The sequence below is a fragment of the Myodes glareolus genome, chromosome 5 (assembly GCF_982192425.1).
Source record: "Myodes glareolus chromosome 5, mMyoGla1.1, whole genome shotgun sequence".
Classification (NCBI taxonomy): domain Eukaryota; kingdom Metazoa; phylum Chordata; class Mammalia; order Rodentia; family Cricetidae; genus Myodes; species Myodes glareolus.
The window spans coordinates 70,353,816-70,473,760 of NC_142030.1; the positions used below are offsets into that span (position 1 = coordinate 70,353,816).

Below are 119,945 nucleotides of genomic sequence, written 5' to 3' on the forward strand. Positions count from 1 at the left end.
TGGAAGAGCTGTCAGTGTTCTTAACCTCTGAGCCATCTCTCCAATCCTGTTTGTTTGTTTATTTGAGACAGGATTTCTGTGTAGCCCTGGCTGGCCTGGAACTCAGAGATCTGCCTGCTGCCCGCTGCCTCTGCCTCCCAAGTGCTGGGTTTAAAGGTCTATGCCACTACCACCCAGCTTAGAGAAAGAATGGATTTTGAGCAAGTTTTCATTTACAACAATCTGTCACTTATTAAATCTAATTAATGTCACTAATTAATGATTTCCTCCCTCTCCCTCCCTCCCTCCCTCTCTCTCTCTCTCTCTCTCTCTCTCTCTCTCTCTCTGTGTGTGTGTGTGTGTGATGAGGGGGCGTACACTTGTGCATGTGTGGAAGATGGGGAACCTTTCGAGACTCTGTTTTCTCCGTCCACCATAGGTTCTGTCGTGTTTGCACAATGAATGCTTTTATTCGTCTCCCTGGCCACACATATCTCCCCCCCCCCCCCCCGGTATACACAGCTTTATCATTCTTCTCTATTAGCTTGGGATCTATTGAAGCTTACTTGAAAGTTGAGAAAAAGTTGTTCTGTGGTGGAAACATTGCTTGGATCAAAATGTGTCTTTCCGTTTTCTTGCAGGACTCCTCAGCCAGATCTACATACACAGCCTTTTATCCCTTATCCCTGGCTGTTTTAGATCCCAGTTTATTTCATGTTTGTCAAATTTTAACAGAAAACACATAGCCCTATGGCATGTGTTTTGGATTCTTGGGCAACATTTTGCCTGCTTCTGGACTTTTTCTATCCTCTTTTCTCCCCCCTAATTTCTTTTTAATCTGATTCTTATGAGGCTTGTTTTCTGGAGCTGTAGAACTAGGTGGTTGGTCAGGGTGATGGTGACCTAGCGCCCTCTGGTGGAGTTTTGTGGTAATTTCAAGCTTCTCCCCCAGAAGGCTTAAATGTGAAGGTCTTTCTTAACTTGCTTCTGTTACATAGTATATAAAATAAATTAACAATGCACTATGCTTTGCTTTCCCTACACTGACTGCTTGAGAGATACTGTGTCTCATTACCAGAGGTTTATCATGAAATTTCTTCAGATACCCAGAAACGGGCAGCCAACTCTACGTGCGCCTCACCCCACATCAGCCTGAGAGGAAGGGGAAGTGAAAAAGCCTCCGCAAAAGCAACTGAGAAAAGTCTAGGGACCAAGAATAGATGGGAAATGGATTCGAAGACTTGATCATGAATGCGTCTCACCCTCAGCCCTCACTCGGAGCCTAGAAACTTAAACCAAGCCAACAGTTGAGAGTATGCCAGGCTCTGTTCTCAGGGCAATCAGAGTTGGGCAGAAAGTCTAGCATAAGCTAGGTCTTTAAGGGTCTCTGGGGTGTTTACACTGTGCCATTTCCTCTACCAGAACTCTCGTTGGTCCTACCTCTCCACCACCCCCTTCAGGCTTTGTCTAATCCCGGGGATCACTTCCTTGTCCAGGAGAGAGGTCTCTGTAGCCTGGGCTGACCCTGTCACAGACTTGAGTCTGACACAGGACTGAAATTGCTGGCTTTTCTCTTGTCTCCAGCAAGTGAACCCTCATGAGCCAGTGTTCTAGATTCTCCATACAGAAGCACATATAACCACAGTGATGATTACGAGGGCTGGGACTTAGGACTGAACACAACCAACGCACCACCACTAACATCAGAAGACTCAACAATTTGGGAGTGAATTTGGGGTTTCTACTCTCCCCGAGAAAAAAGAGAGCAGGGCATGAGAAAGAAGATGACCTCAGACTTTAGGGTGGTTGGAATTGCCCAGAAGCTGGCAGAGCCTCTTACCTGTTGAGCAACGTGTTTAGAAGGAAGAAGTGGTGGGGGTGGGCAGCGGGACCAGATGAGCCTTTGGTAACCATTACCCGTCACACAGTTGGAATACACAGGAGGAATTGTGTAACTTGGATACCACAAAGTCCTTATTCTTCCGAAACCTACATATTAGTTGGTGAGCAAAAACTGCCCAAGGGAAAAGACTTCAAAACCAGGACAAAGCCAGATGTGCCAGCTGTTTTTGGAAAATTAAGGCAGATTTTCTGTAAGTGCCTCAGTGCTCCAACAAAGAAGTCCATCTGAGCTCTCAGGAAAAAGCGCCTTGTGGGTGCTCAGGGCCTCGTTGGCGGAAGGGGTTACAGTCTGCGAATCTAGTGAGAGGCAAAATTATGGCTGTGGAATGTGAGCTGCAAGGGGGAAAAGTTGCAAAACCCAAGGATTACGTGTAATAAATTCCACATGTAAGGAGTAAAGAAAGCTTTGGAGAAGTAGGCACGCCAAAACACGGAGTTGGGAAAGGACCAAGCATGGACACTCCAGAAAACTCGGATTATGCAAATTTATGCTATTATTAAATTTCTTTTTAAAATTGACTGTAACATTTAAAATGAAGCCAATCAGCCAGGTGGTGGTGGAGCATGCCTTTAATCCCAGCACACGGGAGGCAGAGGCAGGCGGATCTCTGTGAGTTCGAGGCCAGCCTGGTCTACAAGTTCCAGGACAGGTTCCAAAGCTACGGAGAAACCCTATCTCGAAAAACAAAGAAACAAAACCCAAAAATATCCAAAATGAAACCAATCATTAAAGATCAAGAATTTTTTTAAAGATGAGATTTATTAATTTATTTCTGAAATAGGAATTACTCCGGCTGGTCTAAAGTTCAATATGTAACCAAGTATGATCTTGAACTTTTGATCCTCCTGCCTCCACCTAAAGGACCAGGATTGCAAGTATGCCCCCACTATGCCTGGATTTTGTGGTCCTGGGGTTTGAACCTAGGGCTATGCGCACGCTAGGCAAGCGTTCTGTCAACAGAGCTCCAATACCAGCCCAGAAGAATATGATCTCAATCTGCGTCGTACCCACTTTTAATCCCAGCACTCGGGAAGCAGAGGCAGACAGTCCTCTGAGTTTGAGGCTAGCCTCGTCTACATATATATTGAGTTCCAGGCCAGCCAGGGTAATGTCATGAGATCCTGTCTGAAAAATAAAATAATCAAAAGAGTCAATCCCCTTTACAGAATGAGACAGCTGGTGGCAGTTTGAGCTGTGCGGAATCTTTATTCCCTCGGGTGAATCAATCAGTGGTGCCCAGAGAAACGGCTCTGACCATAGAATTCTGGGCTGTGGTGGAGACTCCCCCCTGCCCCCTTAAGCCATTCTGTTGCATTCTCTTCCCTCGGCTTGGCTTCCTCCCTCCCTCTCTGCAAGTCCCATCAGCATCTCTGCTGTGCCATAGGGTCATTACCTTCACCAAAGAAAAAAGTGCCCAAGAGAGCCCAAAGAAGGAAGATGGAGTGACCTATATGCTCAGGTATTCTAGGCCCTGTCAGTGGGAGAGCTCTTTGAAGGGACAAGAGCTTGGTCATGTGTGTCCTGCTGCTCTGCATCCTGCAGGAGCCTGTAAAATGTTCCCGAAGAGCTCTCGTGGTACAGCACTTCCTTGGACCCCATCAGCCTCAAGCTGGGGCTGTAACAATGATGCCAAAAGGAAGAGATGCCATAGATTCCCAACAGGCATAGGGCGTTGATCATCACATGCCAACAGAAGAAGGTGGTGACGAACATGATGTCACTGATGTCATCATCCTCCCATGGGAAGCCGGAGACCGGTCTAAACAGAATGAAGCCTGCCTGAATCAGCCACGAGCCCATCACCAGGAACAGGAAGGTCTCTATCATCCAGAGGTGAAACATCTCAGGAGCCCACAGCTCTGCCGTCAACACCAGCATCAGCAGGAACACCACCAAGACGAGGAGAGAGTGAACCTGTAGCTCCACCCCGAATGAGTCCTTAACGTGAGACACCAGCAGCAACAGCAGCACATAGATGACCAGGACCGTGGAACCTCTTTCTAGGGCCACCCACCTCTGCCGCAGCACGCTCTTGCTCACAGTTTCTACACAACCGTCAAGGGTGAGGAGGGTGAACATGGTGAGGTGCTGCCACTCCTTGGGGTACATAAACCTTGGTGGCATCCCTTTGCTCATAAGTTTCAGCCCTCCTTCAATACAGTTGAGCTCATAAACTATCAAGAGGGAGCCAGTCACTGTCTTCAACCAGCCTGTATGGGCTAGTTGCCACAACCTGGCCCATCTTCCCTTATTCTTAGGATTGTGGGAAGGATGCAAAAGAGAATCATTGAATATCACAGCCCTGGAGACGACTATGGCTTGATACAGTCCATATAAGACCAGGAACAAGCCGGGACATACATGACCGGTAAAGTCTCCCATTGAGCTTCTAATCTTACAAAATGCAAAACTCAGGTAGAGGCCCTTCGGGATCTAGGCTTTGGGAAGAACTGTCTCTCGCTTTGTTTTATCATTTCACGTCACCCACTGCTCCCCACAGAGAGGAAACATTTCTTGAGACAAGCCTACACATTTGGTGGAAAAACGGTCTCATTAGACCGTTCCACTCTGGCGCACCGGGGACTGAGTGGGCTTTCAGGGCTTCTTCGCCATAGCTTCCGAGGGGCTTTGGCTCATACTCTGCCCTGGCTCCGGTTCCCTTCCTCTCATCCAGCCTGGTAGTCAAGTGGAAAGGCAGGGAGGGAAATGGTGGGGTGGGTTGCGATAGTGCTCAGAGAAAGCTTGTGCACCCAGTCATCTTTGGAATAATTCTCAGATCTGACCTCAGTCTATTTACAAAGGCCTTTGTTCTGGGCACAGACGTTTTAACATTTAGATGGGAGACCATATAAGAGCATCCACCTGACTTTTCTAGTCTTCTGTAGGAAACGCATCTTAAAGATCACAGAGAAGTTTCTGCTGCTTCTCTCCTTCCACCTTCCTCCACCTCTCCCTGACTTCCACCAACCCATCGCCGTCTTTGTGGCCTGCAGAGGTGCATTTTGAGATTTTTAAAGGACGGTGGTGGTGTACGTGTGCCAGCAAAACTAAGTTTGAATGATGTTTCCCAGAATTCCTTTCCCTACATGTCTTCAAGCAAAGGTCGACGACAGGGAGAGTTTCACAAGAGTCATTTACAGTGTATCAGGAAATAGTTCACCGGCTCTATTTCTCTCCGATGCTGGTTAGCAGCCAGTGAGCATGCGCAGAGGGGACCGTGAAGAACAAGGTTCAGGGAGTAGAACGTATGTGCGCAGCGCACGAATGGTTCTGGATTTATTGCTGTCGCCAGAACCCATGAAAAGCCCAGTTATGGTGACACGGGCATGCAATCCCTATACTGTGGAAGTGGGAACAGGCAGATTCCTGGGACTCACTGGCCAGTCAGCCTATCTTACTTGGTGAACTTCAGGTCAATAAGAGAGCCTGCCTCAACAAACAAGATGGATGGTGGTGACTGAGGAGCAGCATCCAATATGGCCACCACATGCACTTTAGCCACACGCGCGCACACACACGCCCCACAGAACATCACTCTAGGTACCATTGTTTGGCCTTGTGATCTCAAGCTGACTAGAGCCGTGAGTCTTCTCAGTGTTGGCAAAACTCCTAAAACAAGCCATTCCAGGCCAGGACCTCTGTAATCTGTTCTTTCTCGGGGCGGCTTAACGCCGGAAAACTGAACCATCTCCCTCTGCCCTTAAAGATGGCAGTAATTCAGTTTGCTTCTGGCTGCTGAGAAATTTGGTAGGCTGGGGAATGAGTGTGAAGACAAACTGGGAAAATGAAGCTTCGTTCTGCCTTCTAAATGAACCTCTCTTGCTTATTTGAATTTAAAATTGCGTAGTGTGCAATCGCTGTAGGAAAATCCGGGCAACTGTATACGCAAAAAGAACATTGTAAATTGCCCATAGGCAACCTTTTTTTCGTCAGCCCCCCTCCTGGTTACAGGGAATTGTTTCTTTTCAAAACACTTTTCTTGCTTTCTTTTCAAGAAATAAACTAAAAATTACCAGCAATCTGACAACCTAGTTGTGACCATTGTCACCACCGAGGTGGCGATTCGGACTTAAGAGCACAAGCAAGAGGAAAATACATTTATATACGTGTCTGAAGTTAGAATTTGGATTCTGCCACTAGCTCATGTCTGACAGGGTCCTACTGTGTAGCTCAGGCTAGCCTGGAACTCAATATGTAGACCAGGGTAGCCTTGAACTCACAGAGATCTGCCTGTCTCTGCCTTCCAAGGGCTGAGATGGAAGAGGAGGAGGTGGATGGGACTTAATGTCCTGTAAAGGGGAAGTAAGAAGCTATGGGTGAGCCCTGATTTCTCCCTTTTGATGAATTAGTAAAATATCAAGCCTGGAAGAGTTGAATCCTCAGCAGAAGGCCATTCAAAGGGGAAAAATCTATGGTGATATTAACGGGGGGGGGTGACTCTGGGGGCTCTCCAGCTCTTGGATTCATCCTGGATGAAGCATAGGACTCATTGTTCTACATATCATGGGCCTGTGGGGACAGAGTCCCATGTAGCCCAGGCTTGCCTCAAACTCCAAACAAGATGAAGAATGTCTTTGAACTTCTGATCACTCTGGCTCCCTCCTGTATATTGGGACTGCAGGCATGCACCACCATGCCGGGTTTATGTGGAGAGCAAACCCTGGGCTTCATGAATGTCAGGGAAGCATTTTCCTAACTGAGTTACATGCCCAGCCCTGAATGTTGCTTCTCATCTGCTAGGGCTGTGGCGAGGTGGGAGCGTCAGAGCGGGTCCCGTCCTGCCCTCATTTGTCCGACTATGCCTGGCAGCTGTGAGCTGAGCGTCAGTGGTCAGAGAGGACGAAGTGCAGCCCTGGCCTCACAGCAATGAGAAGCTCGAACTGACATGTGTGCAGGGCACGTCGCTCTCTGAGGCTCCCATCTGGGGTGATTAGATCCCCACCTTGGCCCAACATCGGAGGATACACACTGCTTATTAACACGAGTGTCCTGATCTCAAGGCTTCAAAGAGACGACGTGTCCATCCGAAACCAGACCTGCCCACGGTCGTGCCGAAGGAAGCCAAACGTGGTGAATGATTAGCAGAACTTCCAGACGACTCCGTAGTCTGGGAACACAGAGTAACTGAGAAGTTGTTCAGCTGGGGGAAACTTGGCTTAACCACGGAAATCCGGGAAGGTCTGTCATGGCCTGGCTGCTCCAGGCTCAGGCCCACCCCAGACCCAACTTTTCTACCAGCCGGGCTCCACTTCTGAGAGTCCCTCAAGAGCCTGGTGCCATTTGTACTAACTACATCAAGTGATTCCAGAGTGAGCAAGAGGGCACTCAGGAATTGCTGACCACTGGAATACTGCTGTGTACGCGAGGGCATGTCAAGAACTGGGTGATATAGTTTTTACCCCAGCGAGCTTACAGTTCACCTGAAAGCACATGCATTTATACACCTGTGTATACCCTAACACCATCTAAACCACCTCTACACTGTAGACTTAAAATTAACTTTCTCTCTACTGTATTAGATAAATATAAGAGGTAGTGGGATATTGTAATCATTTTACTTTATTTAAATTTTTTTAAAAAATTATGTATTTTGATCATGTTTTCCCCATCTCCTAATTCCTCCCAGATCCTTCCCACCTCCCTGTCCACCCAACTTTTCTCTCTCTCTCTCTCTCTCTCTCTCTCTCTCTCTCTCTCTCTTTCTCTCTTTCCTTAAAAACAAACAAAAAATGAAAATTAACCAAAAGAAGAAATTGCCAACACAAAGCAAAAGTACACACACATACCCACACACACACACACACATACACACACACACACACAAAAATACAAAACACATGGAGTTCTGCTTGTGGTGCCCGACTGTTCCTAGGTCTGGGGCTGGCCCTGCAGTGTCGTCGATATACCCAGTGACATGCCATTGGAGAAAACTGACTTTTCCTTTTTCAGCAATTATCAATTGCAAATAGATTCTTGGTTGGAGGGGGGAACCTCCATATCTACTTTCCCTTCTTGGTGCAGGGACCCCATCTGGCATAAGCCTGTGGAGGTCCTGTGTGTGCTGCCTCAGTCTCTGTGAGTTTGTATGTGTATCGGTCCTGTGGTGTCTGGAAGACTTTGTTTCCCTGAAGTTACCCATCGCCTCTGGCTCCTAACCTCCTAGTCTCCTCTTCTGCACAGATCCCTGAGCCTCGAGATGAGGGACTGATAAGGACATCCAAAGTCTCTCTGCTCATTGTCCAGTTGGGGGTCTCTGTCAATTCCCATCTTCTGTGATGAGGATCGGTCCATGCACAGATCTGTGTGTTTGGCAATATGCTATGGGATGTATTTATCATATATTTCATTACAAAACATTCCAACAAGTATTTTTTTCTATATAAATTAAGAACTGGTTAATGCTAAGCTTCTGAGCTCCAGAACTTCCATTTTCTACTCCTCACATGTCTCTAGACAGGTTAGGTCACGGTATTCCAGTCACATGTCTCTATGTGACTATGCTCACGTGCTAGTGACCAATACGTATCCTTTGATGTCTGGCCAAAGTGGGGATCTGATCACTCCAGCCAGCAGACTCAGAGTGCGATGTGCCCTGCACACATGCCAGTTCCAGCCTCTCATTGATGTGAGGTCAAGGCTGTTCTTCCCCCGCTGACCCCTGATGCTCAGCTCGCAGATGCCAGGTCAGGCTCAGGGAAATGAGGCAGGACAGGGATAAGCTCTGTGAACCATGGCCTGGAAGACTAGAAGCAATATTAAGAGTGGTTGCTATAATGGGCTATACACATTTAGACAGAATAACATGTTATATGAAATGTGTGTTTTAATTATTTAGTTAATAAGGCAGGGTATGGAGGTGCACACCTTTAAACTCAGCACTTAGGAGGCAGAGACAGGCGGTTCTCTGAGTTCAAGGTCAGCCTGGTCTACACTGTGAGTTCCAGGACACCAGAGCTATATAGAGAGATACTGTCTCAATAAACAAAGCCGCACAAAACAACAGCAAAAACAAGAAACAAAAGCCAAAACTTTTTAGTTAGTAGGGCTGGGGGTGTAGCACAATTGGCAGAGTGTTTGTCTAGCATGAAGGCCTGAGTTCTGTTCCTAGCATCTCATAAACTGGGCATTTGTAGTACATGCCTGTGATCCTAGCACTGGAGAAGCAGAAGCAGGAGGATCCCAGGTTTAAGGTCATCCTCTACTACACAGCGAGGTCTAGGCCAGGATGCGCTGCATAAGACCCTGCCTCACAAAACAGCAATGACAAAAAACAACAGCCAAGATTTTAGTAAAAGGGCCAGTTCGTTGGAAAGGTAGAAGTTTGGTCAGAAATGGCATCTTGAGAACTGGACTATAAACTTAATGGCTGTAGGATTCTAGTATGTTCCCTAAAATAAACTTTAATTTAACCCCTTTCTGGTTAGGAGGCACATCTTTATTATTAAAACAAAATGATTGCAATCCAACATGCTACAAGACAGGAAAAAAAAAAGACAGAGGAAAAAAAAAGCGGCAAAAGATGGGCGCTTGAGAGGGTCACAGGAAGGTGGAGTCTGTAAAAATCAGGACATGGTCTGATAAACTGTTATTTCAAGTAAGGGTTACTAGGCTGTGAGGTTTGTTACTGGCCTGCCAGACCAAGGCTCACAGAGCTGGGAAACAGAGTTCTAACTTCCCCGTTCAACAGGACCTACAGCTTTGGTTTCCCACAACACACCAGCTCAAAACTCTCTCTACTTTTCTGTGCGAGCCTGTGAGGCCTTGCATAACCGTGACTGAGGCCATTTGCCCACTTGCCCTTGATCTCAGGTACCTTCCAACTATTACATTTCAGCAGCTGCAACTTTCTTCTTCTGGAAATCAGGAGCTCATACTCCCTAATGCCTCCCCTGTATGCCTGCTTCCCCCTGTGCCTGCATCATCCCCACACATACCAGGATATAGCAGGGTATGCACCCCTATGCTAGGAGTTAACCAGGATATAGCAGGGTATGCACTCCATGTTAGGAGTTAACCAGGATATAGCAGGGTATTCACCCCATTTTAGGAGTTAACCAGGATATAGCAGGGTATTCACCCCATTTTAGGAGTTAACCAGGATATAGCAGGGTATGCACCCCAATGCTAGGAGTTAACCAGGACATAACAAGGTAAGCACCCTTATGTTAGGAGTTAACCTTTGTTCCTTTAGTTTAAAATTCTTTTTAGTTTTGTCATATTTAGGTTCTTAAGAAAGAGTTTGATATAGGTTAGCCTCTTTTTTTTTCTCTCCCTTGAGCCAGGGTCTCTATTAAGTATCTCTGGCTGTCCTGGAACCCATTATGTAAACCAGACTGGCCTAAAACTCCTAGAAATTCACAGGCTTCCACTTCCCACGTGCTGGGATTAAAGGCATGTGTCACCATACCCAGCTAGCCTCAAACTTCTAATCTTCTGCCTCAGCATTGGAGTTACAGGCATGTACACACCACCATGCCTGACTTTCTTTTTCTATTCAATTTTTAAATGATTTAAAAACAACAAAAAATTGGAAGAAAAATAGTTTTAAATCACAAAATAAATAGTAAAGTGTATTCCGTATCTTATCAGTTTTTCGATTCCCCAAGCTGAAACATGCTGTTCTAAAAAGTAGTCAATCACCCAAAATGGTGTTAGTAGCAGGAATATGGATCAACAGCACAATCCCAACATAGCAAAGCCTACTCCTGTTACCATGGCAACACTCCAGCATTCTTTTCTATCAGGTTTGGCACATCTTTTGAACCAGCCAGATATAGTCCCCTAAACTGCCAACATAGATTTGTTACTGACTTATGCTACCAATCCTGATCCATGCACCAATTCAGAGGCCAGGGACCTTTATAGGAGTCTTAATTCTTCAATTTGGGAACCCTAAATTTTAAACTCCATGATAGAAATATATCCCTCTAGCCACCAAAGATTCTCAGTCCTCCCACAAGGTACTATTATTATTGGGAAGTTGTTACACAAACAGGGATTGTGTCTCCCAAACGCCCAGTGACAAAATCTGAGCCACCCAGGAATCTCTCATTAATCCAGAGTCATTTGACTAGTAGCTACTTATAGGAGTGATGCTCCAGGCCATGGGGATGTAGATTAGTTGGCAAATGCTTGCAGAAGTCTGATTTACCCAAACCACACAAACTTGGTGTAATAAAGCATTCCTCCAGGCCCAGCTCCTGGAGGGATGGAGGCAGGAGAATCGAAATTCAGGGTCATCCTTGGCTATTGTGGTAGCTTGAATGTAATTGGCCCCATAATCTCATAGAAGGTGGCACCATTAGGAGGTATGACTTTGTTGGAGTGGGTACAGCCTTGTTGAAGGAAGTGTGTCACAGTGGGGGTGGGCTTTGAGATTTCCTATCCTCAGGATACTGCCCAGTGTTTCAGTCGGCTTCCTGTTTCCTGCAAGATGGAGGACTTTCAGCTACCTCTTCAGTACCATTTCTGCCTGCAGGCCTCCATGCCCCGCATCATGATGATAAGGGAGTGAACCTCTGAAGCTGTAAGAGAGCCACCCCAATTAAATGCTTTCTTTATAAGAATTGCCATGATCATGGTATCTTTTCACAACAATAAAAACCCTAAGACAGAAGTTGGTACCAGAGACTGGAGTATGCTGTGATAGGCCTGACCAGGCTTTTGTTTGGAGAAATATGGACTTTGGGAGTTTGGGTTAGGAAAGCAGTAGAATGCTCTAAGTGCTGCTTACTGGGTCATGGCAGACAGTGGTGCTGAATGTAATTTGATGAACTGTGGGGATCAAGAGATCTCAGAGGAGGAGAGTGTTGGTATGTTGCCTAGAGACTGATATTGTGATATTTTGGTGAAGAAAGTGGCTGATTTTTTGCCCTTTTCTAAAGAGTCTCCCTGAGGTTAAAGCGAAAAGTTTTGGATTAATTCCATTGGCAGAAGAAATCTCAAAACAGCCTAGTGTAGACTCTGTTGTGTGGCTATTAGTGTTAACTCAAATGATGATTTATAATGAAAAGGAGTAAATTGAGCAGGATAAATTTATTTATTTATTTATTTATTTTTGAAAGTATCAGGAGGGCATTCCAACCAGTGACTGGAATCCACCCACGTTCATTTTTCCACAGCTTTTATATTTAATGTAAACAGGAGTGAGGGGGTAGGAAAGGTAACAAAAGACTTTATTAACCTGATACAAAGGATAACTCACACAGTCAATCGCTTTATCACTTCAAGATAACAAATCATTAGCATCCTGCTGTCTAGGTCACAGATCCTGAAGACTGCCTTTCTAACCTAGGTGACCTCATAGTTACAAAAAAGGAGCAGAAGCACATTTGCATATGCTGACCACCTGTCAGGATGGCTTAACCTTACTTGGATAAGCTAATTTTTTTTTTGGTAATTTTATTAAATTATAAAAGTTTCCATTTCGGCCCCTCCTCCCACCACCCTCCCACTCCCCCCACTCCCTCTCCTCCTCCCTCTCCATCCCTAAGAGCAGTCAGGGTTTCCTGCCCAGTGGGAAGTTCAAGTTCCTCCCGCCTCCCTCCAGGTCCAGGAAGGTGAGTGTCCAGTCGGACTGGACCCGCAAAATCCAGTATATGCAGAGGAAACAAGTCCCAGTGCCATTGTCAATGGCTTTTCAGAAAGACTCCGGCCAGCCACATTCAGAGAATCCGGCCACATTCAGAGAATCTGGTTGGATTGCGTCCTCGTTCAGTCCCAGTCCAACTGGCCTTGGTAAACTCTCATTAGATCTGTCCCCTTGTATCAGTGGGTGATCACATCCCTCACAGTCTTATTTCCTTTTTCATTTTCTTCCTCCTTCTGCTCCTCATTTGGACCTTGGGGGGCTCAGTCCAGTGCTCCAATGTGGGTCTCCATCTGTATCGCCATCCATCGTGGGATGAAGGTTCTCTCTGATCTTGCCTTCTTTGCTCACGTTCTCTTTCCTTCTGCTTCTTGTTTGGACCTAGGGAGTTAAGTCCAGTGTTACGATGTGGGTCTCTGTCTCTATCTCCATCCATCGCCAGATGAAGGTTCTATGGTGATAAGCAAAATATTCATCAGTATGGTTATGGGCCTAGGCCGTTTCAGGCACCCTCTCTTCTGCCCAGAGAACAATCTGGGGATTTCCTTGGACCTGTGATCCCATTTATAATCAAGTCTCCTGTAAACCCTAAGATGACTCCCTTAGTTGAAATATATTCTTCCCTGATCTCATATCCATCCTTCCTCCCTCCCTCCATCCCAGTCCACCTAGCTTTCCCCATTCCTCCCCTACTCCCTTCTCTCTAACCCTCTCCCCTTCCAACAACCATCCCATCCCCCCCCCATGCACCCGAGGTTACCTGGGACTCTTGTCTATTTCCAATCTCCAGGCAGATAGCTACATGATTTTCATCAGGTTCACCTTCTTATTTAGCTTCTCTAGGCTCACGAATAATAGGCTCAAAGACCTTTAATTATGGTTAGAATCCACATATGAGTGAATACATACCATATTCCTCTTTTTGGGTCTGGCTTACCTCACTCAGTAAAGCGTTTTCTATTTCCATCCATTTGCATGCAAAATTCAAGATGTCATTGTTTTTTACCTCTGAGTAGAACTCTAATGTGTATATGTTCCACACCTTTATTAACCATTCTTCTATTGAGGGGCACCTAGGTTGTTTCCAGGTTCTGGCTATTACAAATAGTGCTGCTATGAACATAGTAGAACAAATGCTTTTATAGTATGATAGGGCATCTCTTGGGTATATTCCCAAGAGTGGAATTGCTGGGTCCTGAGGGAGGTTGACTCCCAGTTTCCTGAGGAACCGCCACACTGATTTCCACAGTGGTTGCACAAGTTTGCATTCCCACCAACAATGGATGAGTGTTCCCCTCATTCCACATCCTCTCCAGCATAGGCTATCATTGGTGTTTTTGAGTTTGGCTAATCTGACAGGTGTAAGATAATATCTCAAAGTTGTTTTGATTTGCATTTCCCTGATCGCTAAGGAGGTTGAGCATGACCTTAAGTGCCTTTTGGCCGTTCGGAGTTCATCTGTTGTGAATTCTCTGTTCAGTTCAGTACCCCATTTTTTAATTGGGTTAATTAGAGTTTTAGTGTCTAGTTTCTTGAGTTTTTTGTATATTTTGGAGATCAGACCTTTGTCTGATGAGGGATTTGTGAAGATCTTCTCCCAGTCGGAAGGTAGCCTTTTGGTCTTACTGACAGTGTCCTTTGCTTTACAGAAGCTTCTCAGTTTCAGTAGGTCCCATTTATTCATTGCTTCTCTTATTGTCTGAGCTCCTGGGGTTCTGCTTAGGAACTGGTCTCCTGTGCCTATATCTTGTAGACTACTTCCCACTTTCTCTTCTATCAGGTTCAAAGTGGTCGGATTAATGTTGATGTCTTTAATCCATTTGGATCTGAGTTTTGTGCATGGTGATAGATATGGATCTATTTTCATTCTTCTACAGGTTGACATCCAGTTATGCCAGCACCATTTGTTAAAGATGCTTTCCTTCTTTCATTGTATGCCTTTAGCTCCCTTGTCAAATATCAGGTATTCATATGTTTGTGGGTTAATACCCGGGTCTTCTATTCGATTCCATAGGTTGACTTCTCTGTTGTTATGCCAATACCAAGCTGTTTTCAATACTGTTGCTCTGTAATAGAGTTTGAAGTCAGGGATGGTAATGCCTCCAGAAGTTCCTTTATTGTATAAGATTGTTTTGGCTATCCTGGGTTTTTTGTTTTTCCATATAAACTTGATTATTGTTCTCTCAAGGTCTGTGAAGAAGTTTGATGGAATTTTGATGGGAATTGCGTTGAATCTATAGATTGCTTTTGGTAGAATTGCCATTTTTACTATGTTGATTCTCCCAATCCAAGAACAGGGGAGGTCTTTCCATTTTCTGGTATCCTCCTCAATTTCTTTCTTCAAGGACTTAAAGTTCTTGTCAAATAGGTCTTTCACTTCCTTGGTTAGAGTTACCCCAAGATATTTTATGCTATTTGTGGCTATCATGAAAGGTGATGTTTCTCTGATTTCCCTCTCTGCTTCTTTATCCTTTGTGTATAGGAGGGCAACCGATTTTTTGGAGTTGATCTTGTATCCTGCCACATTACTAAAGGTGTTTATCAGCCGTAGGTGTTCTTTGGTAGAGTTTTTGGGGTCGCTTATGTACACTATCATATCGTCTGCAAATAACGAAAGTTTAACTTCATCCTTTCCAATTCAAATCCCTTTGATCCCCTTATGTTGTCGTATTGCTATTGCTAGAACTTCAAGCACTATATTGAAGAGGTATGGAGAGAGTGGACAACCTTGTCGTGTTCCTGATTTTAGTGGAAAGGCTTTGAGTTTCTCTCCGTTCAATTTGATGTTAGCTGTCGGCTTACTATATATTGCTTTTATTATATTTAGGTATGATCCTCGTATACCCAATCTCTCCAACACCTTTATCATAAAGGGGTGTTGAATTTTGTCAAATGCTTTTTCAGCATCCAATGAAATGATCATATGGTTTTTTTCTTTCAGTTTATTTATATGATGGATTACATTGATAGATTTGCATATGTTGAACCAGCCCTGCATCTCTGGAATGAAGCCCACTTGATCATAATGGATAATTTTTCTAATGTATTCTTGGATTCGGTTTGCCAGTATTTTATTGAGTATTTTAGCGTCAATGTTCATGAGTGAGATTGGTCTGTAATTCTCTTTCTTGGTTGTGTCTTTGTGTGGTTTTGGTATCAGGGTAACTGTAGCTTCATAAAAAGAGTTTGGCAATGATTCTTCTGTTTCTATATTGTGAAATACATTAAGGAGTATAGGTATTAGCTCTTCCTGGAAGTTCTGGTAGAATTCTGCATTGAAACCATCTGGTCCTGGGCTTTTTTTGGTGGGTAGGTTTTTGATAACAGCTTCTAATTCTTCGCGACTAACAGGTCTATTTAGATTGTTCAATTGCTCTTGATTTAACTTTGGTAAATGGTATTTATCTAAAAACCAATCCATTTCTTGTACATTTTCCAACTTTGTGGCATATAAACTCTCGTAGTAAGATCTAATGATTCTCTGAATTTCCACTGTGTCTGTTGTTATGTCCCCCTTTTCATTTCTGATCTTATTAATTTGAGTGTTCTCTCTCTGCCGTTTGATTAGTTTGGCTAGGGGTTTGTCAATCTTGTTGATTTTCTCCAAGAACCAACTTTTTGTTTTGTTGATTTTTTTGGATTGTTTTCTGTGTTTCTATTTTGTTGATTTTAGCCCTCAGTTTGATTATTTCCAATCTTCTACTCCTCCTGGGAGAGTCGAGCAGGATAAATTTTAAAATGTAAATTTTGAGGAGAAAAAAGATCACCAGGAAGTGGAATGGAGCTAAACCCTGTGTTTAAGGAGATAAACAGATTAAGAAATGGAATAAAGGGAGTGGTGACCTCAGGGCAAGATCCCACCCAGCTAATCTTCCTACTTGTGGAAAGAGGTTCAGAATTTGAAGTTTGCCCCGCTGGTTTTTGGTCTTGCTTTAACACAGCCTTTCTCCATTATGTTTTCTTCTCTACATTTTGGAATGGGAATGTATATCCTGTGTCATTATATGTTAGAAGTATGAGATCTATTTTTTGATTTTGATTTTATAGAGATTGTGTGAATCTCAGAAGAGACTTTGGACTTTTAAACATTGTTGAGACTGTGATAGGGACTTTTGAAGTTGGGTTAAATGCATTTTGCATTATGATATTGTTATAAGCATATAGGGGTTAGGGAGTAGAATATGGTAGTTTGAATGTAATTGGCCCCCATAATCTCATAGGGAGAGGCACTATTAGGAGATGTGACTTTTTTGGAGTGGATATAGCCTTGTTAGAGTAAGCGTGCCACTATGGGGGCAGACTTTCAAGTTTCCTATGCTTAGGATACTGCCCAGTGTCTCAGTCAACTTCCTGTTGCTTGCAAGATGTAGGACTCTCAGCAGACTCTCATGTCTGCCTGCATACCGCCATGCATGATGATGGACTGAAATTGCAATCAAACCACCACAATGTTTTCATTATGAGCTGCTATGATCATGGTGTCTCTGCACAGCAGTAAAAACCCTAACTCAGACAGCTACATAGCACGTTTAAGGCCCACCCAGATATTTGAGACCCTGTCTCAACCCTCTCTCATCAAAAAGATGTTATGCCCTATCTCAGCAAACTCCCCACACTCAAGAGGGAAGTTTATATGGGGTGTGCATGCTGGGGAAGAACCTTGCAGCTTATCTTAGACCCACACTGGCTGCACCATTCAATTCTCTATTCATTGCCAAAACTTGCAATATAATTATATGTTTTGTTTCTCCAGTATATTGTCAATCTTTGCATACTACCCAGAAAATAGCTCTGTGGGATTTTCTAATAGTTTAATTAGTCCTTTGGGTGTTTTGATAGGATGTAGATGATTTTCTTAATTTAGTAACCTTGTTTACAAATAAGCCTCCACCGTGGGGTCACTTTATGCAATGCAGTTGTAAAAGACAGTTTTTCTGACAGCTTCTGGTGAATCTTGCTTAAGGTTCTTAATTTCCTCCACTGCTGTTTCAGGTAGGGGGCACAGTGGGACATACATGGAAACCCAATCGGTGTGTAAATACATCTTATACAGATATAGGAAGGGAGTAATGAGCCAAGGGATGGGTGAGTAGCAGATGGAGATGCTATTGTCTTTAGGTCCCCGAGGACTTGGGAGACAGAATGGGAGAAATTCCTGATATGTGTAAGGATGATGTAGTAGGTTGTTATCAAACAGATAAGTCCTAAAATCCAGAAATCATAGATACATTTTTTTTCTTTAAAACTCCCTTTCAGATCTAGTTAAGAATCTCAAAATGAGATCATCCTGTATTTCATGTAAGTTTTGAGTCTGATGGTAGATGTCCTCAAAAAGTACAGAGGGAGATTTAAGGCATAAAGACACATTGACAGTAACACAAAGAAGAGACAGAGGCAGAAGCTGGAATGATGTGTCTATAAGCTAGGGTGCCAAAATTGTTGAAAGCCACTATTAGGACAATGTGCTGCAAAATTGGAGCTTCCACATTGATTTCAAACTTTTAATATTCAGAGCTGGGAGAGTTTGCTGCCTGGTTCTCTATTGTTTTCCCTACCAGCGTTGTGACAATGGCGTGGTGTCCTATGAAAACAGCGTAGATGGCATCCTGGTGGCAGGACAAGGTTGCCATATTGAGAAACCCCCTCCTTAGTCTCCTACCTACTTCTAGACTCCTGTTGGGGCTCATGACTGTCCAAGGCCTGCCATAGTCTAGAGGATCAGATAGCCCAACGATGTGCTATGTCTTGGAGGTAAAATAATCCCTCTATGCTCATCTGCTGATACTTGACAACACTGTGTTAGGAATTGCAGACTTTAGAAGGTGGTGTCTAGATGGAGGAAGTTGGTCACTAAAGGCATGGTAGCTTTGTCCTTTGACAGCCATCTTGTCCTTTCTGTTCTCAGCTTTGTGGGTGCCAGAGTGAACAGCTGTACTCTGCTCGCGGTCTTTATGACCCTGCTTCACAAGGGTGCCAGATGCTCATGGACTAAAACCATGAGCCACGAATAAAAATAAATCTCCCTCTCATTAAGCTGTTTCTCCTCAGGTCTTTGTCACGGAGGTGAAAAGTATGACTGACATATAAAATTGTACCAGAAGTGGGGTCTTTTCTGTGACTGCCTTACCATGTGGAATGAAGCTTTGGAATTGTTTTTTAGAAAGGATTTGGAAATTTTTAAAGATAAAGGTTAGATAATCTCAGAATGCATTTAGCTCGACTTAATGGGTAATTCTAGTGGGAGCTCAGAAGTCAAGAATACAGATAGGAATATGAAGCACTCATGGATTACGTACAGCCATGAGGACTCTACTGTAGACTGGACTAGAGGCCATTCACGCTACACCGTGGCAAGAAACTTGGATATTTTTTGTATGTCATTTATTTGCCTTTTGAGATGGCTCTCATCTAGCCTAGGCTGACCTTGACCTCACAATGTAGTCAAGACTAGGATTAAAAGTGTGTGCCATCATACTTGGATTCTCTTCTTTTGAGAGAAAGCTAGTGGACAGATATCATTTAAACTTTCCTAAGGAAACTGTTTTGGTGACCATTCTGCTGCATGCCTTGGTGTGTTCATGTATTTCTGGAGTAGGTATGTTACGGTTATCAGCTACAGACAACAAGAACCTATCTGGGCTACTGCAAGAGAAAAGGAGTTTATTAAACGGGTTCATTAACAGCGTCATTGTGAGGGTTGATAAGGGTTCCAGGTTAAGTTCGAAAGACCCATATCTAGTACCTCACTAGTGAATGCACTTAAGATGACTCCTCTGCCAGTCCCATGAACCAGTATGCACAATGGACAAACCAGCATGATGAGAGAGAACCTCTGAAGGCTGCCGCCTTTACTGCTTCTTGTGTGGCAGAATGGAAATTCCATGCCGATTCAGTCTCCTCATTTGAAGTCTTCAGTAGATTGTATGAATGGATTGGTCATATGTCTCTATGCTAGCTAAAAATAATTTTATTTTATTAAAAATAGAATTCTGTCAATGCATTCCTTTCCATTGCTCTGTTCAAATACCTGACAGACAGCTTGGAGAACAGCTTTCACTTTGGTATTAGAGGCTTCAGTCCATGGTTGCTTGGCCCTCATGCACATGGACAGAACATTGTGGTGGTGGGAACTCACAGTCAAAGAAGGTTGTTCGCATCACGATGGACAGAAAGCAGACAGTCAGACAGGAGCCAAAGGTCGGATATAACCTTCAGAAGCACACCACACTTATCTACTTTCTGCACTGAGGCTCCACTGCCTTAAAAATTTCCCAACTCCCAAAATAGAGTCACTTAAATACATGATCCTTGGCAGATAGATCAGAGTCAAACCATAGCCTTGGAAAAGGGGGACCTGACAGTGTGGAACTGGTAAGGAAATGAAATTGTTTGCTCAAAAGATATTTGTGCCTATCATTTTGACATGCTGTCACGCCGATTTCATATATCGTGGACCACTTTCCATTGCTACCTACCCTTCTCGCATGATAAATACAATTTCTCTGGTGTTTTGACAATGTGATAGGGAAAAAGAGATCTCAGTTTAATAGAATATGTTTTCCCCCAAATGAATGAAATTAAAATTATTCTTAGCCAGGCCTGGTGATTGATACAGGCCTGCGATATCAGTTGCTCCAGAGACTGAGGCAGGAAAATCACAAGACAAACCCTGTAGGGTAAGGGCCAGGCCAATCTAGGCAATTTAGTGAGACTCTAACAATAACAACAAGATTAAAGGTAGTGGGGATGAGGGCGGCTGGGAGAGATGACTTAGCGGCTAATGCCTTGTTCTGCTCGTACAGAAGATCCAAGTTTGCTCTCAGCACCCATGTCAGTCATGGACTTCTGCACTCGTGTGGACATAACCCCATACAGAAATATACATATCCACATTCTTAAGATAAATAAAACTTTAGAAAAGTAATGGAAAGAGCTGGGCATGTACCTCCATGGTGGAGAGCTTGCGAACCTAACCTGCACAGAGTCCTGGGTTGATTTTCCCCATTCCCACAACAGAAGGAGCACTGAAGATTATTGTTCCCCTGACACATCTACTTATAGCCTCTTCTTTTTTAGATTACCTTTCTTATTGTTAATATTTGAACACACACACGTTCTGAAAATTTCTTTTTCCCTACTGTGTATGGTGAAAACATTTCTTCACAGTGCCCCTCTTACCTTTTTATTATGAGACAGAATCACATTCTATAGCATAGGTGTCCCCCTCCCCAGGTAATGCAAGCTTTCTGCTCTGTGTCCCAAGTATTATAACTGCAAACACGTGCTACCACAGCCAGCTCTGACCACAGGAGGTGTACATAAAGCTTTCTAATTTTATGGTGGTTATTATATTTATTGTACAGTTGCATATATTTATCAAACTCATACATTTTATCTTTAAAATATTCTTTGGCTCTTACATACATGTATGTAATGTGTTTTGATCATACTTATACATCTTGATTGCCTTCTCTTATGCCTCTCCAACTGCCTTTGGGACCCTTCTTCTTTTCAATACATCTCCTACATTTTGTATGTTTGCCTAGAGTAGGGGGTAAAAAATAAGAAATATGGTAGGGGTTCATGAAAAGTTGGTTTATGTAAACTTTAAAAAAAATAAGATACGAAAGTATTAGTTCTTACTTTATTTGTATTCGAAGCAATGCTAACCTACACACATTAAATTACACATACATGGGATTCGTATAACTCCATCCAAATGGAATAGTGAATTTACTATGTATGTTATGCAGTTCCACACAGTACCACTTGGTTGTCAGCAGGGCACCCACACTGCCTTTCCATTCGTGAGAAGCCTTTATTTCTTGGCTAACACTCAAAGAAGCGTTTTCATGGTAGCATCCTTACTGTACTCTGCCCCTCCTTTCAGAGGTCCCCTGCCATTACCTTCCCACTGTGGGTAGTTCTTGTGGCCCGCTCTTCTCAGCCCTCTTAGTCCACTTTGTCTTCCCACTTCTCCTGCCAGCATAATCTAAGCTATGCCACTTTTCCAGGTCATTCTTTTCCCTCCTCAACAGTATAGAGTCAACGACAGGCTTTATAGTTGGGACTAACTACCATCCTCTGGGGCCGTTACCCTCACTGAGGAAGAAGGGATGCATTACAAGTACCCGAGAGCCCACAGGAGAAAGATGGGGTCGTGTGTAAATTCCAGGCCCTGTCAGTGGGAGAGCTCTTTGAAGGAAGAAGAGACTGGTCATCCTTGTCCTGCTGCTCTGCATCCTGCAGCAGCCTGTAGAAAGTTCCTGAAGAGCTCTCGTGATACAGTGCTTCCTTGGAACCCATCAGCCTCAAGCTGGGACTGTAACAATGGTACCAAGATGAAGACAAACCGTAGACTCCTACCAGGCATAAGGCATTGATTATTACATGCCAGCAGAAGAAGGTGGTGGCAAACATGATGTCCTCATCCTTCCATGGGTAGCCAGAGACCGGTCTAAACAGAATGAAGCCTGTGTGCATCAGCCACGAGCCCATCATCAGGAACAGAAAGTTCTTGATGAGCTGAAGGCGAAAGGACCTGGCAGCCCACAGCTCTGCCGTCAGCACCAGCATCAACAGGAACACCACCAGGATGAGGAGAGAGTGAACGTACAGCTCCACCTTTGATGGGACCTGAACATGTGACAGAAGCAGCAGTAGCAGCATGTAGATGCCCAGGGTCATGGAACCTCTTTCTAAGGCCACACACCTCTGCCGCAGCACGTTCTTGCTCATGACATCTACACAACCGTCAAGGGTGAGGAGGATGAACATGGTGAGGTGCTGCCACTCTTGAGGGTACATAAACCTTGGAGGCGTCTCTTTGTTCATCAGCACCATCCCATCATCAAGACAGAAGACCACATACAATGTTAAGAGGGAGCCAGTCACTATCTTCAGCCAGCCCCCAAAGGCTATTTTCCACACCTTGGAACTTCTCTTTTGATTCTTGGGAGGAGGTGAAAGATACACGGGAGAGTCATTAGCCAGCATAGCCTTGAAGACAACTGTTGATTGATACAGTCCATACAAGAAAATGTATAACCCTGGGTAGAAATGGCCGCCGAATTTTCCATTCCCCATGAAATGGTCGATCTATTTGTATAAAAAGTAAAGGACAGAACTGGAGACTTCTGGGCCTTCCTCTTCCTCGCGGGCCCACCAAGTTTTGGTTGTATGCACAGAGATAATGTCTCCCTATTTTTATCGTCTCCTTCTGCCCACTTCTCTCTCCCACAGAATGGAAAATTCTGGACAGGAGCCCTACACCTTGGGTGAGGGGTGTCTCATTGTCTCATTCCCTTCTGGTGCAAAGCGAATAAACTGACTACTGCCAAAGGAGGGGGCGTGAATGTTTCGGAAAGTGCACCTGCAGGATTGGGTGCTCTCACCAGCTCTGCTTTGGGGCCCTGCTGGAGCCTCTGCTCAACTCCATCCCCTCTCTTGTGGCTTGATTTCCCCTGAGCCTGTCTAGTTCCTGGAGCGAGGTGGTGCCTGAGCAGATGGAGTATCTAGGAAAGAACTGGCTAGCTCATAACTCTGTGTGCATTCCTAAACACTCCTGCTCACTTATGGGCTCATATACTGAGGGCAAATATTTGTGGGTTTGTTGATTGGTGTAGGCCTTGCTGTGTACCCAGACTAGCCCCTAACTCATAAATTTCCCGCCTTAGTCTCTCCAGTCCTGGGGTTGTAGGTGTGCACTACCACAGCCAGGAAATATCTGGGTTTGTACTCACACGTGTAAAGCTCCTACTGAGCTCCTACTTGGCTTCGCTGCTCTTTTGCAACAGGGAGCTTAAGGACCACGAGGAAAACCACTCACCTGCCCTTTAGCAGTTCTTAGTTGGATAATAGATGAACTCACAAAGCCAGCTTCAGAGATCAGTTTTGGAGCACTATGGTGAATATTTTAGCAAAATCAGATACCAATGTCTTGAGACATGTAAATCTGATCAGCTGTTTATATTTTGATGAGAGTTATCACCTCAACTTCATTCTCTCTGTAATTATAATTGTTATGTGTCTGATCACGTAATGGCAGAAAGAGCCCTAGGCACTAGATGTCCGCTAGCTGCCTGAATGGGATTTCAACGAAGCTGAGAGTCTTCATACTTTGTGTTTTGTTTTGTTCTTGGGATAGCCCCAGACTGGCCTCAGACTACTGATGCCACTCACTGCCTCCCCTCCTAAGTGCTGAGGCGACAGACACACACCACCGTGCATGAATAGCTGTGTGGTTTGTGTAAATTAAGGCATATAATCTATTGATTTGATGTGCAGAGACCTTATGGCATGTTTACTAGCACCAAAGTAATTAACCCGTCCATCATCTCACATAGTGACATTTGTTTGTGACCAGGCCACTTAAGTTACACTTAGCCAGTTTCAAATTCATGATATAGTGTTATGATACCACATATAATGTGATAATGCAGCCTTTGCCTTTGCCTTAACTATTTGATTTAACCTAGGGCATTCTGTGTTCGTCTGTGTTGTGAGCATTTACAGAGTGTATGTACCCACAGAACCCAGAGGCATTGGGTCTATGGGCTGGAGTTACAGATGGTTGTGAGCCCCTGACATAGGTGCTCTGCTGGGAACCACACTTGGGTCCCCGAGAAAAGCTGCAAGTGCGTTTAACCACTGAGCCATCCCTCTAGCTCCTTACTTAAAAAGCGTGTTGGGGGCCGTCCAGACACACTGTGATGTACATGGGGACTCGGAGGGTAACTTGCAGTCCCCTCCCACCACATTGGTTCCAGGGACTTAACTCAGAGTTGGCAGCAACCGTCTTTATCTAGTGGGCCATCTGGCAGACCCCCCCAGGATTTCTTTTCTCCCTTTATATATTGACCACATCCCCTCCCCCTCTGCAGCGAGAAGTATTCTCACACCTGAGTTCCTGCCCACAGAATGTGAGCGTGAGAGACTGATACATATCACTGTCTGGTGTCACCGTATAACCCTCCCTCACATTCTGTGACACCTTCCTTTCTTTTAAGCTTTAGACAAAGTACCTCATCTTACTTAAGAGTTAAACTGAGCTCAGCGTGGTGGTGCACACGTTTATTCCCAGCATTTGGGAGGCAAAAGCAGTGAATTCAAGGCCAGTCTGGTCGACATAGTAAGTTCAAGCCAAACCAGAACTACATAATGAAACCCTGCCTCAAATTAATAATAATAATATAGTGAGTTCTGTGTTTCTGAGGATGGGAACAGCAGCACTCATCTTTGGGATTATATATGATGTGATGGTTAATCTTGATTGTCAACTACATTGATCTAAGAGACGCTTATTAAATCAGTGAAGTGTATCCATAGTTCGTTTGCGGTAACATTTCTAATATTTAGCAGTAAGTGTATGCACGTATGTCTGTGTGCGGATACATGAGTGTCATGGCATGGGTGTGGAGGTCATAGGACAGCTTGAAGGAGTCAGTTCCCTCCTTCTATCCTAGGGGTCCGAGGGATTAAACTCAGGTATTCATCTTAGGCACCATGACCTTTACTGCTGATCCATCTCCCTGTCCATGTGATGACCTTTCCAGTAACAATAAGGCCAGGAGAACTCTGAACCTAAGTCAATGATTTAGTTCACTGCTAAATTTTAAAATATGGATAGAATTGTTGGGCAGGGTGGAACCACATTGAAGGAAGTGGGTCCTGGGGTCCAATCTTCCAGTGGCCGTTTTATCTCTAGTCCCTTCCTTTTATTCCCCTTTCCTTCTAAAGTATGAGGTGAACAACTTTTTCTACCGTCCATTCCCATTGACACATACTCTGCCTCACCTCTGCCAAGTCAAACTTATGCAGAAACCTCTGAAAACATGATCTACAAATAAAATAAAATAAAATAAAATAAAATAAAATGTTTTCTCCTTTAAATTGTTTATCTCGGTGTTTCCCATAACAATAAGGAGTCTTATGAACGCATGTGAATGAGAGTTTTTGTTGAGGTTGCTAAGGAAATTACCACTCTGTTAGAGCTGTTAGCTCACCAGAGCTAGTGTGAAACTGATACAGTCTTCTAGAAAAATCTGAGCAGGTGCACAAGCAAAATGCGATTAAAAATAAGCGTCTATATTATAGCTGACGATAACCAGTGTTAGTCTTTTGTTGTAGAAATCTAATTTTAGGATGGCAGGGATGTGGAATAAAAAAAATAAAATAAATGACTGGAAATTAAGATCAAGATTTCAGTAACGCCGGGCAGTGGTGGTACACGCCTTTAATCCCAGCACTCGAGGCAGAGGCAGGCAGATCTCTGTGAGTTTGAGGTCAGCCTGGTCTATAAGAACTAGTTCCAGGACAGGCTCCAAAGCTATGGAGAAACCCTGTCTCAAGAAACAAACAACAAAAAAAACCAACAACAAAAAACAACAAACAAAAAAAAAAACCAAAAAAAAAAAACCAGAAAGAAAGAAAGAAAAAGTTTTCAGTCCCAGTTTCTCCTAGATTGCTTCTTTTTCTTATCTTTTTAAAGACTCTGTTTCTTTACCATAGAAAGTTAAGCATTTTGACAACTGTGTTCTATAAGTGAGAAAGACTGTAATTTTTGTTTTGTATTGTAGCAGGATCTAACTGTCCTGGATAGCCTAGAATTCACTGGGTAGATCAACCTGCCACCACATTCCTGCTCCCAGGGATCTGCCTGCCTTTGTCCTCTGAGTGCCAGAATTAAAGGTGTACACCATCATGCCCAGCTGTATAAGTAATCTTAAGTGTCCTTATATGCATATATATGTACACACACACACACACACACAGAGAGAGAGAGAGAGAGAGAGAGAGAGAGAATAAAATGGATTGTTTACAACCCCCACAAGTTTTCTTCTTAGCCAATAAAAAGGATATTAAGGAAGCCTTATGATCATAGTAGCCCAAAAGCTTCAAACGACGTGTCAAGACAGAAGAGGTACAAAGGGAAGCTGTGAGGATGATGACAGAGGGGACCAAAGACGAGCGTTCCCTGGCAGTCACCTTTGCTCTGGGAAATCCTCAACTACTCTGGGTAAACTTGGTCCTTTGTCGCCGAGTCTGTGGTCCCTCTCAGTCTTTTCCATGAACAGACATGCTTCCATGTATCCTGCCTCTACCTGGGACAGACTGCAACCTGAGGAATGTCTGTGGTTTCCATTAGCAATGGCCTTGGGGAGGCTGTAGGGTCCAGGGACACAATGAATGTGGGGGCACAAGCAAAAGCTATCAAAGCTATCCATCTCTTGACCACCACTTTTATCTCTTAACTTCTTGGAAATGGAGACGGGGGTGTCAGCAGTCAACGGAGGAGAACAGAATATTCGCCAGGATACCTGAAGTTCAAGGCTGACGGCGGCACGGAGGTAGAGCAAGGGAGCCCACATAATGTTCTGTTTGTGAAATTTAGCCTGCATACTGGCTTAACATCAAGGCTGGGTGCTGTTCATTAAAACATGAGCATTCTGATCTTAGGACTTTGAAGATAGGAATCACTCATCCCAAACCAGACACGACCCACAGAAGCTGAGGAGGAAGCCAAACATGGTGAATGATTAGCAGAACGGCCAGACAGCTCCAAAATCTGGGGATGTAGAGTACATGGAAAGTTATTTTAAGAGGGAAAATAGCCTGACCACAGAAACCCATGGAAGTCCTTCACCCTCTCAGGCCTGCCTCGCTCATCTGGGGGCACCCCAGGCATAGTCAGCGCCATTTATCTGACTCCATTAGGTGATAAAAATAGGGGAAAAGTTCCTCAGAATTCATTTCAAAAGAGTTTGTTAACTGCGGTGAAACACTCCTCACAGAGCTTAAAAATATACTGTATACACACACACACACACACACACACACACACACACACTTCACAAATGTCCTTTAACAATGAATCTTTAGAATTAGAGAAGAGCGAGCCCAGTTGGGGATGTGTGTGTCTATCCCATCCCAGCACTTGAGAGGCAGAGGCAGCAAGAATGCCCTAAGTTTGAAGACAAGTTGAGCTCTGTAATGAGGTCTAGGCTAACATTAAGAGGGGGAGCAAAAACAAAACAAACAGGAAAAGGAGGGCAATCAGAAAATGTCCTGAGTGCTGTCTAGAATATATTTGAAGAATGTCACTGGCATTCTCAGAGTGATCATGGGAGAGACATAGGGTAGACTAGCTGCCCCATGTGCTCATGAAAGCGGCGCTTACAGGGGGTGCTGAAGGGGAAGGAAGTTTCAGAATCGTCTTTTAGTCTGTCTTTGGCGACTTGGGTTGCCACCATTTTCATCCCCATCTCCATCAGTGTTTGCAACCCATTTTGTTTCTTCTTCCAATGGGAAGAAGACAGGTTGTGTGGCCAAGGCTTAGTTAGGGACCCACAGGTGACATTTGGATGAGAATTCTAAGTCTAGATTTTTCTTACACAAAACCACGAGGGCTGTCTTGTTTACTATTCTAGAACCCTCTTCTCCCTATCTGTCTGCTTCTGTATCTCAAGAGTCGGGGCTTATGGGCAGTAGTGGAGACCTTCATTCTGTGCTTCTGCTTGGGTTTGCTAATGAGAGGAATGGGAGAACTCTGGTGAGCGGTCTTTCCCTGGAGCCCTTCATGGTAGGTTGGTTGTATCATTACAGAAGGCCGTAGATAGCTCCAACAGCGGGGCTAACTCCCATAGCTCAAGCTGTCCTTTTCCCTGAACATCAGGTAGATGTAGTTAATAGATCTTCAGCATTGCTAATCTTGAGTGCTTTTAGTATCCAGGCCAGCATGCCTTAAATGGTTCTTTAGTTATGTATTTAATACGTTTACCCCACTGGAGCATGGGGTTCTGGATCAGTGGATGATACAGTAGTAGATATCAAGAATGGCTTCAGGAATGACTCTCAGGATGGAATTCTGGACAAGATCCTCATCTTAGGGTTACAGTTGCTGTGATGAAACACTGTGACCAGGCAACTTGGAAAGGAGAGGGTTATGTGGCTTGCACTGCTACATCATAGTTCATCACTGAAGGAAGTCAGGATAGGAACTCAAACAGGGAAGAAATCTGGAGGCAGGAGCTGATGCAGAGGCCCTGGAGAAATATTTCACCTCATGACTTGTTCAGCCTGCTTTCTTAAAGAACCCAGGACCACCAGCCCAGGGATGGCCCCACCTGCAATAGGCTGGGCCCTCCCCTTAATTAAACACTCATTAAGAAAATGTCTTACTTACTTGCCTACAGCCAATCTTATGGAGACATTTCTCTCAATTGAGGCTTCCTCACCTTTGATGACTCTAGCTTGTGTCAATTGAGCTGACATAAACTAGCCACTACAGTCCCTCATGTATTTGAGAAATACACGTGTAATCACTCTTCACAGAGAAAAATGAAACATTTCAGTTTTAGCACATCGTAATATCGCAGTTCCCCCTAGATGCATTGCTTGAGTTGCAAATGGGAGGACTGAGGGTTGAGAGGAAATGGCTCCAGCAATCTGATGCTGCGTTACCAATAGTGATTCTAAACATCTGGGGCCAGCTGCTGGTGCTCAGCAGGTGTGTTGTCCAGTATGGGTAGACACTGACTGTGACTATTTACATTAAAATTAATTAATATTAAAAATGTATGAGGAAGGAAGATGAATTAGAACAAAGTGTAATGATGCTGATGTATAAAAACATGATGAAATCCATTACTTCGTGTGGTAACCTAAAATATTTATCTGGAGCTGGTGAGATGGCTCAGCGGGTGGATGCACTTGCTATGCAAACTCAGTGACCTGAGTTCAATCCACAGATGCCTCAGAGAGGCAAGAGATAACTCCTGAAAGTTGTCCCCTAGCTTCCATATACAAGCAAATACAAAATTCTAAATTAACTTAAATGTGAAATAAAGATAAAATTTAGTGACAGATACTCAAGTGAGTGCCATGCCGCAGCACAGCACAGACACAGAACATCTTTTATTGCAAAGACTCACGCTGGAAAGGCAGCCCAAGACCGTACCTAGAGCACAGAGACAAGGTGAGAGCCTCAAACAGACAACTCGGAAGATAAGCACAGGATCGAACTGAATGTGCGCCTCTCTCAGAGGAATTGCTCACTTCTTGGAGTTGGAGGGCAGATATGGTAAAGTATGGCATCCTGTTATATGGGATCTGTGCAGGGGATTCAGTTAGTGCTTGGATCTGCTGCTCTAATGTTAGGTCAAGGGTACTGGTGGAAGAAAGAAAATCCTAAAATATGTAAAAGGGGAGAACAGATGAGGTTAGAACTTTGTTTGTTTGTTTGTTTATTTTCTTCCTGAGACAGGATTTCTCTATAGCTTTGAAGCCTACCTGGAACTAGCTCTTGTGGACCAGGCTGGCCTCAAACTCACAGAGATCCACCTGCCTCTGCCTTGCAAGTGCTGGGAGTACACCACCACCCGGCTGAGGTTAGGACTTTGACTTTCCCTATTCCCCCATGTCCTCTCTTTCTATTTGAGAACGCTCTCCCCCCAGAGAAAGGAAGCCTTCCTCCAGTTAACCCCCTCCCGGCAGCTGTAGATGGGAGAGTGACACCCAGAGGCAGGAGCCTCTGATGACCTCCAGGTCAGTAGCAATAGGTTCCAGCAAGGCCCAGGAGAGGGTGGACAAGGCCTGGTCTGCAGTAAGGTAGGAAATCAATACACCAAAGTAATAATTAGGCCTCATTGGTCAGTGTTGGCCACGGTGGGCAGCACGGATGCAAATAAGTTCTACCGTGTTTGACCATGTACAGTGAAACTAAGGAGTTGGTGGGACCACAGTTATCAACAGGAGGCTATTTTTTTTTTGAAACTCTGGATTTCTTATGTTTAGACATCTAGGAGTGATATGAGCCATCTGTTGTGTGAACAGACCAGTTCAAAACTAGGTATCGCTGGTCGGTGGTGGCGCACACTTCTATTCCCAGCACTCGGAAGGCAGAGGCAGCAGGTCTCTGTGAGTTCAAGGCCAGCCTGGTCTACAAATTGAGTTCTAGGACAACCAGGGCTGTTACAAAGAGAAATCCTGTCTCAGAAAACAAACAAAAAGAGGAGGAGGAGGAAGAAGAGGAGGAAGAGGAGGAAGAAGAACAAGTAGTCCTTCTATCTACGTTTAGTGACACTGGCAACTTGGTCGCTCTTGTCAGATTAAATTTTCCGCAGAGATGGGAATTTTTCGAGTATTTATACTGTGCCAAATCTTGTAGCCATCGTGGGCACTGAACAAGTAAAAAGCAGTCATCACAACTAAAGGATAGAGTTTTACATTTTATTTCATCTTGATAAATTTGCTTAGCACCAGTGCCTAGACGCTACTTGCTGGAGAGTGACGCTCTGGTGTAGGGACTGGGAAGGTTCAGGAGAATGGATCTGTCTGTAGGAAGTAAGCTGCTTAGCCACCCCTCGTTCCAGTCCTAGGGATCTAGGGACTTGTCGCACTTTTTCCTCTGACCCCTCTCTGCCAGGTTGATTCTTGTTATTTTTGTTTGAATTTCTTATAAAGAGCTTGTGAACAAAAAAAATTACACAGCAAAATTAATCAGACCCTAGGTATGTACATCTCAGTGAACTACTATACAGTTAGAAAGGCCATTTTGTGGGTATGGAGGTTTTGATTTATGGAGTTATTATCTTTCTTTTGGGAGGGGTAGTTTTTCCATTTTTGTTTGTATTTTCTTGTTAACCCCAAAACTATCTAGAAGAACATCTTTTCTTAAATTACAGGGTTTTTTTGTGTGTGTGTGTGTGTGTGTGTGTGTGTGTGTAGGGGGGTATGCACATGCACACATGCATGCGTGCATGCACATGCTACATGCAGATCACATTGGAGGTCAAAGGACATCTTGAGGGACTTGGTTCTTCTTTAACCATGAGGGGGTGCAGGGATCAAACTTAGATGGTCAGACTTGTTAGCAAGCACCTTTACCCACTAAGGCATCTCACTGGTCCTAAAAAGATATCTTTTAATTTCAAAATAAATTGCAATTCTTTTTATATTGATGTAATTGCTTCATTGTTTGAAATTTACATATTGCTTTTCATTATATCTGTCCTTTGAGTAATATTCAAATCATCTATATTCATATTGATTTTAACCTGATATATTTAAGTCTAGGTGGGTACGTTCTTCTCTTTGACTATGGCTCTGGGTTATTCCCTTCTCTTTCTATTCTTATCATTTTTATTTTCTGCATATATATACATTTGTACTTAAATATAATATCACATTGTCAATTTATTAAGGTTAATAATTGTTATACTTTCTTGGTGAGTGAACATAATAGAAAAAAAAACAATGTCTTTGTCCATCTTCATTGTTAATGATCTGACCTTGCATTTTCTTTGGTCTTATAGTAATATTACAGCAATATCTTTATTTTTCATTAAGGCCTACATTTTTGTACATTAAGGCCTTTTTTGTATGTGTTCCATTGTTTTAAGCATGTGTCTCACTAAGTATGACTTAGAATTTTACCTTGTTCTAAACAATTGTGTTACTTTGACAAAATTTAAGATATTTAAATTTATTATGTTTATTGATACATTTGGATTTATTGTTGAATTTTAAGCCCCAATTCTTCCTTTAAAAACAGGTTGGAAACCAGGGAGGGCATGGTAGTTCATGCCTTTAATCCCAGCAATGGGAGGTAGGGACAGGCCGACCTCTGTGAGTTTCTAAGACCAGCCTGATTTGATCTACATAGCAGTTCCAGGACAGCCAGAGTTTTACATGCGCGCACGCACACACACATACACACACAGACACACACACACACACACACACACACACACACACACACTGGAAGAAAGTACATCAAGCACTGCATTTTTATGTTCCTCAGTTCTTATCTATGTAAAACTTTGTCATTCAGGATTATATGCCATGTCACATAGGCAGAGCTAGCCTGCGCTTCCCAGAACAACAGTAATTTGTGTGACAGTCTCCATTATTTTGCTTCTCAAATAAATGCAGTTTTAGAGACTTGAGAAATGGTTCAGCAGGCATAAGAGTTGATATGTAAATGTGAGTTCAAATCCCAGCACCCCTGTGAAAAAGCAAGGACACATTGGAGTTAGGGAAAGGGAGACAAGATCTCTGCTTGCTAGATACCAGCCTAGCTCCAGATTCAGCGAGAGACCCTGCCTCTAGGAAATAAGCTGGAGAGTGAGAGAGGACACCGGACATGCTTTCACACACCTAACAGTTTTTAAAAGATTTTAAACAGTGAAATTAAATAAAAGGTTATGTCACCTCCGAGCAACAGCACAAATACAGACATTGCTAGTTAGTGTCTTTCCTGTCACTAAGAAAGACTGAAATGCTTTTAGACACCCTAAGAGGCAGTGGAATGAGGTAGTGAGTTATGTACAGTCTGAGAGTCTGCCCAGATGCTGGAATCCCACTTCAATCATGGAAACTCTTTTAAAACAAAACAAAACAAAAACCGCTCATCAAAATCCTTGGCACATAGCAAGAACTCTGGAAATGGTGGCTGACATTACCACTAAGCATAAACATATTAGCCCGAGCCCAGGATGCTGGACAAGACCATTTTTACAGAGGTTCCCCAAGAAGAACAGCTGTGGGGCCCCTTGAAAACCAATAGTATCTCTGTGAAGACACAAGCAGGCCTTTCAGTGTCCTTAGCATCCCCGAAGATGCAGTCTTTGAACAGAGGGCCTGGGCTTACCAGGTGCTTGCTAAAGTGACTAGCTTTAAAAAGTTGCTTTGCAACTTTTGCCCCATTTTTACCTGTTTTGTCTGCAGTGACTGAGTTAGGAAGAACTGGCCTTAATGAAATATTCAGTCCTGGATCTTTTCATGTCCCAAATTAACTTTAATGAGCAAACAAAGAAAGATCAAGAGGACCGCGGCTGGGACTTGGGGGACCTTTGAAGCAGAAGCCAGGATGGGGTAGATGCCCTCTGGCAGTTGACCAGCGTTTGCTTTTGATGACAGCAAACCCTCAGATCTCGTCCATCGAAGCTGAAAGCAAGGGGCTGTAGTACCAGAATACTAGATTCCACCTTTTGCAATGCCTCTCTGTGCCACATTCAATAAACAAGAGCCAGACATCTGCTTCAAGCAAGAAACTTCATCTAATGCCCCTACTACATAATGCCTGATGAAGAAGACACCGTCTCAGTTCTCAAGAATCCCATGCTCAGGAGAGACAGTGGGATGTGCACATTAACATATAGTTCCCCCAAAAGAGGGGGCTGTGACGTGCCGTAAATGAGATTCGATCTCCCATTTGGTAGAGGAATGCACGATTGCACCCACTTAGGGGGACTGGGAAAGTTCTATGCAGGAAGTCAGATGGGAACTACCTCTTAAGAGTGCAGAATCTGAACCAGCGTGCCAGGCAAAGTACACGATATGAGCACTGCCTCAGGAGTCCAGAGGATGCTCTGTGCACGGGGAGTGGTACCATCCCTGATTCTTCTAGCTTTGCTTCTTAGTGTTGGGTGTGTGTGTGTGTGTGTGTGTGTGTGTGTGTGTGTGTGTGTGTGCTTTGAGTCAGGGTCTTGCTCTTTGGATCAAGTTGTCTACAAGCTCACCATTTTCCTACTTTCAAATGCTGAGATTATAAGTGTGCACCACCATACCTTGATTTATGTGTGGTTTTAAAATACTTTTGGTGTAGATATGAGTATGTATGGTATATGTGTGCATATGTTTGCATGTACAAAGGTCAGAGAAGGATATTCTCTCTCTGAATCCACCATTCTCTTTAATTCCTTTGAGACAGGGTCTCTCACTGAACCTCAAGAGAGATCCCCGAGGGTCTCTCAGTGATCCTCAAGTTGGACGGCAGCCAGCAAGGCCCCAAATCCTTCTGTCTCCTCTGCCACCACCGCCATAGCCTTGGGGTTGCAGGCACTCGGGCAGCCATGCTGAGTTTTTTAATGGGGTCCAGGGTTTGAACTCAATTTCACTCACTTAGACAGCAAGTGCTCTTACGCACTGGGCAATTTCCCCAGACCCTTACTGACATTTTTATAGGAAAATTTGCTCAGGCAAATTGCTTATCTTTGGTTTCCTCATAAGTTAGGTGGGGCCAGGCCAGTCTTTACTGGAAAGATCAAATGATCAATAGTGTGATAGGCAAGGTTGGAGGGTGTTGGCAACAAAATGTAAGCAACCAGAGGCCCTCTTTTGGCCTCTGCGGCCACCAGGCATGCAGGTGGTGCACAGACACACATGCAGACAGAACACCCATACACACAAGATAAAAAATAATTATGTCTAAAAATTATATTTAGTGTTTTTAAAGTGATCCAGGGAGGAAACAGAGATACCAGTTAGGGACGGTTGGCAATTATCTAGAAGGGGACTGGGGGTGGCAAGAACCAAGATGAGGGAAACAAGGAAAAGAAGTGCTCAAATTCTGGGTAGTTTTGAGGGCAGCGTCCAGAGGACGTGGAGATGAATTGGATGTTTGGTATGGGAGACAGAGCACATAAGGGAAATTGACAAAGCCTTTGGGGCAAAAAATTGGAGAGATGAACCTGCATTTAGTTGAAATGGGCAAAGATAGAATGATAAGATTTGGGGGTTAGCAAATGGACCAGTTCACCTGAGATAAGACTGACATTTAGGTTTTGATGGCAATCTGCTATAAATGCCTGGAATGTGGGAACAGATATACTAAGCTAGACTTCGGGGAGTTAACTCTACTTCTGATGAGTCCTTTTTGTTTGTTCGTTTGTTTATTGGGTTTTGACTTTTTGAGCATGGTCTTGACATATAGGCCATCTGGCCTCCACCTCGCATTGGCCTGCCAGTTTGTGCCTCTTGGGTGCTGGAATTGCAGGTGTGAGCCACCACAGTTGGCTCTGCAGATGTTCAAAGGGGCAGTTGTCAGGAACTGTAAAAGAATAAGGCAACTGTCTGTAAATTGAAAATTAGCCCTGCGGTCTTGGGTGTGGTTGTAGGCAGCAAGAGGCTCCTGGTTTACAAACTGCGACCTTACTTTATGTCAATAGCAGAAACCAGACGACCGTGCTTTCTGCCCCTCTTCCCAGCCTCAGTTCTCAGTGGGAAGAGCATCAGAAGACACCCAGCCACACAAGAGGCCGCACAGAGGAAGGAACTCCAAGCTTAGCAAGACTGGAGCCTTTGCAAGAGCAAGCAGCATGCTTCCTTTGGCTCTGAGGTTACTATCTCCAAACCCAAGGCTGTTTGCCTTTTAAACATCCTTGAAAAAAGACCAAGCTGAAGCCAATCAGTGTGGATTAGAACAATTTTAAAAAAGTTTTTTTCAGACAAGTATGGTGATACACACCTTGATGTGGGATTTCCCTCTGTATGCTATGAATACAGAAATTACCTTGGCCTGTTGATAGGGCAGAACTTAGGTAGGCCGGGAAAACTAAACAGAATGCTAGGAGAAAGGGGGCAGAGTCAGAGAGAAGCCATGGAGCCCTGCTGGAGACAGACGCCAGAATTTTACCCGGTAAGCCACTGCCACATGGCGATACACAGAGTAATAGAAATGGGTTAAATTAATATATAAGAGTGAGCCAATGAGAAGCTAGAGCTAATGGGCCAACCAGTGATTTAAATAATATAGTTTCTGTGTGATTATTTTGGTTTCTGGGCATCCGGGAAACAAATAAGTGGCCTCCTCCTACATTTGAACACAGCACTTGGGCAACAGAGGCAGGCAGATCTTTATGAGTTCAAGGCCAGCCTGGTCTACATATGACTTCTAAGCCAGCAAAGGCTACATAGTGAGATCTTGTCTCGAAAAATAAAAAGTTTTAACTGAGTGTAGTGGTACACACCTTTAATCCTATCACTCAGGAAGTGGAGACAGGCAGATCTCGAGGTCAGAGATCTCTTTGAGGTCAGCTTGTTCTACAGACAAAGTTCCAGGACAGCCAGGGCTACACAGAGCAACCCTGTCTTGAAAGTAAATAAACAAATGAACAGAATGACAATAAAAAGGAAAGGACCTCATGAAAAGGTCACAGCCAGAGAGTAAAAGGAGAATCAACTCGCTCCAGTTGTCCTTTGACACCCCCCACAACTCCCTACAAAACAAATAAATGTGATGACAAACATTTTTAAAAGAAAAATGAAATCATGATATTTGTAGGAAAATAGATAGAACTGGAAATGATTATATTAAGTAAAATAAGTCAGACAGAGGGTGACAGTCTTTGATAGATGGAGCCTATATTTGCATATACATGTGTGTGTGTATAGCATTTATATATATAAACATTTATATATATATACACATATATCATTTTGTTATACAATGTGTGTGTGTGTGTGTGTGTGTGTTTAAAAAAGACATAAAGGCTCCATGGGGAATTGTCTCCCAACATTTTGATGGTAGCATTATCCTTGGGAACCCTCTGAAAGCTTTAAGGGGCTTTTCCAGTTTCATAATGATAGGAAATGTTATTGCTGTTACATGGTCCAAGGCTAGAGATCTTGAACATTCCATAATGTATGAGACAGTCCACAAGGTTCGGACGTTCTGTCGGGCGTTTGTTAAAATGAAAAGCAGAGGCAGAGCTCACACTGCTGTGCAGCTGTATAGACAACAGCTAAACAGGAATAGCAGTTGTCTGACTCAGGCATTGGCCTCATCACTAATGTACTAATGCACGTGAGCAAGATATAACGGAGTAGTTGTGAACTGCCCGTCATGGGGCTGGGACTCAAGTTCTGGTCCTCTGCAAGAGCAGCAAGCATTCTACTGAGTCTTCGCTACACCAACCCTGTTGAGTCCTTTTAATTTTAAATGTCATGCCCCGTTCACAGTACAGACCGGGAGCGGTGCAGCTGCAAGCACACAGCTCACGGAGGTACCCAGAGGCGAGCGCGGCATCTTTACCATGCTTTTATAAGTTTTCACAAAGCCCTAGTGACTCTTTTTAAATGTGGTGACCATGACATTCAGATCAGCTATGTTGCTTTCCGAATATGTCGTGGAAAAGTTTAGGAATTGCATTTGAAAGCCAGTCTTATGATGTCAGCATGACAGAGAAGGCGTGGGGCAGTGTTAGGCGGAAGATGGGGTACACACAAAGGGGAAACGAGAAGGTACCCCAAATGTGTACTCGTACACTTAGAATTAGATGTTAAATAGTAGGCCATTTGAGGGAAAAGTGTTGTTGTCTGCTACTGTGAGCTGATAGGTCACTTATAGGAAACTATCTAAATATTGAGGATGTTCAAAAAGGGCAGAAGGTCACCCTCACAAATATCAGTGTTCTTAAGCCGTAAGTGTGAAACTCACAAAGATAACCGCATAACTTACGGTCAGTCCAGACTCCATTTAGACAGTGTTAACCAGTTCAGTCAACTGATTCCTTTCCCAGATTGGGGGGGGGGTTGCAAGATGCATATTAATTGAAGAATAAAATCAAAATTGACAGCAGGAAGACCTAGGTAATATACTGACCAAAGAATAAACTGAGAAGAAGAACAAAATCTAAGCATTACTAAAAGTTTGGGGTTTTGTGTAGATAATCGCAGAACATCCCTAGCCCGTTCCCCTCACTGCTGGTTCCCACAGTTCATTCCATAGAATGGAACAGGACAAGCAAGTGATCCAGAAGAAAGAGAAATTAAACTAGATACAACATACTTTATTAAAGATGGCAGAGAAGGGGTACAGCATTTGGCTGGCATTACAGAAGCCCCCATACTGTGAAAGAAAAAAAAATGCAGGCTGGAGAAATGGCTTAGCAATAAGAGTACTTTTACGCTCTTTGAGAGGACCCTGCTTTGGGTCCCAGCACACATCAGGCGATTCACGACTGCCTGTAATTCCGGTTCCAGGGAATCTGGTGTCCTTCATGTGCACCTACCTGCATGGACATGGGGCACAAACATACATTAGACACACATGCATAAAATAAAATAAATCTTTTTAAAATAGTGGCAGAGATTTTCCAGTGCATTCAAGTTCACCTTGAAACTGAATTAAAATTAAAGAAAAAGAAAAGAGAAAATCCTTTATCTATTATGCTAACCCCATTCTAGTTTTCTGAGCAGTTATGTGGCAGTTAAGTTGGTTTTTTGATCGCTACGAAGCATGTGATGAACATTTTTATTCTCAGGGGACTATAGAAAGGTCAAGTCTCAAAGCCAAGGCACAGCATTTTCTATGTCGATGCAAGTGGAGGTTGCTCAAAACCTTTCTAAGGGAATTCAGGTTCTTGGAGGCTTTTTAAGTAACAGGAGCGAGCACACACTTACTCCTTGCAGGAGAAAGCAAATGAATCATTAGCAGATTACGGGGTTCACCTGACACAGTCAAGCTGGCTCTAATGCTGACTTCGTTAGCAGCTTGGACATTCTGGTCTTGGTTCCTTAAGCATTCCTCCCAAGGGAGGCGGTACAGAAATCCTCTTTAGGTGACCTGGAACTCAGTTGCTGGCATCAATGTTCCACGACTCCCTGAGTACTGCCGGCCTGTGATGGAAGTGTGGGAGAGATTTCTGCCCCCAAAGCAGCTCCTTCCAGATGGTGAAGCACCCACAGGCCCTGCCCTGAGAAAGAAGAGACCCATATAAATGTGAAGCTCACCCAACCCATCACCTCCATTCCCCCTAGAAAACAAGACCCTCTTTAAGTCCCATTCCAAGGACCTGTGCTGACTGATCTAACCTACCACCTCTCACTCCTTCAGGAAAAGACATGGTAGATTGAAAAAAAATAAGAAACAGTAGGAAAATTAGGTTTTAGTCAAAAATCAAAAGAAAGCCCCAATCCCTGGGTGATAAAATATTAAATACTTCTAATAATTAGATGTCAATCTCATGGGTTGATTCTGAGGCAAAGCAGGTGGGAATGGACCCACATATGGGAATTTAATGCTGGTCTGTAGGAGGTAGCGTCTCAGTGAATGGGGACACAAAGGCTGGATTTGGACGCTTAGAAGTATGGGCTTATCAGCATGAGAGAGACTGAACAAACCCACGTCCTCACAAAAGACAAGGAAGCTGATCTCTGCTAGTTCAAGATAGAAAATAAAACAAGAGATGGGGCATGTGGCTCAGTTGGGAGCTTGCTTACTCAGTATGCATGAAGCCCTAGGTTCCATCCCCAGCACCACAAACAATCTGGCACAGCGACACACACCTATAATTCCAGCATTGTGGAGGTGGAGGCAGGAGGACCAGAAGTTCAAAGTCATCCATGGAAACACAACAAGATCAAAGAAGGGGAAGCAAGAAACAAACAAAGCAGGCTTCTGTGAGAATCCGGAACTTCTCCAAATTCATGCTATTCCAGTTTAGGCAGCGCAAAAATCCCAACCAAGATATTGATGTAAAATCTGACGCTATAAAAAAATCTAATCAGTGAGATTTTGGGGTGCCTTGAGGAAACAGAGGAAGCTCCCAAACAAAACATCCTCAGCTGCTGTGGATTCCTGATCAGCTACATAACTCTGACCTCTGAGTTTGCTAGGGCTGCTGTAACAAAGTACGAAAGACAGAATGACCTAAACAACAGGAAGTTACTGTTAGTTCTAGAAGCAAAGATCAAGAGAGCAAGGCATCAACACACCCATCCCTGAGGGCTACAGAAAATTACCCGGATTGTTTGTGTACTGGTCCTGGATGAATGGCCAAATCTTCTCTTTTAATAAGGATACCCATTATATTGGATCAGGGCCCACCCTCCCCCGGTAGGATCTCAACTTAGACAATCCCATCTGCAATAGTCTTTTTGTTTTTCAAATAAGATTATCTTCTGTGGTGCCGGAGACTTCAGTATATGAATATACAGCTCACCCCACAACAGAACCCATCCACAAGGAGGGTCAGCTGGCATATGCTCACGATGGAAAAGAACCTCTCCAGTCAAGAAAGGCAGCAGTCTGAACAGGGAAAGCCTCTGACACTCTGGCTCAGACTCAGTTTCCTCAGCTGTTACAGAGAGGGAGCATCCTTCACTCAATGGAGTTGTTACAAAGATCAGACTTGACAAGATCCATGCCAACACCTTGAAAATTGTGTTATACTGTGCAAGATCTTAATTTTAACTTTAGTTCATTCAAAATAATTACCATTTATTTAGCACTATGATGACCCTACAAATCATGGTAAGGAGGGGCCTCACCCGGTCAGCCATGAGATTTCCCTTGCTGGTGATGAATTCAGGGACAGGTGTAAAGGAAGATGCTGTCAGATAAATGGTAGTTTGCTAAAGGGCCTTCCCCTGTCATATATGAGGAACATGAAGAAATGTGCGTCTATATAGAGACAGCTTAACATACCTGAAATAAAGCTATGAGATGTGATATCTAGAAATGTGGTGGCCATCTTGAAACTCTGATGATGCCTGCCGACCTGAGGACCGAAGCCAGTACCAATGACTGAGAGAAAAACTAGAAATACCTTGGATCCTATTCGCTTCTTCCATCTGATTAACCAGCTCCAGAGTTATGTTCCCTCCAGTATTCTTGTTAGATTAAAGTAAATGTTTGGGTATTTTTTTAAATTTCTCTCAGGGCTGTGTGGTACATACCTTTAATCCCCCAAGAGGTTAAAACCAGGTGGATCTCTGAGTTGAGGCCAATCAAAGCCAAGTTCCAGGACAACCAGGGCTATATAGAGGGACCCTGTTTTAAAAAAAGAAAATCTTCCAGCCAGTGAAATCAGGGCTTCCTATTATTTATAGCTCGAATCATCCAAAATGAGTTATCTCATAGATTTGTGTGGAACAAATAAACTACTTCCTATAAAGTGTTTAGCTTTGCAAAACGTTAAAATTAATAAAACACTTTATTGCGGAACTTTTCATTGCTTCTTTACTAATAAGTATCAGATTCTCCAAAAAACATGCATCGGGACACTCGGCCAGGACATACTTTCTGAACAAGACGGTAGATGTTTTTTTTTAATTTTATGAAGAAAAGTGATGGATTTGCTCACAAGATAGTTAATACCAAACATATCATTGTCCAATAGACTTTTCCCCCAAAGACAACCATGATGGACACCCAGTGTAAACACTGCCCCTGTGATGTGAATGGAGATCGTGTTCTCGAGAAGAATGTTTTGATTCTAATACTGGAAAATGAACTCAAAGGAAATATAAGTACTTTGAAAAAGAGACTGTTCCAAAATTGTCTAGATGATACCAGAACTCTAGGTTCTCGGGCCTGGAAGGACACAAAAGCCCAGGCAAGCATTCCTTTCCCATAGTTTTTCACTATTTTTCCACTTTCTCTAGAGTCATCTTCCCTTATGATCTTCTCCTCATACCTGTTTGGATTGCCTGGAATTCACGTGGATCCTGTCCACACATCTTTTTTTTAAACTTCTTTTTTAAATTGATTTTATTGAGCTATACATTTTCTCTGCTCCCCTCCTTGCCTCTCCCCTCCTCTTTAACCCTCTCCCATGATCCCCATGCTCCCAATTTACTCAGGAGATCTTTTCCCTTGTAGATTAGATTCATGTATGTCTCTCTTAGAGTCCTCATTGTTGTCTAGGTTCTCTGGGATTGTGATCTGTAGGCTGTTTTTCTTTGTTTTATGTTTAAAAAACACTTATGAGCGAGTACATGTGATAATTGTCTTTCTGGGTCTGGGTTACCTCACTCAATATGATATTTTCTAGCTCCATCCATTTGCCCTGCACCCACATCTTACCACATCTTTAGAGTTGCTGCCAGAGACCAGATGGCTTGGCATGAGATCTGAGACTTGGTACCCTTAACTGATTGTAAACATTAGCCCCTTATCCCCGAGGGGTCACTGAGGGTGAGGAGCTGGGAGGTTTCTCCTTGTCCACACACTAGTGGGAAACAAGAGAGGAAGTCAGGTGACAGGGGTCTGGAGTGACTTATCACATAGGTCAGTGCCAATGATATATGGGCAGGTTGGGCAAAGCTATCTATGCCAGAGAGTGATTTGGGAGCTCTTGAAAGATGTTTGTCCTATTCTGCCAATGTGACCTGTTGCCCCTGCACCACTCCCAACAACTCTTGCCACCAGAAACCCCCCACCCTAACTGCTCCCCACTTACCAGATGCCCATGTATTCAACTCCAACTTCAAAACAAATGTCAAATGCTTTGTAAGGATCATCTTGAGTCCGCCCATCAGAGTTAGTCACAGTTATATGTTCTGACTATACCAGCAACAGAAAATCTAAATCTAGACTAATTTAGTTAAATATCAACCAATAATTTTCAAATTTATAATACACCTGAATCGATTGGAGAGCTTGGTCAAATGTGGATTTCAAGCCAGTCATCTGTGATTCTGCATATGCCACACATCCTGAGTGAAATAGACACTAGGGGCCTGTGGACCACTTTGCGTGATGAGGTCACAGCTTTTGAGTTCCATTACAGGCAAGTGGAACATCATCTGTGTCAGCCACCACCTGCCATCACAGCGCTGGATTATGACAGGTGATACACATCTTTGCTGAGTTGCAATGGAAGGGTCCATGATGTGGGGATATTCCTTTTTAAATAAAAGAATATTATTTGGACTGTATCAGAGTGTTCTTACAGCTGAGGTGGCAGAAAGACAGACTGAGGGCTAGATGGAGTTTACAAGAGCAAGGATAAATTTTAAGTAAAATCAGCACAGTTGCTTAGCAGATCTAGAAACCCTACCCCATTGCTCTATTTATGTTCCAAAGAGACTGGGTGATATTCAACTGTAAGCCACAAGGCCAGCTTATTAGTCAACATTCAAAGATGCTTTTCCAGGGGCTGATTACTCTTGCTTAGGAGAACTCCTGTCTTCTGTACCTATACACTTTCCTGCTCCTCAAACCCTGGGTCAAGGCTATTACCATTAAGTATAATGTATAGGAAGCCACTGGTTTGGACTGACCTAGTATGAAAGGCACATCAGACCAAACCAAAATGGAGTCAACTCATACTGAAGTTCTGTGCCATCAAGTCTGATATGCCAAGAGATCTAGAAGTGAATATGCAGTGACTAGTCCCATTCTTACTCTGTCTCTGCTGTCCTCAGCCCTTCTGTCTGCTCCGTTTACCCACATACTCATTTGGTGTTATAGAACGGGACGTTCCCCGATTCTAGACTCACAAAAGCTGAATAAGTCAGTTAAATTCATTTTAGCTTGGTCCTTTTGATTGTAGAGATAATTTAAATAGTCCCACCCACCGTCATTGCCTTGGAACATAAATAAGTGGATGACCCCGTGGAAAGGCTACAGGAGATACAGAGTGGCTTAATAATCTGTCTCTTCTGTGAACAGAGCTCACTTCTGTGGTCCAGAATTTACTTCCTCCTGAATAAAGCATTTATTTCTGCTTAGGCAGTACTAAGTTCCTGCTTTTTAAGTATCAGTGTTTCTGGACTGCTGTTAGCCAACCTCACCACTTCCGTTTCCGTGTGCCTGTATCTTTTCTGTCTTTATATCTGTGGTATGATGTATTTTGTGGTAGAGACCATGTGTTCACACCTGATGAACTTACATCATTCATGAGCACCTCCAGACTTAGATTAGATTCTAAAAAGCCCAAGAGGATAAATGCATACAGTCTCTAAAAATTTCCTAGCAAATAAACAGGTATGAAATGGGGAGACCAAGGCAATGATATAGACATCTATAATTTGCACAGAGAAGTACCCTGTCCATCTGGGAGGAGGTGAAGCTTAAGTTGAGCCTTGAAGGGCAAATGAGAAAGAGGAACTTCACAGATGCAGAATGAATCGGGTACAGAAGTAAACAAGCCAACCAAGAACTTCAGAGACACATGAAAAGGGACTGGAAACGAGACCGGCCAAAGCCCCAGGTGCCTTGAAGGTTATTCAAGAGTGGATCTTACCTGTGAAGTCATAGGATGCCACTGGAGAATCCAAACCAGTCGCTGGCATGAGAGGCTTTCTTTCCTCCAAGCTCACCTGGTGGCAGTAGAGGTAAGAAGAAAGGAGGCTTTGAATCTGACTGAGAGGCATTTTAATAATGCAGAATTGTTGATGCTGAAACAGGGAAGTACGTGAGGATGAAGCAGAAGAAAGTGACTAGAAAGTTATTTGGAAAGGAAAACATGTTGATTAATAAGCTGTGAGGGGCTGGGCAAGATGGCGCCTGCCAATAAATTCAGCACATAGGTATCAAAAACAGATCCACCAAGAGTTCAAGGCCAATCTGGGCTGAGCATCAAGACTGAAGTGGAAAAAGAAACATTGAAAAAAAGAGTGACTAGCAAGCTGCCAGCACTTTCCTCAAATCAATATTGGCTAAAACGATCCCATTCAAGCAACAGAAGGCATTGAATTCTTGGGCTGGGCGTGTAGCTCAGCAGTAGAGCATTTGCTTAGCATGTGGTAAGCAGTGGGATGAGGGGTGGGTAGGATAAAAATTCTATTTATCACGGTTCTTTTTCCAATACAGTATATGGATGAATAAAAGGAAAAAAGAGAGAGAGAAAGCCAATTACCAATGACATAGGAACAGCTGGTGCCCTAGAACAAAACTCATTTTGATATTTTGAGGGAGGTTTCTCTCTCTCAGTTGCTCTCAAGTAGATTGATTAGATATTATCTATTGCTTACACATATAATACTACTTAGTTTTCTTTCTAATTTTTTTAAAAAAATATTGAGTAGATGTAAAATAACACTTTTAGAATGTATATAAACTATACAGTTGTGACCCGATCCAGACACTCACTCTCCCCACTATTCCAAGAACAGGAAAATGGTGTCATTTTCAGTCGCTTTTGTGATCCTCTCAAATCTCTCATTTTTTACCTTTCAGAGGCAACCATGTTCTTGAGTTTTGGTTGCAAATGTTTTTCATGTTACTTATCTTTATGCAGTTTTTGAATGTTACCTATGGAATCACACACGGTACAAAGGAAAGACAGAAATACCTCTAAAATGAGATGCATTTTATTATTTGAAGATGATGTGGTTATATTAAATCATTGAAAATTAGAACAGTAGCAACTTGACAAGAGAAGTAACATGAGGATCAATACAAAATTATAGTTTTCATATCAGTAATAATTACCAGATAGAATGTTCTCTGTCTATCCTATCTATCTATCTATCTATCTATCTATCTATCTATCTATCTATCTATCTATCTATCCACCTAATACATATCTATCTGAAAGAATTTCTCTGTGTAGCCCTGGATGTCCTGGCACTCACAGGGATCCACCAGTTTCTGCCTCCTGAGTGCTGGGATTAAATGTGTGTGTCACCACTGCCTGGCTAAAATGGAACATTCTTAGTAGCAGCAAAATACAGTTTATCAACAGATAAGTCAAAAGGCAATCTATGGGATCCTTGTGAAACAAAACTTAAGAAGCACCCAGTATTTAGTTTTCTGTCATGAAGGGTAACATGACCACCAAATTCTAAACAAATGTTAACTTTATGAAAACATTTCACAGTAAAATCATACTAAGTTATTAGCTTGAAGGGCTTCATGCCTGCTAAGCAAGCACTGTGTCCTCTGAGCGACAACCCCAGCCCTTCATAAGGAATATCAAGGAACATATACCATATTGTATGCTTTCTACGAGTTCTTTCTAGCCTGTGAGTTTAGAGATGTCACGGGCAGAAGTTTGTTCCCCTTAAAATTCATGTGTCACAAGAGCAAGCCTGTCAACAGCCTGTCTCAGAAGAGGGAGGACTCATGAGGTTCCACCCCTTCCTGAAGGTTTATGTGGGTTATAGGTTAATGGTGGAGAAAGAGACCTTTCCTTCAGTTTTATAGCTACTAAAAAATGCCCATTCTCCTGTGGAGCAATCCCCGCATGCCTATAAACAATCTTAATGGAACTCATTGGATTGCACACACAAAAAGATGAGAAATGAGGCCAGTTGAGAAAAAGGGAGATTGGCTCAAGTGAGAGGAAGCCAGAAAAGAATTATGGGGCTAACATGATTGAAATGTTATGTGCATGTATGAAGATGTTGTAATGAAACACATTACTATGTACAATTATTTTGTGCTAATAAAACACCTTTTAAATTCTTGTGTTCATATAATATGATGTTATTGGGAAGTGAGGCCTCTGGGAAGTGAGGCCTCTGTGGAGGAAAAAATGGTATAGGCACCCCAGTTAAAGAGACCCCAGAGAGCAGGCTTGATGCTTGGGCAAAGAGAGAACACAGTGAGAAAGTACTGTCTGTGGCAAAGCATGCCTCACCAGACCAAGACAGGAAGAAAGTGAGGAAAGTAGCAAAGGGACCGAGGAACAGGTGGGCAGAGAGACAAGAGGCCCAGGTCATAGGATGTGAGGACAGCTGATACCAAGCGTTGTGCTGGAGACATGTTGATTTCATTGTTCGTCAGTGGTTAGCTGGTTATCAGTGAACCAGAGCAGAAGACTGTAACGGAAACCATGACACCCACCCCACCCTAAGTTTGGGTTTCCTCCAAAACCATTTCCCTCCTTCAAGTGGATGCAGTGGGATGGGTCGAGGTTATAAGTGATCTTCAGCACAGGCTCCCTCTGTGTCCCAGAGCCCATTCGCTTTTGCTTCTGCCTTTGATCACACCTACTTTGGAATCCATGGGAGGGTTTGAGGGGCACCTGTACCCCGGCCTGTTCTTATTCCTCTATGGACTTTATCACGCAGGACTTCTCTCCAGGGCTGTGATACGCAACTCCCCTGTCCAATACCCACCACGCCCTCCTTGGAGCAAAGGAAGATGGGCAAGGTTCCGGCAAATGTATTATGTTGGCTTTCTGAAGATACTGAGTTCCGGCATTTTAGTAGTGCAAGAGTTGCATAGCATTCATTGGCAGTTGATGCTTCTCAGCAAGATGTATCACCAGAGAACCTTCATGTACCGCAAACAGTGGCAGCATCTCACGCTTTATGCGGCCTTCTTTCTGAGTGGGTGTGTGGACGTGGTCAGCCAGAACCTGCTGCCCAAGAGGTGCATAGTTCTGGAGCAAGGTGCCCAGGCGTTGAGCATGTGTCTCCTTTTGCCCCTGATGGTGTCTCATATGCAGGACACAGAAGGAGTGGAGCTCCGCACGCACACACTGCTCATCCAGGCCCTGTTTCTGCTGACCCTGGTGCTGACGGTCGAACTGTGGGCTCCCGACGTGCTGCTGATCTGGATGCTGAAGGCCTTTCTGTACCTTGTCACGGGCTCCTGGCTGATGCAGATAGGCTTCATGCTGTACAGACCAGTGTCTGGCTATCAGTGGATGGACGATGACAAACATGACATAGCGTTTGCCACCACTTTCTTCTGCTGGCATGTGGCCTTCGGTGCCTTCTTGATGATCTGGACCTACGGCTGCTCCGTTGTGTGGCATTGCTACCTCATCGCTGATGCCTGACCCTGGACGCGCCCACGTGCTTTGATGTCCCTGCATGCTCCCAAGACATCTGAATGACAAGTAGTGAGGGGAAGGTGCCGTAAAGGAGGCTCAGGCACCCTTCAGAGGTGCCCCACCTTGAGACAGCAGACTGGTGGGTTGGGTATACCTCTGGCTTCTCTTCATCTATTTTGCTGAGGGTGCAAAGAAAGGAATAAAGCAAGAAAGGCCCTCTTTGACCTTCACTCTTAGCTTCCTGCATCCCTCTCCTGTTCCCACCTCCAACCACAGCACCTGCTTGTCCTGCACCTCTTTGCACCTCCTCTCTTCCCCCCTCACTCCCCACCCGTAAGAACATAACAAATATATGGCACCACACCTTTGGAACCTTTGGTAAATATCTTTTACTTCATCACATAGAACATTAATCAGAAGCCACACTTAGCACCTCCTTGCTCAGCCATCATAATAACCATCTCCTCATCGTTTCTTGTCCTGGACTTCTGTGAGGCTCATTCCGGATCCAGGCTGTCGTTTTGGCAGTGTGAAGCTCAGAACTGATCCTGGTTCTTTCCACTTTGTGATTTGTCTGACTAGAAGTCAGACCCTTGTGAACAGCACCTTTCTCCTCAGGGTCTGGAAGAATGCAGTGACCCCCAACAGCCACAGGGGACTCCCCAGGCATGGTCAGGTTCTTCTCCTCAGCATCTTCTCCCATTGCCTTAGATTCATCTCAATCAGTTTCCAAATAGCAGACTTGCCTGATCTCTCTGGTTTCCATGGATAATAAAGTCTAATGGCTTGCTTGTTCGGCCTCACAGCAATCCTGCTGGTGGATGTTATTTAAAGGGCTAAGGCAGCTACGTACTGCATTCCATAATGCTGCAGCTGGGTGCCAAGGAAGTGAGAGTCAAGCTTAGCTTAGGCACTAGGAGCCTATGAAGTGAAGAATGTTCACTAGTCCAGATAGAGAGTAAACGTCTAGTCAGGACAAAGTGGGCTTGGAGCAAGGCATTCAAGTCTTTCTCCTAATTAGTTACTTGTATTAGTCTAGTTTCTAGGAGAACTAGATGTGTTTTCTATTTCTGACCCATTCTTTCTAGTTAGTTTTCTTGTTTGGAAGTCAAAGTGTGTCCAGAGTAAATAAGCTGTTATCAGATGGTCAGGAACCCCCTCCTCCTGTTTGGGGTGTGTGTGTGTGAAGTCTGAACCATTGCCAAGAGGAGAGGTGACTTCCAGAACCACATAGACTTCTCACACATGACCAGCAACCCACAATGGCTTTTCCTGCCTCAGTAGAACCATTAGGCTGAAATGTTCCTCTCCACTGGAGATGAGGGACCCTGGTGTAAACATAGGTATGCCTTAGGAAACTCCTAGCTTCCTCCTAACCCTGGGACCATTGGGACATTATAGCATCCTAAGAAGGTTCTGCATCTTCCTGCCTGCCACAGCCAAGTCCCAGTCCCTTGTTACTCCTCCACACCATGGATGTCTTTCCAAGCTTTGTCTCAGGATTTGAGCCTCCCCTGGTTAAGGGGCGAGACTCAGGACCCACTTTTCTTTCACACATTTTGCTATCAATGTAGCACAAGTCTCATTTCTGCCCACTCCGACCTCACCCCTTTTTATTAACATATTTTGGAGCCAGACATGGTGATCCATCCTTGTAATCCTAGCACGTAGGAGACAGAGGTGGGATGCTTCCACGATCAAGGGCAGCCTGGACTACAGGACTGGGCATGGTGAACACGCCTGCACTTTCAGCACTGGGGGTGAATGAAAGAGAATCAAGAGATCAAGGACAACTGGGCCACATGAAACACAGTCCCAAAGCAACAACGGAGCAAATGACAGTTTGATGGGGGGGGAGCTAAGGGTGTAGCTCAGTGGTAGAGCATTTGTCCAGCATGTGCAAGGTCCTAGGTTCAAACTCTAGTGCTATGCAAGAGCATTGTGGATTTTTTTCATTTAAAATTAACCCTTTTCACTGCAGTTTGATCTCATCACACACACACACACACACACACACAGAGAGAGAGAGAGAGAGAGAGAGAGAGAGAGAGAGAGAGAGAGATCTCATGAACTGAATTCTGTGCTTACTTGTGTCTCAAAGATAATCTACAATGGTATCTTTGACTAAACAGGGGGGAAAGTCTTCTGTGAGAGTTGGGAAGTGAGCCCTAAATATTGGAGCTCAGATACCACCTCTGTGCTAAGATGAACGTGATGCCAATACCAGTCTGTGTTTTGACTTGCCCAACATTGAACACTTGGAGGTTCTGACAAATACTGATGAGCCCATCTCTCGTAACAGACCATTCTCCCAGATACTGTTGTGTCTCTGATTTCTCTGGAAAGTCATAAACGTCAAAGCCACAAAGAACTGTAGTTGGAGATTGGCAGGCTTACTATTTGAGTGACAAGGATCTTTTAAAATTTTTAAATTATTTTTAACTATGTCTAAGTGTGTGTGTGTGTGTGTGTGTGTGTGTGTGTGTGTGTGCGCGCGCGCGCACAGGTTAGTGCAGGTGCCTGAGGAGACTAGAGGCATCAAGCCCCTGTAGTTGGGAGCCACCTGATATAGGTGCTGGGTACTGAATTTCGGTCTTTTGGAAGAACACTAAGTGCCCCTAACCACTGAACAATCTTCCCATTCCTGACAAGGATCTTTCTGTTCCCCTCCTTGTCAAGGTCACTAAGAGCACTAATGAATCCTAATCAATGCTGAAAGCAAAAGGTTTCAAGATAACAGTGCAGTGTTCCTCACTTTCCACCAGAGGGCACCATCTTCACGTGAGCCGGAAAGGCACTTGCTCTCCAATTGGTATTGAACTACCTAACAGTGATGGGGGAGGGAGTGACTCTGACTCTTTTGCCTGCTTTTGGAACCCTTTTCCTCCTTCTGGGTTGTGTGGTTCAGCCTTAATGAGGGAATGTGCCTAGTTTTATTATAATTTGACATGCCAAGTTTAGTTGATATCCCAGGGAGGCCAGGCCTTTTCTGAAGGGAAAAGAAGAGGAGTGGATCTGAGGGAGAGGAGAGGGGAAGAGGGAGGGGAAACTGCTGTCTGGGTAAAATAGTATGAGAGAAGAATAAATGAAGGAGGGGATGGAAAGGAAGGAGGGAGAGGGAGAGAGGGAGGAAGAAAGGAAGGACAGACGATGAACAGGAAGACACCAGGAAAGACACACAGTCAAATGTGATCAAATGCAGAAACCTGGTGTTGATCTGTTTCCTGATAGATGTGTGGACACAAATAAGGGGTGCTTGTGTGTGTGTGTGTGTGTGTGTGTGTGTGTGTGTGTGTGTGAGAGAGAGAGAGAGAGAGAGAGAGAGAGAGAGAGAGACTCAGAAACCTCTTGGTCATTTAGTCTCTGAAAGTCCTTTCTAATTCTTGTGAAAAATAGTTGGTTGAGTTTTAAGGAATTGTTTCATGCTGTGTGTGTGGGGGGGAAGGGAATCAGTCATTTTCTCTCAGCCCAAGCAGTGAGGGTTTGGACAAGGACATCTATCCTAGACCCAGAAACCACTGCCACAGTGGAGACCGTGTGGTTGGTGCATTAGCAATGAACACTCATTGGCAATGAGCTCGCAGCAGGAGCAGTCAGGGGACAGACTGGGAGAATATGCGGTAATTGAAAACTGGCTTTGGTGTCTCTGGAAAGGTGGGGCAAATGGCCCAAAACAAAAGCATGTGATTCTAGGAAGAAGCAGCTAAGCACTGTAGGCATGAGAACGATCCTGCCAAGTAGTATTTTAGTGATGACTGCTCACGGAGTTTCCTTGGGGTGAAAATGGCATGACTGGTCCAATATAATCATTATAGAGAATACAGCTCTGTGATGGGAGAACTTTGGATGCATTGGTGCATCCAAACATGTGGGAAAGCTTCTGTCAGAGTGCTCAATAGATACACATTGAACGAGTGAACTGATAGGCTAAAAGCTAGCAGGGGCCACCCCAGAAGAGGACCAGAGTCAAGACCCTTATCCAGTTTGCAGACTTGACTCAAACTTTAAAGAAAGATATTATTCCCTTTTGCAAAAGGCTTGCGGTATTTTGTCAAGCATCTGTTACGAATTTTCTTCTTAATATTTGGTGACGCCCTCCTGTCATCTCCAGGATCAGTGTGCACTGGGTGAAAGTGACACCCAGACTGCGGGAAAGCATTGTGTGTAGGACCTGGTACAAAGCACACCCAGCAGGCAGCAGAGCTGAGACATGACCTCAGCTTTTTAATTTATACACCAGTGTTTCCCATATTTGCCCGATGGCAATAATTATCCAGGGTATTTGGGAATAATATAGACCCCTGGGTCTCATCCCAATCCTTATCATCAAAATTACCAGGGAAAAGTCCTGGTGCTGATGAGCGAGAACAGGCAGGAGAAAGCGCACAGGTAGGGCAGGGACCCTGGAGCAACAGTTCTAGGAAAGTCCTTGCTTGGAGGTCAGGATTGCTGGAAGAGGGCTCTGTCTCCACAGATGGGGGAATAACTACCCCTTTAATGAGATGGTGGGCTTTCCTTCCCCAAAACCCAGCTCCCAGTGCAGTTACATAATTTTTTTTTTCTTCCTCTCCTCTGTCACTTTGCTTTAGACTCTAGCCAAAGCCCCAGAATGTGTTCTTTGGCCTTTTGGTCTTTCTCATTCTCTCTCTGGCGCTACCGCCCATCTGCTGTGTGCCGAAATGTCATGCCTAACTCAAAAGGGTGTGGCCTTCTCTCCTCTTCCCCATCCCCTCCTCCGGGCAGATGCTGAGACTTCTAGCTTACCTGAACTGTGCTTTTTCTTTTAATCATGAAAATCATTGTCCCTGGGCTTCCTTCTGTGTCTGTTTTTAAATTCTTTAATTGATGGAACTAAGCATCTTGAGAGGGATCCCAATTTCCCTGGAAACATGTGGTATCCCAGTGGGCTCCATAAGTTTTCTACCAATATCAATTTATGTTTTCAATTTAAAAATATGTATATATCTTCCTGTGTCCCCGGGATGTGGGAGTCAGAAGTCATTCTTCGGTGTCCTTCCCCTGAAATTTACTGCTTCTATTCAGATGGGGTCTTGTCGTGTAGCCTCACCTGACCTGTAACTATAGGCCAGGCTGACCTCAAACGCCCAACAGTACCAAATCTTTTTGTTCTTGATATGTCTCTTAGGTGCGATACTGAACAATGCTGTTCTCGGGATTTCAGAAGATGTTCTTGGCAAAGTCGTTGATGTATATAGGCCTGAGGGTCTTTCATGTTAATGTCCCATTTCTATCAGAAAAAGAAAGAGACATAACTTAAAAGGACAGAGAAACAAGTAATTGACAATAAGAACTAAGTACCTGATGAACTTTCAGAGATGGGAATTCAAGACATCAGACACTTGATGCTTTAAGTTAGCGTTTCTCAACCTTCACAGGGGTCTCATATCAGATATCCTGAATATCAGATATCAACACTATGATTCACAACAGTAGCAAAATTTAGAGTTATGAAGTATGAAAATAACTTATGCGTGTTGATCACCACAGCATAAGGACACTACAGCAAAAGGCTCGCAGCACCAGAACCACTGCTCTAAGTGGACCGGATAGCTGAAGGGTGCAGGCCACGTTCAGCAATGTGACAGCTCAGCTGGCCGCAGGGGACCCCTAGACAGGCCTGGAAGAAGCTTTCAACACCCAGAGAGTGACTAAGGATAGGATGGGTCTGGTTTGTTCAAGGCGATCCAGAGATGGAGTAAGGTAGATCTACTTTACAATGAGGGCTGCTGTGCCAGAGAGGAGTGGAATAGAATGGAATCAAGATGGAACACTGCGGAGGGATCACTGTGTGCTCACATTCTGTTCCTGGCCAATCCGTGGCAGGGAGGGCATGGCAACATGAGCAACGCTGGTGAGTCTCTGGGAGATAGCGGTGGGTGGATGAACCCAAGGCCTGAGCCCTCCTCTAGAGCAGACCGCTTGCCCTCCCTCCTCTAGAGCAAACCACTCACCCTCCCTCCTCTAGAGCAAACCACTCACCCTCCCTCCTCTAGAGCAGACCGCTTGCCCCGCCTCTAAACATCAGTGAGCCATTGGGGACACCTCATGTGACTGTGATGCCATCCTTGGGCTTTGTTTTCCTTTTCTCTTCCCTTCCCCACTCCCGCCATCACACCTTTAAGGATGGGACAGGAAGGCTTTGATCATAAGACAAAGCAAGAGGGACAGAGGTCAAATGTAGGTCCAGCCACCATGTGCATTACCTCCTCCAGGAAGAAGGCCCACGTGGGTTCACGGTTATCCAGGGATTTCTTTTGTTGTCAGCTTTATATTGCTGAGGTGTGGGGTGAACACAGTTGGAGGCAGACCGGGGTGGAGGGTGTGAGAAAACAGGAATGTGGAAATATCAGCTCTAAGAAGGGGCTGTCTCGTCTGGGACAGGGAATGGGAAACTTTGCTAAGCCTCACTTTCCGGCACTCAGTCGGTTTCCATGACATCCTCATTCAATAAACAGCTGCTTCGTTAGTAAGAAATGATTAGTATAAACAAATGACAAACGGACGAACCAAAACTGTATTACTGCGTGTGTGCACGCACATGAGCACTCATGTCAGGGCCCATGCGTGCTAGTCAGAGGGACAACTTTGGGAGCCTGCTTTAGCCTTTTATCCTGGGGCGGCATCTCTCTTCTTTCTGTGAATTTCAGGAGCTCTGGGCGGATGTTCTTGTCTCTTGCTTCCATTTCTCCCTAGATGCTCTGGGACCCTAGATAGATGTTTCCTTAGCTAGTTTTTATGTGCGTTCTGGGGATAGAGTTTGGGTTTTCAGGCTTATGAAGAAGCACTTTTACCAGAGGAGGCATTTTTCCACCCCAAAGCAAAAAATTAAGGACCGTCTCTGGGGAAAAACAAAAACAAAAATCATTTATGGAATGAGAGAGATGTCTCTGAGGTTAAGAACATATTATGCTCTTCCAGAGGATCTGAATTAAGTTCACAGTGCCCATATCAGGTAACTGACAGCTGTCTGTACCCCTAGTGTCGGGATGTGAATCCCTTGTCTAGTCTCCATGGACACATACATATCACAACGTGTGTGTGCATGTGTGCACACACACAAATATTTTTTAAAAATCATATATCTGTGACAGATCTTAGATAAACAAATACTGTTCATGCCTAGAGGTAGAGGATGAAAAGACCCAACCCCCTTACCCTAAAGCTCAACCCAGTGAAGAAACTGTATACATCAATGGAGGAAAATAGGACCCGGTCCCTATAATAACGGAAAGCATATTTGAGTGCAGAGGAAAAGTGAGCCCCTGGACCACTGTGGTAGGTTCTGTGGGAAGATGAGTCAGTCCTTGATGTTAGCTAGTGATTTGTGATGCTCTTTGCATTGAGAGGCTATTTTGGGCAATGAGACTCTGTAGCAAAGTCAGGGTGTTTAAGTGAGTCTACAGCATGCTTGGGAAGCAACAGTGACTTGCTTTGGACTAATAAAAATGGGGTGGGCATGCTGGAAAGTGTGGGGGCCAAACAGCAGGCAAAACTCAGCCTGTGAGACCATGGGGCACTGAGGATCTGTGAAGGGCTCTAACCAATAGCAACGCTAACACACTCTGGTGACCATGTGAGGGCACTTGCAGGGAAGACCCTGGTACCAGAGAGACCGTTTAATGAACCCATGTTGTGGTCTATTAGACAGTTGGTGGGGCCTGAAATGAGAGAAGGACTCTGTGTGGATGGAGAAGAGAAGATGATGGCAGAAATAAGGAAAAGGGGAGAAGCCATATAGCATGGACTTCTAATGCTTATGGGAGGCAGAGTAGAGGGAGACACACAGGAACAGTCGGGGGAGGGGGAAAAGAGAAGGTTTTCTGGATTAGATGATTAATGTTCATTGGATTGTTTAAACTAGATAACTAGATTTAGGGCTGGGATTATAGTTCTATTGGTAGAACATCCATGAAGCCCTGAGTTCAAGTCTCAACAGCATATAGTGGGCACACACCCCCACACTCATACACATAGGCAAAGCACTGATTAGACTCGGGAGTTCTTAACAACAACAAAAAGGGAGACATGAAGTTGGGAGGGGGTAGGGGTACCAGGGGATCTGGAGGGAGATAGTAGTAGATAGAAACCATCAAAATACATTATATAAATGTATGATGTCGCCAAAACATAAAAAGTATTATTTCAAAAATTAATTAATTTAAGCAATGAAGCAGGCATCCATGCCTATAATCCCAGCACTAGGGAGGTGGAGACAGGAGGACCAGAACTTCAAGGTCTCCTCAGGCGACAATGTAAACAAACTTTAAACCACCATGGGTTATATGGGATTCTGCAGAAAAGGAGGAGGAAGAAGAAAAGGAGAAGGAGGAAAAGGAGGAGGAGGAGGAGGAGAAAGAGGAGGAAGAGGTAGAAATAAAAATAAATAAAATAAGACAAAATGAAGAAAGAAAGAAAAAAATGAAGAAAAGAGAAGAAAAAAAGAAAAGGGAGATGCCTGGTCTGAAAACAGAACTTGTGATGACCTGTGTGTCATTTAACAAGTCAGGAGTTCTCAGGAAAAGCAGAGAGGGCCTCGTGGGTGACACAGGCAAACACTGGGGAAGTGTCCGCTGCTCAGGAAAAGGTGTCTGGGATAGAAGACAAGGGTCAGTGATAGCTCTGCTGCACACAGTCACGTTTGATGGGTTTCTGTTTCTGCTACTCAAAGGCAAACATTTCCGGGTTTTAATCATGAGGATAAAATGCCAGAGGCTGTTGCTCAGTTGGCTTGCTTTATTGATTGATTGATTGATTGATTGATTGATTGATTGATTTTGGTTTTTCAAGACAGGGTTTCTCTGTAGCTTTGGAGCCTGTCCTGGAACTAGCTCTTGTAGACCAGACTGGCTTTGAACTCACAGAGATCTGTCAGCCTCTGCCTCCCAAGTGCTGTCTGGCCTATTTTTGCTGTTTTGAGACAGAGTTTCTCTACATTGCCCTGGCTGCTTTGAAAATTGCTCTGTACTCTCGGTTGGTCTCAGATGTAGAGATCTGCCTTCCTCTGTCTCCTGAGTACTGGGATTAAAGGCATGGGCTACCATGCCAAGCTACCTTATTTTTAAATTATATTATTCTTATTTTATTTTTGGAGAAAGAATTATATGTAATCTAAGCTGGCCTCAAACTTGCTCTTTAAATGAGATGGCCTTGAACTTCTGACTCTCCTGCCTTCTCTACTGAAGTGTTGGGATTGCATACAACATCATCATGCCTGGTTTAGCAGGGCTGGGGATTGAACCCATAACTTCCTGACTATCAGGCGAGCACTCTACCAGATGAGCTACATCTTTTGCACTTAGTTTTCTTATGTTAACAAAACTGCATTTCAATGACATTAATTCTTTTCATCAGATGTTTAACTATACTGAGACAGGGCCTAGTTTGGGTTGTTTAGATTATTCTTTGACCATCTTTCATTATAAATCCTGGGTGTGATAGAAGACTGTTGGGCTGTTGATGTAGTCATTAGTTTGCTATTTGTTGGGTCCAGTGAGGTTGCACAAAGATGGTAGCCAAAGTCTAATAAACCAGAAGCAAATTTTATTCAAGAAACCAGATTTCAGGAAAATCAGAAGCAAACTTAAAAAGAAAAAAAAAGAAAAGAAAAAGAAAAACACTGTGGGGCACAGAAGCTTATCAGCTAGCTGAGACCACAGACAGAGTTCAGACTTCTGACACTGTGGCAAAAAACCAGTTTCTGAACTCACCTTTTTATAGTATGGGCACCAAGCATTAGGTCTGAACAAAGGAATTCTTACAATCTTGCCCTGGCCCATGGGTCAGTCAACAAAGACCCTTAGCGGTGCGGGGGTGGGGGGGAGTGAGAGTTGAAAGGGACAAGAGATACAAGAAATGGAGACAAGACTGGATTCTGATCAAGTCTCCTTTATTAGATAGACGTGGTAGTACAGGGTAATGGGAAGGAGGGAGTGGGTTCTAACATCAATGGGTAACTATGCAGCTTTCATGAAATATGTTCCAGAGGCAATTACAATGAAAGTCACTAATTGCAAGGAAACAGATGTTTTTAGCAATTAGCCAGAAAAAGGGACTGCTAGTAATATCAGAAGGTTAATAAATCAGAATAATTGGTTCTTAGGCTAGGAACTTAGAAGATAGCAAAAAGCTTCTCACACAATCTCAAGGTAAAACTCAGATACAGGTTGCCTTACTTTATAATCTTCATTTTTCAGCTAAACTGATGTTTGTGCTTAGCCTATTGCCTTCCTTGCTCTGCTGAGAACTCTGTTGGTGATCTGCTTAGGTTTACAGTTTTATATGTCTTTCTTCCTCTATCCTAAGCTTCTACATTCTAATCTTTGGTGTCTGTATTTCTAGTTCCATATTTTTATTCTTATTTACAAACCCTTCACTATTCACTAAACCTTAAGGTCTAAAAAGCATAGCTAAGTCCTGGCTTGGTGGCTCACGCCCATAATCTGAGTACTTGAGAAGCTGAGGCAGAATTATTGTGAGTTTTATTTTTTTGTTTGTCTGTTTGGTTGGTTGTTTTTGAGACAAGGTTTCTCTGAGTAGCCCTGGCCTTCCTGGAATTTAATCTACAAATCTGTAGTCCAGTCTGGCTTCGAACTCAGAAATCCACCTGCCTCTGCCTCCTGAGTGTGGGGATTAAAGGCATGCGCCACCAACACTTGGTTTATTAGTATTATTTGAGGCCACTCTGGGCTATATAGTGAGTTCTAGGTCAGCCTGAGCTAGACTTAAATTACCCGGGTGAAATACTATTGGAATACACACAAATTCCTTCCCTTGTTTTCTGAAAAGCAACAGATTAAAGATGGTGGCGGTAATTAGTGTCACGTGAGAGCCCCCCAAAGGGAACCCTGATTCAGAACACACTAATATTACATGCTTACACATAGGTAGCTGTTGTGCGTACCACCCTGGGAAGCATTTACGGTGGGTGGGCTATTGGAGTAGCTCCAGCCAAAAAAAAAAAGGGGGGGGGGAAGTGGGAAAAAAAAAAGAGGCCATCATGAGAGAAGGAGATGAGTGGAAGGCTGAGGAAGGGGGGAAGTGGAGCTCTGAAAGGCTGGAGTCCTGTCCGGTAAGGGGACCTGTGAATCCCGCTACACTGCAGAGGGCAGGATGCGCCCAAGCAGCAGCAAAGGCAGAGCAGAGGAAGACAGAAACTCTTGGTTTTCATCTCTTCATAAACAAAATAGGCTGTGTGAGGCAGTGCGTTCCCCACGGCTAGGAGTATGTAAGAGAGCAACAATGAAAAAAAGGCCCCGGAGGAGGGACCCAGGGTCAGATCCACTGCGTAGAGGCCGGGCATGGCAACCATCTGTCCAGCAGCTTTGTTTTCGCTATCAGACGTAACTCCATCTTGGCTGTTTTGTTTTCTCCACATGCAGAGATCATCGGTTCTACAAATCTCATTATTCTTTTGGAGGATGAAATCTTTGCTGATTTTTTCAACACATTTCTTTCTCTCCCGGTAAGCATTCTTAGCTCTGAATCCAAATGTTCCATCAACATGTCTAAGTGTTTGTTTTGTATTTTTATGAATTTCTTTTGCAAATTGAGATTTTTTGTCTGCTTTTGAATTTTTTATTATATTTATTTGTGTGTGTGTGTCTCATGCAAACACCATGGTACATGTGTGGAGATCAAAATAAAACTTGTGAGAGTCAGTGATCTCCCTCTACTATGTCAAATTCAGGTCATGAGGCTTTGGCGGATAGCAGCGTTACCTACTGAGCCACCTTGATGGCCCTCAATTTAATCTGAACAAATAAACAGGAACCAGAACCAGCTGTCACATCTCCAAAAACTTCACAATCAAATCGTAACTCTGAAGCCTGCCTTTCCTATCCAGAATTGTTTCATGCTTCTGACACTGTCTTGGGTCTCAGGAGCTATTTTAAGACATTAGTCATCCAAGATAGTTCACAGATCTACAAGACTTCAACCCACACAAAGAACTAGAGGCATCCTGGTAACACGGCGAGTGAGAGAGGTGGTCCAGCTTGGGGACAAACACACCAAATGGTTGTCCAATGCCAAATGGTCAGCCCTGAAAAAATATATATCCAAGGAACATTATATGAATCGAACAAGTTATATTTAGGAACATGTGTGTATTTACAAACACATATGTATGCAATAACAATTTGTTTAAAAAAAAGAAAGAGGCCATGAATTTGAAGGAGGGTAGGCAGGGGTTTATGGAAGAGTTTGGAGGGAGGAAAGGGAAGGGAGAAACTATCTTGCTTGTATGTAAAAACTAAGACCCTTAATCGTTGAATATATTTACCAATGCATTGTAATATTTACCTTCTTGTCAATTTAAGTGAACCTCAGAATTAAGTCATCTTAATGCTATTGTGTAAAGAAGGTTGTTAAAGTGGAAAGAATCTTAAAATCAATGTCTCTTGGAATAACAACGTCAGGAAGTCTTTCTTCCCCCATGGCTGCAGATGAAACTTGCTCTATGTGCAAAGATCTCTTCTAGCTGCTTTCAGAGTCATGTGATGAAACATCGTGACCAAGGCAACTTAAGAAAGAAAAAGTTGCTGAGTGGTGGTGCCTCACACTGTTAATCCCAGCACTTGGGAGGCAGAGGCAGGATCTCTGTGAGTTCAAGGCCAACTTGGTCTACAGAGCAAGTTCCAGGACAGCTAGGACTACACAGAGAAACCTTGTCTCACAAAAACAAACAAAAAAAAAACAAACAACAAACAACAACAAAATAAAACAAAAAAAAAGAAAAGAAAAAAGGAAGAAAGAAAGAGAAAGTTTATTTTGACTAATGGTTCCAAAGGAATAGGAGTTCATGATGGTGGAGCAGAGACAGCAGGTGGCAGGCATGGCAGTTGGGGCAGAAGCTGAGGGCTCACACTCTGAACCACAAACACAGGGGGAGAGAGAGAGACAGAGACAAAGACAGAGACACAGAGAGAGACAGAGAGACAGAGAGAGCGAGCTGGGAGTTATGCATGGCTTTGAAACCTCAAAGCCTACATCCAGTGACATACTTCCTTTAACAAGGCCACAACCTCTAAACCTACCCAACAGGGCCACCAAACAGTGCCACCAAACGGTGCCAAAAAGATACCTTCCATAGGTATCTTTGAAAAATATTTTCAAATATCCGAGCCTATGGAGGAAATACTTTTGCTGTTCTTGTTGAGGCGTGTTTCAATTACGGTATTTCTCCCCTCCCTTCCCTCCCTCCAAACTCTTCCATAAACCCTTGCCTACCCTCCTTCAAATTCATGGCCTCTTTTTCTTTTCAACTAATTGTTATTGCATACATATGTGTGTTTGTATATACACATATATTCCTAAATACAGCCTATTAGATCCATATAATGCTCCTTGGATGTATGTTTTCAGGGCTGACCATTTGACACTGGACAACCATTTGGTTGTGCTCTTCTCCAAGCTGGACCACCTCTCTCACTCGCCGTGTTACCAGGATGCCTCTAGTTCTTTGTGTGGGTTGAAGCCTTGCGCATTGGTTTGTCCCCGTCCTTCTTTGGCATGTCCATTGCTGTCCTCCTCGTTCAGTTCATATATAGGCAGTCATGTTGGTGAGACTTTACGAGTCTAATTTTTGATTTGACAGACACAGTCTCACAGCAAAGTTGCTCCTCCTCTGGCTTACAATCATCTTGCCCCTTCTTACGCAATGTCTCCTGGGTCTTATGTGTGGGAGTGCTTTGTAGTTGTATCCACTGGGACCGCACTTATGGAGGATATTCTGATCCCAATCTTCATACTTTCCTTCGCAGGTCTTTGGTCAGACACCATTTTATAATGTTGAGAATGCGCAGTGGAGCTTATGGCCAGAAATACCTTACGACTTGGTAAGATTCTTGAATGGCAGAGGGAGGGGGTGTCGTTGAAGAATTTGGAGATGGGGAGGAAGAAGGCACCTAGGGGTGGCCATGGAGGAAAGTGTGAAGCAGCTGAGGGGAAGAAGTAGCATTAAGCCAGGGAGACAGGTGGCAGGTTACCCACCGCGGGACCAGCGATTGCCGCTCAATTCTCTCTTTATATTCTAGTCGACAGTTAGGAAATCTCTCATGTCTGCTGTTGGGCAGGAGATGCTTGGACACTGTGCTGAGAAGCCTAAGGGCACACACCTAAGCAAGAAAGAACCTAAGACTTAGCTGACATAGTGTGAGGGGGGGACACTTGGGCCATAGATGTGATCAGCTGTGCACTGCGGGTCCAGTCCAAGGCCAGATGCAGCCCTCTTCCTGTTCTCTTCTGAAAGCATGCCTTTCTCTTACTTTCTCCACCTTAGTTCTTTTTCTTGTAAGTTGTCCTCCTTTTCCATTATGTGGACTTTGGACCTGCCAGTGGCTTTCTGCGCTGTGCTAGCGGTGTGCGTTACTGCACAGATCACACTGAGCCTCCCTCACAGCAGGAGTGTGTTTCCTCTGAGCTCCAGTAACCTAAGAGGACCATCCTACTTCAACTGTTGTATTTGCTTTCTCCACTCGAACTTCTCGAAACTTTGCTTCCCCCCCCACTTTGGTGAACTGTCTCTTAGGATCCTCCCTCTTTTCTAAATGGTGGTGGTGGTGGTGGTGTGTGTGTGTGTGTTGTCTATGTATTTGTGTAGTTATTGGGAGAAGAACTTGCTATATAGCTCAGGCTAGGCTAGAACTCATGATTCTCCTGCCAGGAGCTGGTAAAAGGCATGTGCCTTCGCCCTTAGCTTCTTTGTGCAGTTGACGTGGGTTGAGGTTTTATGAGAAATCATTTTGGAAAAGAGAAACAAGACAATTGAGTTGGACCTGACATCACAGAACAAGTTTTTTTTTTTTTTTTAATGTTCATTGCAGTGCTATTTTTTTTTTGCTTTTAAACTGATTTTTATTGAGCTCTACATCTTTTATGCCCCCTCCCTGCCTCTCCCCACTTCAACCCTTTCCCAAGGATCCCATGCTCCCAATTTACCCAAGAGATCTTGTGTTTTTCTACCTCCCATGTAGATTAGATCCATGTATGTCTCTCTTAGAGTCCTCATTGTTGTCTAGGTTCTCTGGAATTGTGATTTGTAGGCTGGTTTTCTTTGCTTTATGTTTAAAAACTACTTATGAGTGAGTGCATATGGTAATTGTCTTTCTGGGTCTGGGCTACCTCACTCAAAATGATGTGCCATCTATTTGCCTGCAAATTTCAAGATGTCATTTTTTTCTGCTCTGTAGTACTCCATTGTGTAAATGTATCACATTTTCCTTATCCATTCTTTGGTTGAGGGGCATTTAGGTTGTTTCCAGGTCCTGGCTATGACAAACAATGTTGCTATGAGCATAGTTGAGCACATGTCCTTGTGGCACAATTGAGCCTCCTTTGGATATATACGCAAAAGTGGTATTGCTAGGTCTTGAGGAAGGTTGTTTCCTAATTTTCTGAGAAATGGCCACACTGACATCCAAAGGGACTGTACCAGCTTGCACTCTCACCAGCAATGCAGGAATGTTCCCTTTACCCCACAATCTCTCCAGCATAAGTTGTCATCAGTGTTTTTGATCTTGGCCATTCTTACAGGTGTAAGATGGAATCTCAAAGTTGTTTTGATTTGCATTACAGAACAAGATTTTTGCTACTCTTTATTATTATTATTTTGGTCAAACAAAAAATTATCTGTTTTCTTTTAAAACAAACTTGGGAATAAGGAAAACTTTATAAAGATATGTCATGTTGAGATTTTGTTTTGTATGGGTGTGTGTTTTTTAATTTTTTATTTTCAACTTAACAACTTTCATCTTTGGGAACCTCAGTTCAGGTCTCCACTCCCCTTAGGCACAACTTTTAACCAGCACTTCCAACCAGATGTTGCAAATGCAACGTGACTTGATGCCCTTTCTTTTCTTTTCTTTTCTTTTCTTTTCTTTTCTTTTCTTTTCTTTTCTTTTTTCTTTTCTTTTCTTTTTTCCTTCCTTCCTTCCTTCCTTCCTTCCTTTCTTTTTTGTTTTTTTTTTTTTGAGACAGGGTTTCTCTGTGAAACAGTTTTGGATTTTGGAACTTACTCTGTCAACCAGGTTGGACTCAAACTCACAGAGATCTACCTGCCTCTGCCTCTGCCTCGGCCTCCCGGGTGCTGGGATTGAAGCTGTGCACCACCACTGCCCAACTTGATGTTCCTTTCTGTGCTGGATTTCTGCAGGGTTCAGTTCTGTTTATCTTTCCGTTATTTTGTTTGGACTCTAGATTGCCAAGTACAAAGGATTATTGACCTGGTTGGAAAAATACCGGTTACCTTTCTTCTGTAAAACAGACTTGTGTTTCCACTACATTCTCTGTCAGGAGCTCATCAGCTTTATTAAGTCCCCAGAAGGAGGTAGGCATGGGTGTGAGAGCATGTGGAGAAATATGGGAAGCCATACTACATAATGATGCTATGTATATCAGTTCTATAGTATGGTATGGTATGTTGGAAGTCTAACACCTGTTGTATCAAGAGGTGACACTCCTGGTTATGTATATGCATGTATCTATGTGTGGGTATAGGCACCAAAAGTGATAATAACAAACCTTTTGAAATTTTAATTCTTTCAGGGAAGACAATACAAACGGGAGCATAGGGAGAAATGCCACCTTTAGGTGTGGCACAGCTATTACCAATATGGACTCAGCAGCCTCAGCTCCCTGCTCCAGATGTGTGCAGTACTGATCCTGTCGACATCAATTATGGATGGAAGAAGGGCTCATGAGGCCTTTCCCCTAAATTATTGAATATTGAAAAATTACGGGAATGGGGGAAAATGGTTTCAGTTGTGTACTCACTTCTGAAGCTACCAGGCTCTCCAGCAGGTTTGTCCAAAACTGTGTGGACACATCACAGAGATGTGCCTGGTTAAACTGGGGGTGGGGTCACAGAACAAAACAGATAGATGGAAAGGTGAGAAAATTAAAGAGAGTGGAGGGGGTGAGAGTAATAACTATGTAGTATACACATGCATAAAATTGTCAAAAAGCGAGTTTAACTGATAATGATAATCCTTTCAAATACACATGATTGAAAGTTATTGGATGGAGCCTTTCTAGTGCTGCCATAGTTATGACTCAATCCTGACAATCCTGGATATTAAGACAGGCCTCAGGTGGTTAGTGTTTTTGGTTTTGTTTTTTTGTTTGTTTGTTTTGTTTTTGTTTGTATACTGATCTCAGGAGCAGTTAGCCCCAGACCTGAAAACAAAAATGGAGAAGTCTCTGACCTTTGAAGTGTGATTATGAACATCACCCTGGAGGAATGAACTTTCCAGGATCATTCTAAAAGGAACCGCGCTGAAATGTGATACAGGAAGCCTTTGGGATCCTAGATGTTATTGAAAAAAAAATACAGGAGGACCAGAACATCGAAGACGATGGCAACAATTCAAGAGAAATCAAGACAACAAATTGTAGAGAGATTATGTGAACATAATGGAGATAGTCAATGGGAAAAAAAAAATCCAGCTACGCTGTAGATCCTCTTCTGAACAAAATTAACCCTTGTGGAGTAAAACCGGGTAGAACGGAGGAGTGTGGAGATGTCCTCAGTGTTCACTTGTTCCCAGTGCTCACATCACATTTGAGGGTGGATGCAAACGAGATGAGTATCATAAATAAGAGGAGGTGCTATCAGTGTAAGGAGTGGAGATGTCCTCAGTTCTCCCCAATGATTTAAGAATCATGTGAAGACTCACATCGGAGAAAACCACAGATGCAAGCGATGCAGAAAACCCTTCAGTATTCACAGCTGTGTTCAAAGAAATCTTGCCAGAGAGAAATCGGATTGCATGAGCCGTGTAACACACAACAGAATTGGATCACATAAATACCTGTGTGCAACCTGTTTCGCTTTCAGTCAGGAAAGAAGGTGCAGCGAAAAAGAACTTCATATGTAACAAACTTGAGAAAGCCTTTGCATATCCTTTCTCACTTTAGTGCTTTGAAAGGAATCGCTGAAGAGAAGCCCCATGAATATGCGCAGTGTGGGGAAAGCATTCACTTGCTCCATTTTCTTCTGATGCCAAAAGAAAAAGACACGGTGCAGAGAAAACTTATGAATGCAAGCAATGTGGTAAAGCCTTCCTTTATTTCAGTTTACTTCAATGCTATCAAGGAAGCCACAACAGAGAGAATATTTGTCACCAATGTGGGAAAGCCTTTGGTGACCACACTTAACCTTTCACACCTATGGTGACTTGTGTGAGATTGGCCTCCATAAACTCATATATTGGCATGCTTGGTCACCAATTGAACTGTTTGACCAGATTAGGAGGTGTGGAGTGGGTGTGGCCTTGGTGAAGGAGGTGTGTCACTGGGAGTAGGCTTTGAGGTTTCAAAAGCCCACACTAGGCCTGCTGTCTTTCTCTTTACCTGTGGATCAAGATATAAAGCTCTTAGCTATTGCCCCAGTGCCTGCCTGTGTGCCACCAATGCTCCCCTCTGTGATGACAATGGACGAAGCCTCTGAAACTGTAAGCCAGCCCCCAGCTAACTGCTTTCTTTATTCAGAGTTGGCTTGGTCATCTGTCTCTTCACAGCAATAGAACGGTGACTAAGACAGTACCACAGGATTCATAATAGACTCAAAAAACACATGTGTGTAAGCATTGCGGTAAATCCTTTTACAAATTGCAGTTCCCCCTGATACCATGAAAAGATTCACAGGAGAGAAATGTTATGTATCTAACCAATGTGGGAAAGCCTCACTTATCACAGTTGCCTTAGATGCCACAAAAAGATTTGCAAAGGTGAGAAGCCCTATATGTAAATGTAGGAAAACGTTCATCTTTTCCTATTTTCTTCAATGTCATAGAATGATTCAGTATAGGAAACAGTGTTACGTCATGTGAGAAAGCCTTCACTCATCCCGGTTCCCTTTGGTTCCAGGAAGGGTTTCAGAGTGGAGAAAATCCTTAGGGTGTAAGCTATGTACGAACACCTTATATCCTTGGAGTAAATTGTGAACACATGAATATGAATATGCTGCAGATAAACAATATGGATGTCAGAAATGTGGGAAGGCTTTCTTTTGTTCTGCTTCCCTTTGAAAACATGTAAAAAGTCACAACTGAGAGAATCTCTAAATATACTATGTAGGTAGGTGCCATTGTCACAACGTATTTATGACAAACATGACTATGCATGATGAAGAAAACTCGTATCAGCATAAAACATTTAGGAGGATCTCTGTGAACTCAGTTTAAATGCAAATATGGAAGAGCAGACTCTGGTGAAAATCTAGAAGTACAAGTCTTTAGTTTGCCCACATATGAGATACACACTAAGTCAGGACTTTGTAAACGTGAAAAAGAAATAGGTCTATTAATATCAAACAGTTTCACAGATTTGAAGAAAAACCTTCTGTAGTGGAATAGTGTCAATATAAGTAATACAAAAAACCTTATTCAAAATATTTTGTTTAGAATGCTTTAGAAATTATCTAACTTTCATAAGTTTTATAAAAACTTTATGTCTGTCATTCATTCGTTCTTAAGGTAGATAGCGGGACTATGCAGTCTAATTTCATTCCTGAAAATAAATGTTGAAGTAAAACAGTTCTATAAGCATATTGAAATATCTACCATACTGAGAGATTTTATTTTTATGTAACTTTTAAGTAACTGATTAAAGGGTATTTGATTGGGCTCACATAATGGGCATTTATCTTTTATATAATAACTTTGTCTCTTCAGATCAAATGATATTTTCATTAGCTTTAGTATTTTCTACTATTGGATTATATTTTCTTTGTAAATATATATGCATACATTTCTTTAAGAGTTTAAGTATTTCACACTGTAAGAATTAGTATACATTCATGAATTACATCAACTTTACAAGGTGTTTAGAGAAAGAATGGTAAATGAATGGAAAAATATTACATACCAATAGTAACTGAAAGAGAACTGAAGTGGATATAATAAAATCAGACAGAACAGACTTTAAATCAGAAGAGACACATAAAGACACTATGTGCATGCAAAGTTCAAATTATCATGAAGATATAACTGCAAACTTTTACCTTTCTCTTGGAGATCATCCAAACATATGTAACAAAACTTTACAGAACTAAATCCAGAAATGGACATCTCATCTACGACCATAACTCCTTGAATACACCCAATCTCATATGCTCTCAGAAGCTATGAAACACGTAAGAGATAAGTCTTAGTCCTTTCTAAATGATTCCAAGATCTAACAACAAAGTTACTTTTAAAATTCATTCTATGAAGACATTTACCCTGGTACCAAAGCCAGACAAAGAAGCTGTAAGAAAAAAACAGCTCAATGACCTTTATCAATATTGATATAGAAATCCACAATAAAATGTTAGGCACCTGAACTCATCAGTGTAGTAAAAGGTTATAAATTCTGAGCAAACAGACTTGTTTGCAGAGGGCAAGGATGGTTCAACATGGAAAAATTAATCATTTCAGCACACCGCAATAACAGAGCGAAAATTCCCACTTCCATCATTCCAACTTAACATCATAGTGGAAGTCTTTACCAGAGCAATTAAGAAGATAAAGAAAAGAAAAAAGATTTTGTTTATAGAAAAATAGAAGATAACAGAAGACAAAACTAGAATTATCATTGATCACAGGATGGATATGATATTTTATGTAAAACAAAAACCCTAATATTTATGCAAAATTTTCTGTTAGAACTGATAAATGAGTCCTGTAGTGAAATATAAAGTCACACAAATAGTTATATATATATATATATATATATATATATTCTCCATAAACAATAGAACAAGAAATCACAATCTAATTTAAAAGAATATAAAAATAATTAAAAAGTAAATGTATAGGAATTAACTCTGTCAAACAGGTGAAATACTTGCACAGTGAAAATTACAAATCTTTGCCGAAACAAACTAAGGAATAAATGAATAGAAATACCTCCTATGTTCATTGTTTGGAAAACAAATATTGTTAAGATATCAGTATGCTTTAAAAACACAGATTCCTGAAATCCCAATAGCTTCTTTTACAAAAATAGGAAAGTCAGTCCTAAAATTCATATAGCAACTCAATGGATCCTGAGTAGTTATAACAATTTTGAAGTTGGAGAGAAAAATGGGAGTCTTGCGTATCCTAGTTTTAAAACTTAGTGCAGGACTATAATAGTCAAAACAGTTTAGAACTGGCATAATGACAAATCTTAAGACCATTGAAAGACAATGTAAAGCCCAGAAATAAACACCAAGCATACAATGAAATGGCTTTTGAGAAGACTGCCAAAATTACTCTGTGAAAGAATAGTCTTCAATAGGTGAAGCTGAGCGCTGGGGAAATAGCTTAGTCAGTAAGATGCTCGCCTTGCAAGGGGGAGGACCTGAGTTTAATCACAGAAACAGCTGGCTTAGTACCACACACTTGAAATCCTAGCATTAGGGGCTGGAGACAGGTGGATCTCTGGAGAACACTCCACTCAGTCAGCCTGTCCCATTAGGCAAGTTCCAGTTCAGTGAAAGGTCCTGACTCAAGAGTGAAAGGTGGACGGCCTCTGATGGCAGCCCTGATGGCAGCCAGCCCTGATGGCAGCCAGCCCTGATGGCAGCCAGCCCTGATGGCACCAGAAGTTATCCTCTGGCTTCCACAAATACATGTATATGCATGAATCCAGAGAGAGAGAGAGAGAGAGAGAGAGAGAGAGAGAGAGAGAGAGAGAGGAAAGAAAACGCTGGAACAAATCAAAGTCTAGATATAAGAGAAAGAAGTTTACCTCTATAACACATGGTAGATAATAATGAACGTAAATCAAAGACCTAATTATTAGATCTAAAACTGCAAAACCAATAGAAAGTCCAGGCCCAGGGTTTCACATCATTGGATTTGGCAATAATTTCTTAACTGTGGCATCAATGCAGAGTTAGCCTTAGAATTTAGACCTCAGAGGAAACTACCAACAGAAAAAAAGGAACAGCATAGAATAGAAGAAAATATTTGAAAGCTATATTATTTGAAAGAGGAGATCCATAATATATAAATAACTCTTAAAATTCAGCAACAACAAAAAATATAAAATGAAAATAGGCAAAAAATGCAAAGCCATTTCCTCCGCAGATATGAACAGATAGCTAATAATCACGTAGAAGGATGCCTAGTTCACTAGTTGTAAGGGAAACACAAGCCAAAACCAAACTGAGATACAACCTCACATCTATTACCATGTCTGCAGCACAACCACTCAAAAGAAAACCTGCACAATGATAACTGTTGGGAAGGATGTGAGAAAACTGGAACTCTTACACGTGGTTGATAGGAATGTTAAATGACAGAGTCACTGAAGAAAGCCGTGCAGCAATTCTTGAAAAACAAACAAGCAAACACAGAATTACCACACTGTCCGGTAGTTTTACTTCGAGGTGTATATTAAAAAGAGTTGAATACAGAGTCCCAAAGAGTTCTTTGTGCACCCATGTTCCCAATGGCATTATTCACACAGCTAAGGTGAAGAAGCAACCCACGTCCATCAACAAATCAGTAGCTAAGGAAAACATCACCCTTACATTCAATGGAACGCTATGCTGCCGTGATAAGGAAATGCTGGCATTCGCCACAACACGGGGCAAGTCGAAGAGACTGCACTGTGTGAAATGAGCAATTAGAAAAGGGAAAATACTGTGTGTTCCACTTGTACGAAGTGGTACGAGTCAAAAATCACAGAAAGAGAAGTGCATGGGTAACTTCTGCAGAGCCGGAGGGACTGAGAAATGAGGGTTATTATGTAATGGTTACGATTTCAGTTTAACCTGAAAACAAAAGCATTTTGGAGACACATGGTCCTTTTAGTTGCACATTACAAATGTATGTAATGGGACTGAATTGTACACTAAAAATAGTTAAAATAGTAATTTTTAAAATGTATTTTAACACAATAAAAACAGGGAAACATAATTCAGATCAGACACACATCTACTCAATGCCTTTGTGCCCCGTCCCCCAACATCCACCCACACTCACCAATGGTTCCTGTCTCGGGGCAAATCCAGCACACCTGCACCCTGAGGGCCCTACAGACCAGTCTCCCTTTCCTTTTAGGTCCCATCACTTCCCCCTGCCCCCAGTCACTCCAGTCCAGCCTCACTGACTCCCAGTTCATCAAGCATGCTGGATACCTCCCCACCACTCTGCTCCGCACTAGCCTGGAATGCTCTCCCCAGATATCCACAGGGCTCTCCCTGCCACCTCAAAGGCTCATGCAAACCCCACCTCCATTGAAAGCTGTTCTAATGATCCCATGGAACCCTGCCCATCCGCTCACCCAGAACTCCCAGCATGCTTTATTTGGCTCTACTTTTTTTTTTTCAGTTCTTACCACTTTCAGACTTATTGAATAATGTACTCATCATACATATTTTTGGCACATCCATTTCACAGGAATTGAATATAAACCCCCTCAGGGGCATGAATTTTTATTTGACATCCAAGGCATGGAACAAGGTGTGGCATCTAGTAGCTATGTATTTGTTAAATCAGTATTTGTTAAATGAGTGGACAAAATTTCTGTGTAGAGTTGAATTGGCAACTTTTGACTCACTAACCAATGGAAGCTACAATCGGGGGCATTTGTGGAGACAAATATTGTACCAAGCCCCTGCTATACTCAACTACCACTTCAATTACATTTTACACACACACACACACACACACACACACACAGAGAGAGAGAGAGAGAGAGAGAGAGAGGAGGGGGGAGTCAAACCACTTTTAAGGACAATATCATTGTCAGGTAGCGACTGTAGTGGGGGAGAGGATATTTTTGAGGTATGGATTATACGCACACATGAAGACCCCGCATGCGCTCTTGACACATGTTACCAGATGGCCCAGTACCTAGTTTCAAAAACACCACAGACAGGACCCCGTTCATCTAACCGGCTCACTCTGGACAAGTGATGTTTGGTTGTGTTCGGAGCAGAGAGAGGGGCAAGGGGAAGAGTTCACGCCCCTTTTCTCATTGTCTTTTCCGGCAGCCAAGATGATGAGATGGAAAATGGCGGACCAGTGGCTCCTGGAAAAATGCATCGCTGGGGTCAGAGGGATGTGGCGTTTCTGCTCCTACCTCATGGGCAGTGCAGGTGGGTTTCTGAAGAAGCCCTTAGCAGTTTCCAGGATGTTCAAACCTCAGATGGCAGTTACGTGCATCAGTGGAAAATCTAGATATGTTTAATAGTGCAGTTTGGGTGAAAGATCGCTAAGTTACAGTAAATGCAAATCCAAATCCCGTTCATTCATCCATATAGTAGTATTTGCTAAGCATGTCTGTGTGGTAGCCACTAGGCTAGTAGAATGGAGTACAACTCCATTTCTCCTCCTTTCTGGGTTTTTGAAACAGGGTTTATCTGTGTAGCTGACTGTCCTGGAACTCACTCTGTAGATCAGGCTAGTCTCGAACTCAGATCCACCTGCTTCTACCTCCCAAGTGCTGGGACTAAAAGGCACTTCTCCTCCTTCCCCATAAGTTCCTGTTTCTTAAAGCTTCCACTACGGTAAGAAACAGACCCGTAACCTGTTTTGAGAGTGGGAAACACTACTCTCTGTTCTATTGGGTCTAGTAGTACCAGGGTGCTGGGAGGCTACTGGCTTGCTGGCCCAGGATGCACTCCAGCCCAGCACTTGAGTTTCATTCTGTGGCAGGTCCTAGTTTTAAGGATGAAACCCCGAGTCTCTGGGCAGCAGTAAGAATTAGGCAGGCTGCACCTTTCAATTTACTATTTGAGGTTGGCAAAGTTATAAAATAGGGAACGTGGTCTTTGACACCTCTGGGCTGTACCCCCTCTGTAGGCTGCTCGGAGTCCATGATATAGGGAATACACTTTTCTCCCCGAGGTCTTTTGTCTTTCCTTCTTTTCCTGACAACACACAATATTCCGTGATTTGTAATGTCACAGATTCCCCTAAAGTGACTTTGTTTTTAAAAGCATAACCAAAGAAAGCCATAGAGGACTCTTTTCCATGCTCGGAGTCCATGATATAGGGAATACACTTTTCTCCCCGAGGTCTTTTGTCTTTCCTTCTTTTCCTGACAACACACAATATTCCGTGATTTGTAATGTCACAGATTCCCCTAAAGTGACTTTGTTTTTAAAAGCATAACCAAAGAAAGCCATAGAGGACTCTTTTCCATGAAGTCCATTTTCCCCCTGCTTCCCATCCTCAGACACAGGACACTTTCTGGAGACACCAACTTAACTGGAAGTTGGCTGGTGATGGTGTTTGGTGCAGCAGAACAGGCCTTGGGAGGGCCTGAGCAGTTGGCACCAAGATACGTTCATCAAAGGGGCGGGATTCAAGCACGGCCCTGAGTCTCTCCTGTCTGCCCTGTAGGTGAAGAGTTGCTGGATTTCTGGATCCTTGCTGAGAAGATCCTGAGTATAGACGAGACAGATGAGTATGTGAGAGACTACTACCTGTCCCTCCTGCTCATGCTGAAGGCCACTCATCTGCAGGAAGGCTCCCGAGTGGTGACTCTCTGCAACATGAACATCAGTAAGAGTTACAGAGCATGCGCGAAATGGAGTTCTGGTGGGATGTAACCAGCAGCTCAACCTGGTATCTGCTCTCCCGCATCTTTTGCGTTCCACACTGTTATCTTCTCCATCTGGTCGGTGCCAGGGGTGCAAGCGGAACTCACAACCTGCAACCGAGAAAGGGCTGAAAGACAGCAGCTATGCCCAGGGTGGTGCCCAGGCCTTCCTGAGATCAGCCGGCCGGTGCGGGTTGATCGGAAGACGAGAACCAGAACAGGGAGAGGATAGCTTGGAAATTACTGTAGCTTCTGAGTCTGCATGGCTCGGTTATGTTTTTGTGTTAATGAGATTCTCTAGAACAAATAACAGCCCGTGGACTCAAGGTAGTATCTCTGTGACCTTTGCAAGCAGACTGTTTGGAAGTTTTAGAGTCCAACAGAAATTATCTGTAGTTTACAAAGCTTAAATTACTTACTGTCTGGCCTACGATCTGAGACTATTATCTAAACTCTTTCTCTTGACTCCCAGGTCTACATCTTTTAGTCTGAATGAAAAATGAAGAGGCGTTTTGGGCACAGTATCTCTGTGTTCCATAAGATGTGCTGTTTAAAATCAGTCATAGTCTTCTCATTCCTAGCAATAGTTACGAATTGATGACATTATCTGTGCATAGATACTTATGCCCATAATCTCAGTACTTGGGAAGAGGAGACAAGACGATCAGGGATTTAAGACCATCTTGACTACGTAGTGAGGGCAGTCTGGGCTATATGAAACGTTTTTTTAAAAAATGATAACATTGACTCCAGAACGAGCAATGACTGGATTCGAAGGCTTTGACTCTTTGGGATTATCCAGCCCAAATTCTTTGGCCATTGTTTAGAACCATGAGTCTCATTCATGTGTGTATAATCTCATTTTTATCATGTTTTCTTGTATCTTTTGCCTTTATTTACAATACAATCTAAAATGGGCTCAAGAAATCCCACAAAACCACTGGGTTGTTTCCATGGGAAAGAAGAAAGTCACGAGAGAAAAGCAGTTACTGTGTGCTAAGAAGACATCAAAAGCATGCCACTGTGTTCTGCCTGCTTCTGTCCCCAGGGTTTCACACAGAACTAGCAACACACTAGACACAAAGATATTCAGAAATTCTCCAGATTGTGGGGGTCGTTCCACACCACGGGGTCAGCATCACCACCCACCTCCCACGAGTTCTATATTGTCCTAGGAGTTGAAACACAGACGCACACACACAGACAGAGTTTTCGAGTCATCCTGGCGCCCAACGTGGGGCACGAACCCATGACCCTGAGATTAAGAGTCTCATGCTCTACCGACTGAGCTAGCTGGGCAGGGGGTATCGAGCTGGGAACCCTGACAGACAGATAGGAAGAGTCAGACTACACCAGATTCCTTTTCACAACGTTGGCTGTCACCATCTCGTTCTCATTCTTTATCTCTCTCTCCTTTCAGAGTCCCTCTTGAACCTCTCCATCTGGCATCCCAACCAGTCCACCACCAGAAGGGAGATCCTAAGCCACATGCAGAAAGTGGCTCTCTTTAAAATCCAGAGCTACTGGCTCCCCAACTTTTACACCCATGCCAAGATGACAATGGCCAATGAGGAAGCATGTCACGGCTTAATGCAGGAATATGAGACTCGCCTGTGCAGTGTCTGCTGCACGCATGCAGGAGGGCTCCCTCTAAATATGAGCATCAAAAAATCCCACCATTCCCAAAAGAAGTACTCAAGCAGGAAGGCCAAGAAGAAGTTGTGGCAGCTGATCGACCCTATCTTATGGTCTCTGGAAACAGACCCCAAGCCGGAAGTCTCCATTAATCCCCAACAAGGGACTAGTCTTCCAGAAAACGTAGTTTTACAAAAGCCTTCTCTGGGAGAAGATTCTTCACAAGAGGCAATAATCTATTTCCTGAACAAGGATACTCATCACGCCAAGAAACCCACTGTGAAGAAAAAATCCAAGATCCAACTCCACATGGAGGGCCTCTTTGAGACAACGTACTCTAACCACCTGAGAACTTCCACCCCCATCATCAACCACACTGCCCCGCTGGCGGTCAAGAAGTCCCCTAAGCAAGGCATCTCCTTTGGCTACACTCACTGGGCCCTATGTGCTGATGCCTGTGCAGGGGGGCCATTCCGGTATCACCTGAAGAAGATGAACATGGATGTGGAGGTAAAACTCCTGGACCTTTGGCAGGACCTGCAGCATTTCCTCAGCGTTCTGATGAGCAACAGGAGGAGTGGGAACGCGCTCTTTCGTCACATGCTTGGTAACAGAATCTGTGAGCTCTACCTGAATGAGCAGATGGGGCCACCCGTACCACTCAAACCTCAGACCATTCAGGGCCTGAAGAAGCTCCTGCCTTCTGGGGATGTGAATCCCTGGATCCCCAAAGCCCAGAAGGAGATCTGTAAGGTAGGCCGTGTTTCAAAACAATGATGTCTGAAACAGCACTTTCAATCATGAAAGATCTCCAAGTTGGTGGTGTGAGAGCAGACTCACTTGGTTTTCAAAGCCATTTTGAGAATCACAAACAGAGCTTTGGAAAGGCACTAGGCAGCATGCAGGATGCTTGCTGATTTAAGTGCTCTGAGCTAATTTCTTTTGCCCTTTCAATCCAAATGTGTTGCTCTTCTCTGACACTTACAGAGAGGCTATGAGAACTGCTATGGAAATGTCCCCTGAAGGCTGTAGCTGATGTTTGCCACCTCGCTGGATCTCCCAGTGAGAAGCCAGACCCTGCAGTCTACTGTGTGGGGTGGCCACAAGCTGGGAAGCAGTAGCCAGCTGAGGGCCCATCTCATAATGGTCACACTGTGCTTGAATTTCAGGTACTCAGTCCCTGGTATGACGAATTCCTGAACGAAGAGGACTATTGGTTTCTCATTTTCACAGTAGGGGCGATTTTGTATTGTGGAGGGTTTGGGAGGGAAGGGGAAGTCCTTATGTTTCAGAGGCTTAAAAGAAATAAAATTAGGACTTTTTCCTGGAGGCAATGGGAGGGAGACATGATCCCCGATATTCTAGAGAATGTAGACCTAAGGGGCTGGAGAGAGGGCTCGGAGGTTTAGAGCACTTACTGTACTTCCAAAGGACTCAAGCTGCCAAGACCTACGTTGGATAGCCCATAACTGTGTGTAACTCCAACTCCAAAGTTTCTGATGCCTTCTTCTGGCCTTTGAACACATACATACATGCACTGCACACACATACACATACACACACACGCACGCACACACACACACACACACACACACACAGAGAGAGAGAGAGAGAGAGCGAGAGAGAGAGAGAGAGAAAGAGAGAGAGAAATATATATATTTTTAAAAGAACATAAAGCTCTCAAGGAAAAATACTTACTACATAGCTAACTCTTAGGAATTAGAATACTCAAATATTCTGTCTTAGAAAAAAATGAGTTGGATTATGGGGTAAGGGGGGCATAGTATATAGCTCTAAAGGCCACGAGACAAAGTCTATGTGACCAGGAGGCACGGACATGAAGGACTGAGTTGTCACAAATCTCTAGCTTCTGGCTTACTCCCATAACCATTGACTCTCTCCTCTTCTCCCCCAACTCCTCTCAGACTCAAACACGCTTCATCAAAGCCCGGTGGCATAAAAGAGAAGCCACAAGCAAAGAAGAGAACATTCATCTTTATAAAAGGATTCAGGAATCACTGGTATTAGGCCAGGGTTTGGCTAACTTACAGGAAATGGATTCTATGCAGTGGCAAAAAGTGGCTACTGAGAACCTGAGGCAGGGCGGCTCTCTCCAGGTAGAACTGACAACATCTCCGGTGTTCTTAGAAGGTAAGGGTGGCTAGGCAGTGGTGGTGCACGCCTTTAATCCCAGCACTTGGGAGGCAGAGGCAGGCGGATCTCTGTGAGTTCGAGGACAGCCTGGTCTACAGAGCAAGTACCAGGTCAGGCGCCAAAGCTATGGAGAGAAATCGTGTGTCGAAATAAAATTTTTAAAAAAAGGGGTAAGGGCAATCACATTTTTCTTTTCTTTTCTTTTAATCTTTACATTTAGAGAACTTGAAAATATAAAACTTACTTTATCAGTGATCATTTATTATGAATCAGCACTGTGTACTACAAAGATTACTTCACTTGCTCTTCAAAATAACACAACAAATAAGCTCCAAATAAAGGACAATGTCACCCTTCAAGGTTACACTAAAAATGACTGCCGTGTTCTGAACCCAAGCAAACATACTGTGTTCTCTACTGGCCCTGGAAGCCATGGCACTGGAGTTGGAAAACTGCCCACCGAAGCATTGCCATAATTAGCACTGAACACTCCATGATGGAGAAGCCCAACAAAAGATCACCACCCATGTGTGCAACCAGCAAGAGCATTTATTATCTTGAGAGTGTGAGTGCAGGCATGCGGGAACCACACATCCGATACACAGGCAAAATGAGAGAAGCTCGCAGGCTCCTTTTCTACACAGCTAAAGGAATTCTAGAAGCAGTTAGGTCATCCTGTTTATGATTGGCTTACACGAGTGGCAATCATATTAGTATGTTCTAATTGGCTAGGGCTAACAGGAACTGGTGAAAGCCACAGCTCTTCCATTTGGGGGCAAGTTTGGACAAGTCCCAGGCTCTGTCCTTTTTGGTGAGGGTTGTGATGTTGTGAGGGGTCAGATCAGGCCTGGTGCATGCCATCTCTCTCATTGTCCTTTGAGGAAACTGAAACTCAGGTCCAGCTGTAAAATGGAGCAAGTTCAGACCTTTCACATCATGTGACACCCATCCGATGTTCCACTTCCAAAGAACAAGGATTTACAATTATTGGTGGTAGCTCTGAGACACGAGTTATTTCACAGTAAAGGAAAGGCACTCCTGTCAAAAAGTACAAGTTTTGCACATACTCTACAGTAGGGATGGATGCTGTGGCAAAGGGGGGAATATGAGGCTTAAGACAGTGATGCCGTAGCACTAAGGATGAGAGATAGAGATGCTTCCAGTTGCATATACGATGGACCTGGTAAGAGGTGGCCAGGCTTTAAGAAGCAAGGCTAGCGATGGCAGACTGACTGAGTAGCTTCCAAGAGAGCCTTCCTCATTGGGAGACCCATCCTAGGCACTATCACTTACTACAATAGCCTTGCTTTTAACGTGGTGCTTCTAATGGAGCTAATTGTAATAGTTTAAGGAACCTGCTCCCGTCTCAGGAAGAGACCCCAGACCATTCTATACACGAAGAGGTGACCACGAACATTGCAGCTACTTCTTGGTAGCTGCAAGAACAAAGGGAGCTTAGACTGTTAGCAGCATTTGGACACTTGAAAGGTCAAGCTAGCAGCACCAGCTGTTAACTTATGCCCAGAGTAAGGTCAATGACTATCAATAGCAAGATACTCACAAGGTCAGAAGTTGCAATTGTTCTTGCTTCAATCTTTTGATGTCTGTAGCAAATAATTTGTTAAGGCCATCTTTGCTCTGAGCTTTGATTTTTGTGAACTCATTTCAGAACTAGTTGCTCATAGACCAGGATGTTGTGGGGGCTTTTGAGAGTGGTGGGACTTGGCCAAGTGAGCAACAGCTAGCCAACAGCCAAGGTCAATAGCTAAGAAAGCCAGCATTGGAGGTGGGTAAGGAAGGCTTCAAACACCCTTAACTGAATGAGAAACATAAGCCCAAAGCAAACTAGCTCCCTGGGTGGGGTAGAGGCACAAAATATATTGGGCACATGGACCCTCTACTGTCTCAGCCCTTGACAGCCCAGAGAACTAAACAATCTCGACAGAGATAATCACAGCCTTTGTTCAGTTTCTATTATTGTCCTACAAAAGCCTTGGATGTAGAAAATCTAACCATTTCTCCACACTTGGTGAACCTCTCTCACTTTCAGAAGTTCCACTCACTTTTCTTCAATGTTTTGTTGTCTTGTAATGATTCTTTATAAAGCCTTGTTCTCCTTTGTCCACTTTCCACGAGAGTCTGTGTCTCTAACTTTCATTGGCATGAGACAATGAGCCATTAATCCAGGTTGATCTTCCTTGACTGCTCAGTATCCAGCATCTTAGGTCCTTGGGTCATGCACAAGTGGACCATGAAAGGTCCTGTCACTCTCAAAACCCCTACGTGATCCTGGCCTATGAGCTACTAGTTCTGAGACTAATTCACCAAAAGTCAAAGCCAAACCAAGAAAAACCCTAACAAATTATTAGACATGCATGTAAAAAAAAGTTAATGCAATAGGAGAATATTTGAAATTCATTTGCATCACCTCCTGAAAGGTGGTTTCAAGGGATCAAAACTCATCTAGATGAATGAGTTACAATTCATATTGAATCGTCAATAGTTTCTTCAGTGTGGACCTCACATTCTAGAATGGAGGGGAGTCTATGCTTCTTTGGTTCTAATTTAGGTTAGAAGATTTGCATTCTTTATGTAAGTAGCCTATTTAAATACCATTGTCTGATTCAAATAACATTTTAAAGACAATGTCTTCAAGAAACGTACATGAATATTTAACCCTACAATGGACAGCTAAGCTGTGCCTTTATTTTTTCTTCACAGATGTAACCAAAATGACCTTTGAGGAGCTCGCCTACAAGAACCCAAAGTTGGCCATAGAAAAGATCAGTGAAGACTACAAAATATACTGTGAAAAGGCACCTGCGAAAGGCAAGTGTTTAAGGTTAGGTGTAAGGCAAGGGTTATTTTCTTCCAAATCTAAGAATTTCCAAACTCTAGAGTACTAAGCCAAAAGAGGAACCATACCTTGTTTGCAAGGAGATATTAAGTTGTCGGGGGCTGCTTGTTCATTCCTGGCTGCCCAGAACAGAAATAATCATACAGAAATCTGTATTAATTGCAATACTGTTTGGTCAATAGCTTAAGCATATTTCTGGCTAAGTCTTATATCCTAAATTAAACCATTTCTACTAATCTGTGTATGGCCACGTGACTGTGGCTTACCAGCAAGGTTCGGTAGGCCCTGGTGGAGGCATCTGTCTCCTGCAGGCAGCTGCATGACTTCTCCCTGACTCTGCCTACTCTCTCTATATATATCTCTTTCAGTCTGGCTTTACTCTGTTAAGCCATTGGCCGAAAGCAGTTTCTTCATTAACCAATGGCAATAAAGCATATTTACAGCATACATCACCTTCCACATTAATAATACTCCAGAGATAATCACCATGTGTTCCCACTCCTACAGAGTCCTAAAGGGTGAGATGCAAATCAAAGGCAATTATAAATCATTGGAGATGATGAAAATTAAGATCACTTGAGGGGGTCCCTGCAGGTGTCATCCAGGGAAGCAAACCATACAAAGAGAAAAGAATAAAAACCTGAGCCAGGCAGTGGTGGTGCACATCTTTAATCCCAGCACTCGGGAGGCAGAGGCAGGCAGGCAGATCTCTATGAGTTCGAGGCCAGCCTGGTCTACAAGAGCTAGTTCAGGACAGGCTCCAAAGCTACAGAGAAACCCTGTTTTGAACACCTCTCCCCCAAAAAATCAAGAATTAAAACCTGAAGCAAATTGACTTTGTCAATCTGGATCAGACTTCAGGGACTCTAATAATAGGCAGTTTATAGCCAATGTTTTTAAGCCCAATACAATTTGATATGTATCGAGAGGAGGGTTTCTCCATCCCCTTCTCTGCTCCCCCTGTTGGGCTCTCATCCCTTTTAGCTGGTACCTCTGCTGGACTTGGAGAACCTGCCAGGCAGGGCTGAACAACTTAGACTGTCATCCCTGATGTATCTGCGAAACACTTCGTCATGAGTTCTGCTGCTGCTTCATTTGATGATGTATCCTTGTCAAGCTGAGGAGTACCAAAAAGCAGCATGAAAATTGTCCCTTTACCTTACTGTCCCCAAATTCTGGGCTCATTCTATTTTTCTCCTTTTCCATGTTTATGTTTACCCTCTCTGATTGTGAGAAGCCTGATTCCCATTATCTTAAATTCACTTATATTTTTTATAGCCCCATCATGTGAGTAGTCGGTCTTCACTACTCTATTCTCACAAATGCCCTCTATTCTTACAAATGCCTCTATTCTCACAAATGCCCGTCTCCCCGCTTCTGGTCTTCAGTGCTTTGCCCTGGCACCTCCATGCCTGAGCAACTCCTTACTTTGCTAGAACTCCACAGCTGCCTCAGGTTCATCCTTTGAGGGAAAACCTTCCTCATCCTGTTCTCTCTAATTGACATAAACTGGTAGGAATAAGGGTCCCAAAAGGTGAGGTGTCAAGGGGAAGCACCAAGGATGAGAAATAAAGTACAGCAGGGACCAGGATGCCTTGCATGAGCTGCTGAGTAGGCGGAGACTGCTCTTTTGTTTCCCAGCCACCCTGACCCGAATAATCACTCAGAAACTATATTAATTACAACACTGTTCTGCCGATGACTCAGGCATATTTCTAGCTAGCTCTTACATCTTGAATAAACCCATTCATATTAATCTGTGTATTGCCATGGGGCTGTGGCCTACTGGCAAGGTTCCAACATATCCTGCTCCTTCGGGAGGTTCACAGCATCTTTTTGGCTTTGCCTCTCTCTCTCTCTCTCTCTCTCTCTCTCTCTCTCTCTCTCTCTCTCTCTTTCTCTCTTTGTCTCTTCTGATTTTCTACCTGGCTTTATTCTTCTAAGCCTTTGGCCAAAGCAGCTTCCTTTATTAACCAATGGTAATAAAACATATTCACAGCATACAGAGAGGAATCCCACATCATGATGACCATGCCAAGCAAGTTTACTGGGAAGCAGGGTTTCGTACATATTACTTGCAGGGGGTAAAATGACCAAGGTCAGCAGGGAGCTAGGTCAGACAGTGTTAGCAAAGAGAATATGGGATACCTCAGATGCAGCTGTCGAAGGGCTGATGACCATAGCCCAGGAGGAAGAATTGGGTCTGCAGAAACCGTAACCTTGACTCCTACAAGGCACTGGCTCCAGCCCAGCACCGGCCTTTGTCCTTTCATGAGGACCTCTGAGGCCTCTCAGGTCTTTCTGACTCCCCATATCTAACAATCTGTGTTAGGCCATCACCATATGTGGTCACTCTTCCTACCACTCAGGCTCTGGCCTTCAACCCAGCTCTCCCTTCATGTGGATGTGTGTATTCTTCATCTTTGTTAGGTGCTTTGTTAGCCCCTGGGTGGGCTCTCTCCTTATCTTGCCTGGACTTTCTTAGCCCATATACGATAATCCCTTACCACAGATATCCTCAGTTTGCTCAGCTTCTGACGTCCTGTATGGGCCCACACCTAAGGGGATTGTCATGTTCATGCTACCTAAGCTTGTTGACTTAGGCAGAGTGTTTGGTCCATGTCGACTTGCTTTCTTTCCTTTAGTATGAACATTCTTTCTCAACCCACGTGGACTCCTCACACTGTGCCAGCATTTTGGTACATCCTCCAGTTTCTGCTTCTGTTCCGAATTCTCCAGCTCTGTGGCCCTTCTGCCTATGGACCATCTGAATCATTGTGGCTCATTTCTCCTTTTGGTTTTAGCTTTTGTTTTTGATTTTACTCCTAGTTATTACATAATTTAATTGTTAAGAATATGAAGCCAGGGCTGGAGAGATGGCTAGGGGGTGAAAAGCACTTGCTACTCTAGGAGAGAACTTGGGTTCTGTCCCCAGCACCTATGTGGCCCCCCACAACTGTTTCACATCTATCCCCCTCAATGGGCCCTACACACACATGGTGCCCATACATCCATTCAGGCAAAACGTAATAATACATAAATAAAGATAAATCTTTGTTTTTAAAGAATACAAAGCCATAACTTAAGTTTTAAAAGTTTCTTGAAGCATTTCCCTGGTTATCTGTCAATGTTTTAGGCTACAGTATTTGTTCTGATAATACCATCCGGACAGGAAGGATATACTCCAGGTCGTTTTTGATTGGTCGTTTTTGCTCTCACAGCATTCCTCAGACCAGAGAGGCGATATGGCTAACCTGCTGATTACCAAATAGCCCCATTCCGTGTAAACGCTTTAGGAACTGGAGAAATGGCTTTCATATAGGACTGTGGGCCCGGTAGACCCAGTGTGACCTGGACCTGGTCCAGGACTCCATCTAAACACTAATTCTAATGAGTATCTTCCCTAATGAGAGTCTGGGGAGTTGGTTGTTTTTACTCTTTACTCTTTGGCTCTCTGGCTCTTTATTCCTTGGGGCCCCCCCACCCAGCTCCCAAACAAATCACACTTGGAGGCTTACTCTTATTTATAAGTGCCGGGCCTTAGCGTGGCTTATTTCCAGCCAGCCTTTCTTTTTTTAATTAATTAATTGATTTGTTTATTTTTGCATACCAATCCCAGTTCCCCCTTTCTCCTCTCCCCCTGTCCCCTCACCTTTTCCCTACCCTGCCCCCCATCCACTCCTCAGTGAGGGTAAGGCCTCCCCTGGGAAGTCAATTAAGTCTGTCCCATCATCTCACTGAAGGGAGCCCAAGTACCTCCCCTGCCCACCTGATGCCTAGACTGAACAAGGTATCTCTCCACAGAGAATGGGTTCCACAAAGTCAATTCATATGTTAGAGTTAGGTCCTGGTCCCATTGCCAGTGACTGCATATACTGCCCTGGCTACACCATTGACACCTTTATTCAGGGGCCTAGTTTGGTTCTATGCAGGTTCCCCAGTTGTTAGTCTGGAATCTCCTACTAGTTCAGGTCAGCTGATCTTGTGGGTTTCGCCCTTCATGGTCTTGACCCTTTTGTTTATGTTATTGCTCCTTCCTCACTTTCTTTTGTACTCCAGGAGTTCAGCCCAGTGGTCAGTTGTGGATCTCTGCATCTGCTTCCACCTGTTTCTGGAAGAGGGTCTAGCTTCTCGGAGATTGTGGACTGTAGGCTAATTATCCTTTGCTTTATGTCTGGTATCCACTTATGAGTGAGTAAATATTATATTTGTAGCCTCTTATGAGTGACTACATGTGATATTTGTCTTTCTACATGTGGGTTACCTTATTCAAGATGTTTTTTTCTAGATCTGTCCATTTGCCTGCAAATTTAAAGATGTCGTAGGTTTTTTTGGTTGTTGTTGTTTTTTAACCACTGAGTAATACTCCATTATGTAAATGTATCACATTTTCTTTATCCATTCTTTGGCTGAAGGGCATCTAGGTTATTTCCAAGTTCCTAGCCAGCCTTTCTTAAATTATCTCATCTATCTTTTACCTATGGACTTTTATCTTTATTTCTGTACACTTTTCTTACTTCTTACTCTGTGACTTGCTGTGTAGCTGGGTGATTGGTCCCTGATGTCCTCCTCCTTTTCTTACTCCTTGATCGCCAATCCTCTCTTCCCAGATTTATCCTCTTACTTATTCTTTCTACCTGCACGCCCCTTATTCTTTCTCCTGCCCAGCTATTGGCCAATCAGCTCTTTTTTAGACCAATCAGGTGCTTTAGGCAGGCAAAGTAACCCAGCACCACAGAGATAAACAAATGCAGAATAAAAGAATGCAACATACATCTTTGCATCATTAAAGAAGTATTCCACGGCATAAACAAATGTAACATGCCTTAAAATAATATTCCACGACAAGTCCATGAAGACATTCTGGATATCCAAGCAACAGCACTGACTGTATATCACCTTTCTAGAGATGGTTCGGTTTTCTTTCCAGCCGTCATGATAAAATACCTGACAGGAGCAGCTCTAAAGGAGAAAAAGGTTCTTGAACTTTCAATCCAGGTAGAACCAAAGCAGGAACTCGAGGAACGAGTCACGCCTACAAGGAAGAGTCTTCCAGTTTCTGAAGTTTCTGGCATTTACAAAATTGCCAGCTACCTTAAGAAAAATATAAGGTGGGAAGTCTTTCTAATTTTTCAAGTCCTGAGCTTTTGTTTATGTTCACTGTGGCTTAAATATTGAAAACTATTATTTCAACATAATCTTCCTGTTTTCACCATCTTTTCTCTAATCTTCATATTTTAACTGAATTTTTTATTGGCTTATTTATGACTTTGAGATGTTATTTTTTTTTTACCCAACATTTTAAGTGTTTGGTCCTAGGAAGGATTTTGTTTTTGGAACTTGATGGATTTTCTTTTTCTTTTATATCAAGACTTCAACAGTCTGGATTTCATTTTTTAAATCAACCCAGTTACATTTATTTAGAACCAATGTATATATCTATGGCTTTCACTCATTGTTGTATGCTGCCAATCAGACATATAATTAAATCACACAAAATACCCTGCAAGTGCACATTCTATTTAATATGCATCTTAAGTCAGTGACTGTATAACTGGGTCATATTCTGATCTTGAGCAATGAGATGACTCTCTTCCTACCTTTGGTGATTTTATAGTCAGTGTTTTTCTTCTATAAATTTAAAGGGTTTTAGTTTGTCAAGGTTATCCTCAGACTGGATTTGTAATTAACAATGACCTTGAATTTCCAATCTCCTGCTCTACTTTGCAAATGCTAGAATTATGGGCAAGAACATCACATGTGCTAGCGATTGAGCCCAGGTCTTCATGAATGCTAGGGAAACATTTTGTCAACTAAATGACATCCCAAACCCCCAAGGGGTTTTGATAATGGTGAAATCCATGGAATCTATTCTTTCTCAAAAACATTAAATGCAGTTCTCAGAATAATGTTCTAAAGTGCACCACAGAGCAAGACACCTGTTCTGAATTGTGTGTGATTGCCAGAATACCATCGCAATGTCAGATCCTTGGAAAGAAAATGGTTTTAGTTCAAGCAAGAAGTTGAGTGGAGCTTCTTAAAGTTGAGGTTAACAGTCAGTAAGTTCAAGGATTACAAAGTAAAACTTTCAAAGGACACGTGGAACGTTTCTGAGAGGACATCCAAGGTGTCAACAAAGAGAGAGCACATGCATTGTGGCTGAATGAAAGAATCAGATTGGAAGGAAGGTGGCTCTCATCTTCAGCGATGTACCTCGAAGAATAGTGGACTTGGTCTCAGCAGTCTCTAAGGAAGGTAGGCTCTAGGCATGATGGTCCACGTCTCTAAGGAAGGTGGACTGAAGGCCTGATGGCCAGTGTCTCCAAGGAAGGTAGGCTCTATCCCTGATGGCCAACATTCATGAGTAACACACTTTGACCTGATGACAATGTCCAGGTGTTCAATGACCGGACACAATAGTTGTAGTCAATGCCTGATAAACGTCCCTCCTCACTCTCGCTTTATAAAATATTGTTACCTAAATTTGTGGTCTTTTTCAGGCTTTACAGTGGAAATTATTAAGCAGCCAAAACACGCATCCTCACAACGGAAAACATCCTTTGCTAGAAAAGCTGTCACAAGGAAGCCTTCCATGAGACCAAGGTAAGATGGGGGATACAGTTATAGCAACATCTTTAGGCACAGACTTCTTTTCTGTGTGGAGGTCCCAGACCTTTTTCTGTAGCTGGTATGCATATGGACAGGACACTCTGCATGTTACGTTGCTTATTTATGTGCTACCAAATAACTTCTTAAAACTTTAATTACTACAGAAAACTTTTTAAAAATTTTGTTTGTATATATAATCATACCAAATATATATGGTATATATAATATCCATAATATAGATTATTCCCTTCTCATCAAAATTTTTCTGTGAGTGCACAGACACAACAGCCCCGTCGTGTTCAAATCCCAGCACTTCACAGCATTCCTCATCCTGCACCTCCCACATTCTTTCTGTCTTCTCTTCTGAGATGTTCCCTGAGCCTTGGAGAGGATTGATGTAGGTGACCCATTTCGGGCTAAGCACTCACCAGTGGCTTGTTCTGAATATTTTGACCAAAGTGAGTCTCCACATTAACTATCACTGTCATGGACACCCTTCTACATTAGCCTGCTTAGAGCTACTGACTTCCACGCTGTGGACGAAGCATGTTTTGTTCAGTCCCATCCTTCCTCTAGGCATGTACACTGCCTCTCATCTTTCACTGCTGTCAATAGCACATGTAGCTCAATTCATTTAGGAATGTTAGGCTCCACACTACTAAGGTGGCCTCATGACTGGTCTCTTCCTTCCTGTGGCTCCACTTTCCAATCTTTCTAAGAATCTGTCTCCACTGGGAGAAGAGTCTATGACATTTCCTGCAGAGGCAACAATTGTCTTTCTTTCCAATTCCCTTTGTAGATATAAGTTTCTCTCCTGCCTGGTCCCGCAGCTGTTCAGTCCCAACAAAACACAGAGAGGCTTATATTAATTATAAACTGGTTGGCCTATTAGCTCAGGCTTATTATTAACTTGTTCTTGCAACTTAAATTAGCCCATTATTCTTATCTATATTTAGCCAGGTGGCTTGGTACCTTTTCTCAGTGCAATATTTTTTATCTTGTTTCCTCTGTGTCTGGTTGATGACTGCAGACTGAGCCTTTCCTTTTCCTGGAATTCTCCTAGTCTGGTTGCTCTGCTTTCTGCCTGGCTACTGGCCAATTAGTGTTTTATTAAACCAATACAAGTGACAAATCTTTACAGGGTACAAGAGCATTATCCCAAAGCACCCTTATCACAAATGTCACTTAGACATGAAAAGTTCCCCAAGTGTTACATCTGCTATAATTCCCTGCTCTGAGCCTGCATCCCTAGAGGTCGCCACCAATTCTACATGTTACTTTTTAGTGCTTTGTACTTTTGGCATGATTCCTTCTTTCTGGGCTAATTTTCTCTAAGGCCAATTTGTTTATTTTATTCCATTTTTTTTCTAATTGCTAACTACAAGAAAAGTTCTTCTGTAGATTATGAAAATATAATAGTATACAAAGAGACAATCAAATCTCTGGGGAAATATTTTGTATAGAAAAAAAAATGCCCACAGGAATTCTTCTGTTACTGTAGCATTCACCCGAGGTTGCGAACACTCAGACTAAATTTGGATGATAGAAACTGTTTCCCGGAAGGCAATCACCATTCCTCTTGCTGCTCTAGTCCGTGCGCATCACTGTTCTCTACTCAGGCCACAGAAACAGTTCCAACCTCATTGACCATGGATAATCCAAGTCTTTTCTAAATCGTATCAGTCACACAGCATGACTTTAGACCATAGCCAGGGTCAGAGACACCACAGTTGCAGGTCTCCAAAGCTTATCTCTAACCCCCATTCAGTGTGAGCTATTATTGATCATACGCTAGTCTCGGCCATTCTAATGATACAGATGATAATGCTGTCTATATAATACCTCTCATACTAATAAGACAATTTTTGTCACTTTCTACTTGTTGTTTGTTTGGTTTTTTTTGGTTTCTCAAGACAGGGTCTTATGTAGCTCTGACTCTTCTGGAACTCAACTCATTATGCAAACCAGGCTGGCCTTGAACTCAGAGATCCACCTGCCTCTGCCTCCCCAGTGCTGGGATTAAAAGCTTTTGCCATAATACCCAGTAGTTCTTGCTCTTAATCTAAGACAAATAAGAACTCAAGCTGACTTTGAAGTGTTGTGATCAAGTTTTGTGTGATTCCCATGGGGGTACAGCCGAAAGAGAAAGAAATATTTTGAGTACAGATTTTAAAAAAGTTAGGCTGTAAGAAGAATTCCTAAGACGCATGTAGTGTTACAACGGCACAGAGATGATATCATGTATAGGTTTGCAGTCCCAGACAGAACAAAGATGGGCCTTGTTAGCTACTTTTCTTGACTTTCCATAAGGCCTTAAAGTTAAAATTAAAAACAAAAAGAACAGTGCCTGCAGAGACGGCTCAGCGGTTAAGAGAATTTGTTGCTTTTGCAGAGGATGCAAGTTCAGTACCTAACACCTTTGTGATGCTCACAACCACTAGTCTCAGGGCTCCGACACCTTGTTCTGGTTTTTACTGGTACAAGACACACAGGCGTTACACAGACAAGCAGGCAAAACACTCATACATATAAAGCACCAATGAATATATCCTTTAAAATATTTCTGTGATTTGTAAGTGCACAAAATTATATTCAATAGCAAAAGTTTAAAATGCAATGTGAAACTCCACAGCTTCCATTTTGAATTACCATTTGAACTGTGATATACAGTCTTCGAAGGGTCTGGTGAATTTCAGTGTGTGATTTTTTTTTTATTTCCATCACTTTTATTATAACATTTAAAATAAAATAAAGAGAATGAAAAAAAAACTTTAAGAAATAGCAGAGCAGCACCTTGTAGAAACACACTGTGGGGAGCAATGCTCTGTAGAATTCAACCCTGTGAGTCAGTTAGAGAAAAATAAACTAGAGAAAAGCAAATAAAACCATCAACAGCAACAACTCGAGGAAAATGAAGAGCAAGAGGGAGTGGGCTCCACCTCCACTGGAACAGCCAGGGAAGCACAGATGTATGTGGGGCAGGCAGCAGATCCCATTCGAACATGGTCAAAACATCTAAGAAACTTTTCAACAGACTAAAGGAAATTATGTTTAAAGAACTGAAGGAATGTGTGATAACAATCATTAATCAACTAGAGAAAATCAATAATGAGACCAATTATAAAACAACTAAATTCAGAGCTGGGGTAGAAAAAGCGAAACAACTGGATGAAATCTTGCTAGACAGAAACAGCAGACTTAATCTGGAGGAGGAGTCAGGGAACTGGAAGATGGCTCAAGAGACATTATCTGGTCTAAAGGAGTAGGACCCACACTGTAGCAGGAGCCAAACCCCAATAAGTTATCCTTTGGCTTCCACATGTATACCACAAAACATACAAAATAGGGAGAAAGACAGACACAAACACACAAATATACAAACCCACAAAATAAATATAATTTAAATTTTGTTTAAAAAATTTGTTTAAAAATGATAAGGAGAACTGTACAGAAATTGAGATTGTTAAAAAATGAAGGATCAGATTCAACAACTTAATGTACTATACCTCTAGAAATGCCCAAATTTCTAAAATCAGACTCAAAGGCAAGTTGAAAGCATTGGCAAATCTATAGAAACAACAACAAAATTAAAAAATCCAAAAAAAGTAGTGATTAAAATCTGAACAGCATCAAAAAGTAGTGTTTTGCTTGGTGTGATGGCACACGTCTTTAATCTCAGCATTTGGGAGGCAAAAGCAGGTAGATCTTTGGGAGCTCAAGCCCAGCCTGGTCTACAAAGCAAGTTCCAGGCCAGCCACGCAGTTTGACCCAGTCTCAAAAATAGTGGTGTGTGTTTAACAATTTAATATCTTTCATATAACAGAGCCTGGGTAATACCTCTGGACAACTCAGTGGGGTATTTAAAGCAAAGACAGTACCAACACTACAGTCGCTCTTCGAGAAAATAGACGTAACTCTCACTTATCCTATGAGGCCAATGTCAATCATCCCGAGTTTCCAAAGAGGCATCATAAGAAAACAGGGACAAGGATATCGATCAAAAACCTATAGCTAATATCCAACAAAATGGCATATGTACATAAAATAGATGGATAACTTGGTCAAAAGATGCAGAGGGCTTTGAATGATAACTGTGACATAAAGTGAGATTAAATGGTCAATTAAAATTGGCGAGTGGAGCAAATAGAGATGCAGGTGCACCAAGTCAGTGACGATGAAACCCCAGAGGGAGTCCAGCCTACTTAGACTGGGAGGAAAGGAAAGAGGACCATGTGGGAAACATCAGAGCTAACTCCGTTCAAGGAGCTGCCCGCAGTTGGCGCATGTTTAATCCCAGCACCGGGAGGCAAAGGCAGGCGGATCTCACAGGCCTAGAGGAGACACTGTGGCCTGTGCCCGGCTCCTTTCCCTACTCAGAATAGTCGCCACGGTCATTATCCTTCCCCTCTACCAACGGGGCTCTGTTTTCCAGGAACTTGACAGAAATCCTCCTAAATTCTCAACACCTGGAGTGCTTCCGGGCGTTCCTCAGAGACCGGAAGGCTGAAAACCCACTGCTGTTCCTGATAGCCGTGCAGAAGATCATGATGGAGACCAATGAAAAGACTTACAAGGCCGCTTTGGAAAATATAACCAAGACTTACTTCCACGGCAAGGTCCCTCCCGGTACGCCTTTTCCTCCGGATTCCCGCTTCAGTTTCTTGGGAGGAAAAGTCTGGGAAATAGCCTGGCTCCAGTCAAACCTCAAGAGAGCAGAGCAGGGGAGTCCCTCCATGGGAGCAATATTAAGACTGTGAGAATGAATGCAGAGAACAATATTAAGCCCAAAGCCATAATATTGGGAAAAGGAGCCACGTGTGAGATACAGACACATACATGCTCATTTATTTCACTTCATACTAAAAATCGAAGGGACAAAGAGCTGTGTTTTCTAAACAAAGAAAATAGAATACTTTGAAGTATTCTTAGCTGATTTGTGGAACTTTAACACGAATTCAAATTACTCGATCATGAAATCAACTGGCATGGGGCTAACTCTAAGCAAACGGGTGTTGTTCTCCGTGCCCAGATGTGAAAAGTTGAGCTGGGGCAGAGAACGGTCTGTCTGGAACCGTCCATGAACCGTTCATGAACCGTCTCATCTTCCTGTTCAATGTGGTGTTAAGCTTGACCCATGGAAATTCCTCTTAGCTGGTGGCAACAAATAAAGTATTAGCTTGCAGCCCTAGCAAAAGAGGGTGCACAAGTGCCCCCCTGGAGGCCGACAAGCTGCAGCAAGGCCGCAGAGCTGGGCTTTCTGCCTGTCTCAGAGGAGTAGGTGGAGCTTGTGTAGGTGGGGGAGGGGGCTTGTTTGTTTGCTGTTTTCTGTTAGTTTGCTTGCTTTGGTTTTGTTTATAGTTATCTAAGACAAGGGTATAAGTACAAAAATAGAAAAAGTTCAAAGTTAACAAATCTCTCTAGTTCATTTGTTTCGAAATAGGGTCTCAGCACATATTCCAGACTGGCCTGAAACTCACTATGTAGCCCCGACTGGTCTAAAACGCTGACACCTCCTACTTGTGCCTGCCATGTGATAGGATTTACAGACATGCCCCAGCCCAGCATGTCACAGTTTGTAGGTGCAATTCGAATGTTGTAATAATGAACTCAGAATCCCCGATATTGCACTGGTGGCACATTTGAGGAATTAGAAGAAATTATAAAGCACTAACCCTTGGCGTCACTTAAAAGGAAGCCCAGATTTGAATTCTTTAATTTCTCCCTGTGCCTCCCATTGTCTTCTGTCTGTCCATATGAGTCTGAATCTGTGCCTGCCTACATGCTGTCTTGTGAATCTGTTCCTGTGTCTCTGTGTGTTCTTGTGTGTGTCCCTAGCAAGGGGCTTTGCTCTTTCTTATTGGACAGCACAGAAGACACCACGTGGGGGAAGGAAGCGATACATTACAGATTTTTTTTTTTCGAGACAGGGATTCTCTGTAGCTTTGGTGCCTATCCTGGAACTAGCTCTGTCATCCAGGCTGGCCTCAAACTTATAGAGATCCACCTGCCTCTGCCTCCCGAGGGCTGGGATTAAAGGTGTGTGCCACCACCACCCAGCCAGAAAAGTTTAACCCAAGGGATGGAGTCACTGATTCTAACTGAGCCCATCTGACCCAGATAACAAACAATCCAAAGCTGTCAAGCAATATCCATACATTGCTCCAGCATTTATGGTGGGCATTCATTTCATAAGCTGGTTTGGTCCTGTTTTTCTGTCCTCAGGCAATGATTATCATATCATACATACATGTGTGCATTAATCTTGGGACAGGGACTTGGAAGAGTACACATTTAAGATTGCATGTTGGGAGCTGCAGACCCTTGGCCCCTTGACGTCCTCAGACCCTTTGCCTGCTGGAGTGAACTGAGCAAAACACCTGTGCCTGCAGCCGCTCTGAGCACGAGACCTTAACGGCAGGCTGATGGGCCTGTAGCTGAAATATCCCAGGAGCTGGGCATGCATGGCTAAGGATCCTTATATAAATTTCCCCTGAGCACAATAAACTGGGCTTTGGCACTCTTGTATCAAGAGTGACCCATGTCTCTGTCTTTCTCTGTGTGTCTGTCTCTGCGTTTTTAAGTCTCCAAGCTTAGGTCCCTGCTCACGAAGGCGTACCGACCTGCAGTGGCATGGGGCACTACAGGTATAGTATCATATAGCACATAGTACAGGATCTTTGGGGTTTTTACAATTGCACCTATGTATTAGCTTCCCTTGTTAAAATTAATTGCATGAGAAATCTAAGGCAAGGAAGGTTAGTTATTACAGTGTTCTCTTAAGGGCAAGTTCACGGCCTGAGTACACAACACTAGTTGTCTGAAGCCTTAAGTGACTTCAAGGTGCATTGTTGACTGACTGTGTGGTTCAGTCAAAGGTCCTGTCTTGTAGAATGGAAGAGATATTTTTATCATAATGCATTGCCACATATCAAAAATATTTATGTGCTAATTTTCAGTGTGAGTTCTATATGTAGTTATTGGAGAGGGGGGTCTCAAAAAGAAAGGAGCGCCCAGATGTTCCTCAGCTGCATTTTCAGGTCTCATTAACAAACCTTCCTACCTCTGAACACAAGGAGCGCCATGCTGCACCATGTTGCCAGTATGCAGTCTTGTGAATCTGTCCCTGAGTTGATATTTGTGTCTTGGGCTCTCCTTCTGCACCCAAAGACTGTGTTTTACTCCTTTCCTCCTAAGTCACCCCCTAAACTGGAAAACTTCACCCCAGCTACAGAAATGAGTTTAAATTTTAAGATTTAATTTCCCTTTAAGCTTTTATTTTTGAAATAGAACTAAGAAGGATAGTATTTTGCCGACAAAAATAATTTCCCATAATATTTGAAATATTCTTTAGAAATCTTCAAATTGTAGAAGGCTCAGAGTGAGGCCAGAGTGAGAACAGAGGGTCCTGAAACTTGCATGTGAACCACCAAGCAGCAGACAGAAATGACGCTCTTCCTCTCTCCCTCCCTCCCTCCCTCCCTCCCTCCCTCCCTCCCTCCCTCCTTTCCTCCCTTTTTCCCTCTCTTCCTTCTTCCCTCCCTCCCTTCTTTCCTCCCTTTCTCATTCCCTCCTTCCTTCCCTCTCTCCCTCTCCCTCCCTCTTTCCTTTGTTGCCTCCCTCCCTCCTTCCTTCCTTCCCTCCCTCCCTCCCTCCCTGTCTATCATTTAGAGGAGATGCTGCAATGTGATGCTCCTTTAATCAAAGAAATCATCCACATGCGCCACATCACCACCACCACACTGCTGATGCTCCAGGGCTACGTAATGAAATCTCTGGAAGAAAAGTGGTAAGCATGCCCAGAGAAGGAGGGCTCCTTCTGGAGTTGCTTCCTTCTTTGAATGGCCACATTAAGCCAAGTTCTCCTAGTCTTCACAGTGTACTGCCAGAGCTCCTCCAAGAGAAACACAAAACTTGCTTTCAAATCTCCTGCCTGCCAGCACCAGTGCAACACACACACACATATACAAATATACATATATACATATACATACATGCACACACATATATACCCACATACACACATCCATATACACAAATAAATACACATATATAAGCACATACATATTCACACACAAGCCACACATATACACACACACAGACATACACATATATACACACAAACACAAACATACATATACACATAGGCATACACACATACACAAAAACACATATACCCACACAAATACACACATATATACAAACAAACATACATGCATACACACATACACACATACGCATACATATACAAACATACATGAATTACACATGTAAACACACTAACACACAAACACATACATGCACACATAAGCATATACATACACAAACACACACACACACATTTATACACACAAACTCACATACACACACAAACACACACATATATATCCACATACAGGCACTTGCACACACACACAAACACACATATACACACATACACACAAACACACATACATATACAAACACCCTCACATATACACACACATATATATCCACACACAGGCACTTGCACACATACACAAACACACATATACACATACATATACAAACACCCTCACATATACACACACATGAACTACACATATACACACTCTAACACATAAACTCACATACATTCACACACATATACACTCAGAAACACAGGCACATGCACACATACACAAACACACACATTTACACACAAGAACTACACACATACACAAACACAAAACACATAATATATACATGCAGATATATACATACATACACATGTACATATACATACAAAGACGTAGACATATATACATACAGGCATGCACACATGCACAAACACACATATACACACAAACACACATACATATCCAAACACACGAACTACACATATACACACACTAACACACAAACTCACATACATTCACACACATATATACTCAGAAACACACACAGGCACACGCACACATACACAAACACACACATTTACACACAAGAACTACGCATATTCATACACAAACACAAAATGCATACACATAGATACATGCAAATATACATACACAGACACATATACATATACACATACAAAGACATACACTTATATGCACACAGGCATACACAAACATACACACATAGACACATAAACACACACACAATGAGGAAGAATGCAGTGTTGAGAAGACTGGCTTACGCTGTGTAAGAATTGAGACAATAAGAGGAGCGCAGAAACTGGCTTGAAACAAGGCTGTCTTGCTGTTTCAAGAGCATGGTTTTGTCTTCTTTGATTTTCTCGGTCTCCTTTCTGGTAGGTTTAAAGAATATCAAGACTTGTTCCCACAGCGCCCTGTGGAGGTGGAAGTTGAAGCACATTCTGCCCCGCAAAGGAAGCCCTCAAAGGCAGCAGCTCACCTACAGGAATCCCAGGTCAGTGAGGAGGAAGAGAAAAGGGCGGGACAGACAGGAAAGCCATTGTCCAGGCGCTGCCTATGAAAGATTATCCCTATTGACATTTGAAACACCACTGGAAGAATTACTCTTGGGGGTGGGGGTCATGTCGTAAGCCCTGTTTTATAAGAGGATAGTCTGAGGCTCAGAAAAAATAATACCGGGAAATCCCTTTCTGATCTACCTCTGTCACCAACTGACAGGCACACGGGTTAGATACACGGAAATGAAATTGTCAGGGTTTTTTTTTGTTTGTTTTTTGTGGTTTTTTTTTTTCCACTGCCCATGTTTATTTGGAGGATGTGGATTGGTCATCGGGCCAAATGCTTTTCTAATCTTTCTGCACAAAGATTAGTTTGATTTCTATATCCAGTCACTGGAAACATAAGTCTCCCCTTGCATAGGCCTGGAATAAGTGTCCCTCAGGCCGGCAAACCCCTGAAAGACAATATCAGTGATTGGCCCTGAAAACACCCATGTCCTTCTCCCATACATGATTACCCTCTTACTCTTTTGTCTCATGGGAAGAGAGAAAGGGGGAAGAGATGGGAACGGTACTCGGGGAAGTCTTGTATGGTTTGGAAAAGCACACATGCTCCTTTAAGCTTGGACAGAAAGATTGAGCCCAATTCTATCAGACACCAAAGGTGAAATCAAGCCAGAGCTGGAAATTAGATTTACCCCCAATACTGTAGGCCCGAGAACATGGTACTCTTTTTCCCTTCTCCACTCGTCCGTTCATGAGCCAAATCTCCAGGGCACCATGAGTGATGGGATGCTCGAAAATTATATGCAGAACCGGAGAGCTTTGTTTGAATTTCAGTTTTTTCTGTCACTATGCTACACAAACACACACATACACACACACACACACACACACACACACACACACACACACACACACCAGCCAGAAGGCTGTGGGGTTTTTTTGTTTTGTTTTGTTTTTTGTCTTACAAAGACTCAGATCAGGCTGGAGAGATGGCTCAGCGGTTAAGAGCATTGCCTCCTCTTCCAGCAGTCCTGAGTTCAATTCCTGCAACCACATGGTTGTTGGCTCACAACCACCTGTAATGAGGTCTGGTGCCCTCTTCTGGCCTGCAGACACACACACAGACAGAATATTGAATACATAACAAATAAATAAATAAATATTAAAAAAAAACAAAGACTCAGATCAAGTAAATTAACCCAAATCACACAATTACAGAGAAGTTAGGCTCTACTCTAAAAGTTTCTAGCCCCCCAAACCCAGTGCAGATTTAATACTTCTCCACCAGCTCCCTAAAGCCACATTGCTCCACACTGGCCTTGCTCTTCTGTCTCCAAGAACTGGTGTATAGGAGTGAGCACTCTCATCAATAAGATGCTTTTAGTGGGAAGTACGCTTGAACGCATTGGCACAGGGAACCACTTCCTAAATAGAACCCCAGTAACACAGACACTCAGAGAAACAATTAATAAATAGAACCTCCCGAAACTGAAAAGTTTCTGTGAAGCAAAGGACACCTTTCAACAAGACAAAATGGCAGCCTACAGAATGAGAAAATGTCTTCACTAACCCCACATCGGACAGGGCTGATCTCCAAAATATACAAAGAACTCAAGAAATGGGTCATCAAAAGAACAAATAATCGATGTCTCACATTTTCTAGAGGCAAATGAACTGGACAACAGTCTCCCTGTGTTTATTAAAGGCTTGCAGAAGAAGAATACATTTGCTTGTGTGGGGGAGGGGACAGGAGTGGGGGAGTGAACATGTGTAAACTTTTCTTAAGAGTTAGAAATTGGTCCGCTCATCTCTCTGTTTCTTTAACACTCTAAGATCTCCTGGGCTGTCATTTCCTCCTGTGAGCGGAAACTGGTTTCGGTCCTCTGTTCCTTCCCATTTTGAGTGCTGGCCCTAGCTGCTGTGTGTGCTAATGCGTTCAAGCCAAAGCTCAGACTGATTGGAGCTACAGCTCTTCTACTCCCCAACTTTGTGATCGGAGGCAGGCTGACCTGAGTTTCCTCACCCTTGAAGTGGGAGCCCAAACAATATTCCTTTGTGGAAGCAAGGACTCTGAGTGTAGTCGATAGCAGGTTTGTGGCACACAGTAGGTTTTTAGCCAATTAGCCACGCTAATGGACACCCTTTCACTTCTCCAGAGGAAAGGATGGTTGAAAATGATCAGCTTCATCAAGAGTTTTTGCAATTACCGCAGAGTCATGAAAAATCCCAAGAAATGCCAACAGTTAATAGATTTCATTCACCTGGAAATGTTCAACACCAAGGAGAGTGAGTAGTCACCCCCTGCCCTCATGGTCACCCCCTGTCCTCACGGTCACCCTCCACCATCATGGCCACCCTGTCCTCAAGGTCACCCCCTGCCATCATGGTCACCCTCCACCATCATGGTCACCCCTGCCCTCATGGTCACCCCTATCATCATGGTCACCTCCTGCCATCAAGGTCAGCCCATATGAGAATTCAAGCTCTGTGTCAGGCCTGCATGAGCTGCAGGGAACAAGAACTCCAGAACCTGAGTGGCCAGCCCTGCCCAGGCCTGCCTGGACAATGGTACTTCTCAGAGAGCCAGCAAGTGTGGGAAATAACGAAGGCGCTTAGAAAGCTCACATTTTAAATATATAGTATTTTTTATCAATTCTCTGGGAATTTTATACATGTGTATATTTTGAGCATTAACCTCTTGCTAATTCCACTCAGATTCACTCCCTTCCTCCCCACCCCAACTTACAACCCACTGGATCCAATTGGTCCTGCTCATATATTTGAGCTGCTGTCCGTCCACTGTCGCATGGCCGTCTTGCCAGAGAGGACTCACTTTTCATAAGATGAGTTCCGTATGTTGTTTTATGTGGTCTTTTAAAACGTCTTTTAAGTTTTCCTGCCTAAATAATTAATGCATGCTATTAATAACGAGACAAAAAATTACAAGGACATGTAGGACACAAGGAAAGTCTTTAGAGATAACATTGCCAATGCTTTGAAGCCTACATTCTGAGTACACACACACAACACACACACACACACACACACACACACATCCAAACTTTCCATTTATAACATGCCTTTCTTCTTTAGTATATTTATATTGAACATCGCTTTCTGTCAGTACACCTCTATCTGCCCAGCTTTTGAGTGGCATAAAGTGTCCATTGTACAGATCTATTCAACTGCTTCATTCACTAATCTCTTCATTCATGACCACTGCTAAGAATGCTTTATGGGGTGTCCTCCACCAGGTGCTGAGACGTCAGTAGTAAATATCGCGTCTACCACTTTTACTTGAGGGCATTAAAAAGGTGGCCATGTACCTCCGTTTCCTCCTCTGTGGAAGGGGAATAGCTGTCCTTACCTGACGGAGCTCTTGTGATGCTTAGATGAGATGATGACTTAGGCATCCTTGAAGTAGACCTAGCAGTACTTAGCAACAGAAGAGCTAGCCAGTCTGCTGTCACTATTACGTAAGTATGATTAAGTGACAGCAATAATGGTTGTAGACGGACTCTAGTTAGTACTGGCAATGGTCAGGGAAGAACTCTTCCAAAAACACGACGTTGTGTTGAGTTTTCAGGAATGAACAGATTAGGCAGGTGCAGTGTGGCGGAGCTGTGTGCGGGGGAGTATGTGCAGAACTCTAAAACAGGAAAGAGGGCGGTACAACCTCGAGACTTCAGTCAGGCTGCTTGGACTAGAGATGAGATGGGGGAGAGAACCTGAGATGACATGGAAGAAACTGGCAGTGACAGATCGTGTCTCTGTGGAATTTCTGAGCTAGTCTAACACTCGCGTCAATGCACAGTGTTTCTATGGAAACACCTTAGAGAACCATCACACTAAGGTATGCTCCTGCTAAGACTAGAAGTCTGAGTGTGAATCTTCATATTCTCACCAGCATAGATTATGGTGTGATATAGATTATATTTTTAAAACTCGAACCCTAACTCTCCTTAGAGCACCCACCTTGGTGCTCTCTGCCTGTGGCACCACGGCCTGAGTTGCTTAGAGTTCCTGCCATGCTGTGGTCTGTCTCTACTCACTCAAGGGTATCTCCTAATACATGTCTAGACCCCCAGCAGTCTATCTCGGTGGCTCCCGAAACCCTGCATTTAAGATCTTTCCTTCTCTGCTTTAGCGGTCTATTTTCTTTTCCTTTAACAAACTTTTTTCAGTTATAATGTTTTTTGTTTTTCAAATTCCCTCCTAGATGACAAACCTTGATTCCTCCCTGATAAACCCTGAGTAGCTATCGATCAGAACTGTTTGGTTTAATCTTAAGAAAAGCTGCTCCACCAATGCAAAGATCGAACCAGATTAGACTGAATTAAAATGCCCATGTTTAATAAATTCAGCTCTCTCAGGTGGACCGCGGCAGCATGGCGGGAAGAGGGGCCCATGAAAACCCAAAACCATGTGCATTACTTTTTTCAGGCAGGAGCCTAAATACTCTGTGGGAGAGGTCAGTGCTTGGCAGGCTGAGAGTTAGAGTCCAAGCACTTGGCAGACTGGGAATTGGAGTCCAATTCAATATTACATTCCAGACTCTTTAGATATAGGAATGTTAGAGGGCTAGAATCTCACTTTTGAGCAAACAAGAACTACACTCCCATTTAAAAAAATCGAGTCTGCTTGCGCAATTACTGCCTCTGCAGAAAGTCTTGTGAATTAGCATGGTCACAGTCATGATTGTTTCTATTAGGCAAGTGCCCTGAAAATAGCCTTCAACACTCAATCGCTCTTGCAATTAATTACTTTATTAATTATCTTTTGATATAAGTGTAGTCAAACACCCAAACAGGTGATTTTATTCAGCAGTCATTCAAGTGTAACAGGCTGTACCCAGGTGTAGGGCATGACACTAAGAACAGCTATAAAACAGGTGTCCACAGAGGTCACACCCAGGGTGAAGGTTTAGGACCTGAGAGCACGTGATCAAACCAGATACTAATTCCTTGTTATTTCCCTGCTAGATTTCTCTGCATCACCCACTATTACATCAGCACGTCACACCCCAATATCCCCTGGTTCTCGGAGCACAGATCAAGAGAATGGGGAAATTTTCCTTATCAAACGCCGGATATTTGGCCACAGAATTATCACTATCAACTTTGCTGCTAATGATCTATATTTCTTTTCTGAAATGGAGAAGTAAGTTCCCATCTTTCTTCTCAAGGCTTTGACATTTAAAACTTCCCAGCAGGTGCTGGGGAGATGCCTCTGAGCATGAGGACCAGTAGGGTGGGGTGAGGGGAAGCGAGGCACAGCAGGGCAGATCTAGTACTGAGAAAACAGAGGCCAGAGGTTCTATGGGGCTTGCTGGATACTTAGCCTAGTCCGAGGAGTGCTCCAGACTCAGTGAGAGACTACATCAAAAACTAAGGCCGAGTAATAGAGGAAGTCATGAGACATTGATCTCTCCCCCCCCCCCCCAGTTCGCGCTCTCTCTCTCTCTCTCTCTCTCTCACACACACACACACACACACCTCCCAGCAAAAGTTGGCTTGCCATATCAGAGCCACAGTGATTGACATGTGAGAAGCACAGAGATTTAGTTCTGCCAGAGAAGATGGTCCTGAAAATTTCTGGGGCGTCTGTCTCTCTATCAGTTTCTACCCTCCTTTGGGCCCTAAAGATCTCTCTCTTCAATGTCCTGGAGATCCCAAGGTTTTAATGCACTTACTTATTGACAGTAAATGGATTTTTCCTATAATTTATAAATATCAAAGAAATTGTATCATGTTGCTCATGTAGCACCCATGGACCAAGAGTTCTTCACTTAAAACCAGGGACTGTTATAAGACTATGTGCGTGTATATGTGTGCACATGCGTGTGTGTGTGCATGCACCTTTAAGGAGTTATCTTTAAGTCAGATGTGCTAATACATACTCACTTACTTGCCAAATTTCAAATTTAAAGTCCATATATTTTTCTTGTATAATCTAAATTATGCTCCAAAGACTGTCAACCAACCCTCATTTCAGTTTTGAAAACGTGGAACGAGGACTGGACAGACGGCTCAGACTTTAATGGCCAGGCTTACAGCCAAAAATATGACAGTGGAACAAAGATGTAAAGATCACTCCAAAACAGCCCAGTATTTCTGGGTTTTGTTTGTTTGCTTGTTCATGTCTATATTTTTTAGGGCAGGATCTCACCCAGTTCACATCCATGCAAGGCAAGAGCTAAAGAACTGGGTTGTGTCCCTCAACAAATCCTTCCACGTTTCAAATTAACTTTCTCAGGGATTTAAATTCCCTTTTTTTAAAATTTACTTGCTTTTGTTTCAACACTTCAGAGAATCTCCACTCTGCCCTTCTCTCTCTCTCCTCCTCTCTTTCTCTGACTGGTCTGACTTGGTAGCCCAGGCTGACCTGAACACAAAACTCTCCTGTTTCCCGAGGTTGCAATGACAGGCATGCGTCAGCATGCCCTGCTCTGGCTTATTTTCACATAAACAATAAACATTTTTCTTTATAGATTCTGCTCTGTCATATGAATGAGTTAAAACTTAGAGTAAAAAGTACAACCAAGGGAAATATTTGGAAAGGAAATCAGTAACTTCTGGAAAACATCTCCACCCAGGGGCAGTGTAAGAGTGAGCTCAAGGAAGCACCCCGGCCTATGCTCGCCATGCCAGGGCTGCCAGTTAGTGTGACTCTCAGAAGCGCAGAATGCCCAGGATTCACACATCAGGGGAGTTCGACCCATTGCGCTCCATGGAGGGACTCAGTTCATCTCTGAATACATTCACTGACTGTCTCTTTCTTATTGAGCCCAGGCTCTGTGATCATAGACATGTATATCTATCAGCCCACAGAATCAGGACTCATGCAGCATGCACATAGAAGGTGGGGAAGTCTCTCGTGATGACAGGTGCTCAGTAGACTTGGGCACAGGGAACACAGCTAAGCGAAGGTGAGTCCTCAGGCAGAGTGTCTTGGTCCTGGAGCTGACCTAGACCAGCCTTAGCAGGGTTCCAAACAGGGTCCCCAGGGAGAGGACCAGCGAGGAAAGAGAAATAAAGAGATAGTGAGGGGAGCTAGGCTCAGGCGGACTGCAAAGGCTGACCCAAGCCAGCAAGTGTGTTAATGGCATAGCTCTTCTTTATACCCCTCAAATGGGGAAGCAAAAATCTAGTTGGTAAAGATCATTCCTTAGACAGCAGAATTGCAGGGAGCTCAGAATATCTCAAGTTCCCCTTTAGTAAGCTGCATTCTGAGGTAGCAAACAAAACATTTCACATCTCAGTGTCTGGAACATTTGACTACATACATACAAGGGAAGTGTCAAGCAGTTCCTGGACTATGTCCTCCCACCGCAGAGGCCCTGGCCCCAGTCCATAGCCGGCGTTGTCTCGCAGGACTCTGGGTAAGTGAGGAGCAAAATGTTCACTCTCGTCGTTAGGTTCTCCTGACTGTCTCCAGCCCAAGCTAGTCCCCAACATGGAGCCAAGAGACGGCTGAACTTTGAAGGATGAGTGGGGATGAAAGAGCTAACAAGGCTGTTAAGGGAAGCCATGGGAAATGAGGCGAGAGTAGCCAGTACACAGCCACTTCTGCAGCTGCTCCTACTGTCTTCCCCCCCCACCCCCCATCCTCTCTGCTTCTCTTCTTTGTAAAGCAGTGGTTCTCACCCTGTAGGTCGCGACCCCACAGCAGTTGCCTATCAGATATTTACATTGTGATTCATAAAGGTAACAAAATTACAGTTATGAAGTAACAACAAAATATAGTTTTATGGCTGGGGTCAGCACAACATGAGGAACTGAATTAAAGGGTCAGAGTAATAGGAAGGTTGGGAACGTCTGGTGTAGCACAACCAGAAATAACTACAGAAATAAAAAGCCTGAAACCAACTGTTACTCCTCTTCTGGGAAGGCTTTGGTAGCCCCCCATCACCACTGAAGTGCAGTCTAAGCCATTGCCTAAGGCGCCCCCATGAGGAGAATCCACCTGCGGCTCAGGGTTGGCCTCCAGCCTGTCCAGATGGGCAAACAGCAGGAGAGCCCTGAAGTTCTTGAATTAGTCATAGGTGAGACATTCTTTCAGACTAGGAGAAGTGAAGAACATGAAGTGAAGAAGGGGGTGAGGGTGGGGATTGTGGTGAAGAAATGTACTATACAAAGCACTTGGTCCATGACCCGACACGTGACCTGTGCTCAGTTTTTGCTAACGGAAGTATTGAGATTGAGTGAATGACACCCCAATCTGGCTCAGAAACAGTCCTGCCCTTTTCTTGCCAGAAATAGGTTGGAGCCAGGCACCCTGTCCTCCACCTGCTTTTATCGTCTCTTGTTGATTTCTCCCATATGCCTCTCTTGTAGATTTAATGACCTGGTGAGTTCAGCTCACATGCTGCAGATCAATAGAGCATACAATGAGAATGACATCATCCTGATGCGGTCTAAACTTAACATTATTCTAAAGCTTTTCCTGATTTCTGATGTCCCTCCAAAGCTGAGGGTAAGGTCTCTCCAGCTCCACTGTGACCCTTTCCCCCATAAAAACCCTAAGCCTGAATTGGTGGGTACCTCATAAGTCCTGGGTCAACAAGATGCCCGCCTAACAAATCCACAGGACACTCTGCCTTCTGAAGAGGCGGTGTTTCAAGGGACATTAGGGGTCAAGAGAAGTTCTTTTCCTTTCCTAGAGCCCCTAACGATGACAAGTTCCCATCCTGTGGGTAGGTCAACATCTCTGAGTCTCAGAAGGATATCATCTTGGCTGCCATTACTGAAGGCCACCTAGACCGGACCATCTTCCATGGGGCTATCATGTCTGTCTTCCCTGTCATCATGTACTTCTGGAAAAGGTACTTAAGTTCTCTTACCTGGTGGGTTTTCTGTCTTCCTGTGTTCCACAGTTTCCCGTTCTATGAGGACCTAAGATGGCTGCTCTTACCCTACCCTCTACACTCCATCCTTCACTGAGCAGACAGAAGAGATCAAGGCCAGAATGCTGGCCCCACGCCTCTCCTTTTCTTGTGCTTTCTTGGATCAGGGTCATGTGATGTGCCCAGACTTTCCCACTAAGCGTGAGATAGACCACAGCTCCTAAGGAACAGAGTCTGTCAAGGCAGGAACTGTTTATATTAAAGAACCTCACGGAGGAAGCAGGCCAGAGACGTTTACCATTCTATTCAATTCTCATAATCACCTCAGAGGCACAGTTGCTTGGAAAAAAGTCAGATATTCAGTTTTCGGTCACCGTTCTCCCAAAATTCAGACAAATCTATCATGCAACTCAGAATGAAAACCCGACAAGGAGACTACAAGGGCCAAAATTCAAAACTTAGGTGAACAAAAATACCTACAGACCCAATACAACCTGTGCCCCTGGTTCATAACCTGTCCTGCCCAGAACTGTGCTCAGAATCTGACCTGAGATGTCTCAGCTGACTGTCAGCTCTGGCTTCCATCAGAGCCCTCTTACGGTTCCCAAGAGGTGTGCAGCCCCAATGACGCCATAGCTGGCCAAAATTTTCCCTAGTGAAGCTGTCTTAGTTAGGGTTTCTATTGTGGTGAAGAGAACCCATGACGTTGGAAACTTTTATAAAGAAAAACATGTAATTGGGGCTTGCTTACAGCTCAGAGGTCTAGTCCATTATCGTCACAATAGGAAGCATGGTGGCGTGCAGGCAGATGTGGTGTGGAAGAGGTAGCTGAGATTTCTACATCCAGATTGACAGGCTGCAGGAAGAGAGGGTGACACTGGGCCTGGCTTGAGCATCTGAAACCTTAAAGCCTACCCCTGGGACACACGTCCTCTTAAAAGGCCACACCTACTCCAACAAGGCCACGCCTCCAATAATGCCACTCCCTATGAGTTCATGGGGGCCATTTTTATTCAAAACATCACAGAAGCCTAATGGGGGTGCCTATATCATATTGTGACCCTGGCTAAAAGGGTTTCCTTAAAAAAAAATAACAAAGCTGTGGCTTTTGGGGCTGGAAAGATGGCTCTATAGTTAAGAGCTTTCGTAGAAGACCTGAAATCAATTCCACATCAGGAAGCTTACAACCACCTAGAACCTCTATAACTCTAGTTACAAGGGATATGGCTCCCTTTTCTGTCCCCTCTGTGAGCATTGTATGCATGTAGTGTACATGCAGGCAAATACACACACACACACACACACACACACACACACTCACACAAATAAAAGTACATTTTTAAAACGTGCCCTTCATTAAAACAAAGGTATAGTTTTCTGAGATTGTGTCTCCTAGCAACATCAGAAGCTATAAAGAGGAACCAACATGACTGCTCAGACCTGAGCTGAACAAAGAGGACACCGACACACATGCTAACGTGGCCAGGGGAGGTCCCTACGGCCTCAGCCCTCCACAGAGAACTACAGGCAACTAAGAAATACTAAAAGTGGGAGAAACGGTCTTCCCCAGGGAAGAGAACACCAAATGGTCAGCCCTGAAAATATACACACAAGTAGTATTATACGGGATGGACAGGTTATAGTTAACAACATATGTGTATATACATATATGCATGTAAACACAATTAATGAAAGAGAGGCTGTGAATTTAGAACAGAGCAAAGAGGGACACGGTGGAGGCTTTGGAGGGAAGAAATGGCAGGGGGAAATGATGTAATTGTATTATCTCACAAAATAAATATTAAAAATCAAATAGGGACTGGAGAGATGGATCAGTGGTTAAGAACACTGGCTGCTCTTCCAGAGGACCTGGGTTCAGTTCTCAGCACCCACATGTAGTTTACAACTGTTTGCTGATCCAGTTCCAGAAGATCTGCTGCCTTCTATTGGCCTTCATAAGTATTGCATGCACATGGTGCACAGACACACATTGCAGGCAAAATACCCCTGCACATAAAATAAAAATAAAGTATTTAATAAATAAATACCGGTATAAAGTTGCTTACCAGTCACTCACTTTTATTGTCCAATCCCTGACAAGTTATTTTATTCAAAATTTAAAATCTTGGTTTAAGATGAGGAATGAACCCTTTTAAATACCACTTGTTATTCCAAACTCATTTCTACTTTTCCTATCCAGGGTTTCATAGGAATTTATCTTGAGGCTTGTTGAAGGATCAGAAACTTCTAGAAGTTATGTGTGCCTCCTTGTTTAACTTGGTGCTCAGCTTCCCTGTCCCCACTATGTCCTTAAGAAGTTTAGATTTACTTTGTGGCATTTCTGAAGTCGACTCTTCTCTGCTCATAAACTTACTGATATTTGCAGTGGGTGAACTGTGACGGTGATGAACACTCCATGTCACAAGAAGACAGTGAGGGACAAAGCACTGGGGTCCGTGTTTCACACATGAGGAAACAGGTTCAGAGTTGCTAAGGGACTAGCTGAGAATCACCTAGGAAGTCTTAAAGCAGGATGAGAGTCTCCTGTCCCCTTCCTTCCATAAACAATGCATCTTTGCATGTTAGAGCAAAGTAACTGTAATAACATGGTCAGATCCTTGGGGAGCAGGGAGATGGGAGCCAGCAAGACCCACACTCCTGCCCATCTCAAGCAAAAGAAGTGCAAGTGCAGACCATTAAACCTAGTCTCAGCAACTGAGGAGTCCTGGGAGGAAGGGGTCAAAGCATAGGGAAGCCACGGTGAGTACAGGATTCTGAGGAGCCAGTTATCTTCTGGGGAATGGCCTACAGGAATCAGGGAAGGAATGAGGCTCTCTGGGAAAGGAAGTGTGGAGACCCCACTGGGTCCCCGGATGATTTAGTAAGGGATTAGACAGAGGCTGTGTAGCCTGACGCTCAGGTGAGCACAGCTGACTGCAACCCGGGCTTGGGCATAGTGGCCCCTCCACAGACTGCATCCACTATGGTTCCAAAAGAAAGTCACCCACACAGTGTGCAGATCAGTACTTCACTGGAGTGAGGCCTGGACAAAAAATGCCCTCAGTAGGCAGCAATCCCAACGCAGCATATTCTCTCTCTCTCTCTCTCTCTCTCTCTCTCTCTCTCTCTCTCTCTTTCTCTCTCCTCTCTCTCCTCTCTCTCTCTCTCCTCTCCCTCTCTCTCTTTCTCTCTCTCTCCTCTCTCTCTCTCCCTTTCTCTCTCCTCTCTCTCTCTCCTCTCTCTCTTTCTCTCTCCTCTCTCTCCTCTCTCTCTCTCTCCTCTCTCTTTCTCTCTCCTCTCTCTCCTCTCTCTCTCTCTCTCTCTCTTTCTCTCTCTCTTTCCCCCACCCCCACAGTTTGGTTTCACCCAAGCGGCCCTTATTTGTTCCAGCCATTCTGTGTGACCGGAAGTCGTTCTTCTCACAGGTTTTGCAACTGGAAGGCAACACGCTCTTATGAAGAATACATGGGGAAGAAGTTTAAGGATGGAAGATCCCCTCCCAAGCCTATATACAAGTACCCACCATGGAGTGGAGGTAAGTTTACCTCAGACCTATTGCCCTATTTCTCCAGTAAGAGACACGTGAGGAGGAAACACAGGTCTGACAGGGCCCAAAGGCGGTGAATAGTGCAGTGACCAGCACCTTAACTTGACCCTCTGGGAACTATCGCGTGTCATATCAGTGATGAGGGGCTCCCAGGATGCTGCTGAGCCCACCTGTTCCAGTCCACATGCTGAGCACCTGGCAATGGTGACCTCTTCGGCTCTCTTTGAGAGGCTCCCTTCCAACTGTCACCATGGAAACCTGAACATTCAAGAAGTATCTATTTTATAGAGTTAAGTGTGAAAACTAGATACATGGTCATAAATGTCCGTGTTTTCATGAATACACAGATACACACATATACATATAGTTTGATGAAAAGGTAGGGAAAACTAGAAGTTAACATAAAAGTATTGGTAGGATTGTCTCTGGGTGCTATGATGACTAATGGGATATATTTATTATTAATATATATTTATATAGCATGTGAGTGTATAGGCATGTGTGTGTATATATGTGTGTATATGTATATGTGTATATACTGCATATATATGGTAGTTTGAATGAGACTGGCCCTTCTAAGCTCATATTTTTGAGTACTTAGTCCCCATTTGGTGAAAATGTGTGGGAAGGACTAGGAGGTGTGGCCTTGTTGGAGGAGGTGTGTCACTTACAATTTCCAGTGTGCCTCTGCCTCATGGCAGTGGATCAAGATGTGAGCTCTCAGTTGATCTTTCGCCCTGTCATAGACTCTAACCCTCTGATGTCATAAGCCCAATTAAACACTTTTATAAGTTGCCTTGGTTATGGCATTTTATCACAGCAATATAAAAACAACACATGCACACACATGCATGCACACACACACACACACACCATTCTACCCATTAGCCCTATCATCCTCAGTATTTTCTTGGTCCTTCTGCTAGTTAGATTTTTCTTTTCAACTTGACACAGCCAGAGTGATCAGGGAAAATGAAACCTCAATTGAGAAAATGCTATTGGACCGTCTGTAGGCACGTCTGTAGGGAGTTTTCTCCACTAGTGATTGATTCTGAAGGGCCCACTACACCAGGGGCAGTGCCACCCCTGAGCAGGGGGTCCTGGGACCATGTGGCCTCTGCTCCAGTGCTGGCCTCCAGAGTTCTGTTGAGTTCCTGCCCTGACTCCCTTTCACGATGGACTGTAAGCTCTAAGATGAAATAGACCCTTTTCTCCCTAGGTCATTTTTGGTCATGGAAATTTTGGCCCTCAGAAATTTAGTGTTGGAGCTAAGTCTTGTGTAAAAAGAGAAAAGGAGACCTAGGGGAGACCCGGTCAGTACCAAGGTTAAGAGGGGAGTCCCTCATGGCAAGAACCTGCCCAGCCAAGCTGGCAACTCACAAAAGGAAAAGGCCTAAGGAACTTTCTGCCTCTAAAATGCCCTGACAAGAGGAAGCTTCTGCAAATGGGATTCAAAGGGGGCAGCAGTGAGTGAAGGCCCAGTTCATTAGACTTCCTCAGAGAAAATGAGTCATATGAGCTGAGGAGTCCGGAGTTCTGCTTCTGATTCTCAGCCCAGACCCTAGGTCACACACAACGGCTTGCCTACCAGTAATGCTCCATCCTTGGCTCTCCCCCGTACTTGAGAAGATTGGTTGCTTTGGTTTTTGGATGATGTTCTAGAGTTTGAATGGGTTTCCTTCTTTCTTCCCAGGCGACCACGCTGTCTTAAGGTTCACCTTGCTCAGAGGTGTTGAATGGTTTCGACCTCAGCAGACCCGGGAGGCAGTGGCAAATTCTGTCCAAAACTGTGAGTTGGAGCTTTACTGATTGCAAAAGTTCCCTGGCCGACAGGAGAGTGGTCCAGAGTCCAGACTAGCCCGTTCTCTTAATAACTGTAAAGAGCCTAAGGCCCTCCCATGGAAATGAATTGCTCAAGGCTGTACAGGCTAGGTGCGGTAGAGATGGGTGAGGAGGACTTCTCCAGCCCCCACCCCATGCTCTGTACACAGCTCTCAGCTGGATAGTCATTCATCCTCCTTGGTTCGTTTGCAGCTCCGTGAGGAAGGTGCATAAGCCTCCCTGTGCTCATTTCGGGCACCACACGCCATCTCTGCTAAGAGGCCACCACCTGCTTTCTCCTTACACGTGGTCTACCTGCTGGACAGCATCTCCATCCTATACCTTCTGCTCCCTGGAGGCTCCCACTATGAGCTTCTCATGACCGTAACAAGTCCCTGGTCCTTGCCTTCCTTGTCGGGAGCACGGTGTATGCTTTCTCTTTCTCATCTTCAGCCTGTAGGAGCCTACTTCACCGCCAAGCGGCATCACACCGCCTCTGTTTCCACACAGCCTCTCCCAGAAGGCCTTCCGTTCTTTCCCAGTTGTTAACTTTTGTTTGGGGGAGGAGGTTGGGTTGTCCCTTTTCTGCTTCTCTAAGGTGGGAAACGTCAGTACAAATGCGATTCTATTGTTCATTTTCAATCTGTTTTTATATCCATGGGTCCATGAAAAATCTCCTAAGATAAGAAAATAAGACTCCCACAAACCAGGTCTTCAGGACACCTCTACAGCATTAGATATCACCTTCCCTTGCCCAGCCCCTTCCCTGGAAGGTGAAAGCAGATAACTTTGCATCAAAAGTAGAAGCTAATGCAATGCACCCTCTGGATATTACTAATAAATTCCAAACCCAATAGTAACTTACCGATTTAAACCATTATGTGGCCATTATAATTCAATACCTAAATAACATAAAACTATGATCATAGCTATTTTATGAAAATATGTATTTATATAGAATGAAGATACCTTTAAATTTAGATCCTGATAGCTATCAAATAAGAAATCTTACTGGGTTAAAGAGATAGCTCAGTGATTAAGAATGTCTACTGCTCCTGCAGAGGACCTGAGTTCAGCTCCCAGCAGCCACAACTGCTATAACTCCAGCTGCAGAGGACCTGACACCTCTCTCTCTGAAGGCACCTGCTCTCACATGGCATACACACACAAACTCACACATAATTAAGAATAATAAAATAGGGCCAGGCATAGTAGTGCCTGTATTTAATCCCAGAATTCAGGAGGCAAAGGCAGGCAGATCTCTTAAGTTTGGTGTCAACGTGGTCTATATAGTGAGTTTTAGGTCATTCAGTGCTACATAGAGGGACACTGTCTCAAAAAGGAAAAGAGGAAGAATGAGGAGGAGGAAGAGAAGAATTCTTAAAACTTTAGATAAAATATATTCCTAATTATACTCATTCATAAACATTCATTTTTTTAAACTTCCAAGAATACCAGTATATTTTTTGAGTAATCAAAAAGTAAGAATGTCAGGGCCTATATTCACGCTGCAATGTTATTACAACAAGGTACCACTTGGTATTCAGGAAAGCAAAGCAAAGTATTTCCAAACCCCCATAATCTCATATAATTGCATGCTTAGTCACCAGAGAGTGGAACAGTTTGAAAAGGATTGGGGGTGTGTCCTTGTTGGAGGAAGTGTGTCAAAAGGGGTGGGATTTGAGGTTTCAAAAGTCCATGTCAGGCCTAGTGTCTTTCTTTTTGCCTGCCACCTGTGGATCAGGATGTAATGCTCTCAGTTACTTGTAAACAGAGACTGCTCTTTTGTTGCCAGCCACCCAGACCCAAATAATCACACAGAAACTATATTAATTGCAACACTGCTTAACCAATGACTTAGGTATATTCCTAACTAGCTCTTAATCTTAATTTAACCCATTTCTATTAATTTGTGTATTGCCAGTAGGCTGTGGCTTACCGGGGCCAGCATGTTACTCCTTTGGCGGTTACATGGTGTCTGTCTGACTCCACCTTTTTTCTCCCTGCATTCAGTTTTGTTTCCCCACCTACCTATATTCTGTCCTACCATAGGCCAAAGCAGCTTCTTTATTAACCAATGGTAATAAAACATATTCACAGCATACAGAGGGGAATCCATGCCTGTCTGTTTTCCACCATGATGATCATGGGCTGACTCTAAAACTGTGAATAAAGCCCCAATTAAATGCTGTCTTAGATAAGTTCCTCATGCATGGTTTCTCCTCAGAACAATAAAACAGCAACTAAGACACAAAATGGTTAGATAATGTTTATAATAATAATTAATTGTATCACTCCATGCTTTTAGTTTTTTCATATGACACACCTTTAATACATATTCTGCGAAATAAAAACCTTTTCTCAAATGACAAAAAAATCTAGTCTAGAAATAAGTACGAATAAGAATATTGTATCTGACCTATTCACAGCCGTTGATCCCCGGGAGAGTACAGGAGGAGCAGCAGGTGGGGAGGGGCCTTTCTCTTGGTGGAATGTAGCATGTGACATGCATTCTGATTTTCTCCTTTGCCTCTGTCTTAAGCTTCATCTAGCATCCTCACCCAGCCAATCCGATCTGCCATGCCTTCCTTGCAGTTGGGTCCTTCTGGCCTCAGGTAGGTGTGGGCTAGAAATCCTTGGCCAGAGATGCTCTGTCTACATGCACAATGGGTGACAGGACCAACTCCCAGAGTGCAGCTCCATGTTCTGACACTGCCCTGCATAGAGAACCAAGTGGAGCTCAGAGTAGCTGAGGTTCCAGCAGTCGGGGAGGGAGATCTCTGTGCGGGTCTTTGCCCACCTCCTGTTAGTACAAGCATTTCAACATATTGTGGGGATTGCCATTTCTAAAGGAAATTGCAATACACTAGCATCTGTGTAATTTATGCTCTTTTATTTTATTGGCTGTCTTCCCTCTCTCTCCCTCTCTCTCTTTCTTTCCCCCTCTCCCCATTCCCCCTCTGGTGTATGTGTACATTTTCATATCTATATGTACAGGTGCACTTGCACATTTGTGGTTGAGCATGCAGAGGCCAAAGGTCAACACTGGGTAGCTTCCACAGTCACTTTCCATCCTATTTTTTTTTTTTGCAACAACATCTCCCACTGAACTTGGAATTCACCCATTCAGCTAAACTAGCTGGCGAGTGAGTCTTAAGGATCATTCTGTTTCTGCCTCCCCAGCCCTAGGATTGCAGGCACATGCTGTCACACCTGGCTTTTGACACGGATGCTCAGAATCCCCATGCAGGTCCTCATGCTTGGGTGTCGAGCATTTTGTCAATTGAACCATCAGCCTCACCCTGATCCCCCTTTTATCTCTTCTTTTAGACCCAAACTGTCTTACATTAAAAAGGAGAAAAAGTAATCAGTTCAGGCCCAGAACAGAGGCGACTTGTTCCTTAGCAGCCTTTTAACACGGACAGAACCCTTTTGGGTCAGAAATGAAATGTCCTGGTACCATCTGCAAAGATCAAGTAGGAAAATGAGTGGGGCAACCCAGACACAGCAAGACCAGACTGCAATGGGTAAGATGTGGGCAGAAAGTATGAGAGTGTCCTGTGCCCTCCCTGATTCTTGGGGGGCCTGTGAGTTGGTGGGTTAGGACACCTGACCTGGGCTTAAGACATTACTCTACAGTTCAATACCCTTGTACAAATCCTCTGGGTTGCTGAGAAATCTCATGATGGATGGATGGATGGATGGATGGATGGATGGATGGATGGATGGATGGATGATGTCACTGCGTACCACATCAAGTGATGTGCGATTACTCTCGGCTCCATTTACACAATGACTCCCATCCATTGTCTTATTAAATCTTGACTTCTAGACAGGTGAAGAAACTGGTGTGCTGAGCAGGGAAGTTACTTTCTGAATGTGCCATGTCCCATTCTTTGTCATGTTCCCATCCTGTGGTGCACATCCCTGCAGCTTCCCATGCATGGAAATAGTTGCTCTTCCCTGAGCTCTGTTCACTTGACAGCTCATGGATTTTCATAATATTTTTTAACCAAAGCACCTAAGCAATGGCCTTCATTTTAGAGTAACTAGACTTATTTTAAAATGCCTGTTGAAAAAAATCAGGAGTAAAATGAATAGTAATAGGAATTTATGAACAGTTCCTCAACTGGAAGGAACCAAACAACCAGCTCAATGATTCTATGGAATACAGAATTAACAAAGTTTACTAGAGAATTCTTATGAATGCCCACAAATATGTCCTGAACTGACAGCGTCTACCCTAGACTTTCCCAAAGGATAAAACACGTTATGATGTTTCAACAGAGTTTGTAACCCCTAGGACTGAAGCCATCTGATGAGACTGGGGTTGAAGTAGGTAGAGAAAGGATTCACTGGGCCTCAGGGGAGGTTAGACGTAGGCAAGGCTCATATAGAGTATCTCAAAGCCCCCAAGACAACCCATCCAAGGCAAGTACTGAGCACAAGAAAGACTCAGAAGAAAAAAGACGATTCCCTTGCTTCACAAAGCTGAAACTTAAGAACAAGACTTCATAGCAAGAATAGTGATAATGAAACAGAATTCTAATTGTGAAATGTCAGGTTAAAATTAAGATCCCAGGGAAGGAGTGGAGAGTCTAGTTACTGGAATTGAGGTCCCTGGAAAGACCTTAATCAAAAAAGAGCAAGAGGCCTGAAGAGGATGTAGGGATACCCACAAGGAGACTGATGGGGATCAAGTAAAACGCTGATTTTGGCAGGGGTTGTCACATGATCAATACCCTCCAGGTAGATTAAGACATGACTGAACTCCTACATGTTGGCAGTAGATGAGTCTCACTTAAGGAAAGAAAAGATGGGTTTCATTCATTTGAGAGCTCTTTGGATTGTTTTCTCATTGATCATTAACAGAGGGATAAACTCATATAGCTTTGTCTATAGGCATGGGCTGTATAATTTGCAGGGCAAAGGCCATGTCCTATTTTTCTTTGTACCTCCAGTCCATGACACAGTGACACATTCATAGTTTCCCCATCCATGGGTACCAAATGCACAAGTAAATGAAGTGGGCTTACTGCTGGGAAGGTAGCAGAGGAAAAACAAACCATGAAGTCATGCTGCCCCTTTTTCTGACTATAGAATTTCCTGACCTATTACCAGAAAATCAATCAACGATCAATTACAGTCATGACAACCTCAGCAAAGAGGAAGCAAGAACTGTTTCCTCTGTGGATACCTTTATAGTCCAATGATTCTTGGTGCTCAAAATTCGAGACCTTTGATTTTTCTTTCTTTAGGAAGTTCATACAGCCGTTCAGAATAAGGAGTGACCTAAAGAGACAGAAAGAAGAAAGGCAAGAGAGACTGAAGCATCAGCCTCCACCTTCAGAGAAGCCTGTGCACACATCACAGAACGACGTGAGGGGTGTGATGACATCTGTCCCTCATTCCCACTGCCACCGGATCTAGACGTTTCCTCAAGAAGAGGGAGTGACTTGGGTACACAGCACCCTGGGGTACCAGCCCTCACACTACACAGTAACCAGGGCTACAGGTCATTAGCCAGAATAAAAGATATGGCCTATTTATGTTCTTACATTCTTGCTCATATACTGAAGCTAAAGGAGCTGAGCCCACAGAAATAAAGGATAAGGTATCAGTTACCAGAAGCTGGGAAATCAGGGTGACTTGAGGTAGTTAGCAGAAGGTACAGTTGAATAGAAAGAAAAAAGTTCAAACTTTTATAATGTGGCATGGTAACTGTGGCTGATAACAATATACCTCTAAATAGTAGAAAAGATTTTGAATGCTCCCAACAAAGAAATAATAAAATCAGATTATAGACGTGACAATGACTTGATACAGACAATGCATATTACATACATGAGTTGAAATTTCACACTGTGTCCCACAAACACATACCATTACAAGTCATTTGAAAAAAAAAAACTGGGCTAAGTATGTAGTTCAGTGGCAGAGCACTTGCTTAGTACATACAGGCCCTTTATTATTTAATCCCTAGTATATCCTCTTTTTTTCTTAAATGTAAGATAACTGGTGTGTTGGTTAATCTTTACTTGATTGGGTTGAGAGCAACCTTAGAGATAGTAAGGCATCTAATTCTATATTGGTGTGATGGGCTTACCCAGCCACTGCTAGTTCCTGAGGGCTTTGACCTAACCAAGGGATCAATCCACCAATGAATCCATTACTTGGTGCTATTGGGAGGTAATGAAGGGTAGAAGGTGGCCCTAGACGGGGGAAGGAACTCATTTGGAGACCTAGCTTTCTCGGGCCTCTTCTTGTGCTCGCTCTCTCTACTTCCCTCTGATGTAAGTTGAGAGAGCTTACCCACCACCATTAAGTACTGCCCAAGCTAGGTCAAGCATCTGTGAACTGAACTCTTTAAAACTGTGAGCCAGTGAGTGGGACAAAGAGACCCACAAGCATGCCTGGGGCAGTCCGCCCTGGACTCTGAGAAGAAAACACACTGCAAGGCACCGGGCAGCGGGGCACTCTATGGTGAGCAAATGTATGATCTGGTGTGGAGGAGAGAGACAGAATGACTCATGTCCTGTGGACAGAGGCAGGTCGGAAGAGGGGAAAGCGGTGAGCAGCAGGTTGAAGTGAATGACTTGATGGCCATCCAGGGTCATGTTTGGGTTCATGGTCTGTGGCAGCCATGTGGCAGCCATGGTCTGTGTTAGTGTCCTTGGCTCCTGATACCACCAAAGGCCAAGAGGATAAGGCTATACAGAGTAGGTTCTACCCCTCACTGGCTGGAACACTAGAGAGAACTTGTCTTCACGGAGTGACGCACTCAGGAGAGCAGGTCCTACACTTTGCCAGGGCAGCACAGTAGAGCTGACCCTGTAGACAGGGCTGTGGGTGAGCCCTGAGGGCTTGAGAGTGGTATAAACGGTACTGCTCCCCCTTGCCTGTGGTGGGGTGGTGAGGGCAAGGGAAACAGACCCTCCCTCCTTGCCCCATCACCTGCAGCTGGTGAGGGAGCTGGCCCTCCCCTTTGCCAGCTGCAGCACTCAGGGAAGTGGGCCCTGCACTTTGTCCGGGCAGCAAGTGGAGCAGATCCTGTTGACAAGAGCGTGGGTGAGCCATGAACGGGAGATCTGGTGCCACCCCACCCCCTTGCCGCCTGTGGTGGGCGGGAGAGCTGGCTCTGAGGTCATAAGAGCAGGGGAGCTGTTGTCCTCACCAGCTGCAGCTCTTGGGAGAGCGGCCTCTAAACCTCTCCTGGGCAACACAGCAGAGCTGGTCCTGATGGTGTAGGGTGGGTGAGCCAACCCCAAGAGCGTGAAAGCAGGAGAACCAATCCCACCCCTTGTTCTTCCCTGCAAAGGGTGAGTTGGCCAGGGAGAGCTCACCCTAGTGCTGAGGAGGGGTGGAGAAGGAGCTGATCAACCCTGCGACTACTCAGGCCTAGAACCTAGGTTATGAGTTGGCCCACCCCAACATTCTCCCCATCTATGAGCTGCTGCAGAACATGAAGGGGCCAGTCCTGCAGACCCAAAGATGCAGGATCTCCAAGACACAGGTAACAACAGAACAGCAAAGAGGAGTCCCAGTGAGGGCCCAGCATTGATCGTGTAGCAGAAACCAGAGGCCTTGAACCAGACCAATGACTCTCTGCAATGAACACTCACAAGTAAAGATATATGGACAAAGGGTTTACTGTGTGACTCACTGTCACACTACAGCTTCCATGTTGAGATTTTTAGTTTCTTCTTTTCTCTTAAATTTTATTTTGTTTTATTTGGGGGGAGATTGCAAGGGCAGAGGACAGATACGAAGGGATGGGGGAGATGAATGGAATTGAGATGTATGGATGTGACAGACACAAGGAATAAATAAAAAGAAACTTTAAAATTAAAAAAAGAATAAATGGGAATGAAATGAAAAACAAAGCAAAACTGTAAGCCAGGATAAATAATACCCCCTTTAAATTGTTCTCAGGTAATTTTTTACAACTATGATAAAACAGAAACCTAGATAAATATGAATTTAAGATAAATAATGAATAATTTTTAGCACTAGCATGTCCAAATGTATAAAAAATAGCCATACTAAAAGAATTATTTGATTTTTGTTTGATATTTAAGTTTAATTAGTGACCTATAATTGACCTCTATAATTAACCTATTATTGCACGGGCCTGAGAGTTTGAACCCCTAATGCTAGAGCTGCAGTTGGGGCAGGATGCTCAACAAGGAAGGACGTGCCCTGGGTGCGGACATTTCCCATCTCCCATCCTGCCCCTCCAGAGGCCCTTAGGATTATCTAAGGGCAATGGAGAGCTACAAGTTCTGAAAGCCTGCAGGTCAAGTGAGGCCAAGGGGAAAGAGGAGGAATTGCATCTTAAGAAAAGGAGAGGAGTGGTTTGTATAAAACGAGGTCAACAATTCCAGGTCCATTGTGATTTCACTTAAGCTATTGTCTACCCAAAAATTTAGAAACTCGCTCATATTTGTAACTAAGCAGTTCATCTGGGTACATGTCGGCATTCATGGAGCCAGGTTTTAAATTTCCCACTCTGCTTGCTCATTGCTGGCGTATAAGAAATGGACTTTGGGCATATGGCTGCATCTGTTCTGGAACATTAGGGCTGCTCCTTAGTAACTCCGGTCAGTTCCCCTGAGTAGTTAGTTTCTTGGTGTTTTAAAAATGCACAAAACCATTAGATTGGTGTACGGATGAAGCTTTGTAACCAGTCCTTGGCGCCAACACTTGCCCGACTCTCTGACGTGAGCTTGAGATAAACCAGGCACATCTCGGGTGAGATGAGGTCGTTCTTTCCCTGACCACTTTTAAGCTCTCATTTGTCTGATTCAAGTCACACAGATCCACTTGGTCTTAGTGCTGCCCAGGACCGCGCTTTTGTCAGTAAGATACCTCTACACCATGCAGGCACGCAGACTGTCACAGGGGAGTTTGGGAGTTTTCCAAATACCTAACGGTTCTGCAGCGGCAGAGTGCCAGTCTCGGTCCGCAGGGGCAGGGCCCCAGTCTCAGTCCCAGTGTCTTGGGTGAGACAGATGGCTCCCGCCTATGAATATCACGAACCTTTGCTCGGGCTCCTAAGCAGGAAGTCTCTGTCCCCAGCTACTTCAAGGGCAGGTTGGTCCTCACTCTTCCAGGGACTCAAAGTCTTTGCACGCCGCCGATTGTGAAATGATTGGTTTTTTTCTGTTTTCCCTTCTAGTTTTTTCCTCAGTCACACAAAATGATATGCTAAGCTTCTCCAGGCAGGATAGAAAGTGTGAGTGAGGGAGGTAGATGCATGCCCTTTGCAGATTGTAACTCTAATTTCTTTGCTCCCTCTTCAGCAGTCACTGGGCATTGATGTACACCTGCCCTGCCCACAGTAATGGCCACCCTGTGCACTGGCAGCATGCTACCCTGACTTTCCATGACAGCTAAACAATACTCAGCAAGATGACTGCTCCTAACCCCGAGACAATGATAGGCCATCCCATAGCCACAAGGCAGGCAAAAAGGCATTTAACATATAACATGCTCCTCCAAACACAGCATAAGATGGTTAAATCTGAAATTTCCCAGGGTGCTTTCTTTCCTGCGCTCATTTGCTTGGTCTCTCGAGCGGCTTCCCACATGTTCTGTCATAACCTGGTTGCAGCATGTCAAAATCAGCCCCAAACGAGGCTGGAGAAAAGAGGCAGCAGATAGAGCAGGACTGCGCAGAATACAGTGTAGCGGTATCTTACTGACAAAAGGCCTCATCTCACCCGAGATGTGCCTGGTTTATCTCAAGCTCACGTCAGAGAGTCGGGCAAGTGTTGGCGCCAAGGACTGGTTACAAGTATTCTATACTTGTATGAAGCTATCAAAGAATAA

The 119,945-nt window shown here is 43.7% G+C and overlaps 4 protein-coding genes across 7 annotated transcripts; 2 read left to right on the forward strand and 2 right to left on the reverse strand.

The window, feature by feature from the left end:
• Window positions 1-3,346: 3,346 nt before the first annotated feature.
• Window positions 3,347-4,264, reverse strand: Teddm1 (transmembrane epididymal protein 1). The gene has a single exon (XM_048421625.3). It carries the CDS (start codon window positions 4,262-4,264, stop codon window positions 3,347-3,349), a length of 918 nt encoding a protein of 305 aa, XP_048277582.1.
• Window positions 4,265-21,569: 17,305 nt separating this feature from the next.
• Window positions 21,570-22,568, reverse strand: LOC125391922 (transmembrane epididymal protein 1A-like). The gene has a single exon (XM_048421615.3). It carries the CDS (start codon window positions 22,554-22,556, stop codon window positions 21,570-21,572), a length of 987 nt encoding a protein of 328 aa, XP_048277572.3. The 5' UTR covers window positions 22,557-22,568.
• A 20,085-nt stretch (window positions 22,569-42,653) lies between these two features.
• On the forward strand, window positions 42,654-48,540 carry LOC125391829 (transmembrane epididymal protein 1A-like). Of its 3 annotated transcripts, XM_048421443.3 has the most exons (3): window positions 42,654-42,826; window positions 44,018-44,315; window positions 46,998-48,540. In XM_048421443.3, exon 3 carries the CDS (start codon window positions 47,090-47,092, stop codon window positions 47,711-47,713), a length of 624 nt encoding a protein of 207 aa, XP_048277400.2. In that variant the 5' UTR covers window positions 42,654-42,826; window positions 44,018-44,315; window positions 46,998-47,089; the 3' UTR covers window positions 47,714-48,540. The 3 variants fall into 3 exon arrangements, with proteins under 3 accessions (XP_048277400.2, XP_085544229.1, XP_048277399.2); XM_085688103.2 differs by lacking the exon at window positions 44,018-44,315 and having other exon boundaries at window positions 46,998-48,539; XM_048421442.3 differs by lacking the exons at window positions 42,654-42,826; window positions 44,018-44,315 and having other exon boundaries at window positions 46,931-48,540.
• Window positions 48,541-53,479: 4,939 nt separating this feature from the next.
• Window positions 53,480-113,636, forward strand: Rgsl1 (regulator of G protein signaling like 1). 2 transcript variants are annotated; one of them, XM_087906405.1, is made up of 22 exons: window positions 53,480-53,579; window positions 59,107-59,189; window positions 61,489-61,563; window positions 63,923-64,052; window positions 71,694-71,798; window positions 73,048-73,209; window positions 74,667-75,634; window positions 76,051-76,113; window positions 76,807-77,032; window positions 79,757-79,864; window positions 86,393-86,495; window positions 90,934-91,127; window positions 94,170-94,287; window positions 95,777-95,891; window positions 98,058-98,187; window positions 100,884-101,061; window positions 104,238-104,376; window positions 104,601-104,725; window positions 108,172-108,281; window positions 109,987-110,082; window positions 112,657-112,729; window positions 113,445-113,636. In XM_087906405.1, the coding sequence occupies exons 1-22, from the start codon at window positions 53,480-53,482 to the stop codon at window positions 113,479-113,481; spliced, it is 3,438 nt and encodes a 1,145-aa protein (XP_087762531.1). In that variant the 3' UTR covers window positions 113,482-113,636. The 2 variants fall into 2 exon arrangements, 1 of the variants encoding a protein (XP_087762531.1); XR_015737912.1 differs by lacking the exons at window positions 109,987-110,082; window positions 112,657-112,729; window positions 113,445-113,636 and having other exon boundaries at window positions 53,555-53,579; window positions 104,564-104,725; window positions 108,172-108,195.
• The last annotated feature ends 6,309 nt before the right edge of the window (window positions 113,637-119,945 follow it).

Bases quoted from the DNA above. Each gene is read 5' to 3' on its own strand.
- LOC125391922 (XM_048421615.3), bottom strand. From the start codon at position 22,556: ATGGGGAATGGAAAATTCGGCGGCCATTTCTACCCAGGGTTATACATT.
- Rgsl1 (XM_087906405.1), top strand. From the start codon at position 53,480: ATGGAATCAAGATGGAACACTGCGGAGGGATCACTGTGTGCTCACATT. The intron at 91,128-94,169 runs GTACGCCTTTTC...TCTATCATTTAG, and splicing joins CCACGGCAAGGTCCCTCCCG to AGGAGATGCTGCAATGTGAT. The intron at 110,083-112,656 runs GTGAGTTGGAGC...CTCTGTCTTAAG, and splicing joins GGCAAATTCTGTCCAAAACT to CTTCATCTAGCATCCTCACC.
- LOC125391829 (XM_085688103.2), top strand. From the start codon at position 42,736: ATGAGGTCACAGCTTTTGAGTTCCATTACAGGCAAGTGGAACATCATC. The intron at 42,827-46,997 runs GTGATACACATC...TTTATCACGCAG, and splicing joins ACAGCGCTGGATTATGACAG to GACTTCTCTCCAGGGCTGTG.
- Teddm1 (XM_048421625.3), bottom strand. From the start codon at position 4,264: ATGGGAGACTTTACCGGTCATGTATGTCCCGGCTTGTTCCTGGTCTTA.